Source organism: Pan paniscus, chromosome 13 (assembly GCF_029289425.2).
Source record: "Pan paniscus chromosome 13, NHGRI_mPanPan1-v2.0_pri, whole genome shotgun sequence".
Taxonomy (NCBI): Eukaryota; Metazoa; Chordata; class Mammalia; order Primates; family Hominidae; genus Pan; species Pan paniscus.
The window spans coordinates 73,425,130-73,569,308 of record NC_073262.2 but is presented as its reverse complement, the minus strand read 5'-3'; the positions used below and the strand labels follow the sequence as shown (position 1 = coordinate 73,569,308).

The 144,179-nt window shown below is 42.5% G+C and overlaps 2 protein-coding genes across 9 annotated transcripts; both read right to left on the bottom strand.

Annotated features, from left to right (window-relative positions):
• Nucleotides 1-35,989: 35,989 nt before the first annotated feature.
• Nucleotides 35,990-80,182, bottom strand: GAD1 (glutamate decarboxylase 1). Its single transcript, XM_003824281.5, has 17 exons — nt 79,957-80,182; nt 78,334-78,478; nt 74,855-74,917; nt 67,542-67,700; nt 65,983-66,225; nt 60,253-60,343; nt 52,975-53,087; nt 51,521-51,636; nt 51,357-51,436; nt 51,080-51,134; nt 49,346-49,462; nt 47,796-47,860; nt 44,354-44,432; nt 43,124-43,273; nt 40,012-40,119; nt 38,244-38,333; nt 35,990-37,432 (listed from the first exon to the last, which is right to left on the bottom strand). Exons 2-17 carry the CDS (start codon nt 78,413-78,415, stop codon nt 37,259-37,261), a joined length of 1,785 nt encoding a protein of 594 aa, XP_003824329.1. The 5' UTR covers nt 78,416-78,478; nt 79,957-80,182; the 3' UTR covers nt 35,990-37,258.
• A 17,841-nt stretch (nt 80,183-98,023) lies between these two features.
• Nucleotides 98,024-126,560, bottom strand: ERICH2 (glutamate rich 2). 8 transcript variants are annotated; one of them, XM_063595439.1, is made up of 11 exons: nt 126,403-126,554; nt 125,750-126,263; nt 119,773-119,803; nt 119,525-119,573; nt 119,270-119,306; nt 117,060-117,155; nt 114,562-114,710; nt 112,124-112,311; nt 104,047-104,104; nt 98,880-98,951; nt 98,024-98,222 (listed from the first exon to the last, which is right to left on the bottom strand). In XM_063595439.1, exons 2-11 carry the CDS (start codon nt 126,253-126,255, stop codon nt 98,098-98,100), a joined length of 1,311 nt encoding a protein of 436 aa, XP_063451509.1. In that variant the 5' UTR covers nt 126,256-126,263; nt 126,403-126,554; the 3' UTR covers nt 98,024-98,097. The 8 variants fall into 8 exon arrangements, with proteins under 8 accessions (XP_063451509.1, XP_054964720.1, XP_057157417.1 ...); XM_055108745.2 differs by lacking the exon at nt 126,403-126,554 and having other exon boundaries at nt 125,510-125,892; XM_057301434.2 differs by lacking the exon at nt 117,060-117,155 and having other exon boundaries at nt 125,750-126,560.
• Between the last annotated feature and the right edge of the window lie 17,619 nt (nt 126,561-144,179).

The window sequence follows — 144,179 nt, the reverse complement described above, 5'->3', positions numbered from 1 at the left end:
ACATCACTCAACTGCGGGGACAGATGAGCAGCTATAAGCATGTTTGTGCACACGTAGGCAATGGCAATGTTTTCTTGCTGCATCCAATTTCAGAGGAGGAAAAAAGTGAAAAAAATATGCACCTTACAATCACTGGTATACAGTAACACCTTCCTCAGGGTTCTCTTTAGAAGGAGACTGAATCGTTTTCTTTCTTGTGTCCTGAGCTTTTTCCAGAAGCACAGACTACAGACAATGGTGAGGTAATTTAGAAAGGTTTAAAGGAAATAATGAGTTGGATATCAGAGCACTGTGACGCTTCATATTATCTGGTGATTCATGAGGCCCTGACTCAGTCACAGCCAGGCTGCTACAATGGGGTGACTTCTGCATGCAGCAACTCATCAGATGATTGTGATGTATGTGCAAAATCCCCAAGCAACCAGAAAGTAGAGCTTATGTAGGAGTCACCCTTGTGGCTCCATCACCCACCATTACCCATGAACCGGGTAATAGATGAATGGTAGTTGACATGACAATTAGTTGTAGATAATTTACAGTTTCACCCCTTGATGAAATAATGATCTTTCAGTAGTGACATCCTCTAATAAATGCTCATGATGAGGGCTTACTATGGGCCCAGGCCCCATTCTAACTGCTTTCCATTTGTTAACTTATTTACTACTTAACACCAAGGTAGACACTATTATTATCCTCATTTTACATATGAAGGATCTGAGGCACAGAGCTATTAATTAATTTCCCCAAGATCACATAGCTGCTAAATGTCAGTCCTAGATTTGAAGACAGGCAACTGACTTAACAGTCACCCTCTTAACCTTTATACTGTATTGCCTCCACCATATAGTACTGAAGAGCTGTAATCAAATAATAAAAATGCATACGATTGTCTAAATCCACAGCTACTAAGTAAATGTAGAAAGTAAACCATGCTCTCTGGATTTTCAATAAAAACTTGTTTATTGATTGTTCAAAAAATGAGGCAGAGGGAAGTACCCCACAGTTTGTTAAAATGAACAATAACGAAACCCATGCTGTCAGCCAGTCTGGGATTGGGAGACGGATGGGAGACTGATTTTAGGGCTTTGACCATGAAGTGGGGGCAAAATGTCAAACTAAGGGCAAGAAGTTTCAGGCTGTCCAAAATCACTTTTGATGGACTCAGAACTCAGGCGTCCTCTTGTGTGCAAGCTAAGGGTTAAGTCCACACCTGATTTTGACCATACAGCCCTGAGATGATACTTGGAATTTAGTGAGCTGCAAGCAATGAATTACCTCAAACTGAAATCAAGTATTAGGAAGTCTCAAATCACTGTCTGAATTCTGGCAGGCTGTGGTAAATACTGTGTTAAGGAAGTTAATTAAATCAAGAAATTGAATTTTTCTTTTTTAAAGAAATGGCCATTGGGTGTTAATCAGCTGTAAAGAAGAAAGCAGAAAGCCAAGGGAATCCAAAAAAGAGCTTTGCCCTGTAAGCACAGTTGCCTCACCTATGACCTCCATAACTGAAAAAGAATTTGGCTCCAGCAATATTCTCTGTGAAGTTGGTGGCTTGAATCACTGCCATGAGCAAATGAGTTTTCTCTACGGAGAATGAATTCTCCTGAGCTGCTGAAACAAAGGTCTGTGTTCCTGAATGGCTATTATTTATTTGGAAGATTGCTATAGACACCCCCCACCCTGTGCTGGAAGCTGCAAGCTGTGGCATTTAGCCTCTGGTCCACTGGAACAAAGCTCACAGAAAGGAAAACTGGCTGGGCAAGTAGTATGCCCAGGGCGAAATGTGAAAACTGCCCCACAAATCTGAGCAGGCAATAAAGGATGGTCTTATTTATTGTATTGCCTTATACCTTTGAGATAATGCACATGACTGAACTATTGATTTTTTATTGCACCAGACAGTGCTATTTGGGAGCAGGTAAGGAAGAGGAGCTGAACTCTACTGATTGAAATCCTCTCTGAGTCAGCTGTAGTGAATTACTGAACAGCTGCCACAGCGTCATATTCAGAAGTTTCCATTTTTTATGTCAATAGTCTGAAGATTTTTGCACTAAAATATTTTAACTTACATCACTGTAAAAACTGTTAGATGTTCTACTACCACTGCTAATAGTGCTACCAACATCACTACTGAATACAAACTCTTGATAGCTTTGCCTTTTGTGAAAACATATCCCACGTGGTGAGTTGGCTGGGACTGGGTTGTATCAATTCCCCAGGTCCCAAAGAAACAATTTAGAGCATTTCTGCAATTCTACATGTCATCTCCAGGTCCTGTCTAATCTCACGGTTCAATGGAAACAACATATCGTTTGGAGAAGTATTCCATTTCATCTACTCAGATCCTATTCCATTGAGGATCTGAGGATCCTACACCTCTTAAATATTTCAAATGAAATAGTCTTCTGAATGTTGAACACCGAAAATAGAATCCTTTTGCAGAAACAAAATGCAAATAGGTATAAAGTAACAATTTACCATATTATTTATTTTGGAGATCCCAGTTCCTGGCTCATAGTAAATAATAAATATTTATCAAATAACCAAAAACATAAATATGTAGTGGGTGCTAGTAGTGCAGCTGGATATTGCCCTCTACTAGTCACTTTTTCTAAATGACAGCTGGTGAGCTGCTCTGGCTCTCCCAGTGCCCTGGCTTGCTACTGCAGCCAAGGTTCAGGTAGTCACCTGGAGGGCTGTGTTAGCTTTCCCCACATCTTTAGGGGTGCAAGTTCTGTGTCTCTTTCCTCTGTTCTCTGGAGTGGGTTGCTGGTTATGAAAGAATGCAACATTAAAAGTAACAGACTGTATCTATCAGAAAGATAAAAAGTAAAAGGAACGAGAGAGAGGATGGGGAAATGCATTTTTACGCATTGCTGGGGGAATGTAAATTCATGCACCTCACTGGAGGACAATTTGGAATATTTATGAAGTCTTTAAAAAGAAGATCCTGTTGGCTGGGCGCAGTGGCTCATGCCCCTAATCCCAGCACTTTGGGAACCCGAGGCAGATGGATCGCTTGAGCCCAGGAGTTCAAGACCAGCCTGGGAAACATGGCAAACCCCATCTCTACTAAAAATACAAAAAAGTAGCCAGGCATGGTGGTGCGTGCCTGTAGTCCCAGCTACTCTGGAGGCTGAGGTGAGAGGATCACTTGAGCCCAGGAGGTCGAGGCTGCAGTGAGCCAAGATCACACCACTGCACGCTAGTCCGGGCAACAAAAGAGAGACTCTGTCTTAAAAAAAAAAAAAAAAAAAAAAGGAGGATATTATTAAATCCAGGGATTTTGCTTCTAGGAATTTTTCATAAGGAAACAAAGAAATTAGACAAGGTATATATACCTGAATGTTTAATACAGCAGTATTTATAATAGCAAAACGCCTAGAAGTTTTGTAAAATTTTGGTATATTTTCACAATAGAATACTATGATCATTAAACGTGTGTGTGTATATGTATATATGACATAAAAAATAGCAAAATAATATATATGACAGAATAATAGCAAAAAGCCTAGGAGTTTTGTTAAATTTTGGTATATTTTTACAATAAAATACTATGATCATCAAACATGTATATATATATGTCACATATGACATAGAAAATTTTTTTCTTTTTTATTTATTATTATTATTTTTTATAGAGACAAGATCTGACTATGTTGCCCGGGTGGTCTTGAATTCCTGAGTTCAAGTGATCCTCCCACCTCAGCCTCCCAAAGTGCTAGGATTACAGTTGTGAACCACCACACCTGGCCAGAAAAATGTTTTGAATATTGTGTTCAGTGAAAAATGACAGAACAGTTTATAGGATGTGATTTTTTTGTAAAAAGATTTTTAGCATGTTTATGATTGGATAAAAGTCTGGAAGGATATACACAAAACATTAACAGTGGTGAGATTATGGAATGTTTACATTTTCATCTTTCTGTGAATATGTATTTGTACTTTTGGCAAATAATGTGGGCTATTTGAGTAATACAAATTTGCTATAGTCAATAATATTGTATACTTGAAATTTGCTGAGAGTAGGTTCTAACTGTTCTCACCACATACACACACACAAAGTTGACTATGTGAGGTGACGGATGCGTTAACTAACTTGATTGTGGTAATCGTTTCAGTATATATGTAAAGCAAATCATCATGTGGTGTACTTTAAATATATACAGTTTTATTAGTCAATTATGCCTCAATAAAGCTAGAAAAAATAATTGGTCACATGCAACGAAAATATAGATAAGTTTTCATTTTTCTTTTCCAAATAAGAGAACTCACAAAATTCTAGTATTTTAAAGCTGAAAGCGTTTAAAAAGGACATTTAAACTCATTATTTTACAAATAAATGTACTGAAGCCCGGGGAGGTTAGCTGACATGCCTGGAGGTGTCACCCCAGGCCGTGTCTTAATTGGACGAGTCAGCATTTGAACCCAGATCAGCAGTTCATTGCTTGTTCTAAAGCAACGTGGCACCTCTGAAGAACTAAAAGGGGCCTAACCACGGAAGTGTTGCCAGCAGTTCTGTGTGGCTTATGCAGCCTGGTGTGTGGGCACAGCCATTCACTGGCTCTCAGTAGATCTTGAAAATAGCCCAGGCCATAGCCCACTGAACAGCTGAAAGAAAACACTCAGAGCATGAAGAATGCCTTGCCCAGCTGCCTGACAAGCTGTATTTTCCCATTTGGCAAGTGAAGTCCTCTCCAGAAAATGGTATGTTATAAAGAACTTCCTTTTCCAGGGGGTCAATGACATCTTTCATGAGGAAGACTCTAAGGCAATAAACTAGATACCAAGTTTAATTAAGCAGGCCCCACAGCCAGGAGGAGACAAATTGGACCAGCCTCCATTCAGAGCAGGTTGGATTAAATTAATAGATCAGCTGAAATGAATAAAAGGGCAAAGTAACTAGAGATTCTTCCTCATATGTGCTGCCCTTGCCATGAGGTTAGTTCGGGGTGACATCGGAGCGGCCTCACTAGTTCAGCTTTGGGGTCTGGGTGACATGCTGCATGGATTCCTGTATCTTTACACCTGCATAGGAGACTGTTAGCCCGAGTGCAGGTGAAGCCCTCAGGCTGCCCCTCCTCCTTCCCTCCACCCAGCTTCCACCTTTATTATTACTCCTAGCTGCCCTTATGCTTCCTCCAGTGACTTGGACCAAAACCCAATTAAAAGTAAAATTATTTTTTTTCTGGTCTGACAAAAGGCCATCTTACCATCTTTGGGCTGGTTAGAGGAATATTTTCAGTTCCTTAACAATATACCCTCAGTTATTGAGCTAATCTGATAGCTGTAGTATTTTCCTAAACTGTTTTTAATTTAATTTAATTTTTTTACTTTTCCTTCAATTGATCTCTTCTCCTTGCTTTCAATGGGGCCCTGGGCTAGGAGTGCCCAGGTGATTATACGTTTGGGGAATTTACCCAAATGGTGAATTCTAGTTGCATTCATTTGGATTAGGGTAGGCCACATGTAACAGAAGAATGCATAATATCTGTCTTAAATTGAGAACAATTTCTCATCTGGAAGTAGACCTTCTAGGTGTGGTGTTAGAGCAGTTTTTCTGTGTCAACAAAATCTTAGCCTGCTATACTTTTAATCTGCTATCTTCAGCAAAGTGGCTTCTCTTCTCAAGGTCATCTCATGATCCAAGATAGCTGGGAGAGCTCCAGCCATCTCAACACATTCCTGGCAGCAGGAAGGAGGAAGAGCAGAAATTACATTAAAACAGATTGTAATGGAGAGTTTCTAGCCTAGGAGGCATCCTGTCTTCTTCAAGTGACTTTGACCCTACCTACTCTAATCCAGAATGTATTTCTCTTGCATTTTAACCTGTGAAAAGTCGACATTTCCTTCACTTCCCATTCTTGGTAGAGCATCTTATTGTGTGGCCCCTAAGTAATTGTAATCGGGTCTGTCTCAGAATCCCACCTGCCTTTCTCTGGGTATCAGGCCAGAATTCCTGCAACTCATCTTAAAGCATCTCAAACAGCTCAGAACTGCCAGTGCAAAACAAAAAATTCCTGAAGAAGTAGAATGTTATTCTTTCTCTCTCTTCTTAAAGCCCTGACTACTGATAGAGACTCTTACAGATGGAGAGGCAACTTTCCCTGTCCCCATACTTAACATTATAAAGAACTTCCCTCTATGTAATCTAAATTTCTGAGATATAACTCAAATCCATTTTATGCTTTATCATCATTGGAAATTGAGACCAATTAGCCATCTTATACTTATTTCTCAGAAGAAAAGATAGTACTTTGGTTAACAGGTAGGTAGGTTGGATATATTTAGATTTTTCCTTTTAAGGAGAGAGTTGCAAGGAATTTCAGTGTTTTAAAATATTGCTTAACAAGCAAGAGAACATGTTGAAGATACAGTGGTCTGTAAGCATTGTATTCCCATAGCTCAAAAGCTCTTGCAACCATTTGTGAAAGTCAGGGTCTGATCTTATAGTTGTGACATTTAGACAGGGATAGATTGCCTGCTTCAAGGTTATGTCCAATACAGCTTATCTGGGAATCTGAGACAGATGTTCTATGACCAATCTTGTCTGTGATGAGAATTCAAATTCCCCTATATCTGCAGCAACGCTTTGTACACCTAAGATTTTGATTTTTTAAAAAATCCTTAGGAACAAATTTTAAAAAACAACACAGGATGCACCATGCTGCAGTGAAAGGATATGATCTTATATATTTTTTTCTTTTCAGGATACCAGAAGCAAAAAAAAAAAAAAAAAAAAACGGTATGATCTTTAGAGCAAAGAGACCTGGATTCAAATCCTAGTTCTGTCACTTCCTGGCTGTATGGATTTAAGTAAGTCACTTAATTTTCCTGAGTTTCAGTTTCTCCATCTGCAAAATGGTGTCAGTCATACTTCCCCTTTTGAAAATAATCTGGGAGGAATATTGCATTAAAATGGTGGGTGATATAAACTGCTGACTCCACTTACTATAAATATCTGAGAATGGTGTTTGGGTTTTGGACTCTAAAACTGGGGACAGGGTAGGTTGCATGAGGAATGTAAACTGTGTTTCAAGGGACAAGCTGGTCAAATCTAGAAGACGTCAAAGTATCCTGAGGGGGAAAGAGAAAAATGCCAAAATAAAACTATAAAACTAGTTTCTCTGAAAGGCATCAGGAACTTGTTTTGTTTTTACTTTTTTGGGGGAATGCGGGACAGAGTCTCGCTCTGTTGTCCAGGTTGGAGTGCGGTGGCACAATCTTGGCTCACTGCAACCTCTGCCTCCTACGTTCAAGTGATTCTCCTGCCTCAGCCTCCCGAGTAGTTGGGATTACAAGTGCATGCCACCATGCCCAGCTAATTTTTGTATTTTTATCAGAGACGGGGTTTCACCATGTTGCCCAGGCTAGTCTCAAACTCCTGACCTCAAGCGATCCACCTGCTTTGGCCTCCCAATTTACTTTCTTTTTCAAATTTTTTTTAAATTTTTAACTTTTTTCCCCTCATTTTGAACTTCTTTGTCAAGGAGAAATCCCTTTAGACAGGAAAGAAAAGATGAAGCAGGAGAGAATTGGAGCTCAAATAGGAGAGAAAGGTGTATTGAGCACACCTGGAATAGTGGTTCTTCATCCTGCTGCACCTGAGTATCATCTGGGAGCTTAGAACTATCAAGGCTTCAGCCTCAGCCACAGAGATTCTAAGTCTGTGGGCTCTGGATATTAGATTTTTTAAAACCATACACACAAACCCTCTGTGAATGGCTTCTCACCTTGGTGGACATTAGAATTATCTGGGGGTGCTTAAAACGTGAATATGCTGCTGGGGCTTCACCCCAGAGAAGTTGATTTAATTGTCCTGTTGACAGGTCCAGGCCCTGGTGGTTTTAAATTTGTCTCAGGTGATTCTAATGTGTGGCCGGGGTTGCAGTCCACTGACCTACGTGCTCTAAATCAGCTTGAGTGATCTGACCTGGGTGAATTCCAGAGTATTGAAAACACATGCAAATGAAATTACTGAACTCCTTTGATTGTCTTTAAGGAATTGTGAGGAATGTGTTGGAGGAGTATAAGGGGTGATTTTAGAAAAAGTTGAGATGGGCAAATCTCCAAAAAAAATCTCAATTTTCAAAAAGTCAAAAGAAGAAGATCCTCTAATCTGTACTTCTGGCAGTAAGCCCAGCCAATATTTCCTTTTATTAAAATTATGGTTTATCAGTAGTGATCAATATGAACTTGCACAGGTTCAGCACGAAAAGACACATCAAACTGACTACATTGGCTATTTCAACAGGGTTGCCTGACATTTAGATAAGAGGCATGTGTGTGTAAGTTCATTACATTTTAGAAGGCATAGAGACAGACAGAGAGGAATGAAAACCAAGAAAACCAGTGCATCTGAATTTTACTGTGCAGTGAATCCCCTGGGCATCTTGTTAAAATACAGATTCTTATTCTGTAGGTTTGGGATGGGGCCTGTGAGTGTATTTTAACAAACTGCCAGGTGCTGCCAATTATGCTGGTTCACAGGCCACACTTTGAGTGGCAAGGGTGTAGACTGCACAGTAGTACAGTGAGGGGGGTTAGTAAGCAACTGAACAGTGATAGCAAATGAATACTGGTTAATGGGTCAGTGTTATTCTGGAAGAAGATTTCCTTTTCTTTTTCTTTTTCTTTGGAGTTGGGGTCTTGCTCTGTCATCCAAGCTGGAGTGCAGTGGTGTGGTCATAGCTCAATGCAGCCTCCAACTCCTGGGCTCACGTGATCCTCTCATCTCAACCTCCCAAGTAGCTAGGACTGCAAGTGAGCACCACTGTGCCTGGCTAATTTTTTTTAAGAGATGTAGGTCTCACTATGCTACCCAGGCTGGTCTTGAACTCTTGGCTTCAAGCCATCCTCCCGCCTCAGCCTTTCAAAGTGTTTATAGTGTGAGCCACCACTCCCAGCCCTGGGGGAAAGATTTCGATGCTTGGGATTTAGTTTTGTTTTGTCTAAGAATATTAGTAGTAGCTTTGACATTCACGGTATCCTTATCAATTTTCAGATGACATAGAACTGGAAGAGAATTAATGACAGAATCAGCATCCAAATACCTTTTTTCTGTGAGCCAGCAGGAATAAATGATCCATGTCACATTCTTTTAGAATCTCCTTTCTAACTGGCCATATAACTTAATAGCTGAGTGGTTGGTCATAGGCAAATCAGTTAACCTTTTGGACTCCCAGTCCCCTCATCTTTACAATGAATGGGATTATTAGTTAGAATTCTGTTAGTTGCATGTAACAGAACACTTGAATAGTTTAAGGGAAAAAAAGGAATTTATTGGCTCCTTTGGGCATAGTTGGATCCAGTAGAGAAAACTTATTATAAAAGTTATATTATAAAATGATTTAGCTTTCTCTTTCACTTTCTTTCTCCAACTCTCTGTTCTGCAGGACTTCCCTTGTCTTCAGGCTGCCTCAGGCTTTCTCATGTCATGAGGAAGAGGGCATTTGGCAACCTCAGCTTGCTAGCTTAACAAGGCATATCTATCATAGAAAACACTCAAGTCTTGCAGGGATCACATATCCTCTCTGCGCCATCACTGAGGCCAGAGGGATAGTGTACTGTAATTGGTTCAGCCTGGATCATTTGCCAACCACTGAGGATGGAAGGGACAGAACACCATCACAGACACTCCACTCCACCACATTGAGTAGGGAAAAGATAGTTCCCCTGAGGAAACAGTGGTGAACGACTCAATGTGTCAAGCAAATATCCAGCAAATAACTCACACCCAAACATCACAAAATGATTAGGGCATCTTCTTCTTCTTCTTCTTCCTCTTCTTCTTCTTCCTCTTCTTCTTCTTCTTCTTCTTCTTCTTCTTCTTCTTTTTCAATTTTAGACTCAGAAGGTACATGTGTAGATTTGTTGCATGGATATGTTGCATGATGTTGGGGTCTGGGCTTTGAATGAATATCACCCAAATAGTGACCATAGTACCCAACCCAATGGGTAGCTTTTTAACCCATTCTCCTCCCCCGTCCTCCCTCCTCACTTTTGGAGTCCCCAGTGTCTATTGTTGGCATTCTAATGTCCATGTGTATGCAGTGTCTAGCTCTCACTTATAAATGAGAATATGCAGTATTTGGTTTTCTGTTTCTATGTTAATTCACTTAGGATAATGTCTTCCAGCTACATCCACATTGCTGCAAAGAGCATGATTTTGTTCTTTTTTGTGGCTGCGTAGTATTTCATGGTGTATATGTACTTTTTTTTAAAAATCCAATCCACTGTTGATGGGCACCTGGGTTGATTCCATGTCTTTGCAATTGTGAACAATTCTGCAATGAACATGCGAGTGCTGGTGTCTTTTTGGTAGAATGATTTATTTTCCTTTGGGTACATACCCAGTAATGAGGTTGCTGGGTTGAATGGTAATTCTACTCTAAGTTCTTTGAGAAATCTCCAAACTGCTTTCCACAGGGGCTGAACTAATTTACAATGCCACTAACAGCATATAAGTGTTCCCTTTTCTCTGAAACTTGGCAACATCTGTTATTTTTTGACTTTTAAATAATAGCCATCCTGACTGGTGTGAGATGGTATCTCATTGTGGTTTTGATTTGCATTTCTCTGATGATTAGTGATGCTGAGCATTTTTTCACATTACTTGGCCAGTTGTCTGTCTTCTTTTGAGAATAGGGCACATTCTTTACAATGCAATGCTGCAGGCAGTCAGAGTTGGCATGAGATGAGTCAGGTTTGCTCTTCCTGGACTAGATGGTCTCTAATGTACTGTTTTGTAAGACTCCCAAGCTGTGCTTGTGTGTAACATATCATCCAGTAGCAAGACTTTTCCGGAGACAATTTCTTGAACTTTGAGATTCGATAGAGTAGATATTTAGGTGGTTGGGTTACCCTCAGATCACACCTAACCTCCTAGGAGAGAGGCAGGTCTTAGTAGAGGAGTGGCATTTCATCAGGAGGACTTCCCATCTTGCACCCTTCTGGAAGAGTTCCTGCCTGTTCTGCTGAGGACCCCATTCCCAGCCCCTAAATCCCTAGGCTACTGGCCAGGGGCCTCCATGCAGAGGTGAGCCAGTGCCTCTGATTGGCATTGGTTGGCCTAAAAAGATGACCCGAACTTCTCAGAAGCTGTTTTGAGAATTAGAAATAAAAGACACAGAGAAACTCCAGTGATCTGTGGGTACTGTGATGTATGGGCCTGCAGAAATGGAGCATAGGGTGGGCTTTGTTTAAGTAAAAAAGGAAGCTGCTGAGAGTGAAAAAAGAATGTGGTGGGTGCACGGAGAGAAACAGACACAGAATGAGACCAGTGGAGTTAGGAAGGAGAGAGAAAGAGAGACAGCTGTGGCTACCGTATGTACCTCAGCCACATAAGCCAAGGGCTGTGCCTATGAACCGGCTACTCCTGGAGCTTATCTGTGTCATTCGCAGGCTTGGGCCCTGCTAGCTGGGAGGAAATGTCACCTTCCCTGTGGGTGACCTGAGGGATGGGGGTCCCCAAGGCTGAAGCTCTCCTAAGAGGTACATGACAGACTTGAGGTAGGAGCCGGGTGGGGGTAGCACTGTTGATGCCAGGCAGCCTGAGAATGCAGTAGAGCTTGGGGACTTCAGGAATGAGGGAGCTGTGGAAGCTGGGCAGGGTGGAGTCAGGATGAGAGGGAAGGGGAAGAGCTCTTCTGAGTCATAGAAGAGGAGAGTAGGAGAGTGAAGAGCTTCTAGCGCTGGCAGAAAGTAAATTGGGACCTCTACACCTGATGCAGTGATAATGAGATCTTCCTAATGTTCTGGGATTAAGGTAAATGCTGCCATTCTAAAACGGGCTGAAAAACACGTTATGTGGAATCTGTGGGTGGACAGAGAGTGGTGGAATGGCCTGGGAGAGCTGGTGCTTGTGATTCTTGGCCACTGTGGGGACAGCTCATCCACAGTCCTTTCACTGTTTGGCCTCTGACAGCCTCACCACCTGGGCTCAGGTGGCTTCTTCATTAGTTGAGCATCTACCTGTCCTACAGATTTCCTTGAAGAGCTGATAATACCCCAAAAGAGCATTCAGCTTACTGTAAGTGAGAAAATAGAATCTAGGTTTCCTGGCCCAGTGTTTATGTGTTGGGCCATTATTTAGGAGTCTGGTTGTAACTAATGGAAATTACTTTATGTACAATATGTATTGAGAGTCTTCTATGTACCTGGCCCTGAACTTAGAATGGAAAGACAGATATAAACAAGAAAACCGCTAACCAAAGAAATGTGTAATTATAAGTTATAGTAAAATCTATGAAGAATAAGAACAAGATGCTGTGAGGGAATAGAGGGGTTGTGGTGGAAGGACAGGCTTTAGAGTGGGCTTTAGAGGTAAGACATCTCTGAAGCATTGGCATTTAAGCTGAGAGCTAAAAGATGAGAAAGTGCTGTTTGGGGGAAGAGGATTTCCAGTCATAAGGATGCCTGTGTGAGGCTGTAAGGGGGAAGGCACATGGTCAGAACATAGTGAGCAGAGAGTGTGGGGGATCAGAAATGATGACTGAAAGGGTGCCCAAGGACCATGTGGGGTCTTGAAGGCTGCTGCATAACAAATTGTCCCAAAACTTAGTGGCTTAAAACAATAAACAGGCTGGGTGTGGTGGCTCATGCCTGTAATCCCAGTACTTTGGGAGGCTGAGGCGGGTGGATCACCTGAGGTTGGGAGTTTGAGATCAGCCTGGCCAACATGGCAAAATCCCATCTCTGCTAAAAATACAAAAATTAGCTGAGTGTGGTGGTAGGTGCCTGTAATCCCAGCTACTTTGGAGGCTGAAGCAGGAGAATTGCTTGAGCCCTGGAGGTGGCGGTTGCAGTGAGCTGAGATCGAGCCATTGCACTCCAGCCTGGGCGACAGAGCGAGACTCTGTCTCAAACAACAACAACAACAAAACAAAACAAACCCAATAAACAATTATTATCCTTGCAGTTTCTATGGGCCAGGAATCTGGGGGAGCTTAGCTGGATGGTGCTGCTTGGAATCTCTTGAGGGTTTAGTCTCAATGTTGACCATGGCTGCAGTCATTGAGAGGTATGATGGGGCTGGAGGACCCACTTCCCAGCTCATACCATGGCTGGGAAGAACAGCTGGTAGATGTGCAGGGTCTCCTTGCCTCTCGACTTGGGCCTCTCCACAGGCTGCTTGACTGTCCTCAAGACATGGCTGCTGGACTGCCCCAGAGTAAGTGATGTGCAATGGAACAAGGTGGAGTGGCAGTGCCTTTTATGATTTGACCTTGGAAGTCACACATGGTCAGTTCCACCCCAGAGTAGTTCTTAGAAGTGAGTCACTAAGTCTAGCCCACATTCAAAGGGAGAGAAATTAGCCTTCATCATTGTAAGGGAGGAGTGTCAAAGAATGTGTGGATACATTTTAAAGACATCACGTGGGCCATGAGAAGAGGCCAGTTTTAGCAGCACTGAGGGCTTTGTCATAAGGCTACAGGGGGTGCTCATGGAATCTGATGGCAGTGCAAAGTGAAGCTGAGCTTCAGCAAGGGCTGGACCCAGGGACTGGGATATGGTCAGAACACTGCACCTTAAAGACATAAGAGTGATACAATGGACTGTGGGGCCTCGGTGGGGGGAAGAATCAGAAGGGGTAGAGGGATAAAAGGCTACAAATTTGGCTCAGTGTACACTGCTCAGGTGATGGGTGCACCAAAATCTCACAAATCACCACTAAAGAAGTCACTCATGTAACCAAACACCCCTGTTCCCCCAAAACCTATGGAAATAAATAAATAAATAAAGGCCAAAAAAAACCCCCCAAAAAACCAATGCTGCACTGTTGATCTCTTGTGCTCTCTACCTGCTGCCTTCATTCTCCTTTCTCTTCAGATTGGCTTTCTTGCTTCTCCTGCCCACCTGGCAGCATGTGACATCCAGCCCTCACCCCCATCCCTTGCTCCTAAGCCTGCAAAACATATACAGGCCAACTGAGTTCTCAGTCCCAATTCCAAATTCCTGGGACAAAGAATTGGATTGGCTCAACTTTGATTAGATGGTCCCCTCAGGTCCAGTTGGCTGTGGCCAGGGCAGTGGAGATGTGTAGTATAAACATAGCTGCCGATGGCCCTCCTCTGTGGAACTGGGTAAGTAGGGAAGTTTCCTGAGGAGGGAGAACTGAGCAGCACCCAAATGTGTCTACTTCAGCCTTTCTGTCAGTCTTGTCACTTTGTCATTTCATCCCACATAGGCAACAGATTTTCTTTCTTTCCTTTTCTCTTTCTCTTCTTCCTTCCTTCCTTGCTCCCTTTCTCCCTTCCTCCTTCCCCTCCCCTCCCCTCCCTTCCCCTCCCTTCCCCTTCCCTTCCCCTCCCTTCCCCTTCCCTTCCCTTCCCCTTCCCTTCCCCTTCCCTTTCCTTCCCCTTCCCCTTCCCTTCCCTTTCCTTCCCCTTCCCTTCCCTTTCCTTCCTTCCTTCTTTCCTTCTTTCCTCCGTTCCTTCTTTCTTTCCTTTCTTTTCTTTCTTTTCTTTTCTTTCTTCCTTTCTTTGACAGGGTCTTGCTCTGTCATCCGGAGTGCAGTGGAACAATCATGGTTCACTGTAGCCTCAACCTCCTGGGCTCAAGCAATCTTCCTGCTTCAGCTTCCCAAGTAGCTGGGACTCAGCTACTCGGCGCATACCACCACACCCAGCTAATTTCTTTTTTGTAGAAATGGGGTCTCACTGTGTTGCCCAGGCTGATCTTGAACTCTTGGCTTCAAGCAGTCCTCCCACTTTGAGCCCCCAAAGTGCTGAGATTACAGGTGCGAGCCACCATACCCAGCTGGTGATAGATTTTCTGTAGGTTGTATTGCCATCAGTTGGAGTTTTCTAGAAGTGAAAGAGATTCTGAGTATGGGAATTTCCAAAATGTAGTAGGTCTTGCTCATTAAAATGGGCCCAAGAAAGCACTCATGAAGCATTTTATGGGGTGCTTTTGGAGACTACTAAATAAAATGGTTTAGTTATAAAACAGCTGGAGTTGATCCATTGAACAAAAATATAAGAGGGCTATTTCGCTGAGCTGGCTAGTGTAAATCTTACTAAAATTAGAAACTGGAGCCCAATACTAGTAGTGAGACAGAGCTTACACAAATATCTTAATAAACATATTACAGTGGTTTCTAGGGGAACTTACCAGTGAAAGGCAGGAGCTTTTATTTTGTAGTCACTGCTGCAGAAAATGAGGGCATCAAAGACTAAGTCCCATTGCTGTCATTGTGGTTGTTTTCAGACAGGGACGTCCGTTTTTCTAGCAGGGAAATCTAGATGATGGGCAGTTTCACCAGCCATACCCATAGTTAAGGAAGATAACTTGACAAGGTACAGCCTGGGACACAGATTTCAGAAGCTACTTGGCCCTCCCCAGATGCCTTCCCCCACCCACTGGCTGAGGTACTTTAAGATGGGATGAAAATCTTATTCACTGCCTAGTGGTAATTTTACAGAGCAGGGATCACTGGGAAAGGTAACACATGGGCGGGCATGAGGCACTGTCATAAAAGCAGGCTTTGCTCAGACATGGACTGCACATCTAAAGGTGACTGTAGGAAGAGGGACGTGGGGAAAAAGAAAGGAGGTTACTGGGATGGAAAGCAAATGGCAAATGCCTAACACTTCAGCTTGGGGTCTGTTCTGGAGGAAAAAAATATTTTTGTGCACCAAAAAATGTCTGAAGACAGTTTACTATGGCTTAGCTTAAAAGGGAAAAATAAAGAGGGGAAATATTGCTTTCAAGTACTTAAATGTAAGAAAGATTTTAATGGGCTCTATCTATAGAAAATAAAGATTTTCTGAGAAGTGGGCTGTAGTAATAAATTCTAGTTCAGGGTCAGGTTACTGAAGGGAAGTGGAAGTGGGTTTGGGCACTATATTCAAGAAGTCTGGAAGGGAGGATAGAGTTAGATTTGTTTTGAATAAGGTGAGCCTGACTTAGTTTGAGTCGTGTTTGCAGCCTACTGCACTTTTATATACTAAACAAAATCTCAGAAATCTTCCCTTTATTTTCACCTGTTCTAATACCATTCACGGGCCAAGGCAATCCATCTAATTAAGTATGCTTGCATAGGCAGGTGTTCCCACTAGAGAAATAAAAATCAATGGAAGATTGTGGTAATTTTCACAGCCAACAGTGTTGGCCCACATTATTGGACCGTTATATACTTGGTTTGCTGTCTGTTTATCTGTTGGTTACTTGTTTTTTTAAAAAAATGATATCATCAGGTAATCTTCAGGGCATAAAAAGGAGCTTCATTCAACTCCTCAGTAATAACAGTCATTACTGTACTCTCTAAAAACAATTGGCTAGTTACGTGCAGCTTCTAAAGAGTTCCCTAATCCAGAAAACTGCAAATTACATAGTAATGATTATTGAGGTACTGTGGTAACTCCAGTCATCATTTCAATGTAATTGATAGAGCATGAATAACTATAAATTATGTCATATATACAACCTCTTTACAGGGAACTCACACAGTTATTTGTGGTATGCATACTAAAGCAAAATCTAAATTGAATGTTAATTTTAATAAAAATCACTTTTATACCTCATTTCCATCTGAATGGATACCATCTGTTTTAAGGTGCTAGCAGGGAGCAAAGTAAAATTGAACTCCAAAAATACAAACAGTTTTTGTTTTCCAGCTTTTCCAATTTAATGCTGAAAGCCATGAAAGAAACAAGAGACTTTGATATAGTATTGTTTTCCAGGGCAAGGGGTTATCAAAGACATTAACAAACGTTAATTAAGAATATTAGGATTTTTTTCCATGCTGAGCTAAGAAAACTCTCGGATCCCAGTTTTAGTTTGCAGAGTTTTTGTTATTGTCCAACTTTAGGATCATCCAGTATCAAACCCACAGACTACAGTTTGATCAAAAGTAGTTCATGTAGGAGCTGAGCCCAGGAAGCACTAATGGGGCAGAGGGAAAGTGAGACCAGGAGGGGAAGGAAGTGAATGAAGTGTGTGTTTCCACCATGGGCAACAGAAGCTTGATGCCGCTGGGGAAGCTGGAGACCATGAGAAACACCTCAGAGTAATCTTCACCTCATCCACCCATGGCTGGGATGTTTTGGGGCTCTAACTTTCTTTCTTTTTCTTTTCTTTTTCTTTCTTTCTTTCTTTCTTTTTTTTTTTTTTTTTTTGAGACAGGGTCTCGCTCTGTTATCCAAGCTGGAGTGCAGTGGTGCAATCTCAGCTCACTGGAACCTCCACTTCCTGGGTTCAAGTGATTCTCCTACCTCAGCCTCTCCAGTAGCTGGGACAGGTGCCCACCACCATGCCCTGCTAATTTTTGTATTTTTAGTAAAGACGGGGTTTTGCCATGTTTGCCAGGCTGGTCTCGGACTCCTGACCTCAGGTGATCCATCCACCTCAGCCTCCCAAAGTGCTGGGATTACAGGTGTGAGTTGCCACGATCAGCCTCTTTTTCTTTTTTTTGAGATAGTCTCGCTCCATTGTCCAGCCTGGAGTTCAGTGGCGCGATTGCGGCTCACTGCAACCTCCGCCTCCCAGGATCAAGCGATTCTCCTGCCTCAGCCTCCTGAGTAGCTGGAGTACAGGTGCACACTATCATGCCCAGTTAAACTTTAAAAAAAAATTTTGTAGAGACGGGGTCTTATTATGTTGCCTAGGCTGGTCTCAAACCCCTGGGCTCAAGCAATCTTCCCACCTCATCCTCCCAAGGTGCTGGGATTACAGGTGTAAGAGAACATTTAAATTGACTATTAAACATTGCTTTTCTTAAAGGTCCTTGCCATCCTTCCCTGGGGGATTTATCCCAGCCATCCTTCTCCTCATTTGTTATGGGGTTGAGTCTCCCCCGAAAAAGACATGTTGGAGTCCTAACTCCAGGTACCTCAGAATGGGAACTTATTTGGAGATAAGGTGTTTTTAGAGACAGCCAAGTTAAAATGAAGTCGTTAGGGTGGGCCCTAATCCAATATGACTGGTATTCTTACAAGAAGGGGACATTTTGGCCAGGCGTGGTGGCTCATGCCTGTAATTTCTGCACTTTGGGAGGCCGAGGCGGGTGGATCACCTGAGGTCAGGAGTTCAAGACCAGCCTGGCCAACATGATGAAACCCTGTCTCTACTAAAAATACAAAAAATTAACTGGGCATGGTGGCGGGTGCCTGTAATTCCAGCTACTCAGGAGGCTGAGGCAGGAAAATCGCTTGAACCCGGGAGGCGGAGGTTGCAATGAGCTGAGATTGTGCCACTGCACTCCAGCCTGGGCAACAAGAGCAAAACTCCATCTCAAAATTAAAAAAAAAGAAGGGGGCATTTGGACACAGAGGCAGACACAAATAGAGGGATTATAATAAGAAGCGACAGAGGGACAAGATAGCCATCCGTAAGTCTATAGTCCTGGAACAGATTATTCCCTCAGTGGGAACCAACTCTGCCAACACCTTGATCTTGGACTTCTAGCCTCTAGAAATGTGAGACAATACCTTTCTGTTATTTAAGCCACTTTGTGATACTTTGTTACATAGCCCTAGCAAACGAATACACACCATTGTACCCAGATGCCCCTCCACCAAGAGCTTTCTCTTTCACTTTCTCTCCTATACTTCCACAACCTTGGTCTCCTGCACAGTAGAGAAAGATTCAAATTTTCTGTGATTTTGTTGTGAAAAGCAATGGAACTCTTATTAATTAACTCTTTCCCATCTAGGTTAATTCCTAAGGAGCCTAGTTGTTCATAACCAATCCATCCACTAGACTGTTTTTCTAAAACAAAAGAGCAGGTTTCCCTCTACTAGTGAACTTCCTTAAACTTCAGCCAGTTCTTATAATAACTGTCCCCACCTCCTGTTATATGTGGTTTTGTCATTAAATAATTACAGCATTTTGGTCATGCTTAAATATTCCTTGTGTTTATTTTGGATATGATGTAAGCTGGTTACATGTAGAAGTCTTTTATTCCTCCTGGAATGATCTCCAGGTGACTCAGAACTTCTCTGACTCTTGAGAACAGAACACTATCTGGATTCCACATCTTGAAGAGGTAATAGAAACATGTTAGCTCTCTTGGGAGAAACAACAGCTCTATTCCTGGGATGCTTAGGAAACTTGGCTACTGTGGGGTTTGTAAAGAGATGGGGCAAGTTTTCCCTGGGCATTGATTGATAAGCTGCTGTTTAAGAAAGTCCAGCTGGGCATGGTGGCTCACACACATAACCCCAGCACTTTGGGAGGCCGAGGCAGGTGGATCGCTTGAGCTCAGGAGTTGGAGACCAGCCTGGGTAATGTAGCGCAACCCTGTCTCTACAAAAAATACCAAAATTACCTGGGTATGGTGGTGCATGCCTGTAGTCCCAGCTACTCAGGAGGCTGAGGAAGAAGGATTGCTTGAACCCTGGAGGTTGCAGTGAGCTGAGATCACCACTGCACTACAGCCTGGGTGACAGAGGAAAAAAAATCCAGGAACTAATGTTTGGTACAGATATAGGTCATCATAGACTTGGTTTCCGAAAAGACTCTGGAGTGCTACTGTTATGAAATGTTTAGCTGGTACTTACAACAAACTCAGTCAGCACTGCAAAGGTGAAAGGCATGCATGTACTTTATTTCCTTCACGGATTCTGAAAGTTTGGGATAAATAAAAGAGTTATCAGTCATGTTTTCAATACACAAGAGAAGCTGGTTTTTGAAGGATTTTATCTATGAATACTATTATTCACAGGGGCCTGGCCCATACTAAGTGAACATATATTTGCCAAATGAAAGAAGGAATACTTTTAAATGAAAAATTATTTTCATGGAAAACAATCACATTTAGTTTCCTATAGCATTTGGAAAGACTTCAGAGAACTCTTAGTCAAACCTCCAACCCAGTGCAGAAAATCCTGTAATCCTTGCATGCTTGGGGTGAAGGAGAGCATCCCACTCCATAGAATGGTAGTGTAGGGCGGCAGGTGAACTGTGGGTTCTGGAGCTGGACTGCCTGGGTTTGCATCAACCCTGACACTCAAGAACTTGTAACCTTGGACAAGTTACTTATCTTGATGCCACTCAGTCTCCTCATCCATAAAATGAGGACAATAGTACCCGCCTTATAGGTTGCTGTGAAGATTTCTTGAGTTCATACAAGTCGAGTGCTAGACTCACAGTGAGCACTCAGTGATAACTATTAGTATCATTAGAAAAGTTTGATGTTTCTTCTTGTATTGAGTTGCAGTCTTCCTCTCTGTAACTTATATGTTCATTTGCTTTAACTTTACTCTCTGGAACTACTAACACCCTTCAAAGAGCAATCGTTTCCTCTCCCTGTCCTCAAGTCATATCCAAATGAAAAATCCCCAGTGTGTTCAAATATTCCCATGGGGCATCTTATAAGCACCTTCTCATCCAGTTGCTTTTTGTTGAGCTCTGTCAATATTGTTTGACCACCTGCTCTTTCCCAGGTGGTTCCCAGAATTGCACATTGTCCTCCAGATATGGCCCAAGCAGAGTGAGAGCAATGAGGCTATTATCATTCTGTGCTGGACTATATACTCTGAGGTGTCTGGTCACAGATTTCATTAAGTGCTTTGGCGGCCAAGTCACATTGCGAGCTCATCCACTAAAATCTCCTAGCCTTTCCTTTTATTTTTCTTTTTACCTGAACTTTAAGCCTTATCATGCTCATCCTGTGTTGTATAGTTGATGTATTTCAATGTTTGTACACATCTACATACCTGTCTTGTGAATCTATTAACATTATATGTCATTAGGCAAAAAAAGAAGAAATCTTTTGCATTTGTGTTGAGACAGTTTTCATTTCTTTTACTTTTTTTTTTTTTTTTTGAGACAGGGTCTCACTGTGTTGCCCATGCTGGAGTGCAGTGGCATAATCATAGCTCACTGAAATCTTGAACTCCTAGGCTCAAGGGATCCTCCGCCTCAGCCTCCCAAATGCTGGAATTACAGTCATGAGCCCAACCATTTCTTACTTTTGAAACAGGATGTTGAGTGAGAACTGTTTCTGGAGCCCAGGAATTGCTGACTGGGGCTCAAAGATGAGGACAAAGGTTTACGTACCTCATGTTCTAAAGAGAGCCAGCAACCGTTGGGTTAGGCACCTCCCTTGGGAGTATTAAGCTGTGCCTTAACTGGCTTTCCTACTTGCATCCATCATTCAAGCCCTCATCCCTGTGAGCCGTGCAATGATTTTTGCAAGGAACATTGCTTTAGTGAAGGGGAGGGAATGCCCGTCCCCCTCCAAGCTAAATAATGGGAGACGACTTCTAAGCAATTTACTCATAGATAGTGGGGAAGCTTGAAAAGGGGGGATTTAGATATTTTATTCTCTTGTTGTCTTTCTGCTTAGGGAGTAGACATGTGAATTTGTTCTGTGCCTTTCTAAGCAGGGGAAATGAAAATGAAAGAACAATGGCAGGGTCAAACGAGTAGGATGAACGTGGAGCAGGATTCAATCCCACTGGCTGGTGTGGCAAGGATGTATGATATTCGCGTTGGTCAAACGGACCCTGAGGAGGGTAAAGGAGGTTGGGCCAAGAAGGCTGGCAGGAGCCAAGGGGGATTGAGAGAGGCTGGGCCAGAGCTGGAACTCTTACATGGGCAATAGTGCAGTAGGGAGACTCCCTGCTAAGAGCCCTCTGAAGACCTCATGCACCCAAGAGAGCCAGAGATGCAGGACAGCCACGGGACAAGGCCACAACACCGCCCAGTGAAGTAGGAGACACCTGTCCCTTTCTCTCTTCTTCCTCCCCCGACTCAACCTCCCAGAGGAGCTAGAGCCCACAGGAGCCTGTGTCCTGTGGAGACGGTATCTCAAGGGCAGACTGTGCCGCAGCCACCCCATCCAGAAGAGATGGGGGAAGAAGGGTAAAAAAAGTCATTCATGTCACACCCTCCACTCAGTTCCCTGTAGTTACAAGCTCTCAGGTGATGAGGGGAGGGAATGCTTTCAATCAGATATGATGTTGGAACCTTAAATTAAATAGACTTTTCATAACTAAGAGTGACCAGGAAGTTGAAGAAACACCCAAGATATTATTAGAGTACCTGTTATCCAGTAGGCAGTAAGATGTATCTTCATATAGTTGAAGGCAGTGGTTAGAGAAAAATAGAACCATTTCAAATTTGTTTGAGTTGAGAGTGTTTAAATAAACAAATAAATAAATATAATTTTCCCAAGAGACGGTCTTGCTCTGTCACCCAGGCTGGATTGCAGTGGTGCAATAGCTCACTGCAGCCTTCACCTCCCAGACTCAAGTGATCCTACCACCTCAGCCTCTTAAGTAGCTGGCATTACAGGCACATGCTACCAGGCCCAGCTAATTTTTTTAAAAAAGTTTTGTAGCGATAGATTATCACTATGTTGCCCAGGCTGGTCTTGAAATCACGGGCTCAAGTGAACCTCCCACCTCAGCCTCCCAACTGCTGTGGAGAGTGTTTGCCCAAGTGGCTATGCCATGTAACTTTTGAGTCACCCTCCATTCCAGCTAACTCAGTTAGGGTTGGTCTTAGTTTTCCATTGCTGTTTGACAGACTATCATAAATTGGGAAATTTACAGCACATCCATTTATTCTCTTACAGTTCAGTGGGTCAGAAATCTGGGCTGGCTTGGCTGGACTCACTGCCTAGATGCGCATGCTCCCGAGGTCAGCTGGGCCGGGCTCCCATTGCCAGGCTTCCATGGGAAACGTGCCTCCAAGCTCATTCAGGTTGCTGGCCGAATCCAGTTCCTCGCAGCTGTAGGTCTGAAGTCCTTGCTGCCTTGCTGACTTTCGGTCTGGCATTGTCCCAGCTCCTTGAGGCCACTAGTATTCCTTTTTTTTTTTTGAGACAGAGTCTCGCTCTGTCGCCCAGGCTGGAGTGCAGTGGCGCGATCTGGGCTCACTGCAAGCTCCGCCTCCCGGGTTCACACCATTCTTCTGCCTCCGCCTCCCGAGCAGCTGGGACTACAGGCGCCTGCCACCACACCCGGCTAATTTTTTGTATTTTCAGTAGAGACGGGGTTTCATGTGTTAGCCAGAATGGTCAAAATCTCCTGACCTCGTGATCCACCCGCCTCGGCCTCCCAAAGTGCTGGGATTACAGGCGTGAGCCACCACGCCCGCCACCAATATTCCTTTTTACGTGGTCACCTTCATCTGCAAAACAGCAGCCGTGCACTGACTTCTCATTCTGCCATGCCTGAGTCCTTCTGCCTTTAAGGACTCAAGTGATGACCCTGGGCCTGCCTGCATGATCCAGGCTAACCTCCCTATCTGAAGGTCAACTGATTGGTAAACTTATGTTCAATATTCCTTATGTCCAGACTTTCTCGGGCCCCAGAAGTCTTCTCCAGGCCCACAAAGGCACACACAGTAGTATAAAATATAGCATGGATCAGAGGAGAGCTATTTCCTGCCTAGAATGAACCTCACCACTGCATGTCTGCAGGCTGGTGCTACTGTCTTGAATAGTGATGACCTTCTAAGCATTAGACCTCTGTTTTGAGGACCACTGAGTTCCAGCTCGCCTCATCAGATACCCTAGATTCCAGATCCTTGGTGTTGCTGGAACCCTGGCCAGTCCTTGGCCTCTCTAGTTCCTGACTCCTGGCTGGCATGCGGCAGCCAGGACTCGCCTTTGCTCTGTCCCACCTCTTGGGGCTCCCTGGTTCTCCCGAGCCACCTTCCGTCAGTCCTGATCAGCTGCTGCTTCTACCCCAAAAGTGATGGGCAACCTTCGAGGAGCTAAAGCGCTGTCTACACTCCTGCACTGGGCAGGTGAAGTAAGGGCGACGTGAAATGTCAACTCTGGCTGACCCCAGCTGCCGGCTGAGTGTCAGCTGGTTGTTTGCCCACTAGGTGGCGTCTGTGGAGCCTGAGGAGACAATGAGGGCTTTCCTGTTAAAAACGCACAAAGGAAGCGTTCTTTTGCTTTTCTTTTTCCTGTTTATTCCGCTCACCAGCATCACGGCCCCCACTACTCTAAAAGTAACACTAAAACAAGGCGCCTTTCTAAGTCTCCCTCCCAAGGGGATTGCAGCTTCTTTCAGACCCCCCTGACTAGAGTAAGACAAGAAGTCTGTGCTTTCCCCAATTTGCCATTAGGTTGTAATTGGAGTCCACTGAGCACCAGTTAACTCTCACCTCCTCCCACCCCTTTCTTTCAGCTGATTTTCTCCAAGGCCCACAAGTAAGAAGTTAAGCCATAGATTTCCTTTTCTTTTCTTTCCTTCTTCTTTCTCCCTTTGTCTCTCTCTCCCTCTTTTTTTCTTTCAAGTTTGCTCCATTTTAAATTTACTTTGGAAGGAGGAGCAGTAGGAGAAGAAAATCTCTACTATCAATTAAGCGGGATTTAACACAGGGCCTATGCAGTGCACGAGTGTCTACGCAGGCGGAGGGCATGGTGTGGCCTAAAAAGTGAGAGGTTACAAGGATTTGCTCCATGAAATAAAAACTAAAGCTAATGCCTATCAAATACATTGCCATTTCCAGGGAATGCAAAGCAGTTTGTACTTTAAAAGTGAGTTTTATTTTATTTATTTGTAGAGACAGGGTCTTGCTATATTGCCCAGGCTGGTCTCGAACTCTTGGCTTCAAGTGATCCTCCTGCCCCAGTTTCCCAAAGTGCTGAGACTACAGGTGTGAGCCACAACACACAGAAAAAAGTGAGTTTTTAGATCAGCTTGAAGGGAGGAGAGATTGGAGTTTTGCCTCCGGTCTCCATTTTCCCATCTTTCCCCAGGCCACATCCGCATGGAAGGAAAAATAGGGTTACAACATTAGTAGTAAAAACCTATTTATTCAGGCTACCCCGTATGCATTATCTGAGGAAACTCCAGGTCTGCTTTTCTGGTGATCTATTACATGGCATGGTGACTGACTATAGTTAATAATAATGTATCGCATATTTCTAAATAGCTAAAAGAATGAATTTTAAATGTTTTACCACAAAGAAACAAAAAGTATTTGAAGTGATGGATAAGTTAATCAGCCTGATTTGATCATTCCACAATGTACACATGTATCAAAACATCACATTATACCCCATAAATATATATAATTATTATTTGTCAATTAAGAAGAAAATAAAACTTAAAAAAACCAAAGGCCCAGGTGGGGGTGCCGTGCCCTCAGGCACCACGAGAAATTCACCATTTCTTCCAGCCCTGCCGGGAGGCATTCTCCAGCTCTTGCTGTGATGTGCCAAAGGTCCCCCGGGCTGCACAGTGGCCCAACATGGGAGATGCTCTTCTAGGTCTGCAGGCCATGCTCCATTGTTCACTTCACTAACACCATGCCCTGGCATCATGGAGCCATTGCCTTGATTGGACCCCACGGCCTGTCCTTTCACTCCTTCCTTTCAGTGTGTAAGAACATAGAAATCTAGTCAAAGTTCTTTGTCCTTCTCTGCTCATAAAATGGTTGAGTCTACTTTGGGCCCTTTTCTTTGTTTTTGTTCTCTGAAGTTATCTGCGGGAAAATATTCACAATCAAGCTTGTTTTTCCCTAATAGGAAAGAGTAAGGCAGCTTGATTACTATCAGGAGAAAATAAGATCCTTGGTACTGGCCCAGCACGGCAGCCCATGCCTATAATTCCTGCACTTTGGGAGGCCAAGGTGAGAGGATCGCTTGAGCTCAGGGGTTTGGAATCAGCCAGGGCAACACAGCGAAACCCTGTCTCTACAAACAATACAAAAAATTAGCCAGGTGTGGTGGTGTGTGCCTGTAGTCTCAGCTACTCGGGAGGCTGAGCAGAGAGGATCACTTGAGTCCAGGAGGTCAAGGCTGCAATGAACCATAATTGCACCACTGTACTCCAGCCTGTGCAACAGAGTGAGGCCCTGCCTAAAAAAAAAAAAAAAAAAAAAAAAAAATACGGCCAGGTGTGGTGGCTCATGTCTGTAATCCCAGCAGTTTGGGAGGCCAAGGCAGGTGGATCACCTGAGGTCAGGAGTTCAAGCAGCCTGGCCAACATAGTGAAACCCTGTCTCTACTAAAAATACAAAAATTAGTCTCCACTAAAAATACAAAAATTAGTCAAAAATTAGCGTGGTGGCATGTGCCTGTAATCCCTGCTACTCAGGAGGCTGAGGCAGGAGAATTGCTTGAACCTGGGAGGTGGAAGTTGCAGTGAGCCGAGATTGAGCCACTGCACTCCAGCCTGGGCAACAGAGCAAGACTCCGTGCCCCTCCACCCCCAAAAAAGAAGATCCCTGGTGCTTATTCTGCCATTATTGTAAATTAGTTGTAAACATTTTTGTACAATCCTAACTGGGTGGGGTAAAACATGAACTGGTTTTATTTGTCTTTGTCTCCTTTCCAAATTATTATCTCTTTCTCATTAGGTAGTGGACCCCTTAGCACCACCACCAGCTTAGATTCCGTAACTTCATGAACACCCTTGATTATTAAAGATGTTCCAGCTTCTCAAAGCTGTCTATTTTCCCATCTTGTCAGGCTTATGGCTCAAAGGAACTGCAGTGGTCAGGACAGGGCCGTGAACTGCTCTGGTCCTCTCCCACCCTCTCCACCTTCCCTCAGAGTGGAAGGGCTATATCACCTCTGGGTTGCTGCCTCCTCTTCATCCTCCAGGCTCTAGCTGCAATGGGGTGTTGGGCCCCAACTCACAACCCTAGCAAATCTCTTCTCTCCTCTCTGAGAAGGTGGTGGGGTTGTGGGGCTGGTTCGAGGCTATGGCTGGTGTTAGAAGGGCCAGACATGGTGGCTAACACCTGCAATCCCAACACTTTGGGAGACCGAGGCAGGCGGATCACCTGAGGTCAGGAGTTCGAGACCAGCCTGACCAACATGGTGAAATCCCGTCTCTACTAAAAATACAAAAATCAGCCGGGCGTGGTGGCATGCGCCTGCAGTCCCAGCTACTCAGGAGGCTGAGGCAGGAGAATCGCTTGAACCCCGGAGGCAGAGATTGCAGTGAGCCGAGATCGCACCACTGTACTCCAGCCTGGGCAACAGAGTGAGACTCCATCTCAAAAAACAAAAAGAAGGGCCAGCTCAACGCCCACCCCACCCCACCCAGTAAGCTGTGAGCGTGGTGAGCATCCCAATGGTCAGCCGCTTTCTTTAGAATGTGGGGTACTTACTGCCTTTTTGTCTCCAGCATTGGATCCTAAGCACCAATTTTGGGGCAAACAGAAAATCCCACTCATTAACCTGCTACAAAGTAGAATGCCATTCCTCATGCCCTCTTCTTTCCCCCCACTGTGTTAGGCCACCAGACCCCACCTCCATCACTGGGGATTACATTTCAACGTGAGATTTGCAGGGAACAAACATCCAAACCATATCACCCACACACAGTTTCTTTGAGGGCTCCCCAGAGGAATACCTGAGACTGCATAATTTATAAAGAAAAGAGGTTTAACTGGCTCACAGTTCTGCAGGCTATACAAGCATGGTGCCAGTATCTGCTCTGCTTCTGGTGATGCCTCAGGAAGCTTGTACAGCCTGCAGTACTGGTCTGGGGCTTCATGATCTCACCTCAGGAATCTCATCAGCCTGTCTAGGGTCAGGTGTCCATCCGTTTTGCCCAGAGGATTAGAATGCCTTGATTGACCACACTTGAGTTGGGTGACTACCTCTGGAATCAGAAGGTGAGCTCATCCCTTTACTTTCATTGGGAAAGAATGAAGAAAGAATATTTTCTCAAAGAAAAATGAAGGCGATATGACCAGAAGAAGAAACAATAGATGCCTGGCAGGCATAAAACACAAATGTCCATTATGGAGAACGAGGGAACCGGGAATAGGAATTTTGAAGTGGTTTTATTGGAATATTAAAGCAACCTTGCATACCACATTTATTTTAAAGAATTCCACTTTTCAGCCCAAAATATAGTGAGATTTTCTTTATAAATTTGCTTTATATCATTTGCTCAGATTAAAGGATTTAAGATTCTGGCAGGTACATTTTGATGCATGTATCTGGTATCCTTTATGTGTAAGAGATAACAGAGGCCTCATAATGCCTAGAGGCAGAGCCCTGGGGTGTGACTGGAACATTTCCTGTTTAACAAAGTCTGTTTTATCTAAGAGTTACTGTTGCCATCCTCAAAGCAGCAAATCACCTGGATCATTGTGCTTTCAAACCAGCCTCAGAAATGATGCCCACGAAGCAGACAAAGTTAGAGAGCTCCTTCTAGAGAGGGGCTATTAACAGGCTTCAAAAAGGAAAAGTTCAAACACATGCAGATCAGGAAAAAAGAAAATGACCCAAATGAAAGGTCTGAGATGTAAGAGGGAATCATGCACAAACGCAGTGGTAAATATGTGGGCACATCAAGCAAAAATCAACCAAACAAAATTATTACTAATGTACAAATTGTGGGGTTAAAAGAAGAGAGACTTAAAATACTGGATAGCATTGGCATGCATATTGGGAAGAGGATCAGAGTAAAATTATTCTCGGATTCTTAAATGACTCATGAGGAGAATAAAATTATTAACTTTTGAAATGGTAAAATATTTATGCTGTTGTATCTAGGGTAGCCAAAGAAAAACAGACATAGAGAGTATAACTTATAAGCAGAGGGGGAAAATCAGAAAAACAAAAGAAACAAAAAGCAAACCTCAATGAATCCAAATTTTTTGACAAGCAGAGAAAAAAGAAGAACAGAAAAAGTGGAACAAACAGCACAAAATGAGATGATAGAATTAAATCAAAATATATCAGTAATCACAATAAATGAAGTGAATGACTTCCTTCAGTTAAAAGACAAAGAGGGTCAGAAAAAGGCCCAGGCATGGTGGCTCATATCTGTAATCCCAGCACTTTGGGAGGCTGAGGTGGGTGGATTGCTTGAGTTCAGGAGTTTGGAACCCCGTCTCTACAAAAAATACAAAAATTAGCTGGGTGTGGTGGTGCATGCTTGTGGTCCCAATTACTCGGGAGGCTGAGGCAGGAGGATCACTTGAGCCCAGGATCTGGAGGCTGCAGTGAGCCATGAGAATGGCATTGCACTCCAGCACGTGACAGAGTGAGACCCTGTCTCAAAAGAAACAAAAAAAAAAAAAAAAAAAAAAAAGAAAAAAGAAAATGATAAAATCTAGCTCTAGGCCATTTATACAACACAAACCTAAATCATAAGGATACAGAAATATCCTTAAAAGAAGGAAATGTATATCAAGCAGAGACTAATCTAAAGAAATGTGGTATAGCTATATTAATATAAGACAAAATAGACTATTAGACAAAAAGGCAAAAAAAACCCCACATCCAACACTGGTCACTACACAGTGATAAAAGCTTAAATCACCAGAAAAATATGAAAATGATAAACTTGTTTATACCTAATAATAGAGCAAAAATTATCCAACTACAAGAGAAAATTGATAAATTCACTGTATTTAGAATCAAATGATAACAAAATAATATGTGGAAACCTTGTAGTATATGGTTAAAGGGATGCTTGTAGGGAAATATTTATTCTTAATGCTATCATTAGAAAAGAAGAAAAGCTCAAAATTAATGATCCATGTATACAACCTGAGAAGTTAGAAATAGGAACAGCAGGCCTGGCGCGGGGGCTCACGCCTGTAATCCCAGCACTTTGGGAGGCTGAGGCGGGCGGATCACAGGGTCAGGAGATTGAGACCATCCTGGCTAACACGGTGAAACCGCATCTCTACTAAAAATGAAAAAAAAAAAAAAAAATTAGCCGGGCCTGGTGGCAGGCGCCTGTAGTCCCAGCTACTCGGGAGGCTGAAGCGGGAGAATGGCGTGAACCCAGGAGGCGGAGGTTGCAGTGAGCCGAGATCGCGCCACTGCACTCCAGCCTGGGAGACAGAGCAAGACTTCGTCTCAGAAAAAAACAAAAGAAAAGAAAGAAATAGGAACAGCAGACGAAACTAAAAAAAAAAAAAATTTAAGTAGAGGGAAGGAAATAATACATATAGAAAGATAAATTAATGAAGTAAAAAACAACCATATAACTGAGAATATTGACAAACATTTTCTGAAAAGTTTAATGAAACTGACAAACATCTGCTAAGATAAAGCAATAATGAAAGAAGACACAAATTAACACTATTAAGAAAAAATGGGGAATGTAACTACAGATAGAAACAAATTTTAAAAATAAGAGAATATTATAGACAACTTTATGCCAATAAATCTGAAAACTTAAAGTATGTGTAAATTCCTGGAAAAATACAACTTGCAAAAACTGACTCAAGACATGGAAAATTTAGTTTATGAATAATGCCACATTAACACATGAAGAAGAAAGATGATCATCTCAACAAATGCAGAAAAAGTTGATGAAATTAAACTTTTATTTACTATAGAAACTAAAAATTAAAAGAAATGTTATTAACCCATTAAAGGGGATCTACAAAAAAACTAAAGGAAATGTGAAACCAAATGGTGACTAGTGAAAGCATTCCCTCTAATATCAGGAATCAGGTAAGGGTGCTTGCTACTAACACTTCTTTTGCATGCTGTACTGGATATCCTGGACTGTTTAGTATATCAAGGAAAAGCAAAATAAAAGACATAAGAATCAGAAATGAATAAGCAAAGTTGCCATTATTCATAGATGGTATACTTGTCTGTTTAGAAAGCATTAAAGAAACAAATTATTTGCGTTTTAGCAAGCTTTCTGGATATAAAATCATCAACCGAAAGGCAATTACATTTCTTTTTTGTTGTTCTTTTTAATTGCTTTCCTTCTTTTTTTTAAAAAATCCTTCATTAGAAGGCAATTATATTTCTATACATCAGCAACAGTTAGAAAATGTAATTTTTAAGAGATGCCATTAAAAATAACAACAATATAAAGCACCTAGGAATAAATCTATCAAAAGTTTTGCGTGGATGGGGTGCGGTGGCACATGCCTGTAATCTCAGCACTTTGGGAGGCTGAGGCAGGCAGATTTCTTGAGCTCAGGAGTTTGAGACTAGCCTGGGTGACATAGCGAAACACCATCTCCACCAAAATACAAAAAATTAGCTGGGCATGGTGGTGTGTGCCTGTGGTCCCAGATACTTGGGAGGCTGTGGTGGGATGATCACTTGAGCCCAGGAGGTCAAGGCTGCATTGAGCCGAGATCATGCCACTGTACTCCAGCCTGGGTGACAGAGTGAGACCCCATCTCAAAGAGAAAAAAAAAAAAGTTTTCTGTGACTGTTGTGGAACTACTGAAATACATTAAAGATGACCTAGTTAAGTGGAAATACATACTATACTTATGGCTACTATATTCAATATTAAAAAGATGTTAGTGTTCTTCAGTTGATCCACTGATTCAATGAAATTTCAATAAAAATGCCAATAGGAATTTTTTAGAAACTTGATGAATTGGTTCTAAATTTATATGGAAGATTGAGGGGCTATTAATAGCCCTTTCAGTCTCAAAAAAGAACCAAACACAAAAATCAATTCAAGATGTATTGAAGGCTTAAATGTGAAAGGCATAAAACCTTAAAACTTAAAAGCCAATATATGGGAATGTCTTTATGACTTTGGGATAGGGAAGAATTTCTTAAAGAAGACATACAAGAAAAGCAGAAACAATGAAAATAATTGATAAATTTACATTAAATTTAAGAACTTATGTTTTCAGAAAAGACCATTAACTGAGTAAAAAGGGTGGCCCTGAATTAGAAGAAGACATTTGCCAAACATAATTTAAAAGAATTAGGATTTGGAATATATAAAGAATACCTAAAGAATCAAAAGAAAAAGACAAACAATTGAAAATTTGACAAAAGGCATGATTTAGGCATTTCATAGAATACAGAACATAAACGGTTCATAATAATGTGAAAAGACGCTCAACCTCATTTGTAATCAGGGAGAGACAAATTAAATTTACAATTAGATACTATTTCATACTTGCCAGACTGGCAAAAATCTTAGGCCAACTGATGGTGAAGTTATAGAACAATGTGCACGGCTGCTTGAAGTGCAACTTGGTATGACCGCTCTACTCAGTAAAGTTCCATAAATACATTGTGACCCAGCAATTTCACTTCTAGGTATAAACCTTAGAAAAACTTTTGTACATGTATCCCAGAAAACAAGTACTAGAATGCTCATAGCAATGTTATCTCTAAAGGCAAAACTGGAAAAACTCATATATTCACCCCCGATAGAATGGATAAACCTTCTGAAGTATATTCATACACTGTAATAGCATTGCAGCCATAAAAATGAATGAATTACAGCTGCAGCCATTGTCAAAGGTGACTCTCAAAACCATGAGGCTTCTACATGAGACCGTGTTTGCAGGGTGTGCCAATAGGTTGAGTAGGCGCTGAAGTCTATTCCAGCTCCACTGGCACAGGGATGCTTAGCTATCAAGACAAGGGTACCTTTTTTATTTTAAACTGCACGAAGTCTCCCTAGAGGTTAGCTCTGGACAAACAAAATCATAATGTTGACTAGAAAAGTCACGGAAGTATAAAAATTCTGTATTATTCTTTTACATAAAGTACAAAATCAGGTAAGACTAAACAATAAGGATGCATGAGTATGTGGTAAAACTATATAGAAAAATAAGAGAGTGAGTAACACAAAATTCAGAATAGTGATCACTTCTTAGAGAGTGGGGAGCATCCAATCAGGGAAGGTTCATGACGGGGTTGGAGAGTGCTAAGGTCATGATAATAATAATGTTCTATATCTTAGGCTAAGTAATGGGTACTCAAGTATAATGTCATCACCCCTTGTCCTATACATGTATGTCTAATAAAGCCCTTCTTGGTCAGGCACAGTGGCTTATGCCTGTAATTCTAGCAGTTTGGGAGGCCGAGGTGAAAGGATCAGTTGAGTTCAGGAGTTTGAGACTAGTCTGGGCAACAGAATGAGACTCCATCACTACAAAAAAATTAAAAATTAGCTGGGCATGGTGGCATGCACCTTCAGTCCCAGTTACTTGGGAGGCTGAGGTGGGAAGATTGCTTAAGCCCAGGAGTTCGAGGTTGCAGTGAGCTGTGATCATGCCACAATACTCTAGCCTGGGTGACAAAGCGGGATCCTGTCTCAAAAAAAAAAAAATCAGTTATTGTAGATTATCTAAGGAGGGTTTTGTTCTTGTTTCTGTTTTTTTTTTTTTTTTTTGAGATGGTGTCTCACTCTGTTGCTCAGGCTGGAATGCAGTGGCATGATCATGGCTCACTGCAGCCTTGACCTCTTGGGCTCCAGTGATCTTCCCACCTCAGCCTTCTGAGTAGCTGGCACCACAGGGGCTCACCACCACACTCCCAGCTATTTTTTTATTTTTTGTAGAGATGGGATCTCCCAATGTTGCCCAGGCTGGCCTTGAACTCCTGGGCTCAAGCAGTCCTTCCAGTTTGGCCTTCCAAAGTGCTGGGATCACAGACGTGAGCCACTGCACCTGGCCAGTAACTGATGTTAAATAAAAGGCATCCCGGCCAAATGTACTACTTGGAGAAGAAAGGATCCCAACTACAAGGTCTGGACAGTGTAGACTGCCAGGGGCCCAGGCCTGAGGGTCTGAGTCCTAAGTGGTTGCAGGAGGATAAACCTTTACTGCCTCCTGTGCAATGAGCTGGGAGGACCCCAGAGGGATCCTTCAAAAGTGCTTCATGAAAAAGCAAATTAGAACCACAAGATAACACTTTTAGAATGGCCAGCATGGGGGGAAAATGACAGTACCAAGTGTCAGCAAGAATATGGAGCAACTGGAATATTTGTGCATTGCTGGTGAGAATGCAAAATGGTACAGCCACTTTGGAAAATAGTTTAGCAGTTTCTAATAAAATTAAACATATTATTAATGTTATCTTGCAATCCTACACATATTTACCCAAGTTAAATGAAATCTATGTTCACAGAAAAATCTGCACACTAATGTTTCCAGTAGCTTTATTCTAATCGCCAAAAAAACTGGAAGCAACAGAAATTTCCCTCTACTAAGGGATGGATAAACAGAGTATGGTACATTTATGCAAATGGAATACTATGCGGTAGTGAAAAGGAATGAACACTGATATAGAGATAACATGGATGGATTTCAAGTGCACTACGTTAAGCAAAAGAAACCAGACTAAAAAAAGACTAAATATTATATGATTCCATTTACATGGTGGGAAAGGCAAAAGTCTGGGGACAGAAAACAAAGCAGAGGTTGCCAAGGGCTGAGTAGGAGAGGTGTTCAGTACAAAGGGGGATGGGAAATTCATTGGGGTGATAGACCTGTTGTAGACCTTGATCATGATGATAGTTATTAATACATGACTGAATGGGTTTGTCAAAATCCACAGAAAACTATACACAGTACACTACAAAAAGTTTTATTGTATCTAAATTTTACCTTAATTCAAAAAATCCTCATTCACTCCAGAAAATTTCTCAAAAAAAAAAAAAAAAAAAAACCCAAAAAACAAAAACTCATGTTCCAGGGAACTTGATGCCCAATGACAATTTAATAGCCATGTAAAATTTTACCTTTGTCACTTTATCCCTTTCTCCCGCTAGGCCTGACCCTGAATGAGGAAGCACAGGAGCTAGGGAGATAAGCTGAAAGATGAAGAAAAAAGGTGACCTCACCCACCATCAGCCTTGCTCTCCCTGCCACTGTAGGCTTGCAGCTGAAGCAGTGCCAGATCAGGGGGAGGGGGGAGAAACTCTATATCGTATAAAAATTGAAACTTTGCTTATTACATCAACCTGGACCCTCAGTTGCAAAAATGAGACTGTTCATGCACCTGAGAGGACAGAAAAGCTATGGGATTGGCCTAAATTCAAATGGGGGCATGGAAAAAATCAGCCCCCAGAGGGGTTTTAAAGAAACAGTGAGAGAAAGAATAAGTGGCTTTATGATCACTCCCTATAGAGTCGTTTAATACAATGGTTACATGCAATCAGTGTGCTAATTACAAAGGACTCTTCTGTATTCCCTACCTGTGCTAAATAGGGAGCTTCTTGTATTCCAAATGAGTGAGATTGTATTAATATAGCTGAATAAAATATTGTAGAAAATGGGCTGGGCGCAGTGGCTCACGCCTGTAATCCCAGCACTTTGGGAGGCCGAGGTGGGCAGATCACGAGGTCAAGAGATTGACACCATCCTGGCCAACATGGGGAAACCCTGGCTCTACTAAAATACAAAAACTAGCTGGGTGTGGTGGTGCACGCCTGTAATCCCAGCTACTCAGGAGACTGAGGCAGGAGAATCGCTTGAACCGGGGAGACAGAGGTTGCAGTGAGCTGAGATGGCGCCACTGCACTCCAGCCTGGTGACAGAGTGAGACTCTCTTTCTCTCTCTCTCTCTCTCTCTCACACACACACACACACAAAGAATATTGTAGAAAATGAGTCCCATATCCTAATGATCCAGCACCAACATACATTTCCCTAGGAAGTGAATGGGGACCACTCTACAAGCATAAAGCAGCAGGAAGTTATGCTTCTGTGATCATAGAGGCACTCAGTTAGCAGAGACAACAAGTGATGTAAGATGCCCACTAGAAGGAATACTTATCTTTTGTTGAATGACTGAATGAATGTAACTCCAAGATGCAAGTAGGAAAAGGAGAAACAGGGATGGCTTTTCTTTCTCAAGGCTTGAACTGCACATTTAATTAATTATAATCATAATGATTTTATTGATTGATTGAGACAGGGTCTCACTCTGTCACCCAGGCTGGAGTGCAGTGGCACGATTTCAGCTCACTGCAGCCTCGATCTCCTGGGCTCAGGTGATCCTTGCACCTCAGGTTCCCAAATAGTTGGGACCACAGGTGCACATCACCACAGCTGGCTTATTTTTATATTTCTTGCAGAGACAGGGTTTTGCCCTGTTGCACAGACGGGTCTCGAACTCCTGAGCTCAAGTGATCTGCCTGCCTCAGCCTCCCAAAGTGCTAGGATTACAGGCATGCACCGCCATGCCCAGCCCATAATGATTTTATAGATGAGGAGCTTCAGAGCCTGTGACAGTGGATCGAGTCTCCTTCAGCTTAATCAGGGTACTGAGCATCACCTAAAGTCAGCCAATAGAAAGCAAATGGGCTATGGGCAACCCAAGGAACTCTAATTAGAAACATCTCTGTATGAAACACAAACTAGAAGAAAATTTTGTTCAAATTCTCCATGGAGAATATTTTTATTTATTTATATTCTTCTTGCATACTCTAAAACGCACAGTGTGAATTTCCCTTCTTCAAAAACAGTTGTGAGCCTGGTCACTTTATCTGAGATCTTCAGAAGGTCTTCGGAAATGTTGCCTTAGGTTTCAGCTAAGCGAGTCACAGAGATTGGTCATCAACTACTACAAAATTACAGGAGATCTAGTTATTATCCAACAGTTGCTAGAAAAGCATTGAGAACACCAGACGTACAGCCAGACAGAGAGGGTAAGAGAAGAGCAGATGCTATTTAAGTAACAGGATTTCCATATATTTGACTTTATGTACAATCTTAGAATTCTCTTACAGACAGTAAAATGCTTAAATCATTATTTTAAGGGCACTCTAATATAAATACAAATCTCACTAATTTTAATCTTTTCTCTTTGGCTCACAAATGCACGAAAATACCATAAACAGTTTTCAGAACTTACTTCATATATAAATAAGATACATTACAAATGGGAAGAAAATACAAGACGCCTCTTTAACATGGTACATCTCTGAATATAAATAAGCAAATATCTCATTGACCTACAATTAAACAATCATTGAAATCATGACACATAGTCTCCCCCTCCCACCACCAAGGTCAGACAACAGGAATTTACACAATCTACACAAATTAATCTCTAAAAATACAGCCATAGTACACCTGTAACAATGACTCTGCTACTATTTTCCCCTAACAGGATACTAATGGGGAGGGTGTGACTTGTCATTTGGTGGTGTTTTTTCTCATCCATCATCACTTCAGGTGGAGAAACGCTGACAGTGAGGTCGATTCTCACCAACAGCATTTCCCTTGGCCCCTAGGACATGGCGTTTTGAAAAACAGTTTTCCTGGAGTTGTTGGACAAGCTGGTTGGCAGCATGTTTAGCTCCTCAGTAACTGCTGAAGGTAAAGTGAATTCTCTTGGAGCGGGAAACATGCTGTGATCTATTACTAAGCCACACTCACTATACATGTATATATATAGAGAGGTATGTATAACTGTACATATATACTCTGTTCCTAATGTGCAACTTTTTAAAAAGAACACTATTTCCTGCTAACTAGAACAAACAAGCTTTAAGTAAGGTTTTAACAATATTCTTCAAGATATTATGTTTTCCCTCAATGAAATGGCCTATGTGTTTCAGCAACATATAGAGGTTTGTTCTGGAGTGCCAGAGGGAAAAGGCATTCCCATAAACTCATGTTCTGCGAAGGATGATTACAGATCCTGGCCCAGTCTTTCTATCTCCTCAATGAGGAAGTCAATGTCAGACTGGGTAGCGGCTGGGTTGGAGATGACCATCCGGAAGAAGTTGGCCTTGTCCCCTTGGGGCTGGTAGCCAACCATGGTCGTACCTGACTCCATCATCAGGGCTTTGATTTTTGGAGCCACCTTGTGATGGAAAACACAAAACAAAACTCAAGATTGATATGAACACCCTCTCTTTTTAACAATTCAACCCAACTTGCATTTTACTGTTTGTGTTTACATTGATATAAAAGCAAAGAAATAGTTCATATCCAGGAATCTTCGGGGTAATCAAATGACTACCTGGTCACAAGTTCCCTCAGAAAGTACTGTGCAACTGAATTTTGAAAGTTAGTCATAGAACAATGATAGTAAAATAAAAAATGAAGACAAAACCAAAAAACTCTTATAGACAACACCACAAATTCAGGGTTTTGCATAACCCAGAGCCCAGGATACTGCCTGGCACACAGACTGTGTTTAACAAATATTTGTTGAATGGTTGGATGAATGAAATGTTATATAAATTAAATATAATCTTAAGAACCCTGGATAAGATATAAACTGGATATAGAAAACAGCTAGAATGAATCAGCACTACAGTGGGCCTGAACTTAAAATGTTATTGTAACAGACACAGTTTAATCTAGAATGTCCCTAGGAATATGCACATTATTCCCTTACCCTGCATAGGGCTCCTTTAATGAAGAACATCAACCAAGGACAAGGAGACAAGGTGCATCCTTTAGAAGTTCCCGTGGTAACCACAGTAAGGGGGCGATGCAGGCTCAAGAGGAATATAACAAGATGGCTCCCCACCACCCCATTACTAGAAACCCATCCCAAGGCTTTATTTTTTATATTTCCCCCACTAGAAAGGCACATTGGAATGAGGATGTCCTGACCAGCCAGAGAAATTGCAGAGGATTAGATGAGACAAAAAGCGAGTCCATACCTTGTGTAGCTTTTCCCGTCGTTGAGGGCTGTCTGGCACACCCCTGAGGCTTTGTGGAATATACCAAAAACAGACGTTTGTGTGCTCAGGCTGCAGAGATTTTAAAAGACAAACAAAGAAAATTAGGATAACTTGAGAGAAAGCTGTTCCCAAACCAATATGCATCCTTGGTGGAAGTCTCTTAGACCAAAGAAAGAGGTTGAATGTTCATCTCAAAGGCAATGTTACTTCCACACCAGGGAGAACAATGCCTCATTTATCCAGTCATATCTGGCAAGAGAGCTGTTCCCTACAACCAATTTTCTAGGTAACTAAAGTTACCGACTTTAAACATTGAAATGTTACAAATAATTACATTTGGGCAATTTTTTAAAAAAGGTATCCGTCTGTCCATGTTGTCATTTTGTAGTGCCTCATATATAGAAGATGATTGAAACATAGTTTGTGGATGCTGATGAATATTTTATTGAGTTTATTATATTGATATTGAATCTTTTCTTGATGACTCAGGACTATCATAATAAACATTAAGACTGGATATATCAATTAATAGGGTTGCTCCTAAAAAAAACCAAAAGACTCTTTCTACAGCATAAGGCAAGGCCTGTTGAGATGCCTCAAACTGTTTAGTGTCCCTCCTCTAAAGATTCCTGTGCTTTTTGAGTTCTTCCCTATTCTTGCTATAAAGTTTTCTCGCTGGTTGCTGTTTGCCATTACTGTGCCTGCCTCTAATTGGTTTGAGATATCACATTTGTTGTTTTTAATCGGCTATTAAGAGTGTTTAAAGTAGTGTGTAAATGATCAGAGCAGTGTCATTGATTTTAAACTGCCCAGGGCTCTTTTTTGCTCATTTGGTGATTCACATGTGTTCCTAGTAGTTTAGGTTGCCGGATAAATAGAATAATGTTGACTGTAAGCAGTGTTATATTATACTGGCTTATAAGTGGACTTTCTTTTATTCAACACTGGCTCCTATTCTATCTTTCTTTATTCAAGTGTAAGCTCCATTGGGTCAGAGAATGTATCTGTTTTGTTCAATACTCTAGACTCTAGGTCCTAGCAGGAGGCCTGGCACACAGTGGGTACTCAGTAAACACTGACAAATACTTTGCTGTGTGCAGTATGCACATGAACTGAGGGCAGAGACAATTTTATCTTGCTCTCTTCCTTATGAGTCTATGTTAAGTAGAACCTTATTTTAGAACAAGTCTTGGGAGGTAAGAATATACCCATCCTATAAGCTTCCTGGAAATGAAAACCACTTTATCGTTTTGTAAAATTTCTTTTCATAAATTATATATATTTTTTCTTATAGAGACAGGGTCTTGTTATGTTGCCCAGGCTGGTCTTGAGCTCCTGGACTCAAGCAATCTTCCTGCCTTGGCCTCCCGAAATGCTGGGATTACAGGTGTGAGCCACCATGCCCAGCCTGAAAAACACTTTATCATAAAGGTTCAACACAAAACAAACCCAAGAATGATGAAGGATTCAGACCTGTCAAGGAAAGACCTCTTGTCTGCCAAAAGCTGGCCAAGAGCAACACAGTTTTAAAAGATGTAAAGGAAAAAGTCATCCCGGTGCTACCAGAAGAAAAGTTCACAGACATGGAAGGAATTAAAGAGAGGAATTAAGAGTGTATAAGAATAAAAATTTTGAAGCAGTTTCTGGCAACATGGGATTGATTTTCCCATGTTGCCAGAAGCTTCAGGAGCTTCCCTCAGCAGTTTTTCTGGAAATACTGTGTACCTGGTCCATGATGATTACCTACCTCGCCATTGAAAACCATCTCAAATTCTTCTCTGTTTTTAATCTTGGCATAGAGGTATTCAGCCAGTTCCAGGCATTTGTTGATCTGGCTTTCAAATCCCACTGTGCCCTGTTTTAAAGAGAAAAGTCATGTTTGTGGTTGCATTTCCCTGTGATGAGCATTTGGGAAGGCTATGCTGTCCCTGTCTATGGGAAATAAACAAAAAAAGTATTTTTGGAGATGGTTAGGAAGAACAATCTAATCAAATATGTCAGCTTTTTCACAGATGTGCATGCAATAAATGATGTGTGCCTGCTTCCTCTTTCAAAGGCACTCCAGTCTCTGGGTAGTTATTCTCAACTGGACCTATGCCTGATTCTGGTTTGCTTTAGGATGGTGCTACTCAAAGTGTCATCTATGAACTGAGGCCACTCCACAACTGTAACTGGTCTACAATCAAATGAGTGTAGAAATTGAGATTAAGCATAGGAAACTTTAATGGCAATTGGACAAAGGGATTTTGTCTGTTGACTCTAATAAAAAACAGTGGCTTGTTCTTTGTATGTTTTTAAATTTCATTTTTCTAACAATTAATCTTTAGGGTATTGGTCCATGATAGGTGAAAAACAACAACAACAACAAATAACTGGTTCTTCATCAGAAAAACTTCGAAAGATACTGCTGTAGAACTCATCTTTCCCAGCAGTAAGTCCTTATGAAACATGTCCCATGCCCTCTCAGGCAGGCAACCTTCCACATAACAGTGTTATGCCTTTTAGGTGACAGGCAGGCAGGTAGATGGGGAAGCCATTGGTCTCAGTATATGCCCTGATATTGCAATAGTTCCAACTATTGACAAACTGGTTGAGCATGAGTTTCAAAAGCCAGCATGGCTGATTAATAACAGCAGTATGAGGGTTGTTGAGTGGGTTGGTGTTAACAAGGAGAGCAGATGCACAAGGCTGGCTGTGGATTGCTAATGGGCCTGAGCAAAGTCCAGCACTGAGAAAGCATCAGCCTCCCCAGGTAGTGTCACTGCTGACTGTATACCCTAGTCAGTCCACTTAGGAATGAAGCCTGTACCAGGGTCCCATTTCAGCAGCCAATCACTATGGTCAAAACCTGCAGCAGATGGTTCAAGAGGTTATTGTTAGAAACGAAAAAGAAGACACAAATTACTGAAACAGGTTGTGTGGTCATTATATTTCAAAATGACACGACTCCTTTTTTGTTGTTGCCGTTTATGGCTTTTTTTTTTTTTTTTTTGAGATGGAGTCTCACTCTGTTGCCCAGGCTGGAGTGCAGTGGCATGATCTCGGCTTACTGCAACCTCCCCCTCCTGGGCTCAAGTGATCCTCCCACCTCAGCCTCCTAAGTAGCTGGGACCACAGGCATGCGCCATCACACCTGACTAACTTGTATTTTTTGTAGAGATGAGGTCTCACTTTGTTGCCCAGATGGGTCTTGAACTCCTGAGCTCAAATGATCCGCCTGCCTTGGCCTCCTAAAGTGCTGGGATTACATGCGTGAGCCACCGTGCCCAGCCTATGGCTATTTATATATTTAAAATTCCTATGATTACTTTGTAATAGAAATCAAATTCAGACTATTTCTATATTAAGTCAAAATAGAGCTGGGTGCGGTGGCTCACGCCTGTAATCCCAGCACTTTGGGAGGCCAAGGCGGGTGGATCACTTGGGGTCAGGAGTTCAAGTCTAGCCTGGCCAACATGGTGAAGCCCTGCCTCTAGTAAAAATATAAAATTAGATGGGCATGGTGGCGCATGCCTGTAATCTCAGCTACTTGGAAGGCTGAGGCAGGAGAATTGCTTGAATCTGGGAGACGGAGGTTGCAGGGAGCAGAGATCGCGCCTCTGAACTCCAGCCTGGGCAACAAGAATGAAACTCTGTCTCAAAAAAAAAAAAAAAAAAAAAAAAAAGACAAAATGACTTACTGAGGAAAAAACTAATAATCTACCAAATTTTTCCTACAGAAGAAATATTTGACTAGAAATTTTGCCGGAAAATCTTGTTGTTTGAGTGTTAGTTAGACAGTTAGACTCAATCTTAAACATAGAAATTATTAAAATTAATTTATAACAAAAACAAGGTATGTAATATAAAACTATGAAATCAAAATTTCTTTTCCTTGATTGCATACAAATATTTTTGAAACAAATAGTCAAATGGTAATCCTCTCCCTCACTCATATTTTGGGGGAAATTCCAATAGTTAGCTTTTTTCCTTAGGTACAGAAATGAAACCCAAAAGGTTGATGAATGCAGACACAGCATGCTACCATCTAAAAGTAGGATTTTTCACAATAAAGTATACATTTTCCAGAATGGTGTATTAACTACAAACAATGGGAAAGGCATTATTGAAGTTGAAGTTAAAACTGTCATACATAGCCCATGTTGAGAAGCCTCATAAAAGAATTCAAGGGGCCGGGCGCGGTGGCTCACGCCTGTAATCCCAACACTTTGGGAGGCCGAGGTGGGCGGATCATGAGGTCAGGAGACTGAGACCATCCTGGCTAACGCAGTGAAACCCCATCTCTACCAAAAATATTTTTTAAAAAATTAGCCGGGCGTAGTGGCGGGCCCCTGTAGTCCCAGCTACTCTGGAGGCTGAGGCAGGAGAATGGCGTGAACCTGGGAGGCGGAGCTTGCAGTGAGCCGAGATCGCGCCACTGCACTCCAGCCTGGGCTACAGAACAAGACTCCATCTCAAAAAAAAAAAAAAAGAAAAAAAAAAAAAAGAATTCAAGGTTCTACTCAGAATAATGCAGTAATTTTACTTTTTTATCTTTCTCTATGCCAGCACTAAATAATTCTAGCATCCCCAAGGATTGCTGTAGAAATCCTTATCTTGGCATAATTTTTAGTTGTTATAAGAGAACGTTATAAGAAGACTTCATAATAGTTCAAATTGAGGAGACTGAACAAAAGGAGAGAGAATTTGACATAAGGAATAAAGTAATTTCATTCACAAAGAAAACACAGTTAATTCAATTATCTAGATATTGATTCCACATATAGTGAATTATCTGTGATATATCTTTGCCCCTCTTTTGCCAGCCAGTCTGTGCAAATTACGTTTCTGCTCTATTTCCTGAATTATTCCCTTCATACCTTTGCTTTCCACATCAGCCAGAACTTGAAGATATCCACGTGGCGGCCACACTGAATTGCCTTGTCCCCGGTGTCGTAGGAGACATCATACTGCTTGTCTGGCTGGAAGAGGTATCCTGCACACATCTGGTTGCATCCTTGGAGTATACCCTATCATGGAAATTAAGATGGGTGCATCTGCATTTACACATCAGAGATGTGGGTGGCTTTAAAACTGGGCTGCTTGGAAGGAGGGGCTTGGGGTCATATGCAATCTTTCTTCTGATGTCTTTATGAGGCCTTACACTTGTTCTGATGCCCTTTTCTAAAATCACTCTTGGAAAAACTGCCATCCCTTTGTCTCTGACTCTCTGATTAGAAAATGATCTTTCCGTCTCAGATGCCATCCCTCTAAGGGGAAATGTGTATGGGTGTCTGGGATTGTTTCAAGATTGGGAAGTGCTACGGCATTCAGTGGGCCAGGGTTAGAGATAGAAAATTCCTCAGTGGGTGGGATAGTTTCATGCTGTGAAGAATTTTTCTCTCCAAAAGCGCTCTGGCAAAAGTCTTCCAACCTTTTCAGGACCTCCTATGACATTAACATGGATTCCACATATGAGTGGACTAAAGACGCTGTGCAGATTCTGGCTCCCACAGGCTGGAGACAGACTTTTTGGAATGCTTCTGTGTGCAGAAGTTTTACTGGAGCAACAAAGCCTTGGAGGGCAGGGTCCTAACATTAGGCATGTGAAGAAGGGAATATGAGGCTCAACCATTTACAGCAGCTTTTGGGGCAATATTCCTTGTGGCCCTAAGTTGATATTTGTAGTTGTTGTTCTGTCTCATTTATTTCAGTTCTTGGGACCACACGTTTATACTAAGAACTCCGAGTATGCTCCAGTGAGTGCTTTTTGTCCTCACTGAGGACAAAACTGATTGGATGCCTCACCTACTTGCTCTCACTTTTTTTGCGCAAACATGAAGGAATACTCAATTAAATAATTTCCTTAAAGGTTCAGTTGCTGACAGACCCTGAGTACTGATCAAAGAAGAAGCACAGTAGCCAGCAAGAGCCAAGAGAAGAAACCAGGTTAGCTGCAAGGGCAGGAAAGGACAGCAGCAGCAGTCTCTCAGTGGGGCTGCCAGTCTCGTGAGTCAGCCAACAAGTACTGCAAAGAGACCCCACGTGTGTCTTTTTGTGCTTTCTAAAGAATGTACGGGCCCCAGTGTAGCTTTGGAGGGAGTACAGACCTTTTCCTTGATGAGAATGGCAGAGCACTGCAACAGCACGCCCATCATCTTGTGAGGGTTCCAGGTGACTGAGTTGGCCCTGAAAGAAGCACATGAGACTTCGAGAAGATGCGGGAGTCGGAAAGAGGCAACTGTTCTCTTGAGGAAAACACCACCCATTCCAACTCAAGTCAGTAAATATTATCCATGCCTATTCTCCTGAATTGACTAATCAAGTAGCAAACAAATGTTTTGCAGGCAGTCTTGGAGTATTACATTACGGACTATATCTTAGAAGTAACTGCTATTAACAATAGCTAACATTTATGAATAACTTATTATATGTCTTTTTGTTTTGAGAGCTTTCAGGTATTATATCAATATGGTATGGTTAAGAATTCAGGCTTTGGAGCCAAACTGTCTAAGTCTGAGTCCTAGCTCTGACATTTGTTAGCTTGGGCACATTATATAACTCTTATGTGCCTCAATTTCTTTTAAATGGGGAGTGTGTGCCTCACAGAATTGAATAAAGAACAAAATAACTTAATATAAAATGCTTATAAGAGTGCCTGGCACACATAATTCTCACCACAACCCTATAAGGTAGGTACTATTATTACCTCTATTTTAGATGGGGAAACTAACATGCCAAAAGGTTAAATATATTACCCAAAGTCACAGAGTTGGGAAGTGTTGGAGCCTGGATTCAAGTCCAAGGCCTCTAAGTGCACAGCCCTTGTTCATAACCACTCCACTAGACTGCTTCTCTCTAGGAGACACAGTGGCTTCTTTCTGCCTTTCTCTTCTCATTTATAGGCTGGTGATGCTGACCTACCCACTTATGGGGCAGTATCAAGAGTGGCACCTAAAAGCAAGGCTCGACTGGACTACTCTAGACTCTGACTACCTAGCAGCATTATTTAAATGCCAAATTAGAGTGATTTTGCCAGTTTGGGCTGCAATGATAGCTTAACAAGCATGGTCTCCTAGCAACTGCATCATTCTGTCAGACACAATTAGATGGTTAAGGAGCACACTAGCTAGGGCATTACAGAAACAACTAAGTCTAAAGTATGATGATTAAAACATGGGTAACTTGCTTCATTGGTTTGCAGACTCCTTCCCAAAGGCCTGGCCCATAGCTAGGTGCTGCATTTTAATACCTGTGAAGGATCTTTTCCCCTAGATAGAGCAATTGGCTCAGAATCATCCTGCCTCTGCTCTCCCTAGAGCTAAACCCTTGTTGTGAACTTTCAACCTCTTCATCGTGCTTAGGTCCTTTAGTTAAAGGACCTAACAAAATAATTTAGTGCACTGTGTTTCAAGGAGAAGAGAGGAAGGTCTGAAGAACTTTTCCCTTCAGTGTATAATAAAACCTTTGTGAAAGAGACCTGTGAAAAATTCCAAGGAAAGTTAACTAAGTGCTTAGCTCACTAAAAAGCATCAGTGTCAGGTCATATTTAAATGGTAGTGAATTTAATCAAATTTCTCATTGCTATCATTTACCAAGTCATTAAAAAATTATATTTAGGTCTCATAAAATGTCTTAAATGGTTTTCTGCATATCCTAAAGGTCTGAAGTAAATGATTCTTTGCTGCTACAAAAGGAAAGTAATAAGACATAATATGAATTCAATTTCCTTTAGAAGACTTATGTGATTTAAAATGTTAGAAAAGAAAAAGTCTAGTGTGAAATGTTTTAAGTTTTCCTAGACTCAAAAGACAGAAAATTAAAATTGTCTGAGAAATCTAAAGTTAAATTGGGCTGGCTCATCCAGAGTTCTTTTTTTTTCTTTTTTTTTAAGACAGAGTCTCGCTCTGTCGCTCAGGCGGGAGTGCAGTGGCGTGATCTCGGTTCACTGAAACCTCTGCCTCCCAGGTTCTAATGATTCTCCAGCCTCAGCCTCCTGCGTAGCTGGAATTACAGGTGTGCACCACCATGCCAGCTAATTTTTGTATTTTTAGTAGAGATGGGGTTTCACCATGTTGGCCGGGCTGGTCCCGAACTCCTGAGCTCAAGTGATCTGCTCTCCTTGGCCTACCAAAGTGCTGGGATTACAGGCCACTACACCCTGCCCAGATTTTTTACATTATCCTCCGAGTTACGGGGTTGTCCACTTCACAGAGCCAGTCTCACCCACATTGACACTGGTCTTTCAAAGCTGAGACAAAAGTTTGGGGAGGCACAGTAGAGGTAATAAAAGCCAGAGTCCTGGCTGGGGGAGAAGCCCTGGGCAGGCTCTCCCTGCCTGCTCCATGTTTGCCTCTCCCTCCTTAGTCTGCTTCTACCTCTCTCACCTTGCTCCAGCCCCAATGGCCTCTTTGATCCTCCTCCCACTTGCCAAGAACAGTCCTGCCTCAGGGCCTTTGCACTTGCCACTCGCACTGCCTAGAATACTGTTCCTCATATCCTTGCTTCCTGTCTCCCTTTATCGCAGTATCTGCTGATATGTTACCTCCTCAGGAAGGCCTCTGACTACCCTGTCTGAAACAGCATGCCTTGTCATTCACTGCTACCTAACCCTGTTTTATTTTTCTTTACTATGAGACAGATTAAATATTTGTTATGAACGTCTAGCCCACTGGAATGTAAACTTCAGGAGGACAAATCTCTTAGTTGATAACACCTTTCATATACTGCCTTATTTTTTCTGCATTTATCAGATATGCATTTTTATTAGAAAAGCACCATAGGTGGCTGGATGGAAGACACGTAACTGAATATTCACATCCACTCCTACCTGGCTCATGATAGGTGCTCAGTAAATACATGCTGAATGAATCAATGAATCATTGTGACTTTGTTATGGATCAACACTTAGGAGTCAGGTCAAAATCATATTTGGCCTAGAACATCCACTGAATTTGAACAGTGAAAAAGAAAATAAGTTAGGAGCTGAATGTCCTGCCCTTTCTGGAAGTAAGCTTAATGAGGAAGAAGAGGAAAGTGAACCAGTGGCCCTTCCTGTGCCCTTGGCAAACTCTGATGGCCTCCAATTCCCCTCACTGGTTAGTCTCTCTTATCTCCTACCTGGGTACCTGCAATTGTCTCCTGTTACACTTATCACATTGTGTTCTAACTACTTGTTTATTGTCTTTCTCATTGATTGATTGATTGATTGATAGTTATTAGAGACAGGGTCTCACTGTGTTGCCCAGGCTGGTCTCGAACTCTTGGCTCAAACGATCCTCTCACCTCGGCCTCCTAAATTGTTGGGATTACAGGCATGAGCCACCACACCTGGCCTGTCTTTCTTTCTTTCTAAATTGTGAACTCCTTCAGGACTCATTTGACTGGGAAATCAGTCATCCAGTAAATGCTCAACAAATGCCTGCTGAACTGAAGCAAACTTAGACCGAAATATGATGCTGGGGATCAGGGCAGGGCGGTGCAGGCTGACATCAGAGCATGGTCTGTTTGATGTGCTGGGTGGAAGGAGGCCTGGCGAGTTCTGGCCGTTACCTTTCTATGCCATTGAGTTTATGGCGGTGCTTCCTGGACATGAGCAGCCCACCTCCCCAGGCAGCCTGTGGGGACAGAGAAAGGAGAGGAAGAGGGGAGCAGTGACATTTAAGAATCTAAAACTAGTCACTCCTCACTTCTACTAAAACATGAGCAAGAAAGTACAAGGTGAAAAACATAAGTTTCTCAGAAAAGTTCAGCCCACACTGATTGTTCAATCAGTTGTGATTCTTCATTGCTTGTCATTTCTTTTTCAAAGTTCCTCTGAACTTTAGCTGCACAAGTGATACAGCTAGGCCAGGTCTGAGCCTGAGGTGCCTGTTCTGCCAAGACCCAAAGGTCCAATGGCCCATTAGCCCAATGTATTGTGGAAAGCCAACACAGTGAGTCCCCCTCCGGGTGGCTCTGGAAGCTGCCCAAAATACTGAGGCCTGCTGTCTGGTTCTTCCCAGAGTAGAATTCTAACAGCTCCTGAAAAACTCAAAAAGCAGCAGTTCCTGCTGGGTTTGGAGGTCTCACAACAACTTATATAACAACAAGACATTTTTGTGGGTACCATGATACATGTTTACTGAATAGTTGGGATGCCATGTGACACAGCCTTTGTTAGTCATTAGTTCAGTAGCAAGGCAGATTATCCTATTGGCCAACTGTGAGAAGTTAAATCCCTAAGAAAATGGGCAGAGAGAAAGAAAGAAAAAAAATACACCCAGTCACACATGTGAAAATGCATCTTTTGTGTTCCTGGGAAAATTTGGGATTAAGTCTCTTAGTTGATAATGCCTTCCGTATACTGCCTGATTTTTCCTAAATGTAGCAGATATTCTTTTTCTCTTTTCTTTTTTTGAGACAGAGTTTTGCTCTTTTGCCCAGGCTGGAGTGATGTGGCGTGATCCCGGCTCACTGCAACCTCCGTCCCCAGGTTCAAGTGATTCTCCTGTCTCAGCCTCCAGAGTAGCTGGGATTATAGGCACATGCCACCACACCCGGCTAATTTTTGTATTTTTAGTAGAGACGGGGTTTCACCATGTTGGCCAGGCTGGTCTCAAACTCCTGACCTCAGGTGATCCACCTGCCTCTGCCTCCCAAAGTGCTGGCATTACAAGCGTGAGTCACCGCACCCAGCCAGATATATCCTTTTTAAGAGACGTGTCGTAGATGGCTGGACTGAAGGCAGGTAGCTGAGGGTTCACATTCATGGCCACTTTCTGCATGTTGTGTCTTCTATTTTCTCCCTCTGGAATCAGTTATATTTTATTCTGTAGCCATTTGTCCCAACAAAGCTACCTGGGAAGGCAATGAGACCATATTCTAGGATGAACCACAGAAGACAGCAATCGACTAGTAAGGAACTGGACGAGTCCCAGAGGATGTTCCAGGTCTGTGGTGTGTACCAGTTGTGAATGGCTGGCTAGGGTCCAGACAAGAACTGGAACTAATGTGGTGTGGAGAGAGGGCTGGCTGGGGCGTGGGGAGAAGCTTGAGGCAAGTCATAAAAAAGAGGTGCCTCCACCCCCCACATGGACTGGCCTGAGTTATATAGCACTTACATCGACATGCAGCCAAAGGTTATATTTCTCACATATATCTGCAATCTCTTGTATCGGATCAAAAGCTCCATAAACAGTCGTGCCAGCAGTTGCATTGACATAAAAGGGAACATATCCCTACAAGGTAAGACAGATATAGGCTGATGAGTATTTTTAACCTTTCTCATTTGCTGATTTTCACAGGAAGAAGAATTGTGTAACATTTATTTCTAACAGTAAATGGCAAAACTTATGTGTTACCAGATACTACATCTAGTAGTGTTTTGTTGGCTCATTCACTCATTCATTCATTTATTCAACAAATATTTTTTGATTGCCTTTTGTGTGCCAGGCCCTGCCATAGATGCTAGGGACTCAGCAGTGAGCACAACAGATAAAGAATTCTGTCATTGCGGAGTTTACATTTTAGTGGCAGGTGACAGATAATAAGCTAAATTAAATAAGCAAAATATACAGTATGTTTAATAGCAATAATTTCTATGGCAAAAGATAAAGCAGGAAAGAGTAATAATAAGTGTTTGGAATGATGGCCAGATAGTTCTGAATATCACCTGTGCATCATTCTTTTAAGAGGCTGTGTTGTTTTAAGTGTATTGATATAATAATTATACTGAAACATTGTGGGGTTCAATTATTTAAAAAAGGTCTATACACTGTGAAAGCTGATACACTCACTAACAGTAGACGTGGTGAAATGTTGACATAAACAAAAAATAAATGAAGGAGTAGAGTAATAGATCTAAGACAAGTTTGGGGAAATCTATGAATCTTAAGCTTTTCTTTTTTTCTGACACAGGTTCTTGCTCTGTCACCTAGGCTGGAGTGCATTGGCACGATCATGGCTCACTTCAGCCTCTACCTCTCCAACTCAAGCAATCCTCCCACCTCACCTTTCTGAGTGGCTGGGACTATAGGCGTGCACCACCACACCTGGCTATGTTTTAAAATTTTTTACAGAGATGTGGGTTACCCTATGTTGCCCAGGCTGGTCTTGAATTCCTGGGCTCAAGGGATCTTCCTGCCTCAGCGTCCCAAAGTCCTGGGATTACAGGTGCGAGCCCCTATGCCCTGCCTCTTAGGCTTTTGTGAAGCTCAACTCCACCTCTGCTCCTTGCTCAGTCTTTACAACACTTAGATCCACTTCCTCTGCCAAGACCCCAGCAAATAACTACAATTAGAGAAGGAGGTATAAGAATGTAACTGAAACAACCATGTGTTGGTAAGTGGCCTGACAGCTACCTGGCACTGACTTGTGGATACATCTGTTCTGTGAGTTTTTTTGTTTAATAGAGTTTGTTGAGGCTGGATGTGCCAAGTACCATGGGCCATCTGCCAGGGCATGGAAGCACTTTGCTAAACAGAATCCTAAGCTAAAATGGCATCTGTTAAAATGAGATAATACCCAACAAGTAGTAAGTAAAAAGTTCAATTAGGCTATATCTTCATGATGCTCAGGGATTTGATTTATTTGAAGAACATCAAACCAATCACTTGGCACAATGAAGATAGGACAAATAGTTTAATGACCAAATTTTTCATTTTTAAAAAAAACCCTGATATTGTGTAGACACAGCTTTAAAACCAAATTATTTTACTAGTTGGAAATAAGCAAATTTGAAGAATAGAATTTTAGAAGCACAAGAAAATTGTCTCATATTATCAAGGACTGTTTTTGTCTAGGACAGAAAGAAGGTATTTTAAAACTGGAGTTTAGATGCGCCACGGAGTACATACCTTCTGTTTGGCTTCAAGAATTTTTGCCTCAAAATCAGCTGGAATTATTTTCCCCCTATAATTATTGGAAAAGGAGGGAAATTAAAATGAAGAATCAATGAGATTGCACATGAAAAAAACTTTAGCAGCAGCTAAAGCAATTTAATCGGATATTTTCAACAGACCATTAACAGCTTGGCAAAATGTACTGAGCCAGTCCTTAAGCACAATAAAACAAATTTAACAGATGAACACATTTAATACATCAAGAACCTAATATTCACCCTCCCCTGCCTACCTCTCATTGCACTTTATCAAAATCACATTGTCAGTTCCAAAGCCAAGTGCAGCCCCAGCTTTCTTTATGGAATAGTGACTCTGCAACAAACAGAGGCTCGAGGTTAGAAGTTGGAAAGTCCCCTAAAAAACACCACTATCCATGAGAAAGCATCCCCGACTCACCTGTTCTGAGGTGAAGAGGACCAGTTTGGGCACAGCCGCCATGCCCTTTGTCTTAACTTCCGGGAAGTACTTGTAGCGAGCAGCCATGATGCTGTACATGTTGGATATGGCGCCCCCTGTCAGCAAGCGGACATATTGGGAGGTGTTGGGGCTCTTTGATTATTGTTTCTAAAAACGAACGCTGAGCTGGTGTCTCAAGAGACAAGGGAGGTCAGGAAGCGAAAGGATAATATCCTGATAGGTTTTGCTGGCTTCCCTATTGCTGGGGCTTCCCACTGGACCCTTTACCCTGGGAATACAAGTAGTCACACTTATTACCAAAGCTATCTAGGCAATTTGGCTGGAGGTGATTCGTGTACTTCAGTGCCCTTTCCACCTGAAGTCTAGACAGAAATATAAGAGGTAGCTGCATCAGTGGCTGCAAAGGGGTAGGTGAGTTATATCCTTCCTGCTTTACTTTCTGCTCAATCTATTTACTGAACAAAGATGAATCTGTTCCCTGAGTTCAGAAAGACAGAGAAAGAAAGAATAATGGAGCCTACAGAAAGAAACAGTGACATTTCTTGGTTACCTGCCTAGGTGCTCTCTTCAGCCCAACTGAGTTACTGAGTCATTTAGGAGAACTCTAAGTTTATTAAAATAAGGACAAACTCATGTTTACCTAAATAAAGACACAAGGAGAACTGACATAACTATGTATGTTTGGCCAACACAAACTAGTTAATTTTACATTAATTATCTGACAATTAAACTTAGGCAAATTTGTGGTCTGCTTGAATTACCTAGATAACTGCAATCCTTATTTCTTCTTTTCCCCTTGTACACAATCACACTGTCTCTGACACCATCAGAATACCTATTCTTGTTTTAAAAATTCTTATTTTATCTACTTCAAACTAGAGATTCAAAGTAGATATACTATTTTGGCTGAAATCAATCAATTAATTAATAATCTTGATTCACTGATCCCCAGCATAATCAAACTGCTGTTGACAGAATGGAGTTGTTTAATAGTGAGACCTTGTTTCTACAAAAGAAATTTTAAAACGGCTGGGCATGGTGGCACATGCCTATAGTCCCAGCTACTTGAGAAGCTGAAGCAGGAGGATTGCTTGAGCCCAGGAGTTCGAGGCTGCAGTGAGCTAGGATCACACCACTGCACTCTAGCCTGGATGACAGAGTGAGACCCTGTCTCAAAAAAAAAAGAAAAAGAAAAAATGGGGTTATTTAGCATTATCTAGACACAGCCTTTGTCAGTTTTTACAGATTTAGGCATAGCCTTTTTTAGTTAATTCATATAGAATGTAGCATTTTTGTTAGCCTTCATCTTGAAAAAATAGGAAGTCAGAGTATCCAAAAAAAATTTTAAGGCATTATTCTTCCATAAACCTACTTCATATTTTGTATTCTTAAGAATCCCAAACCTTGAGAAGAGGAAGAGAAGAGAAACCTACCAGGAGAAAATATCCCATCACCATCTTTACTTGACCATCCAATTATCTCTCTCATCTTCTTAAGTGTTATTTGTTCCATGAGGACAAACACTGGTGCAATTTCATATGTAAACCTGGAAAGGTGGTAAGAAGAAGGATGAAAGAAAATAAAGAAGTCAAACCACTTATTTTAGGAACACAGAGGATTGGTTTAGTATTTGTAGTTGGGTTCTAAAAAAAAGCTGTTCCAAACCACTAACATGATTCATTTCCTGGAAATGCATTAAGTCGCCGATCATAAAATGTCAGAAACCAGCCTGGGTTACTGAGAGAGGTGGTGGAAGTGCCAGCCCTGTGATACTTCACCAACAAAATAGATTCTTATCTGAATGGAATGTCTTAGGCATGGTCCACCCAGAGGAATAGAAGGAAAGAAAATGACTTTTCTGAGTCCCTTTTACCTCTAAGATTATAGGACAATGCAAATGTTAATTGAAAAAAGCATTCCAAGTTCTATGTAAAATTGGTTTACAATTTGTTTTAAAAAAAAAAAAAAAGCTGACTGCCAGTTTCACACTTGTAGAATATATAAAAGCCAGAGCCAAAGTCTATCTTTTAAAAATAATGTAAACATCTGAAGGCTAACTGTGAAGATAATTGGAAATATTGACCCAGGTTTTAAAGATCTCAATATAATTATCTACATGGTTTTTCTGTAATAATCCTCAAGGACAGCTATGTTTCTATAATTCTCTGAAGTCAATATCTGTCAAGAATAATTCTAAGTGATGATTTTCTAATTACAAATTATAAATAACAAGAAGACGGTCAACTGGCATAAACAACTAGCTGTGGGCATCAGATATCTTGGAAGGTTACATTTATCTTCTAAGAAACTGATTTAAAAGTAGCAAGCCATGCTCTTTTCAAAGCAATTCAACACAGAGGCATAGTCTGGTAGACTAGTCATTGAAACAAGATCGTGAGACCAAACGTGGGGCCTAAGAAAAATCAAGGAAGGTCTGTCCACAGAAAATTAAGCCAGAAAACAAAAAGATATTTACTAAGCTCTGAGGCTTTTTGTCTTTCTTGTTTTTGCTTGGCATTCTTTAGCATTAGAGTCTGTAGGCTGGGCTCAGATAATCTTCACCGAAAAGAGATGCCTAGACTGACTCAGCTAAGTGACATGGGGAAGCTTTATCACTGGTTAGGGTGTTTGAGCCAAGTGCTAATGTTGAAGACTAATGGGAATTCTTGCTTGCTTAATGTAAGGCAAAGCTATTTGTAAGGATGAGATAACTATTGTTTTACATAAGACACAGGTGAAGTTACTAAGTTTTAATTGTGGATGAAAAAAGCAGTCAAATTAATCACATGGAGGTAAAAGAAGACAAAAAGATCCTGAAGGATCCTCAGATATGTTGGTAGAAGTATTTTATTTCCAAAAAGAATATGTCCATTTTCCTTGGGAGGCCCCTGGAAATTTAGGAGGAAGACCCTTGGAAACCATGTGTGCAGTTACCATCACCTCTGGAGGTCACAATCATGCTTTGGTTCTGCTCTGAGCCCCATCACCGTAGCAACCAACACTCCCTCATGTCTGATGGCCTGATAAAGGAAGAAGAAGAGAAGGATTCCTGGTTTAGCCTGTGCTGCCAAGTGTACCAAGAGGCAAACTCATGATGGGCTTTTAACCATTCTTGAACAAATGTGTTATTAATGGTTCCACTGGTTTTTGGAAATGTTGACATGACAAAAATGTTTGCATGGCGAGGAGATACTGGTGGCAGTGTCTGTGCTAGAATCTCCCAGTACTATATAAGAAAGCTCTCTGGGGTAAGGCAAGGAACAAATGAAATCACATACCATAATATCAGAACCATATCAAAGACTGGATGAAAGTTGGCTTAGGATCAAGTCAGTGTTGGCCAGGCAGGAACCACATGGACAAGGGAGAGGGAATGGGACTGAATATCAGGCATAGGTCCCACTCCATGCTTCAGATTTAAAACCAATTAGGCCCAAGGTTTGCATGAATTAGCCTCCCCAAGGACCAGGAACATGGCCATTACTCTCAGGATTGGGAGGAAGAGTCTAGAGAGTTTATCATGAGATTAACTGATCTAATCTATTTCAGGTTCCTTATCTATGCCAGGTACCTGATTCCTAAACTTTCTTTCAGTTCTATTCAACAAATACTTACTGAGTGGCTATTCTCTGCCAGGTGACATCCTATGTACTAAGGAAACTAAGATATTAGAAGACACCATTCTCAACCTTGAGGAGGAAACCTACTAGGATGATTCTAGCATCTGGTTCTTGGCCTTAGCTGTATCCTGTTTGATAGTCCCTGCCTGAGTCTAAAGGACCAATTTTCCACTCTTTTCCTGACTTATTAGCTTAGGCCTGACACTCTCTCCTGAAAGCTAGTATATCAGTCCATGGCTGCTGATCCACAGCCAGGCCTGACAAATGGGCTGACATGGTGTTCTTCATTCCTGACACGTCTTCTGACCCTGCTGCCCCATCCTGGGCCATGTTTACAATCTGTGCAGCTGCACCCTTAAAGAAGGCCTTGTAGTTTACCAAAACAGTTTTTAAAAATTTTTTATTTTCAATTTTATTTTATTTTATTTTGTGTAGAGATGGAGTTCTCACTATACTGCCCAGGCTGGTCTTCAATTCTTGGCCTCAAGCGATCCTCCCGCCTTTGCCTCCCAAAGTTCTGAGATTACAGTTGTGAGCCACCATGCCCAGTGGTTCTTCACCTAATTGGGATTACAGATCCCTTTGGGAATCCTAGGAAATCTGTAGTCCTTCTCTCCAAGTAAAAAATGAAGATAGGCACATCATTTTGTATAGAACTATAGGAGATTCTTCTCTTGCAACCTGGATTCCAGGTTGGGTACCCTTTTCCTAAATGACTGAGGAAAGCAAATGAAGTCAAGAGATCAAAGGTCAAATATGAATTCAGAAGAAGCTGGTTAGATGCTAAAGTCAAAGTACAAGATTACATTTCAGAGTCAGAACCAGAAACTAAACCTGCCAGAAGCTCTGGGTTGAAGCATAAGAACATGGGATTGGAAGTAAAGATTTAAAACAGTAGGATGGTGGCATTCATGGAGTGACACTAGAGGAGCATTCTGAGCATGTCTATATTCCGAGTAGGGAAGTGAGTCAGCCCTTTTGCAGTGGTTCAACTCACCTTCCCAGAGGGGTTCACTCAGAGCGAAGGCAAATTGACTGTCAACAAGCTGTAGTTCTTGTGTGGCAGAGTCTGCTTGTTGCTACCCATATCAATTTTCCCTTGCTTTGTTAAATTTTATTTAGCGTTGCTGTTCACGCTGATCGAAGACTATATTTTCTACCCTTTTTTTGGTGTGGTCTTGGACTAAGTGCTGGCTAAAGAGGCTTTATGGAAATGTGTGAGACTTCTGAGAAGGTTTTTTTTTTTAATTTTTTTTTAATCAAAGAGGAGTATGTCTCTTTTGCCCTTCCCTCCCTCCCTCCCTCCCTCCCTTCCCTACCTCCCTCCCTCCCTTCCCTACCTCCCTCCCTTCCTCCCTCCCTCCCTTCCTTTCTGAGTTCTGGAACACCGGAGTGATGTCTGGAGCTCCAGCAGCCAGACTGCACCATAATGCAACTTTGAGGATGGGAGCCATGTGCTACAATAGGGATTAGAAAGGCACACAAAATCTGGATCCCTGGTGACTGTCATACTGGGAACTTCTTTAATGAGAGAAATAATCTTCCATGCTGACTCTATCCTGATACTCCTCTTGACTTCTCCTTACAGATGTGGCAGGTAATACATCTTCACCTTAAAAGGTAACATAGCTGAGGGGAGCTTAGGGAAACACTCTACTGTCCAGATGATGAGAGACAGAAATAAAAGAGTCAGGAAGGTCTCGAATAGCAACAGTGACTGTGCGGTGGTTGCCTTTCCTAGGTGCACACACTGTACCTTGTATACGCTAGGCACTTAGGACTGGAGCCATTTTTAGTCTTCAGAACCACTCTGTAGGATGGATACTATTATCCTCCATTTTCCTGATGAGAAAACTGAGGTTCAGAGAAATTCAGTGATTTGTTTTAAGATCTCCGAGTTAGTGTGTTTAACCAGAATTCCAAGCCTATGTCACAGCTGCTTTTCCATGACAAACGAGAACTGCTTACTGCAGGCTCCTATCTAATGACCTGCCCGGTGGTGTAAAATGATGAATAAGTCCCATAGAGAATTTCTCCTGGATATTTTCTATGAAAATAAAGTGCTAGATGCTTGAAATCATAACCTCATAGCAAAGGGTTATGATAGATCTTGCCATTAAGATTATGTATTGCCATTAGATGTTTGAGGGCAGGCTGTTGTTTGTACTCGGGCCCTACTCAACCTGCGCAATTGTGCTTGGTGGCCCTGTTCTGGAAGAAAAGAGCTGTATGTGCCTTGGATAACTACATATTTGTGAACTTTTGTTTGGATCTTCACTGGGTCGTTGCTTAGAAGAAGAATATACTGCACAGCAATGTGCAAAAGCAGGTGTAAAGGCATGGACATAGATTTTTTTTTTTTTTTTGAGATGGAGTCTCGTTCTGTCGCCTGGGCTGGAGTGCAGTGGCATAGTCTCAGCTCACTGTAACCTCTACCTCCCAGGCTCAAGTGATTCTCCTGCCTCAGCCTCCTGAGTAGCTGGGATTACAGGCACCCGCCACCACACCCGGCTCATTTTTGTGTTTTTAGTAGACATGGAGTTTCACCATGTTGGCCAGGCTGGCCTTGAACTCCCATTTTAGGTGACCCATCCACCTTGGCCTCCCAAAGTGCTGGGATTACAGGTGTGAGCCACCACGCCCAACCTACCATCTTTCTATTCTAATAGTCAGACAACTTGCACTTTGTACCTGTGTCAGGTTATTGGATCGTTCTTTCAAAGAGGCTATGACTGAGGAATATAGTTCTTATTTTCTATGTCAGGTGCCACCTAAACTCAATGAGAGTACAGGACCAAAAACCAGGCATTATCACTAAATAAATCCTGCACTGCCATAGAAAGATCCTTTTGCCATTCTTTCCCAGACTTATTTTGAACACTGTTCCCAATTGGAGAAGGAATTGTCACAAGGGAGCAAATTTTGCCTCAGCTCCTGACAGTGCTGCCACATTTCATGATCTTCCAGGGGAACTGGCTTAGAACAATTTCTAGATAATAGTTATTGCTTCTTCAGACAATGCCTTGTCTCTAGAACTGACAGAAACTATTTTGCTATTTTAAATAACCTTCTCTATCGATCTGTTGGAATCAGTCATATTTTATAAATATCTCCCATTCAAGTACAGCTACAATTACTACATGTCATTTAGTTGGATTGGCCTTGACCTCAGATGGCTGGGACACATTTTAGTGTTTTGCAGCTGAGCTAAGAGAAGAGTAAGGGACTTTGGTTTTATGAACACATGCCAAAAAAGGAGAATTTGTGGGATTTTTCTGGTTTAGGAATATCTGGTCATAAGTGGTTGAAAGGGGGGAGGTCCCTTATTTACCTTGAGATTGGAGACATATATATACATGGAAAAAGCAGCTGAGTGCCCTGCAGAACACACACTTAAAGGTGCTGAGTAAATTCAGTGCCTGTATTAATATGGGTACTTGGACTTTAATAGATATGTATCTTTTACTCTGTTTTCCTCACTTATTTTCCAAATGGTTGAGTTAAAAACAACAACTATATTTCCTAATTTACATTGTTCCTTAGTGCTAGATACTACAATTAAACATTAGTGTCTTTTCTCAAGTTATAATTAACTCTACTATGATGTCTGTGCTGGCTGGTATATTTTCATCTCAAAAATCACAGTACAGTAAAGATTGCTAAATGGAGCTTTTTGTTCAAATTCCAAGCAACTGTATCTTTGACCTGTATTCCTCTTGGCCCTTCCAAATCTCAGTGACCCAACATGGACAGTCTGTGAAGCTAACCATGACTTGCAAGCAGGGAGCATGAAAATCATTTTAGTTTTTCAATCAGTTTAATCTTTTATGCTTTTTTACCACCAGAGGCTTCACTTGTCACATTTGCTCTTTAAAATTTGTCACTGTTGTTTTAAATTAGCCAAGAAAACAGGAATCCTTAATTAATAGAAACTTTTCTGAATATAGTTAAGTATTCTGAGTCACAGCATTAAACAGCTTTAGAATACATATGGGTCACTATATAATTTTAAATGCCCTTCAGGTTTTCTGGCTGAGAGCAGTTTAAGAAAAACAGACTACCTTAAACTTCAATAATTTACATTCTATCTTGATATCAAGTGGATTTTCTCATTTTAAGCAATACTACCCTTTTACCTAAATTCATTTTTTGGAATCTACTTTTCTATGAACTTAAAAAGTGAGTGGCTATTTTCTGAATATTTCCACAGTGATGGACACCCATGTAATTCTTATATAGTTGTTTTTAAATTATTATAAGATATTTGTTTTGTTATTTTCCTTTGGATACTTTAATAGGATGTAGTGCCATTGTCTGGATGTACAGATACTGGTAAAACATTGTCATTAGTGTTGAGAGCAAAGGCAGTACTCTGATGGCCCTCCATCGATTAGTAATCTCACATTTTCTTAAAAGAGGGCACATGCATGTAGACGAAAATCTGGGATGATTGCTATAAGACTACCCAGGTAGTACTTGTACCCCATACCCTACAGGACCTCAGAGTCAGTTTTGTGTAAATTTTCAAGAACTTAGAAACAAAGAAAGGCTTTGCCTACACAAACAAGTATGAAAAAATGTCACATTTAGAAAAACAATCACTTATTTTGAAAAGAATATATACTGTATCAGTATTGGCTGAATTTTTAGAATTTTTAGTTAAGCAATAGGTTGATCAAATTGGTTTGTGGGTTTATGGCTGCTTTAATTATGGAAGAAATATGACCTAAATGATAAGGACCAATGTGCTTGGGTGGAAAAAGGTGAAACCAAGATCATACCTCAAAACATAACCTCTTTAGATACACCATTAAGAGAAATGGGTCTTTTAACATGAAATTTCAACACTACATTTTGGAAGTTACAGTTATTATTTCTCATGACCATGCTTTCCTTAAATTCCATTATTAAATTCAACAATAGTTTATTAAGTATTTACCATTAAATCAGAACTGTGATAAACCTAAAGATTTTAAGAGAAAAAATGACCAGGGAAACTTTAATAAAATAGAACCACTGGGATTGAACTTCTAAAGCAACAAGCCATAGTCATACATCAGGGTTGCTTATATGAAAACATATGAGACTTACATGTTGGTATTGGCCGTTGATGTCAGCCATTCTCCAGCTAGGCCAATAATATCCAATCCAGTGGAGAGCTGGTTGAAAAATCGAGGATGACCTAGATAGAAAACAGAAAAGCATCAAGGCAAATGCAGATTTCTCAACCTATCTTGAAGGCAAACGGCCTGCCCCACTGGGTCACACTGATGGGGCTTCCATCCCAGTGATATGTCGAATAAGGCTGCTCAAGGATATTGAAAAAGGAAGGGCAGGTTGACCCACCCTATACCAACCATTAACATTCATAATGTCCCTCAAACTTCTATGTTTCTAAAGCATCGTGCTTTTAAAGAATAATATCCAGTATCATGAAACAAATCATGCTTTCCAGTGTTTTGTGTTTTGATGTGTTTTGCCAATATATGTATAGTAAAATGACCTTCAAATTAAATTTATGGCTGAGATAACTTAGCTCTCCTCTGTGAAATAGGCAGCCTATTTCACTCATTCAGTTGTTGGTGAAATAATTGCTTTTGCTACGTAACTCTAAATCCCTGTGCAACCCACAGTATGCTTTAACAGGCTTTGCTCTCAGCAAATTCAGGATTGTTGCCAAGTTTTTGCCAACTTAGCATTCAACGGAAAACTCAACTCCACATCAGCAGGCTTGGCTCAGATGTCAGGAAGGAGTCAACGCAATAGATTATCTAGGGACGTGTGGCTGGGAACTGGTGTTAGAAAGATATGCTGACTGCTGTGTTTCCAGTGGAAATTGCCTTTGCTTCTGAAAAAAAAAAAAAAAAAAAAAAAACAAAACCAAAAACGGTCAGAGAGCTAGTGTTAGAATGTTCCTGGTCTAACTGTCCTCTCTGAGAATCTCTATTCTTCCCTAGATGTGATTCAGAACATCTGGACTATGCCTTCTTATATCAGAAGATACCAATCTCTGCATCTTAAGAGCCCTCACAAAATAATACTGGTTTTTAGAAAAAACTAAAAGAAGCATAACTAGTAAACTTAGTTTAAGTATGGGGCCATATTCTAGATATTCATGTGGACTATCCTAGATAGTTAAATGATTCCATGTTACTCTACTTTGCTCATTGCCAACAGAATCTGAGGTCTTTTGAAACAACACATTGTATTGAAAGCCATTAAAATATATATGCAATATCCATTTAAAAACTTTTAACAATAACACTTCATTTTAAGACAAGACTGAATGGTAAATAAATGCAATCACACTATTTGATAATGTATCAAAACCATACAGCTTGGCAGAAACAAAAGATGGACAAAGACAGAGAGATTAACACAAAGTGAAATAGTATCTCTTTGTCCATTAAAATATAAAGGACACAAAGTCCTTCAAAATCTTATTTTTAGCTTATGGTTACAACCTTGTGCCCCCAAATCTTATATCTACCAGAATTTCTATTAAGTAACAAAATAGTTTCAATTTGAATTTCAATTCTCTATATTGGATGAAAGTAGCAGATGATAGATATGGTGCTGGGCCGCTCATGGCCTAAATTCAGGTAGGGGGAGAAGGAAAGAATTATTTTTTAAAGTAAAGTTTTCCTACAAATAAACTACAAGAAAAAAAAGAAGAGTTGGAGGGGGAGATCTCTTGATTAGGAGACAAGGCAAACAACTGCATGTAAGAAACTTATTTGGATCCTGATTCAAATGAGTTTAACTAAATTAAAGCATTTATGACGTTCATGATACAATTGGAAATTTGAAAACTGACTAAATATTTCATTAAGGAGCTATAAATTTTTCTTTTCAGGTATGACAATGACATTGTGGATTTTTTTTAAAAAAGTTCTTAAGAATGAATATTGGGCCAGGCACGGTGGCTCATGCCTGCAATCCCAGCACTTTGGGAGGCCAAGGTGGGTGGGTCATCTGAAGTCAGGAGTTCGAGACCAGCCTGGCCAACATGGTGAAACCCCATCTCTACTAAAAAAATACAAAAATTAGCCAGGCATGGTGGTGTGCACCTATAATCCCAGCTTCTCTGGAGGCTGAGGCAGGGGAATAGCTTGAACCCAAGAGGGGAGGTTGCAGTGAGCCGAGATCACGCCACTGCACTCCACTCCAGCTTGGGCAACAAGATTGAAACTCCATCTCAAAAAAAAAAAAAAAAGAATGAATATTTATGGATACAATAATATTATGTTGGGTATTTGCTTTCATGTAATGTAGGTGATGGGGAATGGATGGCGGTACAGGTAAAAGCTGATAATAAAGCAGGGCATTAGGTATATAGGGTTCATTATAGGATTCTACTTTTGTGTAAGTTTAAAATTTTCCATAAGAAAAAGTTTTAAAAAGAACAACGAAGGGAGTCCAGCATATCTACAAATCACTTAAGTAGCTGCTGTGGCTGAAGGCTGACTGGTGCCTGTTAGTTCATGGGAAATCTCTATAGGCCGGTTCATTTTTTAAAAGAAGTCTTTTATTAATTTATAGAGAAATTTCTAAATGCCATCATCATCTCTTCACAGACTATACCCGGATCAGTATGTTTTCACTATTAAAACCCAATTCATTATTTTGGCTGACCCTATTAATGCATTAATATCCTTGAAAAAATACTTTCTACTGTGTGTAGCTACCTGTGGGGTTTACCCTATTGCTCCTTATCTATGCTTAAATTCCACATCAGCAACCAGGAGCTGTTTTGACATGGCAGCAACAGCATGCTTTTATCAGGGCCAAAATCCTGAGATATAGCAGGAGGTTTCACATTGCTTGGAAGACTGTGAACTCTGTAAAGACAAATATCTGCCCCAAGAAGCAACTCTGAGGAACAAAAATGAATGTTTGCAGGCTAAGTACCTAAGTGGGTTCATACACTGGACTAATGAAAGTCAATGCTTTCTCTTTTTTTTTTTTTTTTTTGAAACAGGGTCTTGCTGTCACCCAGGCTGGAGTGGTGCAGTGGCACGATCTCAGCTCACTGCAACCTCCGCCTCCCGGGCTCAAGTGATCATCCCACTGCAGCCTCCAGAGTAGCTGGGATCACAGGTACACACTACCACGCTCAGCTAATTTTTGTATTTTTGGTAGAGATGGGGTTTTGCCCAGGTTAGTCTTGAACTCCTGAGCTCGCGTGATCCACCTGCCAGCCTGCCAATGTGATGGGATCACAAGTGTGAGCCACCAGGCCAGGCCCGTCAGTGCTTTCTCTGACCACAAGATGCTTTGGTTTTGTAGATAATATTAGATGATATTATGACAAAATCATGTATTTTTATTAGAGGGACAACGCCATTCTGGGCTTTCATAATAAAATGATGTAGTTCTCATCTCTCTGAGAAAGCGCATGTAGAGCAAACTGGCAAAGTTCAAAATATCACATCAAAGCAAGTCAAGCTAAACATACATGGGGAATTCTGACTCTTTTTAAAATGCAGCCAAATAACACTATTTGTTTTCCATCAGGAATATATTAGCCATCTGACCAAGATGAGAAGTAACTAAATGTAAATTGATAGAGTGCTTTTCTTTAAAAATCAAACAACATAAATTTTGTACATATAACTGAGTCTTGTGTATCCAGCAGTCATTTAATGAAGCTGCACTTATTCCAGTGGTGTTGGCAGACCTCAGCAGCTCTCTGGGATTCCTCATTTTAAAAAGCGTCTTTGGCCAGCATCATTATTTCATTATAACACTTTGTTTTTGACATCCAATAGTCTTACTCAGCTCTATCACCACCAGCCTCCTAGTCTCAGTCTTAAATCTATCTTCAAATGATGAGGAAGAATGAGAGGGAAAATAAAGAAGGAGAGACAAAGAAGAAGAAAGAACACAGGATTGCCAGTTGTGGCCTTGGGGCTTCCCCTGTGGTGGCAACTAAGCTAGGGACTGTCAATTATTCTAGATCTGTCTGCCTGAGAGCTCAGGAAAGCCAGACTGTAGTGTGGAGAGAGTTATAGGGAGAAGAAACCACTGCGTCACTCCTGGGCTTAGTCCACAGTCTGAGCTGTTTCTAAGCATCTCAGACAGAGGCCCCAAAGTCCTTGAACTTGAGGCAATTGGAAAGCAACTGCTTTGATGAAGATTGCTGATTAGAGAGAGCTCCTGGAACATGAAAAGGAGGCAAGAGGACATCCTCAAGGACTCCCATTGGAAATAGAATTTGGTGACTCAGAGTGTCCTAAGTCAGAAGTTGCAGTAGAATGAGAAGGCATGTGTGTGTGTGTGTGTGTGTGTGTGTGCGCGCGCGCGTGTGTGCCTGTGTCTTTTTGGCCTGTGTGTGCATGTGTCTTTTTGGCCTAGCCGGTAAAAGGTGTCATGGGTTGAATTGTGTTCCTCAAAAAGATGTGTTCAAGTCCTAATCCCTGGTTCCTGTGAATGTGACCTTATTTGGAAATCGGGTCTTTGCGGATGTAATCATGTTAAGATGAGGTCATGCTGGATTGGGGTGGGCCTTAATCCAACGACTGGCATTCTTATGAGGAGAGAGAAATTTGGACACACACACAGGATGAAGGCCATGTGAAGTGAAGGCAGAGGTTGGAGCGATGTATCTACAAGCCAACAAATGCCAAGGAATATCCACAACACCTGGAAGCTGGTAAAGACAAGGGTGGATCCTCTCCAAGAGCCATCAGAGAGAGCATAGCCAGCACCTTGATTTTAAACTGCTAGCCTCCAGAATTGTGAGAGAACAAATTTCTATTGTTTTGAGCCATCCAATTTGTGGTCATTTATAATGGCATTCCTAGGAAACTAATACAGAAAGGGAGAGGAAATAGCCCAATTCTCCCCAGTGTCAGGGACAGGCAAGGGCAGGATTTATCAGAATGAAACAGACCTGAAAATGGAGGCAAGAAAAGAAGCAGAGGATGGGTCATTCTGCTCTCTTTAGGTTGTGAATAGCCTAAATCCAAGAATGAAAATTCTTTTTTTTGAGATAGGGTCCCGATCTGTTGCCCAGGCTGGAGTGCAGTGGCATGATCTTGGCTCACTGCAGCCTCTACCTCTTGGCCTCAGCCTCCTGAGTAGCTGGGACTACAGGTGCACGCCACCATGCCCAGCTCATTTTCATATATATATAAATATTATATAATTTATATTTATATATTTATATAAATATATAATATATTATATATAAATATAAATTTATATACATTATATATTATATATAAATATATATAATATATAATATATAGTATATATAAATATATTATATATATTTATATATATTATTTATATATTTATTATTTATAATTTTTATTTTTAAATTTTATTATTTATAATTATTTATTATATGAAATATTTATATATTTATATATTTATATATAAAAATAGGTATATATAGAGAGAGAGAGAGAGAGAGAGAGACAAGGTTTCACCATGTTGCCCAGGCTGGTCTCGAACTCCCGAGCTCAAGTGTTCTGCCCACCTTGGCCTCCCAAAATGCTGGGATTACAGGCATGAGCCACTGTGCTTGGCCAGAATGAAAACTTTATACAGAACTTGACCTAGCACCAAGCATTTGTATCTTTTTTATCTACTTTTACTTTTACCATGATATATGCTGATGAACTTTTGCCTGGGTCGGGTCCCTCCACCAACTGTTACTGCCCAAGCTTGTTCTTGTGGTCACTGGGTACTTTGCCGCCTTCTCTCACCAGGGCTGTGTTTTTCTTCCAACACAAGTTTGATATCCTCACAACTGGCAAGGGTGAGATGGAGGGCAAAGTTGCCACTACCTGTCTACCCAACTCTCCTCCTTACCTGTGCGAACCCCATACTTCAAGGTGTCTCTGCAGTCAACCAGGATCTGCTCCAGGGACTCGGGGTGGTCAGAGAGCTCCAAGTTGAAGCCCTCCATGCCTTCCAGCAACTGGTGTGGGTGATGGAAGTCCAGCACCTTGGTGGAGCGATCAAATGTCTTGCGGACATAGTTGAGGAGTATGTCCACCACTTCCAGGAGGAATTGCACGGTTTGCTCCTCCCCGTTCTTAGCCGGAAGCAGATCTGAATTGAGGAGAGCAATGAATGGTTATCACCTGACTCATATCTAGATTTCTTCAGCCCAGAGACCCCTAATATTAACCATGCTATCTGAATAGGCCTGATTTCATTCTGGGATATGTATGTGCACTGAGAATCTGATATACCACATCCCCAGAAAAATGCACATACACAGAAGTTTTGCACATGCTTCCTGGGGATTCACAGCCTTTCTGACAGGCTGCTCAGACATGGAATGAAGTGCTCTGAGATGCCGTGAACAACCTGCGACTGCGGTTGTCATCTGCAGGTTGAATGGGCACCTGTGAGGAGTGTGATGGAGGGGGCATCTGTCGTGCTCCTCTGGGACCAGGTGTGTCCCTGTCCATCTGGTTTGGTGTTGTGATGTGCTTGGTCTGTTGGCATCAGAGGGTAAGGCCTCTGTGGGTAGAGGCTGGGGTCCCCCCTGAAGAGGGTGGTCCTTGGCGGTGTCCTTTGACAGGAAACTGGAGCTGGAAGATGGGGCTCAAGAAGGTGGGACAGGGAACCCCTGCCTCTTTCTTGACCCCACCCTTTTGGGCCTGGACTTTGAGATATCCAGAGGTGACTTTGGGTGACAGGCTCTGCAGTAGTCAGGCTAGAGGTTAGGCAGGGAAAAAAGCTGTAGGGGCCCAATTCTGTAGCTCACAGGCAGGCTGTGCAGTTGTGCACGATACTCTCTGTGACTCCCTGGGTTAGCTCCAGGGTTTTAGTGACATATTGTTTAATACTGTGGTCTGCCTTCTGTGGCCCTGTGGGAAGTTCACGGAAGGGGATGGCAGTGGATCTACCTGTGAGCTGTTTGGGAGAGACTGGTAAAGCACCTCCTGAGACGAGAGTTGTGGGGCAGCAGGGGTTAGTAAAACATCTCTGAAAGGAAAACAAGTTCCAGGACACTCGTTGGTTATGAGGCTGAGCATGCAACTTCCCATAGTGTGATTTTGTGTGTATGTGTGTGGCCAATCTTCCAGGATAAACGTTATTAAGGAAATCATTAGATTTCCTTATATGCAAGGTTCCTTTGACTCTGAGAGTCTATGAATCCATATTTGTTCCCTCGAGTGTCTTTAGAGTTGACTTTTATTGACTGCCTTCATCCAGTTTCCAAAATGATGGAGACCTGGCCAGCAGGGAGGGAGGGAGTCAATTATATTCCCCCAAAGTCACAAAAGCAGTTTCATGTGGGTTCAGAGAGAATAATGACATTTCTTGATAAAAGAATTAAAATTGCAGGAAAAAGTCAAGAAACTCAAATAAGAAATCTACTGGCTAGCATGGGGCGGGAGTGGGGCAGGGGCTACCTCTAGCAAACAGATTGGAGAAGTCAGTCTCTGTGCGCCGGAAGCGGGCATCCCGGTCGCTGTTTTCACAGGAAAGCAGGTTCTTGGAGGATTGCCTCTCCTTGAAGGCACTCACAAGGCGACTCTTCTCTTCCAGGCTGTTGGTCCTTTGCAAGAAGCCTATGGCACAAGAAGCTGGTCAGAGAGAGTGCTGCAAACTGCCCAGCCCCTGAGGGTCAGCTGCAGAGCGAATCAACTCTCCAAGCAGGGCTCTTGTTTCTCCTGAGAAAAGAAGTGAGTGTCTGTGTTTTAAATACAGTGGCTCTGGCACTGCTCGCCTTCAGGCAGGGAGGGGGGCAGTGCCAAATGTCATCAGTGGCAGAGGCCCAGTCATGCAAGAGAGAAAAACAGTAAGTGAAGCCCGTTCTCCTCTCTGAATGTGACAGTGAACTCACAATTAAGTAAGTTGGACAGCTTCCACTCCAGTGACCAGCCCCAGGATAGGGCTTTAAAGGAGGAGACACAATCAGAGAAGATGCTGCCAGCACTGTTTATGGGCTGTATAAGCAGAAGGAGGAGGGGAGAGAACAGCAGAGGGAGGAGGAGAGGTGAGGACAGCTGAGGGAGGAGGGTGAGGACAGCAGAGGGAGGAGGAGAGGTGAGGACAGCTGAGGGAGGAGGATGAGGATAGCAGAGGGAGGAGAGGTGAGGACAGCAGAGAGATGAGGAGGGGTGAGGACAGCAGAGGAAGGAGAGTGAGGACCACAGAGGGAGGAGAGCAAGGACCGCAGAGGGAGGAAGGCGAGGACAGCAGAGGGAGGAGAAGTGAGGACGGCAGAGGGAAGAGGAGGGGTGAGGACAGCAGAGGGAGGAGGGTGAGGACAGCAGAGGTAGGAGGGTGAGGACAGCAGAGGGAGGAGGGTGTGGACAACAGAGGAGGAGGGTGAGGACAACAGAGGAGGAGGGTGAGGACAGCAGAGGGAGGAGGGTGAGGACAACAGAGGAGGAGGGTGAGGACAGCAGAGGGAGGAGGGTGAGGACAGCAGAGGGAGGAGGGCAAGGACAACAGAGGGAAGAGGAGGGGTGAGGACAGCAGAGGAGGACGGTGAGGACAGCAGAGGTAGGAGGGTGAGGACAGCAGAGGGAGGAGAGCAAGGACAGCAGAGGGAGGACAGCGAGGACCGCGGAGGGAAGAGGAGGGGTGAGGACAGCAGAGGGAGGAGGGTGAGGACAGCAGAGAGAGGAGGGTGAGGACAGCAGAGGGAGGAGAGGTGAGGACGGCAGAGGGAAGGGGAGGGGTGAGGACAGCAGAAAGAGGAGGGGTGAGGATAGCAGAGAGAGGAGCGGTGAGGACAGCAGAGAGAGGAGGGCGAGGACAGCAGAGGGAGGAGGGTGAGGACAGCAGAGGGAGGACAGCAGAAGGAGGAGGGGTGAGGATGGCAGAAGGAGAAGGAGTGAGGTCCAACACAGAGGATTCGGGCAGACACTTTCCTCCAGCACCAGGTAATGCTCACAGGGTTGAACATAAGTGGTATTTTTCTGAATGCAAACCTGAATGCAGCTTTTCTTGCACCACCCCCTCTCCTTGAATGAAGGTACTGCGAGACAAAAAAAAGCTTCAATCTTCTGTGTTGCCATTTAATTCTATAAGTACTTATTGAGCACCTGTTGTACAAAAACACTTTGCTAAGCATCCAGGATTGGGGACTGATAAAGCTAGTGGGACAGATCCCCTGCCCTCCAGGAGCCTACAAGCCTGGCAGATGGTGACAAATCCTGGAATAAAACTAGTCATCCAAGAACTCCACAGAGATGACAGGAGGGATCTGAGCCCAGGGCGGGATTCTCAGTGCCTCACCTCTGCCCCTCAGAGTGAGTGGAAAGTTCTCCTGCCCAAGGTGAGCAGGACAAACTCTGGCAGCAAACAGGGAAAGAGGGTTGAGCCAAAAGGGCAGGAGAACCTGCCAGCGTGGAGCACACTCCCTCCACATCTCCACCATCCCCTGTGGGGCTCCTGGCCCGCACGTCTGCTCTTTCCTTTGGCTTCTCCTCCTTCAATTCAGCCTCAGTCTTAGCCCAAAATGCAGCACACTGAAAAGAGGAAAAAGGTTCTAAGCTTCTCGGTGACCCCAAAGCTGTTTCTGTAAATACCAAGAAACTTGCGGAGTCACACGTGTCACAAGGCAGACTTGGAAGAAAGTCCCAAGAGGTGCAAAAAGGCAAGTTAATCTGGAGAATTCAGCTTTGCTTCCCAGGACTACAATTCAACTGTGATGGGTGGGAGAAGGAGGGATGCATGGGAAGGCTGCGGTGATTAGAATCCTCCCACACAAGGGAGCCAGGGGCTATTTCTGGAGGGAAGAAGGGGAAAGCAGAGCCACCAAGCTTTTTGTTGCTCCCAGCACCTTTTACATTTATCACTAAAGCCCAAAGGACATGAGAAGGGGGGAAATACACTATAATAGAGCTCCACACTTGGGTATAAAGATGGGATTGTATCCTTTTCCATATCTCTTTGCCTACTTCCTGAATTCCTCCTCCAAATCCTCAAAGTCCAGAACCAGGAGCCAGCACTCATTTGCCAGAGGGATGCAGGATCAGATGGCACCTGAACTCTGAGACTGCTCCTCTCATCCCAGAACATTGAGCTGTGGAATTTGCCAGACTTGAAAGACCAAACCCATGTGGCCTCATGTAGTGAGGTCCTGCCCAGCTGAACCTCCACTCTGTTGTCCCCGACGTCTGGTTAGGCTTCTGACTCACTTCCTGAGTCTCCCCACCTTGAAGCCCCTTCCCTCTGGGCAGCTGCAGGAAGCAGAAACTCGGCTTGAGGTTTTGACACAGGCTCTCCCAGAGATGCGCTCATGAGGCTGAGAAACGATCATTATGCCACAGCTTTTTTTTTTTTTTTTGAGACGGAGTCTTGCTCTGTCACCCAGACTGGAGTGCAGTGGCATGATTTTGGCTCACCACAACCTCCAGCTCCCAAGTTCAAGTGATTCTCCTGCCTCAGCCTCCCAAGTAGTTGGGATTACAGGTGCCTACCACCACGTCCGGCTAATTTTTGTATTTTTAGTAGAGACGGGGGTTTCGCCATGTTGGTCAGGCTGGTCTCAAACTCCTGACCTCAGGTGATCCACCTGTCTCGGCCTCCCAAAGTGCTGGGATTACAGGTGCGAGCCACTGCGCCCGGCCCTACGACACGGCTTTAAACCTGCATCCCATTCCTTGGGCTGCACTTCCAGTAATGTACTAGGAATCAGAATCCTCTCTAAATCCTGTAATTATTTTATGAATAGCACACTTACACTGCATTATAATTTATGTTAAAACAATTAATTTGCTAATATAAACATATATATTGTCATGTCTTTCACTTTGTTTAGGAAGGTGTTTGTTCTCTAAAATACTGGGATCCTCAGAAAGGTAGGTGATCCAGGCCTCCCTTGGCTCTGAGAGGCCCTGGAAGGAACTGCTTCTCCAAGGATGAAGAGGTGGTGGGTGACATGGAGGTCAGTGCCTTGACAATTTCCCTGGCTAGCAAGGGGTCCTGTAAGAAGGGGTCCCAGAGAATGAAGCCGAGTGTACTCCCTCTTGCTCTACACCCCAGCTTCGAGGACCTAGTTTAAGCCTGTGGGTAACTGGTCACAGAGCTCTACATTCTTAGAGGCAAAGAGGAAAGCAGAGGAGAGGCAAAGCTGCAGTTGTGTTTGGTTGGGTGCTAGCACACTGGCCAGCCGCAAGGGGAGAAAAATCATGACTCCACCTCTGAGCTGAGGGGAGCTCCTGCTGCAGGTTCCTCACCCCTGCTGCCAAACTCAAAGGCTTATGGGGCCCAGTGAGAGAGTGTGTATGTGTATGTGTGCGTGCATGTGCGCACAGGTATGTGTAGCTAGAAAGCACCTGGCTCCAGCCAGTTGTTGCCAAGTGGGGCTTTGAGCTGTGTATGGCATAAACGCCTATGGCCAACAGGGCACGTGGGAGCTGAAGCCCAGCACATTCTCTGTTCACCAAGCTATGGCATGGAATTGCGTATGCATAGACGGAGGGGCTCTTTTTCATTTGTTTGTTTGTTTTTGAGACAGGGTCATACTGTATTGCTGTTGTCCAGACTGGAGTGTAGTGGCGCCATCATAGCTCATTGTAATTTCAAACTCCTGGGCTCAAGCGATCCTCCTGCCTCATCCTCCTGAGTAGCTAGGACTGCAGCTATGTGGCCACCACACCTGGCTAATTTTTTGAAAGTTTTTGTAGAGATGGGGTCTCCCTATGCTGCTCAGGCTAGTCTCAAACTCCTGGCCTCAAATGATCCTACCACCTTGGCCTCCCAAAGTGTTGGGATTACAGATGTGAGCCACCATGACTTCTTTTTCTGATTTTCTTGGGCTAACAGCACCTGCCATGTTTCCCTCCCCATTGCCCACCCCCAAGTTTTTTGAAGAGAAACCAGAAAAAGAGAGCACTTGAAATCTCTCTATTTTTAAGGTTTGGCACTTGATACAAAATTACACACACATACATATACATACACACACACACACACACACACACATGAGTGTAGGCTAAATAAAACAGCTCAGGGGCTGTAGTTGGCAGCAAGAGATAAGTAATGGAAGCCCAAGGACACCCTGGGAAGTTAGCAGAGCCTGGAGCCAGAACTTAGGGATCCCTGCAACTCATCGTATTTAGGTCATGCCACCATGCCTGCAGCACTCTCCAGCTCTTGGCAAGACCATGGGTTTCTTCTAGCTGATTACTCTCCTTGGGGGATTCTGCCTCCAGAGCTAATCCTGCCTTCAGGGCTACCACTAGTGGGGCCCAGGGCCTTCCTTGCAGCTTCATTCTGTGGATTTTGGGGAAGGGCAGGGGGAGAGGTGGGGGTTGAATTTTGGCAAGGCACTGAGGGTGCTTCTGAGAGTCATCCAGGGCAGTGGGTTTGGAAGTGGGAAGAGGACCATGAGTTCCTCTGCTCTCTTAATGTGAAAGGGTAAACCAACCTGGATGGTGTCAAGTCAAGAAGGGACCCTCCAGGTCCATCCCTCCAGGGATGAAGGGAGGGGTGTGTGTGTGTGTGTGTGTGTGTGTGTGTGTGTGTGTGTGTGTGTAGGCAGGCAGGGAGCTGTGGACCCAGGGCCAACACAAAAGACTGCACTTTGCCTCCACTAGATTAAAATGGAAAGCCAAAGTTGTCTCAAGGTGTGGAAAATAAATCTTGGTGTTTTGTTTTCTTTCACAATCAAACCTAATGGGAAGCCTCCTAACCTGTGGCCCCAAAAGCGGGGCATTTTAGCCCAAGGCAATTTCTCCTCAACAGACTACCATGGGTTGTGGGGAGCAGACACAGGGAGGAAACTCTCTGAGGACTGTAGCCCCCAGGAGCTCTCCCTCCTAGCTTCGGCTGACAGTGGGGGAGGGGGAGTTGAGGCCAACTCCGGGTTCCCTATTTCCGGACCCAGCGAAGCCCCACTCTTTCCCGCCTCTTTACCCTTTCTGAACTCGTCGGGTATGTCCCCATAAGAAGCACTTAGACCTTTTATTCCCGCGGAAGTGGAGCGCCTGCAGCTAGAGGAGCAGGGGACAGCAGGGGGCAGGATGGGGGTGAATGAGGGCTGCCCCCCACCCTCAGCAGGCCAGGCGCCGCGGGTAAGGAGCCGTCACCCAGAGCCTGCCCCTACCCTGTCCTCGGCTGCCCAGGGCTCGCTCAGTTCTGCCTGCCCGGCTGGCTGCATGACAATGACGGCTGCAGAAGCCGAGCGCTGCGGCCGCCGAAGGGACCTGGCGCGAAACGGGCCATTAAGCCCAGAATGGCGGCAGGGTGGGGGTGGAGGTGGGGGTGGGAGTGGGACGGGGCTATTTATAGAACAAAGATCCGCGGCCGCCGGCTGCCCCAGCACAGGGATGCAGCCCTGGCCTCGCCCCACGGGCGTCCTGCGCTGGGGAGAAGGCCAAACCCCCAGGCCGCCCGGCGGCAGGGCTGGGCTTTCGGTGGAAAATGGCTGGGTCTAGGAATGGAGCGCCTGTTCCTCCCTAAACGCCGAGTCCCAGGGTCTAGAGGACAGAGCCCCAGAAATGCAGGGAGGGTGCGGCGCGGCCAAGCAGGGAAGGGAGTAGTTCCCCAAAGCGGCCACTCTGCTCTGACTGCAAACTGCCACCGCCCTCGCCCCGGGACCCAGGGAGGCTGGGAAGATCAGGTGCAGAGAGCACCCAGGCGGCGGGCGGCTCTCGGCGCTCCGGGGCTAGGGCGGGCGGGCGTGTCCCGTGCCTGCTCTGCCGCTATCTCCCGCGCGCAGCAGCTGACGGATGGCTCTTTAATAAGCCGCTCGTTAATCTTCCCCCGCCTCTCCAACCTCTGCCCGGGGACATCCGTATTTTCTGGCCCGATAAGGCTAGAGAATTTTAGTCGGTGAAATGTAGCCAGGAAAGCGAGTCCTCATTGTTCAGCCAGAGTCACTCAGCTGTGTCCCTTCGAACAAATCTCCCTTTTTCCTTTAAAAAAATTACATCCTTTGGGTGTTTTCATTTCAGACCCTCCTGTCTCCAGAGAGCAGTTCTTTCTCCTCTCCAGCTCCCTGATCTATTTTCTTCCTTCCCGGTTCTTTCGCCGCCTGCGGCTCCTCGTCCCTGCTCGTCCCCTTTCCCTTCCCTCCTCGCCTTCAAGGATGCGCCAGGCAAACCCTCGTGCCTCCCTCAGGCAGGCCATGGAGGGCTCCAGGCAATCCTTTTCTTTAGCCTCCGAGGCCCCAAAGAAAGAAACTTGAATCCGTTATGACATCTCAGGGCAAAACCCCTCAAGGTGGAGAGACCACTTTCAATGCGACCCGACTGCGCGGGTGGAGGTGCGAGTGAGGGGTAGGCGATGATGTAGGGGATGGGGGAGACGTGTCAGCTACAGCTTTAGGCAGATACACCGCCTTTGGTCTGCTCTCCAGCAAGCCAGATCAGTTCACCTTTTCTACGCGACCTTTGGGACGCGCAGGCCGAGTGCACGGCACCGGGTGGGAGCTGCTTGAGCGCGGGGCTAGGAAAGCGGGGTTGCCGCGCGGGGGCGCTTTCCTCCCGCTTCTGCGCCCAGGCAGGGCACCCGGCGTTCGCTCCACGGGGTGTTGGGGATTGGGGACTCCAGAGGAAAAGACCCCTGGGGACCAGGTCTGGGGCGGGCAGAGGAGGGTCAGGGCCTGTAGGGGAGCGTGGTCGCTGGCTGTCCTGGCTGTAATTACATTAGAAAATCAGACCCATGAGCCCGGATACCCCTCCGTTTGCGTCCCAGTCTCCCAAGCCCCAAAGGTCCGCCCGCCGCGCCACCCAGCCGGGCCCCAGTGGGTCCTGTCACTTACCGCAGATCTTGAGCCCCAGTTTTCTGGTACATCCATGGGCCACGCCGCACCAGGTATCGTACGCTAGGACGAGAGAGAGGGAGAGAGGTTCGGTTAGGGAGGTTCCGACCGCGGGGAAATGGGTGGAGGACAATGGTTTTCTTGGGGGAGGATGAGGACTTTGCCAGAGCTCTTCATTAAAAGCTACTTCCTGAAAGGAGCTAGGAGCCAAATCTGTGAGCCGACAGGCATATACTCTAAGCCCCCATCATACTCCCTTCCTGCTCCTGGCTTCAAATATAGAACGGTGTCTCTGAGAGGCGGGGCACCCGGCGCCCCTCCGGGCCCGTAAGCGACCCCCGTCCGGCAGCTCCGGAGGTGGGGTCGGAGTTGGGTGAAGGCTGACCCACACGCAAAGGGCCAGGCTCCGATCGAGCTGCCCAACACCCACTGGCCGGGCCCCGCAGACTCAAAGGGCGACCACAGCAGCCCAGAAAGGGAACACAGGCATCTGGGACCGAAACGTCTCATAATTTCTTGGCGGGTCTCCAGCCTAGTGGCAGCTTAAAATAAACTGGCATGAAATGGGGTCGTGGAAGAGTTCAAGAATTAATTGGGTGAAAAATAGTATTTGACTAGATGATCGGGCTCGCATGACTGCTCTTCAGTCAGACCGGGGAGTGGGAAAGACAATAGTGCGCCTCAGGTCCTCATCCCTGGCCCCTCTTCCCAACCTGCTCCTCATTAACCCTTCCCTCTGACATCTTGGGTCTGGAGCAGGCAAAGGTAAATGGAATCAAGCACCTTTCCTCTGAGTCACAACTGAGGGTGGAGGTGCTGCTGGATTTTCCTTCTTTTCCAGGCTGTTCTCAAACCCCTCAAGGTCTACCTGCTGCCTTCGGGGTTCAACTTCCAGCAAGAAGCGTGGAAAGCAGCCCCATCCCCACTAAGCCCCTAAGCGGAGTGGTGTGGTGAGCCCAGCACGAAATCCCCTTCCAATCTCTCAAAGCAAACCTCTCCAAGCACTCGCTTACGCTACCCTGACTGGTGCCTCCAGCTTCGCACAAGTGTTGGAGGCGATAAGGAGAGTGACATCCATTAAACCTGAGGCACAACAGAGCCCCAGCGGGGAGAAGAAACAGCCTGACGTCGGTAAGACATGTCACAGATGGAGTTCCAGTGACAGACAGGAAATCAGTGCAAAAGCGAAACCCTAATAATACCTGGCGGATAAAGAGCTATTTGGACCTGATAAAGTGCTTTCACTTACAACATCATCTCATCTAATTCTCGTAACAGTCCTATGAAACTGGCAGGAGTGTTGATCTAAGAGTCATTTGACAAAGAAATAACATCAAGGCTCAGAGAGGTTACATGAGTTTTCCAAGGTCAATCAGCAGGGAGGTTGGAGTTCAGACACATTGCACTGCCTTTCAAAATTGGGGGTTGCAATGAAAGAAAGGGAAATGGAGACGGGGAGAGCAAGCGAGAGAGCCCCTTTGATGTAGCAAGGGTCGGGAAGACCTAGTGGTTGGGGACAAGGAGGGCTCCAAGCCCCACCCAAGGGTTTCTGGAACAAGAGAGTGCCTTAGGTTGCCTGCACTAACGCCACCTCCCAGGAGACTCTAAGGGGGCAAAGAAGTGGAGCTAGCTGGGCGGGCAAAGGTATTGTCTGCAAGGGAGGGTGAGAGTGGATAGAGCGCCCAGCGCGCCTTTGAAGCCGGGGGTGCGGATGCCGTAGCTAGGCTAAGGGCCCGCAACAGTGTGCCTGGGACACGTGCTGCTTGCTGTTTTACAGCAGGGTCCCGGGCTCTCTTGCCTTCGCTTTGGTAGCTTCCAGGCGAACCAGGCCACGTGCGGATTCAGGTCATCGCCTCTGTTGGGTCTCCTACCGGTGACTTGGCATTTGCGCCGGCGACTGGCGGCCACCGGGAAGTAAGGGCGCCGGGAGTGGAGGGTAAATTAACACAACTGCCTGCTAACCCCCCACCCCCACCCCCAGGCGGCAAAAGGGGGCGGGAAATGTGGAAAGTGTCAGAAAAGAAATCCATCAAGGCGAAAGCACCACACAAAGGCGCGCAAGCCTCGCGTTCCTCCCGCCCTGCCCTGGCCAGCTCCAACGCCGGTGCCCGGTTCATATGCTACCAGGGCTGGCGACTCTCCCGAGGCCCTCTTTGTTGTGTGGGTAATTGTATCCCTCCTGGGTGGCGGGAAGAGGGAGCTGCAAAGGAAATTGGAATGAGACCCGAGGACTTAACACGAGACCTCCTGCCCGGGAGCCAATGCCAGCGTCTAAAGGGGCTTTCCGGTAATAATCCCCACTTCATTGATGAGGATACTTATTTTCTCAAATATAAAGTGCCATAAAAGCGCATCAATAAGCACTCCCTGTAACCACACTATCCTTTTTAAGCCCTTTCTGTATACAAATTCTGGAAATTCATACAATTAATTACATCTCAGAAACAAAATAAATAAATGGGAGAGCGGGAACCCTTACAGTCTGAAGCTGATAAGTTTTTTTTAGGGGGGTGGGGTCAGGAGACACTTCTTCACTCCAACAAGGAAAAAGAAAAACAATTTTCTCATCTCAAGCCTTTACAGAGGTAGGAAATAAAATTAAAGGTAGATTCTGGAAATGGGTTTAGGAGCCTGTCGCACTTAAGACAGGGAAGCATAAATCCTCCCCCCTCTTTTATCTGGTGTCTCTTTTCTTTCTCTCTTTTCGGGACATGTCACCTCCTGGCAGATCTCTTGCCTGGGATAAGGAGAGAGGTGCTCTCTCCTCTCTATGATAAATCTTCTTGCCCCCTCCCAGTTCCCCATCTCTTGCCGCTCAGGATGCCGCCCGCTCCCCTATTTATTTATTTATTTATTTATGTCTCTGAGATGTAATTAATTGTATGAAATGTCAAGGCTCAGTCTCAGTTTTATGCACCTTTCCCGCCCCTGACTTCTCCCTAACTCGTCAATAGCTTGATGCAAATTTGGAGCAATTAGGGACCTTGAGTTTTCTAAAAGCTGCAATTAATGTCGAAATTTCCGCTGATTATAGACTTTGAACACAGCGCAGGGGGAAAGGAGGAGGTCAGATCTTGGCTCAACGAAAGCCGGGGACTGAAAAGTCTTATTCCTGCTGGGGCTCCTAGCTCTTCATTCCGCCCCCTGCGCTGACCCCTATCGTCCCACGGAGCAAAGAAACCACACACAACAGAATAAAAACAACACCCTGGCTGCGCGCCCCTCCTCCGCCGCGAAGCCCTCAACGATCGCCGCTGCTCGGACCTTGCGTGGTCCTCGCTCTCCGGTGCCCTGGGAGTCACCTAGCGTTCCTGACAGCCGAATGACCTCTGGCAGGGACGGGGTCAGAGCCCCATTTATTTCCCAGCCTCCATTATCTCCGCGCTCCCCCTTCCCTTTCCGCCAGCTCAGCCTCCCGACGTCCCAGCGCCCCCATCTTCCCTGCAGTTCATTTGATAGAAAATTGGGGCGGGACCTACTTGTGGGGCGCAGGTTAGTGGTATTGGGGTCCGCTCCCGCGTTCGAGGAGGTTGCGGACGAAGATGGGGTCGAAGACGCCATCAGCTCGGTCGTCCCGGGGCCTCTACTGTCCGGAGTCCTCGACTGGTCCGGCGCAGAAACAGGCTGCAAAGAGAAGCGAGAGCTGTGCGGGGAGGACTTCCGGGGTCCTGCACACCGGAGGGACTGAGCAGCCGGGGGCACGGAGGCTCCCCTTGAAGATCCGGCTCTGGAGAGACAAGAGGGAGGAAAGGCAGCGAGCCTGCCTGGTAGGGGTGCGCAGGGGTGGGGGCAGCGGAGGAGACGTGCGCGCTAGCTCCGGTACTGGGGCGCAGGGAGCGTAGCCCTGGGCCGCTCTCGAGTCTGGCGGTGCATCGGCGCGACCTGGAGTGAAGCGCCGAGACGAGGCGGGGTCGGGGTCGGGGTCGGGGTGGGGGGTCCAAGGCCAGTACAAGACGCAAGGGTGTGGGGGACTGGGCTAGGAGCACAGGGGAGCGCTCAGTGAGCGATTTTCCAGCCGAGCCGCTACAAGCCCCATTGGGCACTCAGCAGCCGGCGTGTGGGCCAGCGGGGGGAGGGCGCACGGGGCGGGCATGTCTGGTTCGGTGTCTGGTTCCCGTTGTTGTGTCTGGCTAATTCCCTGGAAAGAAAGAGGCTAACTGCTCCGGGGACTAGGGACTTTGGTGAGACAAGGTGAGAGGGGGAAAAAGGCCCATATGTTTACGTTCTCCCTCGGACTTGGCCAGAGAAGAACCACAGTCACCTTGCACTCCAGACAGCCAGAAAGCAGCGAGTCGGAACCTTGCTTGCCTCCCTCTTATCCCAGCCGGTTTTTAGCCATCGCTAAACCTAGGGCGAGGTTTCGGTCCGGTTTCAGCGTTTCTCCTCTACCTAGCCCCCTGAGGACCCCAGATTTCTCGCGGTACAGATCCAGAGAGGGTGGGGTAAGTAAGCATGGGGAACGTCACCGGGGAAACGAACTTGCGCGCAGCGCGCAGGAGGCGGCGGACAAAGATCTTGCGCGGCGCCCCTGCTCGACTCTCGGCGCTGGCGCGATGGCGCCCGAAGGCCCCGGGACAGAGAGATTGCGGGCTAATCCGGGTAGATCGAGGACCCCACAGAGAAGGGCCCACCGGCCATCGCCTCCACACCCTCCCTCCGACCTCACTCCTAGCCCCGCGCGCGCACTCGCACAGCAACTCGGGCAGCGGGTCGACTACGGCCGCTGGGAAAGTAACAGGTTACCGTTCCTAGTAGCGCCTTCGGCGGCTGCTGCCCAGGCGCCCTTTGGAGGGACAGGCGCTCGCAGCATGGAAGCTCAAGGGAAAATCGCTCTTGCCCCACTTCAACTAGAGCCTCAGCCTCCGTGCTTCCCCGGGGCGTGAATCCGGAGGGCAGGGATAAGAAGAGTGACGAGGGCGGGGGGGTCCCTGCGCAGCGCACCCGTGGAGAGCAGGGACTAGGGCGGGCAGGAAGCACTCATTTCGGGAGGTTGGGTGGCTGGCGCTGGGATGGGGTTGGTTGAGAAGCCGCGGGAGGAGAGGACCTGGCTGAAAAGCCACGGTTGGGCGCTGGGAAGTCCAGGTGGTCGCTAGCTTACCCACCTCGGCTCGGCGACAGCGAGCCGGGCACTCCCGCCTTTCCTCTGCACAGCGCCCAGCGATCCGCTCGACTCGGCCCTGACAGGCGTAATCTGCCCGGCGTCACCTCCAGCTGCTTCCTCGTTCTCGCTAGTTCCCTCTCGCACGCGAGCGCCAGGAGAAGAGAGAGATTCGGAGAGGCGGCTGCACGGCTTCGGGGTAGGCGGGGGCAGAGTGGGGAGGCGGGGACCGGATCGGCGGGGAAATCACGAGGCCGTTGCTCGCGGGGGCAGCTAGTCGGCGGAGCGGCGGGGCTCCTCTGCAGGTGCCTGACCGCCTCTGGAGCTTTATAGGGCGATTATAAATCCAGCTCACGGTTTTGCGCCCGGAAGGAAAAAAAAAAGGTCTTATGAGTAATCCAGAACGTACTCAACACGCTTTTTTTTTTCCCCCTTTGGAAATAGGCAGGCTGTCGGGTGAGAGGAGGGAAAAGATAATTCCTACGAAGAATTCTGCCTTTCTGAGCGTTTCTTCTTCCCTCCCCTCCTTTCCCCTCTCCCATTTCCCCTCCCCCTCCCATATATTGTAGGAGACGAGCGGCGGCTTTGCCTCAGTCCTTTTCCCCGGGGTTCCCCCAGATCTGTGACCCTGCGACGCTTCCTTGAGCGAAAGCGCGCTTTGGGTCGTGTCCTCGTTGGCTCTCTACGGAGCTGGGATTGTTGTAACCGCAAAGGAGGCAGAAATGAGGGGAGACCTCTTAGACCATGGAGGAATTACAGTTTCCTCATCCAGCCCTGGGCCCCATCAAAGTACCACACCTGGCCACAGCTACCCAGTGCCACCGGCAGAGAAAAGGACCCCGCGTCCCTTTTGCTATGCGCTCGCTCCTCGCTTTGGCCCCCTTGGTGATGGGAAAAGAAGGCCTCCTGATTAATCACGTCTGAAGGTTGATGACACGCACGAGCGCCGCTGCACGCGCATGGGGAACCCGAGCACAGAGGTGCCCCGGGAGGGGCGGACCAGCCCCCCTTGCCCTGGCCCGCTCCCCCTTCGATTTCACGCGCTTTAAGGATTCTCCCTTTGCAATATTTAGGCGTAGTTAAAAGAACCGCTGCGTTGGGAAAAGCCCCTCGCCGTAAAAATGCGTTGAAAGAGAAATTCCCACCAGAGGGCGCCAAGAGCCCAGAGACCGAGAGGCCCTGCGCTCCCGGGTCTCTCCTCCAGCGCCCGAGCGGAGCCCACACCTGGAGCTGCTGGCCAGACAGTTACGCGCCGGCTTGCCTCTTCATGCCTTCCCTCACCGCCCTGTCACTAGTTTAAGTTCTCCCCTTTCTTCTCCCCCAGTTTTTTTCTTTAGGGCAAAAATGTTGATGTCTGTGCGTGTCTGGGTGACACCGTGTAGGCAGTGATTCCTTTACTGGTATTTACCGTGGTCCTCCCCCTCTCCCCAGGTGGTGCAGCACGCAGGGGTTATTTATGCGCACGTCTGGGGCCTCACTGGTTCAGCCGAGGCCCGTCCGTTTTCTCTGAATGCCTTATCGCCTTTCACCACAACACAATGGAAACACACACAAAAATATTATAAATTACCGAGAGTTCCATAAGGGAGATCGAAGGGTCCGCCCTGGGCAGACATGGCCTGATCAGCAAGAGGGATCTCGCTGTGGGGTTTGAAATAATCGCGTTGCCTTTGGTACTAAAGAAACTACTGTTTTGTCGTCTTGTCTCCACCTGACGATAAAATCCCGGGCACTTTTTAAGGACACAAAAAACATCCTAAACGGCGGGGCGCGCGGTGACTGCAGCCCCGGGCACTGAGGCTTGGGGATGGACAGGCTGGGGGTGCCTGCTCCACGTAGGAAACGTCCCCCCAAACCACTCAACCGGCAGCTGCTCTGCGCCGCTTGAAGTGGGCGGCATATAACCAGGTGAAGCTCGGAATTCTATCCACCGGCCCTCCTAGAGCCTTTCCTAAACGAGACGGTCGCACCAATCAGGGAGCCAGCTGCCAGTGCTAAATCATTCAAGACGCACGGGGCAGGAGACAGGAAGGAGGAGGCAACACATCTCCCGGTGCCCCTCGTTCTTCATTGTCCAGCATAGACGCCCGCTCGCCTCAACCTTTTCCCAAAACCCGTGATTCCCTGGAAAGGAAGATTCGTTTACTTCACCTGTGGCACGAGATTGAGACATTTCCAACCACTTCCTCCTTTGACCCCAGAGTTCAGAACACCCCTAACGTTTTAGCCAATGAAATAATCTCTTTGGAGAAGGAATCTCCTGCAAGGCTAGGTAACGCAAGCTGAAGCTGAGTCCGTCCAGCTTCGAAGACACCCCTCTCTTTCTCCTTTATGGTGAGTAGGGGAGGAATGAAGCCTCTTGTCCGTCCTTGTTTAGAATGTTTAATTGAATATTAGCAATAATTGAAACGAATATTTATTAATCCCCTACTATGTGCCAAGCACTTATTTTTTGGAGCCTGCATTGTCCCTGCGGTTTATATTATCCTGCACGCCGGGAGTGGACATTCCAGTGAGGCAGGGAGAGGAGCGCACTTAGAAACTTCATAAATTTGATTTAATTTTCAATGATCTCCTCCTCCAACTCGGACTCTTGGGCGCAGCAGGAATGGTAAGGAATTGAAGGCCTGGAATTCCACCCCATCCAGATTACTGAGTTTTGAGGTAGGGCATAGATCTTTCAGCACGAAGGACAGCGCCCGCCCTTTTGGTCCCCACGCCTCTGTTTCGTTTGCTTCCGCCAATAGCTATGGGCCAACCCACCAGGCTCACCCCAGCCCTCCTCCCTCCTGGCAGTAACTGCTGTTTGTTTTGCCTAGTTGGGGGGTGAGGTATTTCGCCCACTGCTCTTCTCTCCGGTAGGAATTTGAACTAAGAGTGGCCTTGGTTGTCATCCGGCTCTAAACAACATTTGAAACCTATATTTTTGTTTATGTCTTTCACTCTTCCTTTAATCTTTTATCATTCCTGAGGGAGGATTCTCGGGATAATGGGGGTGGAAAAAAGATATCCTCTCCGGGGACTCGAACCGGTGATGAGGGGTGGCCCGGAAGGGAGTGGTGTCCGCCCAGCTGTTTCGATTGCATTTGAAGCGCTTTGAAGAAATGGAAACGCGGCGCTCAAAGGCAGAAGAAGGAGGGGGCGATGTGCGACCCCTCCAGTCTCTCTCGGGCATTAGGGATTTGCGAGCTTGCAGCCCCGGCTACTCCACCCTGTCTGCCGAGGATAACGTTTCCTTAGGTCAACCAGCGCTGGGACTTGGGAACACGACCCTCCGCCCACAATGCCCTTTATTCCTTTCCCCGTCGTGGGTGGGTGGGGGATTGTTTAAAGATATTCCAACCGGATTTGGGGCCAAGCCTTTTCTGCAAAGGGAAAAACGGGTGAGTAGGAGGAGCGTGAGGCGTTGAAGGAGCTCCCAAACGGGCTGCGGGGAGATCTTCATGCCTAAAACGTGGTCAGTCAAGGTGAGTAGACAGGACACGTCAATTTTTTTTGACGCAATTAGAATTTTTAGCCTCCAGGAAACGTAATTTAGAGCCATGGTATTGGTTCGTTTCAGCTGGCTCCTTAAAATCTATTTTAAGTGTCTAATTTATGACCAAAAAGGAAAAAAAAAAATGGCAGTGCTCACCGGTTAAACGTCTGTCTCCCGAGACGAGAACTGGGGGAAGCGTTACTTAACCTTTCATTCTGCTTAAGTCGGAGCTAAGGTCCATTTGCTGTTTTTGTACTTTGAAGATAGTTCCCTGAATTATTCTGGACTTTTTTGAAGGATCATAGCTAAATCCACACCCCCATCCCAACAGACCACACAACACTCACAGCTGGGAGGCAGGAAAATGTTAAAAGGGTGAGAGGGGGTGGGAGGGGTGACAGCAGAATGCTGGAAGGCTGGAGAGGACTCTAGGAATTACAGCCACTTTTTCTAAAGAAGAGAGCTGGATTCTTCGGAAAACTGGCAAATGGTCCTTCCCCCTTGAGAGTCAGAAGATGAAAATATTCTAATACAAATAAATGAATCGAGGAGGACAGGGTGATTTGTGTTTGGGCAAATCTTGTGCAAATCTTGAAACGTCCAATTCTTGCTATTCTAACACGAACACAGAATGACCACCAGGTGGCAATAGATTACAATTTCTGAGAAGAAACAACAGGCCTCCCAAGGGAGCAGTTCTTCAAGGAAGAATGCAGGCTCGTACTCATCCCTGCCATATTTCACAAAGCAGGGCCTTTTCAAATGGTCAGAAGTGCTCCGGAAGTGACCTGAAACACCTAGGGTAGTGCGTCTCTTTGGTGAAAGAATAGGGGGTGCATGGCATCTGTTTTTTTCCCACCTAGCTGTGTCTCAAATGTAGTGAACCTGTGAATATTAAGCAAGAAACTGTTTCACTGCAAAACTGGAAACCAAGGAAATACAGTTCTGGATTGTAATTCTGATGGGGAGCTTTAAAGGTATATCTGTGTCTTCTGATCTCAACAAAAACCAAGGCAAAATCAGTCCTTCCCCAAAAGGGTGGGATGCAAAAAGGAGGATTTCCCACCTGAGATGCTTTAGTGAAATACAGAATTCATGGGAGACTGAGGAGAGTAATATTTTACTCATTTCTTTTAGTGTAAAAGCTCTTGGACTACTTAAAATAACAGATATTTAGTCCCCATTTTCAAACATAGGTATCTGGGACTGTTGTTTGTGAAAAGGTTCTGGGAAGTTCTGACTTAGTTGTGGAGAATCTAATAACTTAAACTTCTATTCCAGGCCAGGTTTCTTCCCCTAATCCTGGCCAGTTACTCAGGGGAGGAAACTGGAACTTTAACAGAAGGGGTGCATGATTGATTGCCATTCCCATTAGGCCCCACCTTCAACACTGGGGGTCACATTTCAGCACGAGATTTAGAGAGGACAAACATCCAAACTATATCAAATATTGTGACAATAGCTGACGAATACACTCTCCTATACCAAGAAGGGCAAGGGGGGACTGTGTGCGGTGGTTCACGCCTGTAATCCCTGCACTTTAGGAGGCCGAGGTAGGCAGATCTCTTGAGGCCAGGAGTTCGAGACTAGCCTGGGCAACATGGAGAAACCCAATCTCTATTAAACATACAAAAATTAGCCAGTTATGGTGCTGCACGACCTGGAATCCCAGCTACTTGGGAGGCTGAGGCACGAGAATCGTGTGAAGTCGGGAGGCAGAGGTTGCAGGGAGCCAAGATCGTGCCACTGCACTCCAGCCTGAGCAACAGAGTGAGACTCTTGTCTCAAAAAAAAAAAAAAGAAAAAAAAAGCCAAGGCAGGCGCAAGGTAGAACTCAGGGTAAAGTCTGACATAGGCTGCCCAGAATTGCTTACTGTGGGCCCAGTCTGGCCAACAGTGGTGGTGCTGGGGTCTGTGGCGGACATTAGAGAACTCTCTCTATATATCTCGGTCTGTCTTGCAGTTTCTCTCTCTTTAGCAACACGACTAATAATTATCCTCATAGAGGAAGGAAATAAGTCCAGGGAAATTGTGTGGTGTGTTTATTGTATGAATTCTCAGTTAATTATCACCTGAGGTCTTCTGTTTTCTTGATGAGGAAACTTAAGTCCAGAGAGGCTACAGGACTTCCCAGACCACATGCTTAGTGCTCAGGGGGCTGAAAATGCTTTCTTCTTCTCTCAGTCCCAGCGCCTTATGCTTGTTCAGTGAAGCCTTCTGGCTCTGTCACATAATAATCATTTGACCTTGGAAAAATCACAGAATCTCTCCAGACCCCCACAATGGGAGGGTTAGGGTACAAGATAAGACCAGATGAGGTTTCATTCATCTGAAACAATTTATTATTACAGGTATTTTGTGATTCTTCTCACTGGCAACTCTTCTCATGTTGTAAATACCGTGGACTCAAGAACCTCTTGAGGCCCTCAAGGCAGCTTTTACTGGGAGAAACGCAAAAACGTTGAAGTCAGTCTGACTTGAGTTTACATCTAGATTCTACTTATCGGCTATTGTTTGACTGCTCCAAGTTTACTTCTAAGTAAAATGGGGGTTAATATCAGCCTTGTGGGCTATCTTATTTGATGCTCATAGAACCCATTTTAGGCCGGGCGTGGTGGCTCACGCCTGTAATTCCCAGCACTTTGGGAGGCTGAGGCAGGCAAATCACCTGAGTTCAGGAGTTCGAGATCAGCCTGGCCAACGTGGTGAAACCCCCGTCTCTACTAAAAATAAAAAAATTAGCCAGGCATGGTTGCGCACGCCTGTGATCCCAGCTACTCAGGAGGCTGAGGCAGAATTGCTTGAACCTGGGAGGCAGAGGTTGCAGTGAGCTGAGATTGCCCACTGCACTCCAGCCTGGGCAACAGAGCAAGACTCAGTCTCAAAAAAAAGAGAACCCATTTTAGCAAGCTCAAGTGTGCCTAGTTAATGGTGTTCAATACATGTTTAATAGCTGCTTCTGCTCCTTCCCCTTAGTTCAACAGTGATTTTGAACAGTTTAAATTTGTTCTCCTTGGATGTATAAGCTAAGCATAATATTTGTATTATTTTGCCAATTTCTTTTAGTAGAGCTACTGATCATTCCCGGACATAGGACTCAAAGCCCTCCTCTTTAGTGCCTTAGAGGTTTTAATTAGTCCACAAAGATAGTTTGATTTGTAGAGAAAGTTTTCTAATGGAGTATTCAGACTCTCTTAGGAAAGGGAGAGAGGGAGCCAGTTTTGTGATGAGGTGACATTTACACATAATTATGGATTTCTGCTGGGATTCAATCTTTTGATCGTTTCAATTTTCCTACCTTCATTCTCTCCCTCTGTAATCTCATCCAATCTGGCAGTTTTAAATATCTTAATTTTTATTTCAATTAAAATAAAAAAATTTAGATGTTATTGACTCCCAAATTTATATCTTTACCCTGAACCTCTGTCCAGCATTCCAGGTTGATATGTCCAGTTGAATTTTCCACTTGGATTTTTTTTTTTCTTTTTTCTTTTTTTTCTTTTGAGGTGGAGTCTCGCTCTGTCGCCCAGGTTGGAGTGCAGTGGCGTGATCTCGGCTCACTGCAACCTCTGCCCCCTGGGTTCAAGCAATTCTCCTTCCTCAGCCTCTCTCGTAGCTGGGATTACAGGCATGTGCTACCACGCCCGGCTAATTTTTGTATTTTTAGTAGAGACAGGGTTTTGCTATGTTGGCCAGGCTGGTCTCGAACCCCTGACCTCAGGTGATCCACCTGCCTTGGCTGCCCAAAGTGTTGGGATTACAAGCATGAGCCACCACACCTGGCCATCCACTTGGATTTCTAATAGGCATCTGAAACTTAAGGTGTCCCAAATTGAACTCCTGATACTTTTTTCCAAACCTGCTCCTATTACAGTTTTCTCCATCTCTGTAAATAACTAGAGGCAACTCCACCTTCCAGTTGGTCTGGTCCAAAACCTTGGAGTTATCACTGACTTCTTCCTTACAATCTGTCAGTAAATTCTGGTGGAGCTACTTTCAAACTTTAACAATTTCACTCTCTATTTCTGCTCTTACTATCCCTCGTTTCCTTCCCTAACACACACAATGTAAAATACTAGGTCATACTCATATCATGGCTTTCCTCTACTCAAAACCCTCTAATGATTCCGCATCTCAGAGGAAAAGACAAAGTCTTTATAATACTGACAAAGCCCTACACGGTCTGACCTTGTTACCTGTTTGAGTTCTTCTTATACTGCTCTGCCCCATCCTCACTCCACCCTAGGGACAATGGCTTCCTTGCTGTTTCATAAACATGAAGTAGAATGGGCCAGGGACTTTGTAATTACTAACCCTGTGCTTGGAAATCTCTTCCTCCAGGCATTTGTAGGGTTTGTTCCTTCTCATTCTGTCTTTACTCAAATGTTCAAGTGTTCTTTTCCCAGTGAGGTTTTCTTTTATCGTTATATTTAAAATTGCAGGCTGGGCACTGTGGCTCATGCCTAGAATCCCAGCACTTTGGGAGGCCAAGGGTCTCACTCTGTCACTCAGGCTAGAGTGCAGTGAGGCAATCAGGCCTTACTGCAGCCTTGACATTCCCGGCTCACATGATCCTCCCACCTCAGCCCCACCCCTGAGTAGCTGGGACTATAGTCTCCCATCGTTACACCTGGCTAATTTTTTGGTTTTGTTTTTTTATATTTTATGGAGACAGGGTCTCATTATGTTGCCCAGGCTGGTCTTCAACTCCTGGGCTCAAGTGATCCTCCCACCTTGGCTTCCCAAGGTGCTGGGATTACAGGTGTGAGCTACTGTGCCCAGTCTGCTTTAACAGGTTTTCCAAAAAAGCTCAATTTAGCAAGTTTTCATTTGAGATAAGTTTCTTGAAGTATTCCCTTAATTTTGTTTAGTGACATATGATTTTTAATATTTTTTCTCTTATTTTCTTTCATTGGCAGTTGTGAGCTAAGAGAAGGTGGCTTTCGATGAGGATGTTGTCTGCTGATTTAAATACTCTGTCCCCCCACTGGGTGCCGTGGCTCACACCTGTAATCCCAGCACTTTGGGAGGACGAGATGAGTGGATCATCTGAGGTCAGGTGTTTGAGACCAGTCTGACCGAATGGTGAAACCCCACCTCTACTAAAAATACAAAAATTAGCCAGGCATGGTGGCACGCACTTGTAATCCCAGCTACTTGGGAGGCTGAGGCAGGAGACTCGCTTGAACCTGGGAGGCGGAGGTTGCAGTGAGCTGAGATGACTCCATTGCACTTCACCCTGGGCAACACAGCAAGACTCCATCTCAAAAAAAAAAAAAAAAAAACACTCTGCTCCCAACTTTATTTGGGTTCTTCTGATGCCAATTGGAAGAAACTGAATTTGATGCACATTTTGATGGGAAAGAGATTTTCCTCTTAACATATTATCCAGTGGTAGGCATGGAACTGTGAAATCTATCATCTTAAAGAATAGTCACTTTCAAGCAAGTCTTTTTACAGAAAAACATTTAGAATTTTATTAGAGATGATGATACATTAGGGACCTGAGAGCATGGGACACCAAAAGCTTGTTACAAAATAGCTGAAGTATTAAAAAGCGGGGAGAGGAGTTTATGAAAATTCAGTATTAAAATATATGTTGTTGTGCAGCAACAGGAACTACATAATAAATCCTAAGAAAACAGGGACTTTGGGGGCTATTTGTGATGGATTGCAATTAACCCTGCTTAAATATCCAATTAGGCATCAGGGTAAGCAATTTGTAAATGTGCTAACTGGTTAATATTTTATGAAAATCAGCAAATTTCTATCTCAGGTGACTTTTTTTTCCCTGTACTTAATGAACTATTTATTGGCTTATTTATTAGTATTTATCCTCATTAAAAGCTTCCATCACACCAGAAAGAATACTAAGGCCTGCTAAAACACCTCACATAATTGGCACTCCATGAATGTTGATTTCCTTCCTTATGTTAACTTTTCTGATTCTTAGGTCAATTTTACCTTAATTCTCTTTTGAAGTTTTTTCTTTTGAAAAAATGTACATCTTTTTTCTTTTAACGTTATATATGATTGCTAAAGAAAGCTTATGACTTTAGAATGATGAAAAAGGAAACAACCTCATCACACAAACACAACCATGGTTAGCATTTTCAGTAACCTCCCCAATCCCATATTTTCCCCTACCCCATGTACAGGCTTAATTTAAAAGGTTTTAGCCTCCAACAGATATTTGTACACCTGTGTTCATAGCAGCATTATTCACCATAACCAAAAGGTGAAAGCCACCCAAATGTCCATCAGTGAATGAATAGATGAACAAAATGTGGCATATGCATACAGTGGAATATTATTTAGCAGTAAAAGGAATAAAGTATTGACATATGCTATGACATGCATGAACCTTGAAGACATTATGCTAAGTGAAATAAGCCAGTCACAAAATGACATATATGATTCCTTTTATACGCAGTACCTAGAGTAGTCAAATTCTTCGAAGCAAAAAGTAGAATGGTGGCTAGTGGGAGTGGGAAATGAGGAGTTATTGTTTAATGAGGACAGAGTTTCAGCTGGGAAGATGAAGCAGTTTCTGAGATGGGTGCTGGTGATGGTTACACAGCAATGTAAATGTGCGTAATACCACTGAAGTATATACACTTGAAAATGCTTAAAATGATAAATTGCATGCTGTGTATGGTTTACAATAAAAAAGCTTTTAGTTATAAAAGTGATACATGCCCATGATTTAAAAATTTTAAGGGAATAAATAAAAGGTGTAAAATGAAAAGTACAACTCTTCTTACTTACCTCTCCTCAATTGCACAACCCAGAGATAACCATTGTAACAAGTTTCATGTTTCTGCTTTTCCTGACTGACAGAAGGACCCACCAATTCCTCTTCCTTGGCTTTGAGTGGCCATGAACCCTTGGGGAACTGAGGGTAACCTAAGCATCCAGTTTGACTTACACACTCTTCGGAGATGTTATTGGCATTATCATGCTTATTGCGCTGTGGCAGATACATTGGATATACTCTCAGCTACCAGTGATAGAAAATCTGAAGCAAAATGGCTTAAATAGCAAGAAAATGTACTGTCTTACATAGTAAGAAAATGTCTTCGAGGACCGGGTTCCTTTTTCGCTCTGCTCTGCTGTCCTTAGCCTTGGCTTCAGCATAAGGCCTACTCCTGGTTCTAAGATGGCTGCCAGCAGCCATGACGGCTCCATTCCTTCTTGTTAATATCCAACTCCTGCTGATGTTTTATCGGCTGAAATTGGTGTAGTTCTGCCCATGCCTAGCAATAACTAGTAGCAAAGGGGATAGGATTACCATGATTAGATTTATCATCTGGGGTGGAATGGACATAGGGGGAACCAACCATGATATGTGTCATAAGTTGTCTCTTTGTTCAGAAGGGTACATTTTGAACAGGCTATGCAAGCCAATCTCTTCTCCCAGTGCTTTACTTCCCAGGCTCCTCCAAGCTCTGTATGCTCCCCCTGCTCCATTATAACTCATATCTTATGAGGACTGGGGGGCTTATTAGGAGAGACAGTCAGAAAGACCGTTGTACTCCTTAGTCTGGCCTTGGAGGCCTTATCTTACCTGCCTCTTGTGAACTCTCAAGACCTCATGGCATAGGACTTTTGCCCCAAACCCCACAGCGTTTCCAATGGCCCCAGGCTTGACTTCACATCTGGTACCATGAGCTCTGTTCACGTGCTTCCCCTTGACCAACATCAATATTTCAGGCAAATACCAAAATTACATCTATCTTACATGTCCACCAGGATCAAACTAAAGGGAAATAAACATTGTAATTAAAGTAAATGCAGGCTGGGCATGGTGACTCACACCTAAAATCCTAACACTTTTGGAGGCTGAGGTGGGAGGACTCCCTCGAGGCCAGGAATTAAAGACCAGCCTGGGACCATAGCAAGACCCAGTCTCTACAAAATATTAAAAAATTAGCCAGGGGTGGTGGTGTGTGCCTGTAGTCCCAGCTACTTGGGAGGCTGAGGTGGGAAGATCACTTGAGCCCAGGAGTTTGAGGCTGCAGTGAGCCATGTTTATGCCACTGCACACCAGCCTAGGCAACAGTGAGACCCTGTCTCAATAAATAAATAAAGGCAGGTTATCACCTTTTTTAGTATATAATATAGGGTAATTGAAGGCTATGAAAGGACCAATACTGGAGAAGAGGAGACAGCTCTGATTCCACACTTGGACTGCCGGGGCAGTGGTTCAACTAAACACTGCCATGTATTAGGGTTCTCTTACATGGATCTTCTAAAATATTAGATAAATGCCTTGTAAGTTATCCCTTTTTCCAATCTGTTCCTCTCTACTGGCCTCTTAGGGAGGAAGCCACAGCGTGAAGGGCAGGGTATTAGAATAAAATGACCTGGACTTGAATCTGCCTGTTCCCAAGTATGTGATCTTTAGAAAGTTACTTTCAACATCTCTACACCTCGCTTTCTTCATATGTAAATTGGGAATAATAATGTCTATCCCATACAGGTGTTATGAGGATTAAAAACATTAACATATGAATGCTTAGTATAGTGCCTAACACATAACTGGCTATCAGTAGCTTTTATTATCATCCATCCTATTAAACAGGCTCAGGCTCATCTATTTTTGTTTTTTGAGACAGTCTCCCAGGCTGGAGTGCAGTGGCGCAATCAGATCATGGCTCACTGTAGCCTCAAACTCCCAGGCTCATGCGGTCCTCCTGCCTCAGCTTCCCGGGTAGCTAAGACTACGGGCATGTGTCACACTCTCAGCTAATTTTTATATGTTTTATAGAGATGTTTTTTGCCATGTTGGCCAGGCCGGTAAACATGCTCATCTTAAATGTTTTACAAATAATACTCCACTTACCTTATGTCTTCCAGGGATACTTCATCTTTTTTCTTTCCTTGTTTTCCTTTTCCTCACCTCCAATGCACTCAAATTCACTGAAATACGGCACCCCCAATTCACACTCAACTGACACAGCTTTTCCTAATATCACCAACCACCTCTTTGTTGCTATCCAATTACCCTTTTAGTTCTTATCTTACTTGTCTTCTCTGCAACTTTTGGCAAAGCAGGTTTTTGCAGGCTCCTTGAAACTCTTTTTCTGGGTTTCTGTGGTGCTGCTCAATATCAGTTAGGAGGCTTTTGGCAGCAGGTAAAAGAAACCTTGATCCAACTGGCTTGAACAATAAGAAAGTTTATCTCATAACATAAACTCAGAGTGGTGGCTCCCAGGCCCGTCGACTCAGCGGCTGAGCATTAGCAGGGACCTAGGTTCTTTTTGTTCTTCCATCCACAGCCATCAGCTTCTTCCTAAGATTAGCTTCTCTCGTGATCATGAGATGACTGCCAGCAGAAACTAGGGCAGCATGCTTCTTGGTTCTTAACCAGAAGAATGGAGGAACATCTCCTCCCAATCATGAAATAAAGTCCTCGATCTTTTTAGAAGAAGTAGGTCACATGTCCATCTCTGGAACAATAACAGTCACCAGAGAAATGCCAGGGACTGGTTGGCTGAGTCTCGTGGCTATGTATGTGGGGAGCGAATATCTGAACAGAATCGGGACTGTCTTTGCTCTTTGCAAAGAAAGGGAAAAGGATAGTTGCTGAGTAGGAAACCAACAGTGCCCACTATATTTGCTTTCCCAATTTTCCTCTTGGTTGTTCCTTCTCAGTCTATTATGTGCACTTCTCTTTCATGGACTACCACTTAAATGTTGGTGATCATTATAATTCTATCCCTGGTCCTCTCCTATTTGGACTACACTCTCTCCATGGGTCCTTCATTCTGTTTATTTGACTACTATCTCTAATTGATGACTACTAATAAGGGTATATTTCCCGCCCAAGTGTCTTTTTTAAGCTTCATACCATGAAAACTAGTTAACACTTACCCAATACTTCCTGAGTTAGGCAGAATAATGCACCCCTCTTCTCCCAAGATGTCTACATCTTAATACCCAGAAACTGCAAATATGTTAGATTACATAGCAATGGGGCATTGAGATTGCTGACGGAGTTAACCTTGCTGATTAGCTGACTTTAAGATAGGGAGACTATCTTGGATTATCCAGATGGACCCAAGGTAATCACAAGCATCTTTAAAAGCAGAAGAAAAAGTCAGGAGAGAGAATAGAGAGATGGCAGCATGACAAGGGCTTGGCCAGACATTCCTGGCTTTGAAGGTGGAAAGATGGGGCCAAGGAATATGCGTGGGGTCTGGAAGCTGGAAAAAGCAAGGAGATGGATTATCTCCTAGAGCCTCCAGAAGGAATGCAGCCTTGCTGACACCTTGCTTTTGGCCCAGTGAGACCCATTTTGGACTTAGAACCTCCAGAACTATAAGATCATAAAGTTGTGTTGTTTTAAGCCACAAAATTTGTGGTAACTTTTTATAGCAGCAATAGGAAACTAATACATTTCCCATAGTCAACTTGTGCAAGTGAACCTCCATCTTCTTCAACAAAGCTGCTTTCCTGTGTTCCTGTCTTTAGGGGCTGGCATCACCATATACCTCGTCCTCTCACTAAGAGTCATTCTTGACCTCTATCTACCTCTTTACCACATTTACTTTATCCCCAATTCCTGCCAATTCTCTCTACCTCTAGAGTAACCCCTCCATTCCATTACATCTCCCTGCTACTGTCTCTTTTCAGGTTACAATTTTGAACTGCTAGAGTCTGTATTCAACTCTAGTCTGTTCTCTAAGCTTTCAAATTTTATTTTTCATTGAGATCCACAGGAAGAAATACATTTCACTTCAAGGTCTAGGGAATACACACTCCTGAAACAAAAGTTTCTTAAAACAATGCTTGCCATACTCTTTTGCAGTATATGCTGATATTTTCTATTCTATGTATTTAACTTTGTAAAACCCCAGGTATTTGTGATTTACTGCAATGATTTCATAACTGACCAATGGATCGTAATGTATAGTTTAAGAAGACATCTTTTTTACCTACCAGAATGCTCTTTCTAAAATACAATTATTTTCCTTAAAAGCATTCAATGCCTCCATTACTCTAAGGATAAAGTTCAAACTCTAACATGGCTTCTAAGACCCCCCATCACCCAGTTCTTTCATCACTGTAGCTTCGTCTTTCTCCACTCTGACTGGTTCATTTTATAATCCAACCTTACCTGCTTAACTTTCTGAAATCAGATTGTGTCTCTGCGCCTTTGCAAGTTGTGTTACTCTGCTCAGACTGTCTTCTAGACACCCTTTTCTTACAGCTAATTCCCACCTCCTCTACCTTCTTAGCTTAGACTTCACTTCTCTCTAAATGCTTTTCCTGGATGCCTAGACTGTCTCTCCTGCCCTCCCACATTCTCCCTTAGTGCCCAGGACCCACACAATGGCAGTGTTTATCTCCCTGTATTTAACAACAATGCTGTTGAAGAGCAGAGACTGGGTTTTGTTCCCTCCAGAATACCTAGAAGGCCTTCAGTAAATACTTATTGAGGCCGGGCGTGGTGGCTCATGCCTATAATCCCAGCACTTTGGGAGGCCAAGACGAGCAAATCACCTGAAGTCAGGAGTTCGAGACCAGCCTGGTCAACATGGCGAAACCCCCGTCTCTACTAAAAATACAAAAATTAGCTGGGTGTGGTGGCGGGCACCTGTAGTCCCAGTTACTCGGGAGGCTGAGACAGGAGAATCGTTTGAACTCGGGAGGTGGAGGTTGCAGTGAGCCAAGACCGCGCCATTGCACTCCAGCCTGGGCAACAAGAGTGAAACTCCGTCTCAAAACAAACAAACAAAAACAAACAAACAAACCTTATTGAATACATGAAACTTTTTCAGTGGGTTCCCCTCTGAAGTCTATTGAGTAGGCATTCTTATATATTCTCATATTGTTGGATATTTGGGTTCATTAACATCATTACAATGTGTTGTAAAGTTATTGAAGAAGGCACAGGTCTGGAACTGAACTGTCTACACAGATATAACTCATTGGCAGACTTATTAAATAGTTCCTAGATGCTAGCTCTGTGTGAGGTAACAAAGAACATTGGGTTTAAGGTTCGCAAAATCTCTCATACTGGGACATAACCAAGCATCTCTAAGTTTCAGTTTCCTCATCTGAATTCCAACATCCCAGCCAATATTTAACCTTAGATTCCTCAATTATGTCAAATTCAGTTTGTGTAATTGATGGGGATAATAGCATGCTCTTCAGATGACTGTGAGAAGCAAGTAGGTTAAATAATGTAAACAATAATTTGCAGATTTTTAAAGCTATTATTACTACATACCTATTATACACACATGCCTATTGTCAGGTCATGCCAACACCTTACCATTTCATTCATTAGTGAGGGCTAGTAGGATGAAGAGTATGGACAGGGGGTATTGATGATCCTGAATGAACAAGCCTCATAAATTCTTAGATTTAGCTATAACATAGCCTGTGATATCATGGCTTTTTATTCGGACAGTTTCTTCCTCAAAGCTTCCCTGTTCCTTTAAAAGACAACTAAAATCTCATTGTAACTTATTTAATCTTCAATGTCAGCTTTAGGGTATACTATGAACTTCTTATGGAGGGTTCTCCTTAATCAGGTAAGCATCATCAGATTGAGATATGGTGGTTTTCCCATGGTGGAATGAATATTAAACCCAAAAGAAAATGAAAAGAACAGGTAATTCCTGAGATCTGTCAGCCAAACCTCTCATGCTATTTGGTTATTTATGCATGAAGCCCTGAGAGTTTACTGCAGATTTAGAAAGGGTAACTAGAGGATTACACATATCCATCTTCATTTCTTTTGGTCATCCCTATGAATTGGTGCTGCAGATTTTCTTCCTCTGAATGTTAACAGGCCACAATGCCTAAAGAATAAGCAATGCCGCAAACATTTTGGATATGTTGTGACACTGTACTGACATAAGATAAAAATTCAAAATGCTTCCCCTCAAATCGGATTGGCACATTTGTAAACAAATTACTTAGGAATATTTTTCTTTTACCTCAGTTACTGCTTTGGTCTATATGTGGTTTGCCCCCTTTAAAACTCATGTTGGGCTGGGTGCAGTGGCTCACACCTATAATCTCAGGATTTGGGGAAGCTGAGGTGGAAGAATCACTTGGGGCCAGAAATTTGAGACCACTGTGGGCAACATAGCAAGATCCTGTCTCTACAAAAATTGTTTTAAAAAATATTAGCTAGATGTGGTGGCACGTGACTGTATTCCTAGCTACTCAGGAGTCTGAGGCAGAAGGATCACTTGAGCCCAGGAGTTCAAAGTTGCAGTGAGCCATGATCACACCACTACACTCCAGCCTGGGTGATGGAGCAAGACCCTGTCTTAACAACAACATAAAAACAAAACAAAACAAAATTCATGCTGAAATTTGATCCCCAGTATGTCGTGGAGTTGGGAGGTGGGAGGTGTTTGGGTCAGGCGGGTGAGTTGAATCCCTCATGAGTAGATTAATTTGGGGGCCGGGGGTGAGTGAGGTCTTGCTCTCATAGGAATGGATTTGTTCCCATGAGAGTGGGTTGTTAAAAGAGTCTGGCTTCCTTGGTTTCTCTTGCTTCCTCTCTTGCTGTGTGATCTCTTTGCACATGCCTGTTCCCCTTCTACTTTCTGCCATGAGTGGAAACAGCATGAGTCCCTCACCAGATTCAACTGCCCAATCTTCAACTTCCCAGCCTGCAGAACCGTAAGCTAAATAAACCTCTTTTCTTTATAAATTACCGAGCCTCAGGTATTTTCTTATAGTAACAAAAAACAGACTAAGACAGTTACCTTACAACCTAATTTGAAAGTGGCAGAAATCCAGCAAGAACTACAGAATCAGCACAATAAAATAGATTGGTATGTAAGAAGTATAAGTCTTGTAAATGTTTTATGAAATAATATAAATATTTCCACTAACTTTCACTTCATTTGTTCATTAATTTGGTATATGTGTTCTATTATTTGCCAGGTACTTGTCCAGTTGCTGGGATATTATGAGGAAAATGATAAAGTTCTGCTTCATGGGTGTTACATTCTCTGGCAGGTAGGGAGAAGATGAAATGAACAATTAAACAAGCATTTCAGACACTGATACATGCTGTAAAGAACATACAATGAATGGGCTGGGCACAGTGGCTCACGCCTGTAATCCCAGAACTTTGGGAGGCCAAGATGGGGGGATCACTTGAGGCCAGGAGTTTGAGACCAGCCTGGTTGATGTGGCAAGATCCCATTATCTAGACAAACAAACAAATGATGAATGATATGAAAGTGCCTGAAATGGTGGTAATTTATAGGGAACTAAACATATGAATTCTGGGGCAATAATGTCCATGCACAAATCCAGGCTCTACAAACAAATAGGTGTATGATACTGGACAAATTATTCACCCTGTCTGTGCCTCAGTTTTCTCATCTGTAGAATGGCATAATAATAGTACTTAATGGGGTTGTTGAATTATACAATGTGTGTAGAGCGGTTTGAACAGTACCTGGCACACAGTGCTATGTAAGTGTTTTCAACTATTTTCCTCTCTGAGTAACTCATATATTGAGCTAAGGCCTAAATATTAGGAAGAGTCTTAAGCTAAGAATATAGATAACTTAAAAGAAACTGTACCAAATAAGGAAGAATTAGACTAAAATGTCACTCTCGTCTTTATATTTGCATAGCATATATTAATGAAAATACATGAAGCTTTAAGTATTGCAGCAACACTCATGATCCATCTTCACCTTCGTCAGAGCTCTCGTCACTCAGCTCCTCATCGCTTTCTCCTTTACTCTCACCACTGCTGTCTTCATCACTGTCTTCACCGTCTTGCTCATGATTCTGAGTTTTCTCTGCCACAGAAAGGAACAGGATTGCTTAAGGTGTTTCTTAATATTTCACTCTGAAAAATAATTCTCCTTGCCCCTCCCTCTACCAAGAAATACATATATTTGTAACATAAGAACTGAGTTGGACTCGGCTAACTGCACTAGGATCAAACGGTAGTACAAAGAAGAAACGTATTTTTACCGGCATACAGGTGTTTTTGATAATTTAAAACATAAGTCTATAAAAATAATTTTACTATTGTCAATGAAATTCTATTTAACAATTTCATAGAATTCTTTCTATCATAGAATTTTATTGACAATAGTAAAATTGTCCATTGAAAGGAAGTGAGACAGGGTAATTGAGAGGGTTTGGCTTCCCTTGGAATTGTGGGTAATTCCTTTAACACGCAGCCGTGTTAGCATGTTCTGCTTGTCAATACCTGATGCCTGGTGCCCAGGGAGCCTGCTCTGCTCGGGCAGTTCTATCCCACAGAGAGAAGGGGGTCATTGTGACCATCCACAGAGGACAAGCTGTTTCACTAAACCATTTAAGACAGCCATTTAGCCTTTTCTTAACCACTTCCTAAAGATGTATCGACAATCTCCCGGGATAATGGGTTTTTAAAGTGACTGCTTATAGTTCTATGAGAAACAAGGAATTTCAATTTTTAAAATTACCCATCAGCAACATTTCTTCAATAAGTGTGAAAAACTCCTTGGCCTCAGGATTTTCTGGTTCATAGATTAGGACTGAAAATGAAAATGGACAACAGAATGTGTGTTATTAACGTTCAGTGTTTCAGCAAACAGGCTCCTTAGAATGAAATTGAACTGTCAGTCAGAGCAGGTGAAAGGCACAATGCAATAAATACTAACAATTATACCACAGGTATATCTGAGTACAAATAGAGAAAATTCTGCACTTATATTTTGTGCTTTGGAAGATAAATGATCCTCACTATATTTTCTTTCTTTCTTTCTTTCTTTTTTTTTTCCCTGAGACAGGATGTCGCTCTGTTACCCAGACTGGAGTGCAGTGGCATGATCTTGGCTCACTGCAGCCTCTGCCTCCCAGGTTCAAGTGATTCTCGTGCCTCAGTTTCCTGAGTAGCTACAGGTGTGTGCCACCACACCTGGCTAAGTTTTGTATTTTTGGTAGAGACAGGGTTTCACCACGTTGCCCAGGCTGGTCTCAAACTCCTGACCTCAGGTGATCCACCCACCTTGGCCTCCCAAAGTGCTGGGATTACAGGCATGAGCCACTGCACCCAGCCCTCATTATATTTTCTACCTCCTATCCATAGAAAGCAATCTCTATCACCTCAATATAGCTTCCCTCATAGGCCAGTAGCCAGAGTGTTTCATGAACATAATCATTTCCCAAAGAAGGTACAAATTCTGCAAAATATGGAGACTTTGCTAATGAGAAGACTGTGTGCCTAGAGGTCTGTTAATCCTTCATCTCATGTCATCCACCCATCTACATGGCATCCTTTACTAAAGGTCTCATCGGAACACAGAGGAAGTTTTTGTTTGTTTGTTTTTAATGCAACCTCTTCCATGCTAGAGATGCCATTTTGTTACATCTTTCCAATAGGGGAAACTGATGTTACTTCTTTCTTTTCATCTTGACAACTTTTACTGTAGTCTACACGTTGGTCATTGCCTGCTTAACGACATTCTCCACCTTCATTGGACCCATTGTTTTCAGTACTGTTTATTCCTTTCCGCTGATCCTTTATGTCACTGTGTCACCTTTCTTTTGGACCACAACAATAGACTTTTTTAGGCTTGTTAGTATGTTACCGAAATCCTAGAGGCCAGAAAGATTTATCCCCTTAGTTTCAGAGTTGTCTAGACTATTTTATTCACTTTTTTAGATCTCGCTCCACAGACCTCTCTCTACTTCTTCCTACCAGCCTTGAGGAGTATTCATAATTTTGCATCATCCGTTTAGTATTGTGACTCCTGCTCAATATCTTGGTGGCCTCCAAGGGGGGCACTGAAACATCAAGTGTGCTCTTCATCTGGCTAAAAGTAAGACATAATTGTGAGGCTGGGCATGGTGGCTCACACTTGTAATCCCAGCACTTTGGGAGGCTGAGGCAGGTGGATCATTTGAGCTCAGGAGTTCAAGACCAGCCTTCGCAACCTGGTGAAACCCTGTCTCTACAAAAAAATACAAAAATTAGCTGGGCGTGGTAACACGTGCTTGTAGTCCCAGCTCCTTCGGAGGCGGAGGCAGGAGGATGACATGAACCCAGGAGATGGAGGTTGCAGTGGGTTGAGATCGTGCCACTGCATCCCAGCCTAAGTGACTGAGGGAGACGCTGTCTCAAAAAAAAAAAAAAAAAAAAAAACAGAGAGAGAGATAACCATTGTGGATTGTTCAATTAGACCCCATTGGCTCATAGGATCCCACCCATGGCTTTCATCTTGATACACAAAAAAGGGACTTTATTTCCTAATCTACTAACATAACTAACAATTTGTCATCAATCTGGGTTAGCATGACTGCGTGCCTGCTTAGAAGCTGCTTTTAAGGATCCTGTAAGTATTTGATGTATCATTATACATACCCATAAGGTTTCTGAGCAAAGTAATTTTTTGCACATTTTACCTTGGACTAAAATATGCTTATCATTAATAGTCTAAATCTCTGAGGCTAAGCTTCTTTCCAGAAGAGGGTTTCTGCAGCTTGCTTCTTTAGATACTAGTTTCTTTAAAAGTATACTGTAGGCTAATAGGAAAGAATGAGTTATTTTATTCAAAAATAAACAGAAGGTTTTGTAGGAACTATATTTTTGGAAGATACAGTATATCTGTATTTGCATTAGACATATAATGGCATGAAGTATTTTGGTTTTTGAGCCATTATTCTTTAACATTTACAACTGATGATTTATTAAATAAATCTTCCAGGACCTCCATGTATTATGTAGAGAATCTCAGGCTGTCTGGGAGCAGAAGTGTGGTACCCTAAAGAGACTGAGCTGCAGGCTTTTGACTTACAGGTGAAGTGACCAAAAAATAGGAAGATTGATTGGCACCAAATCTCATAGTCACTCATGAGATGAATGGAGAAACGTAAAGTACTTTGGACTCTTGACTTTCAGTTCCATTTAAAAACCACTTTTGGACAGGTGCAGTGGCTGATGCCTGTAATCCCAACACTTCGGGAGGCTGAGGTGGAAGGATCGCTTGAGCCCAGGAGTTTGAGACCAACCTGGGCAATGTGGTGAAACCCCGCCTCTACAAAAAATACAAAAATTACCTGGGCATGGTGTTACGTGTCCACAGTCCCAGCTACTTGAGAGGCCGAGGTGGTAGGATCCCTTGAGCATGGGAGTTCAAGGCTGAAGTGAGCTGTGATCACACCACTGCACTCCAGCCTGGATGACAGAGTGAGACCGTGCCTCAAAAATAGTAATAATAATACTTCAGTGTTTTTATAAAAATAGAGAATTGAACATGATTCTATCAGGATTCCTTCTAATTTGAAATTCTGGCTGGATGCAGTGACTCTCATCTGTAATCCCATTGCTTTGGGAGGCCATGGCAGACAGATCACTTGAGCCTAGCAGTTCGAGACCAGCCTGGAGAATATGGCAAAACCCGTCTCTACAAAAAATACAAAAATTAGTGGGTGTGGTGGTACACACCTGTAGTCCCAGCTACTAGGGAGGCTGAGGTGGGAGGATTGCCTGAGCTGGGAGATTGAGACTGCAGTGGCTGACATTGTGCCACTGCACTCCAGCCTGGGTGACAAAGCAAGACCCTGTCTCAAAAAAAATTCTATATTTGTGGGTCACCAAAAATAATTTTGACTAAAATATTTTATTCAATGGCTCTAAAGGTCAAAAGTGCTTGAAAGGATTATTTACCTCAGATACAAGATAGGAAGTGTTGAAGTATTCAAGAAACCAATTTGTAAAATGAGCCAATGATCTAGAAGTACTCTATCCACAGTTGGGACTCTTGTGAGGCAAGCCAGGGCAGACCGTCACTCAATCCTTGTGCTACATTTTCACTTAAGGACTTTACTGTAAGAATGAATTTAAGTTTAACACTGCTTAATATTTTGAGTCTTGCTGTCAACAAGTTTAATTGTAGAGTTGCTATTTTCTCTTTTTTAACGTATTATCACTAATATGTTAGAAGAAAAAGATGCATAAAATAGTTGAAAAGATGATAGAGTTCAACAAAGAACCAGAATCTTTCCAGATCATTAAATGGAAATTCTAAAATTGGAAAAGACAACCTTGGACTCACTAAATAGTTTTAACAGCATATTGGATACAGCAGAAGATAGAATAAAGAAACCAAAAACAGGTAGATAGAAAATATTAAAACTGACACATAGAAATAAAAGAAAGAGAGCCAGGTGCCATGGCTCACCCTGTAATCCCAGCATTTTGGGAGGCTGAGGCAGGAGAATCATTTGAGGCCAAGAGTTCGAGACCAGCCTGGCCAACATGGTAAAACCCCCATCTCTACTAAAAATACAAAAATTAGCCAGGCATGGTGGCACAAGCCTGTAATCCCAGCTGCTTATGAGGCTGAAGCATAAGAATCGCTTGAACTCAGGAGGCAGAGGTTGCAGTGAGCGGAGATTGCACCACTGTACTCTAGCCTCGGTGACAGAGCGAGAACCTGTCAAAAAAAAAAAAAAAAAAAAGAAAGGAAGGAAGGAAAGAAAGAAAGAAAGGAAGGAAAACAAAACACACTAGAGCTGAGTATAAGATACACATGGGACATCATGAAAAAAAAGTCTAATTTATGTGTAATTGGAGACCCAGGAAGAGAAGAGAGAGAATAGACTAGAAGTGGTATTTGAAAAGGTAATGGCCAAGAAATTTTCAAAGCTGATAGAAACATCAACCCACAGAGTTAAGAAACTCAGCAAATGCCCTGAACAGTACAACTGCAACAAAAAACCCACAACTATTTTGAACATCAAGTCAAACCATTAAAAACCAAAGATAAAAAGAAAAATAAGGTAGATCATATCATTGCTCTACTCAAAAGCCTCCAGTGGTTTTCCCACCTCAGGGAAAGAACAGAGCCTATGCAATCTGACAACCCCTTGCCTATGACGCCTCTGACTTCATTTCCTATCACACTTCTCCATGCTCATTCTGCTCCAGTTACACTGTCCTCCTCACTATTCCTTTCAGGCACACTCCTGTCATAGCACATTTGCCATTCATCCTCCCTGGCACACTCTGCCTCCAGATATTCATGTGGCTATTCCTCAAGTCTTTCAGTGAGGCCTTCCTGGGCCATCCTATTTAAAACTGCTTTGCCTTCCTCCAGTACCTTCTATTCCTTCTTCCCTACTTTATTTCTCACCATGGCACCTATCATTCATGACACACTATCTGTTTATTGTCTTTCTAACACTAGACACAAATGTGGGATTGTCATATGTCTGACTGACTATTGTATTTCCAGTGCCTGGAACAGTGGCTGGCATGTGTAGGCACTCAATGTTTGTGGGATAAATGCATGCTCAGTTAAGGTTTGACTGCTGTGTCACCTGACACTTCTTTGAAACTAAAGGTATAAAGTTACTAACCCATCATAATGAGGGTAAAATTTTTGACTTATTTTCCAGTGATGGTAATTAGCCGATGCTAGTTTACATTAATTTATTCCACTAAAATGTACTCTAGAGATCTAAATTAGTCCTTATACCAATCAACCTAATTTATTATCAAGGAATCACTGAGACACTATCAGGGAATTCACTAGACCTATGATAATCAAGCCATTTTATATATTATGGAATTCATTTTTGAAAACAAAGAGAAGATTAGAAAATATGAAAGTATTTTGTACTTACTCATCTGACATAATTTTTTTGCCAGCTGGTACTCTTGGGCCATTTCTGCTCTCAGGAACTGGAAAACATTAAATTCTTCAGATAAGTGAATTTAAATGTTGTCAACTCTAAACTCCCTAGAAAATCTTCCATTAATCATTAGTTATTTTGCTTTGAACACTTCCACATGTTTTTCCAGGAGTCAGTCTATAATGAATAGTGAATCAATTAATCAAGGAAATTGATGGCAAAGCCACATGGGGTAAGGATGATACCTCTGCTTTCCTGCAGCCATACTGTGTATGTACTACTGAACAATTTGAGAATATGTAGGTTGATTCAACTGGCACAGATAGTGAAGACATTAATCACTTTATTTTAATATTCCTTTGGTTCAGATACAGGTTTCATTTGTAACTTAGTCCATAATTATACGACAGTTGAAAAAAATGCAGACTTACAAAATGTACATTTGATATTTTCCAGCATTGCTCTTATATCATCCAGTTTTGTTTTTATTATTTTTGTTATACTTTTCTTGTTACAAAATAATACATCTTTTTTTATGTAGGAAATTTAAAAGCTAAATACACACATTCTGTCCCCAATTAAGAAGCACTTAATTTCTACCATCTATGAAAAATAAACACATTTATTTTTAACATCTTCATGTATATTCTTTCAAGTATTATTTTCCATAAATTAACACATGCATTTACAACATTTAAGATTATTTAGTAACTTAAGAAAAATAAACCATGGATTGTGATCATTTTCTCCTCATGGCATGAAATATTCTTACGTATTTTTTACTTACTTAGGCTACAATTTACTAAACTAATCTTCTATTATAGCTATTTAGACTGCTTCCATTAAAAATATGCACAAAAAAATCCCCTATACTTTGATGATTGTTCTTGCTTGTGTGTGACAAATTCTGAACCACATGCAGGTATATGAGTTTTATTCTGTAAGAGACAGAGGCATATAGTAATATAAAAGAGACCTTTCTCATATACTTCCAGATATTTGATAAATACCCAGACACTGTTTTCAGAAGTAGTTCTCTACCAGTTTTCTCAATTTCTCCCATGGGTTAAAAAAAATTTTATTTCTAATGTAAATATAACTCTTCCAGAGATTTTTCTATAAGTCATTAATTTCATCAAAATTCTCATTCACATACTAATTATTTATTTTATTTTATTTTTATTTTATTTTATTTATTTTTTTATTTTTGACACAGAGTCTCGCTCTGTCGCCCAGGCTGGAGAGCAGTGGCGTGATCTCAGCTCACTGCAAGCTCTGCCTCCCGGGTTCACGCCATTCTCCTGCCTCAGCCTCTGGAGTAGCTGGGACTACAGGCGCCTGCCACCATGCCCAGCTAATTTTTTTTTTTTTTTTTTTAAGTAGAGACGGAGTTTCACCATGTTAGCCAGGATGGTCCCAATCTCCTGACCTCGTGATCCGCCCGCCTTGGCCTCACATACTAATTAATATGGATAAATGCATGCTCAGTTAAGGTTTGACTGCTGTACCATCTGACACTTCTCTGAAATTAAAGGTATAAAGTTACTAACCCATCATCATGAGGGTAAAATTTTGACATTATCTTAACCCCCTGCCCATGCTATGTTAAACCTAAACATGGTAGGTTCAACTCATGCAATAGAATTCTTATATTTTCAAAATCTATTCTTGTCTAGGTTAAACATGGTATGGTCTTAAACATGGTATGTTCAACTCATGCAATAGAATTCTTATATTTTTAAAATCTATTCTTGTCTAGGTTAAGACATTTTCATTTTCTTTCCTATTTGTGGTTTTCTTCCATTTTAATTATGATATTTAGTGGTTTATATCTATGTCATCCTTTTTTCAAATACCCAACTCTTGATACATTAATTTGGTTTTTAGTTTGAATTAAAGTTTATTTTTCTTGTTTTATGTTTATTTTATTTTTCTAGTTTCTGGCATTAATATTTAGTTCATTTATTGTCATTCTTCCTTGAATCATCATCATTATCATCAAAGCTTTGAAATTTTAAGCTTATTTCAAAATTTTAATAATTAGTGTTGTGGTGATTACTATTTTCCAAATAGTTTTTAAGTTTTTTTTTTTTTTTTTGAGATGGAGTCTTGGTCTGTTGCCCAGGCTGGAATGCAGTGGTGCAATATCAGCTCACTGCAACCTCTGCCTCCTGGGTTCAAGTGATTCTCCTGCCTCAGCCTCCTGAGAAGCTGGGATTACAGGCATGCACCACCACACCTGGCTAATTGTTTGTATTTTTATTTTTATTTTTTGGAGGCAGAGTCTTGCTCTATCCCCCAGGCTGGAGTGCAGTGGCACCATCTCGGCTCACTGCAATCTCCGCCTCCCAGGTTCAAGAGATTCTCCTGCCTCAACCTCCTGAGTAGCTGGGATTATAGGTGCCTGCCACCATGCCTGGCTAATTTTTGTAGTTTTAGTAGAGACAGGGTTTCACCATGTTGTTCAGGCTGGTCTTGAACTCCTGACCTCAGGTGATCCGCCTGCCTTGGCCTCCCAAAGTGCTGGGATTACAGGTGTGAGGCATCGCGCCTGGCTGTTTGTATTTTTAGTAGAGATGAGATTTCATCATGTTGGCCAGGCCGGTCATGAACTCCTGATGTCAAGTGATTCTCCTGCCTAGCCTCCCAAAGTGCTGGGATTACAGGCATGAGCCACCGCGCCCAGCTGAAGTTTATTTTTTATTTTTCATTTTTCTTTTACATTCATGCCATTTAGAAAAATATTTTTTAGTTTTAAGTGGTTTTAATTTGTTATTGTTATTTTTGTTGTTAATGCCTAGTTTAATTGAGCATGGACAGAGAATGTGATCAGTAAAATATGCAGCTATTTTTATATTTTTAAAATCTATTGTGAAAAATTTAAATATACACAAAAGTAGAGAGAATAGTAAAAGAAATCCAATTTCCCAATTCTCAGCTTCAAAATTTGGGTTCCACCAATATCACCACACACTCTTTCCCCACCTCTGTCTGGATTATTTTAAAGCACTTTACAGATATCATCTCATTTTACATTACTATAAAACCCAATCAAAATATTACTATCATACCTAAACATTTAGGAATTTCTTAATATTATCTAATATGTAGTCTATTTAATGAAGCATTATATTAATACTAGCCTCAGAAAAAGAAAAGAAGTATGGAATCAATTTCAGACTCCCTTGTATTGACCTATTTGTTGTTTTTGTTAGCATAAAATATATTTCCTTTAATAGTTCAAAAGGCAGTAAAATTAAGAAATTCTTGCAATGGATGTTTTGCAGAAGCCCTTGATGAGAAGTATCTAACACTCCAAAATTAAGCTGAAGACAGGTTTAAAAAACTATTTGTGATATTCAAAATAAAGAGATGCTTAACAACTAAACAAAAAGCATAAACACTGATGAAATCTGACTGGAAAAAAATCCAGCTAGAAGCTACAAAAGCCATTTTAAAGATAAATTCAGAAATCTAAATTTGGTGGAATATTATATATTACAGAATTATTACTAATTTTCTTAGTTGTGATAAGGATATAGTGTTACACTGAAGAATGAACTTTGGAGACCCATGCTTGAGTATTTACGGGTGAAGTTTCATGATGTCTACAACTAATTTCAAGTATTTCAGTCAGAAGTATATATCTAGGATGGGCACAGTGGCTCATGCCTGTAATCCCAACACTTTGGGAGGCCGAGGTGGGCGGATCACCTGAGGCCAGGAGTTCGAGACCAGCCTGGCCAACATGGTGAAACCCGCTCTCTACTTAAAAAAAAAAAAAATTAGCCAGGCATGGTGGTGCATACCTGTAATCTCAGCTACTCAGGAGGCTGAGGCACGAGAATCACTTCAACTCAGAGGCAGAGGCTGCAGTGAGGTGAGATTGTGCCACTGCACTCCAGCCTGGGCGACAGAGCAAGACTCTGTCTCAAAAAATTAAAAAAAATAAAGAAAGAAGAAGAAGAAGTATATGGCTAGGCTATATCTATGCCTCTCCTATCAAAAGAGAAAGATAAAGCAAATGAGGCACAATGTTAATGAGTAGTGAATCTAGGTAAAGAGTATTCAGGTGTTCATTGTTCTACTCTTTCCATTTTTCTATAGGTTTTAAAATTTACAAAATTGGCCAGATGCGGTTGCTCACACCTGTAATCCCAGCACTTTGGGAGGCCAAGGGAGGTGAATCACGAGGTCAGGAGACTGAGACCATCCTGGCCAACATGGTGAAACCCCGTCTCTACTAAAAACACACACACAAAATTAGCCGGGCGTGGTGGCGTGCACCTGTAGTCCCAGATACTTGGGAGACTGAGGCAGGAGAATCGCTTGAACCCGAGAGGCAGAGGCTGCAGTGAGCCGAGATCATGCCACTGAACTCAGCCTGGGCGACAGAGCAAGACTCCGTCTCGAAAATAAAATAAAATAAAAATTAAAAATTGGGACAACTAAAAAGGGACTCATTGTGAAAACAAAAAATCTTATGCACAGTACAAAACAAGATATGAAAGTAAGCAATCTCATATTATCTGAATTTTTACATGAAAATGAATTAATGGATAACTTTTATAATTAAATGTTGAAAAAGAAAAAAACAAAACAACTCCAGAGAGTCTAGTTATGGTAGATAGGGTCATTGAATGCTCTACAATTCATGAATGATTTAGGTGTCCAGTCAAAAGAAGACTAAGTGAAGTCTTTCTAATATTTGGCATCAATTTTTCTTCTTCTTTCTTAAAAGCACCTTATAATATTAAGGAGGTTTCAAAATTTCCTATATATGCTTTATTCTAGGAAGGAAATATAGTAAATATAATATGACTGATTTCTTTATATGATTCCATGGCTAGCAATTAAATTATCTAAGAAGAGAAGTACATAAGCATTTTTTATTTTGTGCTAAAAATCTAATTGAGGCTTTCGGCCCTGATGGAGTAATAGAGAGCAGACTTACTGTCCTTCCTTAAACAACCATAAAATTAGACATAAATATATGAAACAACAGTTTTCAGACACTGGACAACAGATACCACAGGGCAGTGATATTTCTTAGAGTAGGGAAACAAAGTGGTTCCTATGATTGCCTCAGCTTACCACTTGTAGGCTGTTTCCAGGGGCCAGCATGAGGAAGAAAAATCTAAACAGAAACCAGTGATTTCTCTGGGTTGAAATAACATAGTTTGGACTGCAGAGATTATAGCCAAGGTGGCTATAATTTTCAAAAGAGGAGGGAGTTTCACAAAGACAGAGGGCTCCAGCAATCTGCAGAGGTGTTTCTTTGAGTCTTTGGCTGGTAATGATCTGCATGTGAGTGTGAAGAAACTATCTGAATCTGGAGAAAGAATCACTAGAATGAGCAGGTGGAATAATCACTGGCTATCAGACAGGGTTGAGAGCAGCTCATGTTCTTACCAGCCAGAGTGGAAGGTCCTCCTAACACGCAGCACACTGGGGAGAATCCCCATAAGGGCACTGCCTTAGTACTGTCCTTATGCTACATAAAGGCTGCCCCGGATGCTCCCTAACAAAGCTTAAAAGCAAGGGTCAAAGAGATACCTGCTTCCAAGCACCTTAGCTGTGCACCAGAACAAATATTTACCGAAGTCCGACAATATTTACAGAAAAACAAAAAAAGTTTGTACCCCAAAACATAAGATTTACAATGTTTGGGATTCAGTAAATAATTGCCAGGTACCAGGTGTGGTGGTGTGCACCTGTAGTCCCCAGCTATTCAGGAGGCTGAGGCAGGATTGCTTGAGCCCAGGAGTTTAAGGGTGTCGTGTAACATGATCATGCCTGTGAGTAGTCACTGCACTCCAGCCTGGCAAAGCAAGACCCCATCTGTTAAAACAAACAAACAAACAAACAAAATACAGGCATGCAAAGGAGGAGGAAAATAAGACCCATAAGCAGGAGAAAACAATCAGTAGAAACTGACCTAGAATTAACAAAGATGACAGAATAGCAGGCAGGCATGTTAAAACAGCTATTATATGCCATATGCTCAAAAACAGAGGTAAATATGAACATGATGATGACAGAAATAATAGGTATAAAAAATCTTAATAGAACTTCTAGAGATGATAACTATAGTATCTGAAATGCAAAAAAATATAATGCAGGATGGGATTAACAGCAGATTATAACTGCAAAGAAAAGATTATAAACCTGAAGAGATAGCAATAGATATTATCTAAAAAAATATGAAAAAAACTGAAAAAAATTTAAGTGGTATATCAGTGACCTCTGGGACAATACTGAGTGGTTCAGTGTTTCAGCAATTGCACCTTAGATGAAAAGAGGAAGAGCAGAGGTCAGAAAAAATATTTGAAGAATAACTGAACATTTCCCAAACTTGATGAAGACTATAAACTCACAGATCCAAGAATCTTAAGGAGCAGAAGAAATATGAGGAAAACCACACCTAGGCACATCATAATTAAATTGTGAAATAAAATAATATGGAAGAAAAAATTTTTATAAGACATATTATATACAGATGAATAAAGATAAGAACAGCAGATATCTCTTCTGAAACTATGCAAGCTATGAGACAATGAAGCAACCGTTCAAAGCCCTAAAAAAAAAATCTTGGCAATCTAGAATTCTCTAGCTAAAAATTTGTTTTAAATGAAAATGAAATTAAGACCTTTTAAGACAAAACAAGGCTGAGAGAATTTATTGCCAGTAGAACTGCATTATAAGAAATACTAAAGGAAGTTTTTTGGGTAAAGGAAAAGTGATATCAGGTAGAAATTGGGATCTACAGAAAGCTATGATCCAGAAACTGCACATATGTGGGTAAATATAAAGGACATTTGAAAAGAGATTTTAAAATCTCTTGACAAGAGAATTAACCATTAAAAAAAATAATGTATTGAAGGGCTTACAACATATGCATGGATAGAAGTAAAATGTATGGGAAATAATACAAAGGATGGGAAAGGGAAATGAGTGTCCTATTATACAACATACATGAGGTTGTATAATAATAATTAAAGGCAGACTGTGATATCACAACAAGCGAGGTAAAATTGTTTTGTTCTCCATAGAATTATCAGTAAATGCTTATGTATAATTTTTGAGTGTGTTGTTTCAGGCTTCAATGCCTTCACATATGCCTTTTCTGGTGCCAGTAATGCCTTCTCTTGTTTTAACAGATGAATTCTATACTTGCCTCTTCCTTCAGGTTTCCAAGATTCTATTTGTGTCTCTTCCTCTAAAAATCCTCCTCTTATTCTTTGATTCTCCTGCTTCTTTTTTCAGTTAGTCCCTTAATCCTCCCTGTTCCCAGAAAACTTAATAAATAACTTTTGTTACTAGCATACATTTCATCTTATTGTAATTATTTATATATATGCATGTTATCAAGGGCAAAGACATGTCTCTCTTATTTATTTCTATATCCCCAGCAACTAGCATGGTGCCCAGTGTATAGAAAGCTTTCCTTAAAGCAGTCCTTGAAGAGTTTTATACCAAAACTTCTCTTACTCCTGCCTCAGCTTTACCAAAATACTGCATGTCCCTTCCAGAATCTTCTTTCACCTCTAACCTGGTGAAAGTAGTAAGAGAGATAAGTAGCCAGGTAAGCATCTGTGTGTGGACAAGGATCTTTTTATTAATTTTTAAAAATGTTTATTTTTAATTGATATATAATATTGTATACATTTTGGGGGTACATGTTTGATACTTGTATACAATGTGTAATGATCAAATCAAGGCAATTGGATTATCCATCATCTTAAACACTTATCTTTTCTTTGTGCTGGGAATATTACAATTTTTCTCTTCTGGTTAAAGTATACAATAAACTACTGTTAACTATAATTTCCCTACTGTACTACTGAATACTAGAATTTATTCCTTCCATCTAACTGTATTTTTGTGCCCCTTAATGGACTTCTCTTTATCGCCCTTCTTCCCGTCCAGCTTCTGGTAACCACCATTCTATGTTCTGCCTCCATGAGATCTACTTTTTTAGTTCTCACAGTAGTGATTTTAAATCTTCAATCTTTAGTTATTTCAATATTTTAAAGTTTCTTCAATTATATGCACAAGTAAAACTTACTTCTGCCATTAACTCTAGTGGGGCCTGAGTATTCTTTTTAGGGTTACTATCTTCATCATCATCTTCATCATTGGTATCATCTTCACCATCATCCTCTGCTGATTCTGACAATTTATCATCAATATCCTGAAGGCAATATTCATTATTTTTCTCCTGCTTTACAATGACTGCATCTTTGCTCACTTCACCTAAAAGAGAATATACCTAATTTAATCAAAAGAGATAGAAAAGTTCGCAAATTAAATTTTGCCAGATCCTATTACTATTCATTAAACTGATATATTAATAAAAGTAACATAATTATCATAACAAACTTATATTCAAAACACTACATATTTTAACTCATTTAAATCTCTCAACATCAAGGCGGTATGTACTATTTTTATTCCCATTTATAGGTGAGGAAACTGAGGGACACAGAGGTTAAATATACTGGCCAACTTCACACAGCTAATTAAGTGGTAGATCTGTGAGTCGGTCTGGCCCTAGAGTCCATATTCTTAACTATATCTTGTACTATTTTTACTAATACACAATAAATATACTTCTATTAAAGTAAGTTTAAATCATCTCCTGGGGAAATACTACTGAGTGAGCCTGCTGGCTCCTTCAGCTTTGTGGAAGTCTTTCACAGTTTGAAATTGAACTTGTGTTACATCCACCCCACCTTGTATGATTTTGAGTGCCTGGGAAGTCTCTGAGATGCCTTCTTTGATGGGAAGGTAGCCATGAGCTACTCTAAATAGTGTATATACATTGTGTTAGAAAGAAGAAAATGAGGAAATCTAGGAGAGCTTCATAGAAGACAATGTTAAGAAAACACAGAACCAAAAAAAAAAAAAAAAAAAGGTAAAACTAATGACTCTAAAACAAACTCCTGACTCTAAACCCAAAATGCTACCCTGAAAAGGAATATCAAGTTCTTCCAAGAGTATGACGGTTGTGTTATTCAGGCCATCTGTCTACCTGTTTCTGGTTCATTTACAGTCTCCATCAGCTCACAACCACCCTGATCGTCCAGTGTGCACCTAGCCTGTAGACTGACTCAATGCACTGATGTCACCAAGGGAGGTCATAATGAGGAATTAGGGACATTTTGTGATGTCACAGGAACTGTCTCATTCACTTCACAAACAGTTAGCAGCATGAGAGAAGTTTCCTGATCCCTAGATCTAAAGCAGTCCTCTCTCCAGGAGCTGTTTATTTACATTATAGCACCTACCACAACCTGCAATTACCTTATGTGTTTGTGTTTTTATTTTTATTTATTTATTTTTTTGGAGACAGGGTCTCACTCTGTCGCCCAGGCTGGAGTTCAGTGATGTGATCTCGGCTCACTGCATTCTCTGCTTCCCAGGTTCAAGCAAGTCTTGTGCCTTAGCCTCCTGAGTAGCTGGACTACAGGCGCATGCCACCACACCCAGCTAATTTTTGTATTTTTAGTAGAGATGGGGTTTCGCCATGTTGGCTAGGCTGGTCTTCAACTCCTGGCCTCAAGTGATCCACCCACCTAAAAGTGCTAAGTTTACAGTGTTCGTGTTTTTAATTGTTTTTTCTTTTAGACTAGTCAAGTGCAGTAGTGAGAAGGGTAGAAAGAGTAAAACAAGGAGTTAATTCTGTAGCTATGAACAATCAACTTGGATAACTATCTTTGCATCAGCCTATTTTTTTATTTTTATTTTATTTTTATTTATTTTTATTTTTAATTTTCAAAAAATTTTAAACTTCTTTTTGAGACAGGGTCTTGCTCTGTCACCCACCCAGTGCAGGGACATGATCATAGTTCACTGTAGCCTTTAACTCCTGGGTTCAAGCAATCCTCCTGCTTCAGCCTTCCTAGTAGCCAGGACTACAAGTATATACTAGCGTGCTTGCCAATTTTTCTTTTTTAATTTTAATTTTTTTCAAAGATGGGGTCTTGCTATATTGCCCAGTCTGGTCTCAAACTCTAGGGCTCGACCTGGGCTGATCCTCTTGCCTTGGTCTCCCAAAGTGCTGAGAGTTACAGGCATGAGCCACTATACCTGGCCTGTTTTTTATTTTTAATAGTCAGCTGTCTGTCTTCTACTAGAATGTAAACTTTATAAGGACAAAGGTTTTCCCTATTTTGCCAACTTTTGTATCCATAGCCTCTAAACCAGTGCCTGGCACTCTGGCTTTCACTCTGGTTATTAAATGAATGGAACGTGTTAATGCTTTCATAGGTATTTTAATTCGTTCCAGGACTTAAGACTCTGTAATTACCATCTTATGTAATGCATATCCATGGATCTCATACCTGGCTGAATGTAAGAATCACCTAGAACATGACTTTGAAGAACTACTGATTCTCATGACCCACCCCAGATCTACAGAGTTGTCAGTTCCCAGAGGTCGCAGAAAAGGAGGGTTCAATTAGAAGCCATAGTTAGTTAATTCAATGAAACAAATGTTATTACCTGTGCTTTCTTTTAAGCAGGAAGATGACAATAGGTCAGACTGTAGATTTGTTAAGATATCTTTACTTTTGATACTCCTTGAAGATACTCTATTTTCAGTAGTCTTTAAAGAGACTTTATTTTCAATATTCTTAGAAGGGACTTCCTTCCTATATGTTAGACAGTGAAAAAATATTTTCTTAGGTCATAATTCTGTTTAATGCTTTAAACACAGACACTACATTTAATATAAACATACAATATAATATGTCAACAATAAACTAAATAGCTAAAATGTAGTATCTTCTTTGTGGAAAAGCATTACAAATTATTTTACAATGATTAAAATTCTATTGCTGACTGGCATTTGTTATCATATAACAATTCTTAGACTCTTTTCAGAGTTCTTTAACACAGAGCATTTAAGTAATCACTTATACAAATGTCTTTGGTACATCATAGTGATATGATGGAATAAAACTAAGAAAATTAGCCTCGAGTTTTTAAGTTTATAAATCGATTTTTGCCATTGCTAAATGCTATGCTTATGCAGAGTCCAACACTAATATTAGCCCTTGGTCATAATATAAAATAGCCTTTTTCATTAAGTAGCTTAATTAAAAATGGGTTAACTCTCCCTTTTAATCTTTAAACTTGAAGCTTCATGTTAGTAAATAACACATTGAAACAAGGAATTCTTAATGAGGTGCCCTCTGTTCACAAAGACAGCACCCTATGCTTGTGGGGAAAAAACCCAGGTCTTTTTTTTTTTTTTTAGACCAAGTCTCGCTCTATCACCCAGGCTGGAGTGCTGTGACGCGATCTCGGCTCACTGCAACCTCTGCCTCCCAGGTTCAAGCAATTCTCTGCCTCAGCCTCTCTAGTAGCTGGGATTACAGGCACCTGCCACCATGCCCGGCTAATTTTTGTATTTTTAGTAGAAACGGGGTTTCACCATCTTGGCCAGGTTGGTCTTGAACTCCTGATCTTGTGATCCACCCACCTCGGCCTTCCAAAGTGCTGGGATTACAGGCATGAGCCACTGTGCCCAGCCCCCCCGCTCTCTTTTTTTGAGGTCTTGAGAATCTTTCAATTTGTCTCCTTCATTAAGTTCTAAAAATTCACCTTCTAGTTTGCATGGAAATATATAAAAAGATGTAAAGTATTATTTGTTCCCCAAAGTTACAATGGCTCTGTTTTTTTCCCTCGTGGAAATGTGAATCCAGAACATTAGTAGTTAAGTGAGTGGTCCTATGCACTAATTTAGCAAATAGGTTGACCAGGTTGTTACATCCTTAATACTATGGGAGGGAATGGAATCTTTACTCCCCCAGTATATATGGCTAAAGCAAAACCCTTCTCTGGAAATGAAAAATGCACAGCAAAGATGATTTACTTTTGTTCTGCCTCTGCCCTGTTTGATCTTCTAATTGTGACAGAAAGCATCCAAGAAGAAACTCTACATATGAAAAGTTGTAGAATCACTGAAATATTCAGTTTCCAGGATTGTGAGACTCCTGTTATGTAAAAGGTCACCACACTAGTGATTACTAAAATTTATATGCTCTCATAGCTGATCTACATAAAAGGGCTTTGATGTCTTTTTTCTTCCCTGAATTAAAGTATTTCACTGAATCTAAGATACAATCTGTTTATTATAAGACATACCATTGTTTTATGTACACTAAAAAAGAAAAATATATTGCCAAATATAAGTGTAAGATGACATTGATTGTAAAAGGTTTTAAAATATGAAAAAAATGTGTGCTTTAGAATAAAATATGGCACTTATATATTCACTGAGTTACATCCCTTAAAACAGGAATTTAGCTAGTATAGTTCTGGGTATTTGAATAACTGGAAATGCCTATAATAATTTTAATGAAACACACATGGAGGTAGCCAACATACTCAATGACCTGAAGTAAATGGAATATTACTATTTGGAAGCAGTGAACATGCCAGAAAAATACCTATATGAGAGCTGATCAAATCCTGATTTTAACAGTAAGACATAAATGGCTTTTCTGTTCACTTTCTATGGTCTTTCTTGCACAGTTTCAAAGAATCGGAGGCCCAAAGGTCAATTTCCTCTTCACCTAAAATCTATTGACTTCTATTTGAGAAAGTGATGTTATTTATGGTAATAAAGCCCCTAACTAAGAAAAACAGGTAACCAGTATACTCTAACAGATCTGTTTTTGTTAACTACAATTACAATTGAGGAAAGATTTAAAATTTTACTTTATGCAATAATATTCTTTGGAAATGCAAAAGTCTTTAATTTAGTACTTAATAAAATTAGAGTTAATCAGGTTAGACATTCCATTGGAACATATTTATGCTAGAGGGCAGATAACCTAAGTTTTAGAATTTTTTCCTCAGCGTGTTGGGTATATTTAGTGTCCCAAAACTTCTATTGAAATAATTTTTTCAGGAGATTTCTATTTTAAACTTTGTCATAAAATGATTTATACTTGTCAAACATGGGCCTAAAAACAAAATTAATTAAAACTTACTTTTCTGAAAATGTTTTAGCTGCATTTACAGAGACCTGTGTTGGTGAGGTATTAAGTTTGCTTGTCAATCTTGGTCTGCGTCCAAAGAGGCATTTACTTGAGGTATAAAAATGGGAATAAAAAATAGCTCATTATTCATTTTAGAAAAGGTGATAAAGCATGTGATTATGTAAGAAAAGTCCTAGAGATACAATTTTTTTTCAAGCTCAGTCAGCACTGAGTGCTGTGGATTTGCTTCAGCCATTTTCCCCTCAATCTTTATGCTTGAAAGCTTGACCAAAAAATCCAGTAAGGTCCAAAATCTAGAAAACTTTATCCAGCATTAAATACATATTTTATTTCTGCTGCTGAAAATAGTTTGTTAACTAAAAGCAATTTGCTGGGTAGACAAAATCTTTCCCACATAGGATTTCTAAGGAAAAAGAAAATGTTAAATGTGGCATTTGTGTGCCCAGAAGTTTGAAACTTGTGGTTTATAGAGTCCACATACTTCTTGTGGCTGGGACTGGAGTGAAAAATACAAAAACTAAAGCAAAGAAAAAACTTTTAGTTTTCCCTAACCCAACCTAAATGAACTCTTTTGGCAAATCTCACTTGCCAGTCCGACTATGAAGCCAGCAGCAGGGTGGAGAGTGGAATGGAAGCTATGCTGAAAAAATTCATCAACTTTGCAGGTCAGTCACACTCTTCCCATGCAAAGATCTCCCCACTCCAATGTTTTTTCCTACTTGATCATTTTTCTCTAGGGCTAGCCCTGTTTACCTTCAACTCTGGGTGAAGTACCTGAGGTGACAAAACTACACACCTGTGAAGCTTATTGGCTACACTATCCACCCTTGTCCTTCTCTGAAAGCAAATTAAAGGGAAATGATCATTTTGACCTTGCAAGAAGCAGTTTGAGAGGCAGATGCAATTATGACTGAGATCAAGAGAACAAGTAGCCACTCTGCTTTTCTATTTTGGCCTAGACTGCATCTGATTTATCCCCGGGGTTTATCTACCTCAGGAGGTGGAACACCCCTTGCTCCAGTTCCAACACTGCTTATCACTCAAAGAACATTGGGGCTCATTGATACAACAGTAATTTCTTTTCATCTATGATCTAGTAACTTCTATTACTATTATTGAAAGTTATATTTCAAATATCCCTCAAAGACAACTAAACATTTTTTAGATTTTATTAAATATTTTCAACCATGTAATAGGATACATATAAAATTACATGTAGATTACTATATGTAACAAGGCTCTTTTTTTCTGGTTGATTGTAACTTTAAATGAAAATAAATAAGGTCCTCTGTCACTGATTTGCTATACATTACTTTCTCTTTAATATAAAAACATGTATTATATAATATGTAATATACATATAATTTACAACAAAAGCCAAGGTGGACATTTTCGTTTTGACAATATGAAAATTTAAATATATGTTGCCTAGGGTAGAATTTTTCCCAGTCAATATTTAGAATAAACAAAAGCAATATGAATTTGAATAGAAGAATCCCACCAGAACAGTACCTACTAATTTGTCAGTAATCCCCACAAATGTGTTTATGATCAACTTTCAAGCTGTAATTTTTCATAGAATAAATAGAGATTTTTTTTTCAGAAAGTAGGAGATGACTACAGGAAGGGCTTTAATAGATTACCAGAATCAGAGCCTTGAACAGAGCAGATATTTAAAATTTAGCTACTATATTGATATTGTACTGTGATTTTTTTACACTTGATCTTAGCCAAAAGGCTGGAAAGAATACAATTTTTTTAACACCAGTTTCTTCAACTAGTTGAGGTGATTATTTTCTTTATTGAGTAGTAACCATTCATGTTATAGTAAATAATTTGTTTAATTTTAAAGTACATATTCACTTGAAGAAATATTGTGAAAGAAATAAGTATCAAAGGGAAATAGGAATGAGCAATGAAAATTATGATACAAATAAAATACGGAATACAGGGTGTTTAAGCATTAAAAAGTAGAAGTGAATATTATCTATACTTCTACATTTTTATCAAAATTCATTTTTCATTTTAACTGTCCTTCTATCTAAGTAACAATTGCTTTGACTGCAGCAAAAGCTGAAGTGCTAATCCATGCATTTCTGGCCTTTCAAATTTAATTGGGTGACAAATGGCTGCATTATCTAGTTCTAATTGCTTAAAAGGCATGGGAGAGATCAGCTGCACAATCAAAGACATCTTCTTACTCTGACATTGCTTCGTTTGATTCAATCATCACTTTTTCTGAAAGAGAAAAAAATACCCTCAGTATTTTATTAACACTGATGTCCCTAACATACATTTCTAAATGGCAAATATTTAGGATTTTTAAAAGGATAGGCAACATAATAAAGGATTTAATTACTAAGTCATTCAATGACACTCAAGATTCCAATAGTCTTCTTACTATTTAGGATAAAATAGTGGCTAAACATATTCTTTCAAAGTAATAAATCATTTACCGTTTGGATCAAACATTAGCAATCTGCCATTCTGTTTGTTCTTTGCTGTCTAAAATGGAAGCAGAAATAAAAACTAGCATTATTATTTTAGTTTGAGATATTTGAAATAATTTACTAATAGCCTTTATGTAAACATTTCTACTAGCTAGAATAAGATACAATTTTATACTAAAGCTGGTTATTTAAAAACTGTATAAATTGATGCTAAAATAGACTCAAAACATCCTAAAAAAATTATATACTCTCACCTTTACAGTATCTGTCTTGTCTACAGAAGTCCTGCAAAAACCAAAATATTTACTTCATAAGTCTCTAAACACTTATATAGATTTAAAATACAAATAGAACACAGAACACAGTCTGTCAGTTGGGTATTAAGTATGTATTTTGTTTTTGTATTTAGTAGCATTATTTCCATTCTAACTGTAAAACCTCATTCTTCTGGATTATGAAATTTAGTTTAAAAAAAATCTAGAGAAATTAAGCCTTCTGGGGGAGGGGGTGGGGAGGGAGAGAAGCACAAACGATAACTAAGGGGTACTGAGCTTAATACCTGGGTGATGAAATAATATGTAAAACAAACCCTCATGACACGTTTACCTATGTAACCAACCTTCACACATACCCCCAAACCTAAAATGAAAGTTAAAAAAAAAAGAAATTCTCTGTTATCTTTTTGGTTTTACATAAATTATCTGCCACATTCCAGTTTATTGGTGTCACAAAAATAAAAAACAGCTTTTAAGGCCGGGCGCGGTGGCTCAAGCCTGTAATCTCAGCACTTTGGGAAGCCAAGGCAGGTGGATCACCTGAGGTCAGGAGTTCGAGACCAACCTGACCAACATGGCGAAACCCCGTCTCTACTAAAAATACAAAAATTAGCCGGGCATGGTGGCAGGTGCCTGTGATCCCAGCTACTCGGGAGGCTGAGATATGAGAATAGCTCGAACCCGGGAGGCGGAAGTTGCAGTGAGCCGAGATCGCGCCACTGCACTCCAGCCTGGGCAACAGAGCGAGACTCTGTCTCAAAAAACAAAAACTACAACAACAAAACACCTTTTAGACTACATGTGACCAGAACAAGAAGAAATTCTTCCACAGTATCTCAAGCTATGGTATTTTTAATAAAGTATTATTTAAACAAATACATATAGAAATTACTTTTGATTCTAAAATATAATTCTTACCTCATAAGTTCTCATGTGTTTATTAATATAAAGGTACAATGTTTTCTCTATGAATTTTTACCTAAGTTACCTGATCATAGGACTGATTTTCGTATAATGTAGCCTTTTATATATCTGGATAAATTTCATTCTCATAGTTAAGAGAAAAATAAACTCTTACTTTTTTTTCAAGTATGGGAGCGGCCACACTTAAAATTTTCCTAAGTAACAATCCACTTCCTCACCCCTCTAACACTTGTTCCCACACCCAAACCAGACTTTAAAAATTATCATAATTATTACCTACTGAGGGATTTCTGGAATATAAAATTCAGGGCCAAGACTGTGGACATTAAAAGCAAAGCGTCATTATTTCGTATTAAGTTTTTATTTTTTTTAAATCCAACTCCTTTATATTGACTTATGCTCCTGAATAAAGCAGCTGTATATAAACTTCTGCCTCAGGCTTTGCTTTCTGGGGAACCCTGACCAAGCCAACATTACATATGTTAATTCGATTAGCTCTCCAAGAGGCTCACAGAGAACTAAAGTCTATCAGAACAGCACGGCATCTTTTGGGGAAACACAGTTGTGGAAGACCAAACTCTAGGATAAATGAAAGATTTTCCTCTGGTTATCTAGGGCAGCAAACCTCCAAAGGGGAAACAAAGCAATAATGAACTAAATAAGGCCTTAACAAAAGAAATCTAACATCATCTCCCCTGAGAGACACTTTCACTTCACAGAGTTCCACAATCCCCTAAGTACCTGTATATAAATGTGATGTACAGCATCACATTTATATTTATTAATAATATTATTTTGAGACAGAGTCTCGCTCTGTCACCCAGGCTGGAGTGTGATGGTATGATCATGACTCACTGCAGCCTCAATCACCTGGGCTCAAGCAATCCTCCCACCTCAGCCTCCTGAGTATCTGAGACCACAGGTGTGCACCACCACATCCGGCTATTTTTTTTTTATTTTTGAAGAGACAGGGTCTCACTTTGTTGCCCAAGCTGGTCTTGAACTCCTGGCTCTTAAGCGATCCTCCTGCCTGGGCCTCCCAAAGTGCTGGGATTGCAGGCGTGAGCCACCTTGCTGGCCCACCTTTATATTTAGAGCAGTCCTCTCCTTTCTAGCTCTAGGATCTTCAGGGATTGTAACATTCAACTCTTCACCTAGATGAAACATTCGTGCACATAATTCTCCTCCCATTTTCACCTGGTGAAAACGTAGGATGGACAGATCCCAGCCCTTGATGGAGACCCATGCTCTGCTAGGTCTGGCTTTATCATTAGCTAGGAAATGTCCATTTCGTCTCCTTTCATTACATTGAATTCCTTGGGAGGCAGTAAAGAATACTCAAAAGATGGGGCTGTTGGGCTGGGCGTGGTGGCTCACGCCTGTAATCCCAGCACTTTGGGAGGCTGAGGCAGGTGGATCCCGAGGTCAGGAGATCGAGACCATCCTGGCTAACATGATGAAACCCCGTCTCTACTAAAAATATCAAAAAAAATTTAGCCGGGCGTGGTGGTGTGAGCCTGTAGTCCCAGCTACTCGGGAGGCTGAGGCAGGAGAATTGCTTGAACCCGGGAGGTGAAGGTGAAGGTTGCAGTGAGCCGAGATCGTGCCACTGCATTCCAGCCTGGGTGACAGAGTGAGACTTCATCTCAAAAAAAAAAAAAAAAAAAAAAAAAGAAGATGGGGCTCTTGAGTGAAAGAGACTAGATTTACATCCCAGTTCCTGTCACTTCCCAGGTGAGCCTGGAGAAGTCACTTAACTTCTTTGAGATTCCATTCTTCCATCTGAAAAATGGGGATCACCGTGGTGCCACCTTTGGTGGATTATTATAAGGATTAAATGGGATAATCTGGGTAAAGTGTTCAGCAGAGCTTGGCATATAGGAAGGACACTGTTGAAACAATTCAATGTTTTATCTAAAAGAAAAGTTTGGAAAGATGTCCTATGGGGATGATTAAAATTGCTTAGGGAAGCAAAAATGGGCCTTTACTGTGATTGAGACAAGCAGATTATCTCTGAGGGCTTTTAATTAATTTTAAAAACTACCTAAAGTACTGATACTTGTTTAGAAAGATCACTGACTCCAGGGAAAAAGCAGACTAATTTAGAACACAGATAAAGTTGTTATCTTTTAACAGTCCTTGTGGCAATGGGAACAGCACAGTTTATGATAGTTCCAAATTTTCATGCACTATTCAATGTCTATTTAAAACAGGTATTTGGGTCAGGTGTTGTGGCTCACACCTGTAACCCCAACACTTTGGGAGGTCGAGGCCAGAGGATAGCTTGAGGATGGGAGGTCGACACCAGCCTGGGGAACACAGCAAAACTCTGCCTCTATAAAAAATTAATTAGCCAGGCATGGTGGTGTATGCCTGCAGTCTCAGCTACTCAAGAGGCTGAGGTAGGAGGATGGCTTGAGCCCAGGAGCTTGAGGTTACAATGAGCTATGATTGTGCCACTGTACTCCAGCCTGTCTCTAAAAAAAAAGACAATAGTAATACAATACCAGACATTTGATGAGCACCCACTACATGTCACATATAACTATTCTAAACTCTGGGGACACAAAGATGAAGATACTCTACTTTGAGAAGTTCAGAATCTTATAGGTGAAATGGGTACTAACTTCTTATATGTATGTCACAGAGCAAGCTTCAAAATACTATAACAAATGTTTCCCTTTAAGGGGCTACAATGTAATTTCCCATACTGCCCAAACTGAGGAATAGTGATTACCAGGACCAATCAAATTCTTTCTTTTGGGCTCAAGGACTGGAGATACCTAAGGAAGTCAGCAGGCAGTGGAGGCAGAACTGGAAGGACAGAGGTGAAATTGCCTTTGCAAAGATTATAACAGTGAGAAAATTATGAGTGACACAGATCTGACTTAACTGATGCCGTCTTGCTTCTAACCTCCTAGCTGCCCTTGTTCTTTCCTAGGTATAGGCTAAACTAACTTTGGGAAGAAATCACTTTACAGTTAACACTGAAACAAAGATGATAACCACCCTTTCCCAAAGCAAACCCTCTTCTTGCCTGGGGACCAGACTGCCTTTGCAGGATTAACAAATTAGCCACGAGATTCAGAAATTGTAGTTTAGGAGTCATGCAACCAGAGGCCACAAGATTCTGAACCTCCCCAATTGGTATTATTTGGACTCCACACTCCACAGACTTCAGGAAAAACAAAACAAAACAAAAAAACAAAAACACCTTTTATAAAATGAATTACCAACATTTAAAATTCAGATTTCGAAAAATTTTTATTTTAGATTTCTCTTGTAATATTGGAAGACATTACATGTTTTTCTTCATCCCACTTATGCAATTATTTTACTGTTTTGTGCTACTGGTTTTTGTAAGCTACCTTGTAGTCTAATAGGCAAAAACAGAATGAATAAATAGCTAGCTAGCTACACACTCTGGCCCTGCAACTCTGGTGAGAAGGAGAGACAGAGCTGATTAAGCACTATCCTCTATCCTCAGGGAGCTTGGTGGGGGAAACATTACATGATGCAGGAACAATATTTCATGGCATAGCTTCAAATGTGTATACAAATGGTGTCAAGGATCATCCATCACTTACATTCATTTTTTAAACTGACTAAATATAAATTTTATATATTTCCTTTACAGTGTAATATAGTGCTAGGATTCCAGACTCTGGAGTCAGGTTGTCTATGTTTAAATCCCAGTAAGTTGTGTGACCTTGAGCAAATTCCTTAACCTCTCTGTGATTCAGTTCCTCAACTGTAAAGTGTGGATAAAAACACCACCTACCTTATAGAGTTAAATTGCAAAGGTTAAAATAATTAGCTACCAATAAATAATAATAGTAGCACTCATCTCCTGCCAGAACTGCAATTACTATAACTCCTCCTCCTATACTATTGTTAATATTTACAGCTCAGGGAGGCCAGTCCTGAAGGTGAACTGTCACAAATGAAGCCAGTTCTAAACGCCAAAACTGGATGGGGCAAAGAAGGGAGAAAACACTGAGGATGTGGCTCCACCGGTGAGCGTAGGTAGAAAGCTCTGGAATTCTGGAGTGGGTGCAGTGAAATACCTAGAGATGCTGGAATTTCAGCTCTGGAAAACTCTTAACACTTAAAGAGAAATGCTATTGTTATTATTGTTCTCCAGAGATTACAAAAACCAAAACTATTTCAATTCACAAAAAACAAAATAAAAATTAAAAAATAAGTTGGATTTGGGGATCATTGTATTTGGTTTTTAGAAAAATGAAACATATTAAAAGACATTTCCAGTGTCCTTTTCAGATTTTTAAAAAGCGACTTCCAGGGTTTCTCCTAGGGTAAAAATAAGATTCAGCCAAGACACCTATGCCAAACAATAAATTGATCATTATACCATGTGTTACTTTAAATGCCACAGGGGCTCAGTGTAGAGTAGTCTGAGTAGTCAAAAGAACAATATCAACATTTTGGAAGTTTCAAGTCAATTTCATCATCTCATAAGATGAGAATAAGGCCCGGGAATATAAATGATTTGTCCAAATTCCATCGAAATTTGTATGGCTAGCAAGTTATATCTAGCTAGTAGTGATGTCTTAACTAATTTTCCAAAAATAAGTAAAAGAATTCCGGGCAAGGGCAAGGACTGAGGGAAGGGGGTCGGGAAGCCCTGGGATGGGCCGGGCCATGTTCGTTATTTGCGGGGAAGGAGTTGGTGCGTGTGCACCGGCAAGTCAAAGAATGGTAGTGTAGACAAGCCTGTCAGAATCGCCCAGTTATCTCCACACCCGTTTAGACACGAACGGCGCTTCCTCACCTCTTCCGACCACTGCGGGAGGAGGGTGCCGCGAGCCAGGCGCACCCCAGTGGCGCGCATCCTCCCTTCCCGGCGGCCCCTGGCAGCCACGGGGCCCGGGGCCCAGAGCCGGAACCAGGTGCGGTACAGCGGGCCGCAGGCTCGGGCGCCCGGTCTGGGGGTGGTCTGCTGTGGGGGCTGGGTCAGACTGCACACCGGGCTAGGGAGAGGGAGACCGGTCGTTGCCTCGGAGTGTCTTACCAGCTGGCGGCCCTCTTCAGCCGACCATCCGAAGGGCACACACCGAGAGCCAGCCCGGCTAGCTGCTCGCGCGGAGCTGGGGGCTCCGAGTCGGGAACGCAGCGTCGCCGTGGAGACTGCACGGCGCGTGGAGGAAGCTCGGGCAGCAGCCGAGGGTGGGGGCTGGGGGAATTGGGCGACGGCGGGGGAGGTGGCGGGGGCGGGGGCGGGGGCGGGGGCAGCCCGGGGAGCCACGGAGAGGCAGGGTGGAGGCGGGCCCAGGCCGTAGGGCGATGGAGGGCGCGGGACGGAGCGGGCGCGGCGAGGAGGGCCCGGGGCGGGGCTGGGAGGCGGGTCCGGGGGGGCGGGGCGGGGCGGGCGGCCGAGCTGAGGGACAGCCCCGCGGTTGTGGGTGTCCCGCGGCGCCGGAAATTGGGCGCACACACCCTCGGATTGACGTGCGCACGCGCACCGGTTACCTTCAGGAGCGCCGAAGAAAGAAAGAAGGTTGGAATGTCGGTGTCCATACCTGATTCTAAACGAGGGAGAGGGAAGGGGGCGGGGTGGCCTCAGAGTTTTAAACTTGGGGAGTAAAAAGAAGTCTTGAGTTGGGAGAGATGGGTGTCCCTGGTAGTGGATGAACAAGTGTCCCCTGCAGGACTTAGTCCCCCAACCTGAGGTCGCCCCAAGAAGATTATGGGTCTCCGGGGGGAGTCCCTGGACGCCAGTTTTCCCAGAAGTCAGATTCAAGTGATTAGAACCAGAGACCCGGCTCTCCCCCAGCTAGAGCAGCCCAGGTTCCCTCTAGCGCCAGAGCTGCTGCTCTGCCACGCCGGCCAATGGGAGGTATTAGTGTTTAAGTAACTGCTTGGGTCACAGTAGCGGGTGGGGAGCTTTTCTGTTACAGAATTCTAAAGGTCCCTCAAGCTTGGCTTCTAGGAAGGAATTGGTTATTTTTCTCCACTTGGGATGCCGGAAGTAGCTAGAATCAATTTGTTGCTAGGCAACGTGTTTTGAAGGACGCGTGTTTGTTGGACTCAAATCTGGATTCGACTTTCACATGGTAGACACATAATATCAGGTGTACTCCCTATTTAATCTCTGGAGTTGGTACCCGCTGGGGATATGTACCTTGGTAGATGGTTGTGAAGCTAAAATGACATAAAAATGTATAAAGCTCTGACATGTAGAAGATGCTTAATAAATAGCAAATTTTATTATTATTATAATAAAAATAGAACCAGCTGGACCATTTCCAGAACCAAGAGAATACAGAGACGTGGCCATTTTTTAATTCTCTTAGTCATCTGTTCACATTCATTCTTTAAATCTTCTGTGAGCCCTTGATGATAGGTAGGAGGCAAAGGAAAAATGCCAGAATGGAAGTTTTTGAAAAGAACTCAATGGAGTCATTGACAAATACATCCCTAGTTTGATAAGGACATAGCAGGCCACTGCCTCCTCTATTACAGGAACACCCTTACATAGAAAATGTCTTGTTTGAGGACTTTTCATTTAAACAAGGCCAAGGGTATGTCTTGATCAACACATTTGAAAACATTAGTTTTGTTGAATTTGCTTAGTACTGATGAATGGATAATGGCTGACTGGTTATTCCCATTGATCCACTACAAGGAAGTGTAAGAAAACCTCAAATTTGATTAAACTTTCTTTCTCTACCTATTCTTCCCCCTGACAGAAAAGCTCAAGTTCATTTGTAGAATGCAGTGTTTAGTTTACTTACTGCTCCTGAAGGGAGCCAAAATGGATTAATGGGCTGGGCACGGTGGCTCACATTTGTAATCCCAGCACTTTTTTTTTTGAGACGGAGTCTCCCTCTGTCGCCCAGGCTGGAGTGCAGTGGCGCGATCACGGCTCACTGCAAGTTCCGCCTCCCGTGTTCACGCCATTGTCCTGCCTCAGCCTCCCGAGTAGCTGGAACTACAGGCGCCCGCCACCATGCCTGGCTAATTTTTTTGTATTTTTAGTAGAGATGAGGTTTCACCGTGTTAGCCAGGATGGTTTCGATCTCCTGACCTCGTGATCCGCCCGCCTCGGACTCCCAAAGTGCTGGGATTACGGGCGTGAGCCACCGCACCTGGCAATCCCAGCACTTTGGGAGGCCGAGGTGTGCGGATCGCTTGAGCTCAGGTGTTTCAGACCAGCTTGGGCAACTTGGCGAAACGCCGTCTCCACAAAAAATATAAAAAATTAACTGGGCATAGTGGCACGGGTGGGGTGGGGTAAGGGGGGGGTCGAAGCTGTAGTGAGCCTTGATTGTGCCACTGCATTCTAGCCTGGGCGACAAAGTGAGACCCTGTATTAAAAAAAAAAGAAGATTCATGACCTTGGAGAATAAAAGTATTTTCTCCACATCGAGGAGTGGTTAGAGTGATCTGGCTTCCACCTTGGGCCTCAAGGTCTTCAAGTGCCAAGTGGAAATACATGCACTACCTGCCCCTGTAGCTCAGAACATGGAATGAGAGAAAATAAAGCCCCTGACACAGAGCCTCGCACATGACAATTCGTCAACAACTGAGATATTATTACTTCTACCATAATATTCTGTATATAAATAAAAGTACTTTCAGGATAGCCGTAAGAATTAAAGATCATTAGGTAAAGTGGCTGGTCCAGTGCCTATTTGAACCCCTGATGATTATTTTGCTTCTCTCTGATGAAAAAGCACTACATTTCATCTTTATTTGTATAACTTGAGAAATAAGTCACCTAACTTTTCTGCAGAAGTTATTATTGGTGTTATACTCAAAAATAAAGCACAGTTTAGCCCTGGCCTGTGCATTTACACCACTGAATAAATTACCAAAAGTGTCTGTCTAGCAAGAGTTCGTTCTAACAAAGTGGAGAGGAAGAGCCAGTCTTATACAAATATTGAATCATCCCACAACTACATTTCATTAAACTCCCTGATTTTTTTTTAAAAGAGACTCTTGCTCTGTAGCCCAGGCTGCAAAGCTGGAGTGCAGTGGCCTGACCTCTCAGCTCACTGCAACCTCTGTATCCCCTCAGCCTCCTGAGTAGCTAGGACTACAGGCACAGGCCACTGCCCCCCGCTAATTTTTTTTTTCTTTTTTTATAGAGACAAGGTCTCACTATGTTGCGTAGGCTGGTCTCAAACTCCTGGGCGCAAGCAATTCACCCACTTTGGCCTTCCAAGGTGCTGAGATTACACGGCGTGAGCTACCATGCCTGGCTAACTCCCTGATTTTTAATGGACTCATTTTTATTACAGATCTGAATGTTAGCAGTGCGTTATGTTAAAAATGTTTAAATCACTTTTAGTGTTTTTCTAATTATAAAAGAAATGCAGAGAAACACAAAAGAAGAAATTAAAACCATCCAGAATTCTACCACTCAGTAATAACCTCAGTCAATAATTCTATTTTTTCTTCTATCCTCTTTGTGCTCACATATATATATATACTTTACAACATTTGCATTAGATGTGTACACGGTGCTAGCATCCTTTTTGCTTAACTTTCCCTCTTAAACATTTCCCAAATGTATTTAACTCTCAAAACATTTTTAATGGCTGTATAATATTTATCCATAATTTATTCAAACAGTCCCCAATTTGAAATTTTTCAACTTTTCTTATGTAATTCATTGTTTCAAAAATATTTGTTGAGGGCCGGACGCAGTGGCTCACGCCTGTAATCCCAGCACTTTTGGAGGCCGAGGCGGACGGATCACGAGGTCAGGAGATCGAGACCATCCCGGCTAACACGGTGAAACCTCGTCTCTACTAAAAATACAAAAAATTAGCCAAGCGTGGTGGCAGGCGCCTGTAGTCCCAGCTACTCTGGAGGCTGAGGTAGGAGAATGGCGTGAATCCGGGAGGCGGAGCTTGCAGTGAGCCGAGATCGCGCCACTGCACTCCAGTCCAGGCGATAGAGGGAGACTACGTCTTAAAAAAAAAAAAAAAAAAAAAATTTGTTGAGTACTTAGTATATACCAGGCATTATGCCAGACATAAGATTTAATTGGTGAACAGTAAACTATAAAAATAAGGCTTTGATGAACATCTTTGTAAACAAATCTTTGGTGGCATCTTTCATTTTTAGACTCAATTCCTAGGACTATGAAAACAACTTCAAAAGGCATTCTTCGAGCTTCAAAGGCAAATTTAAGAAACCAAATTTCTGAACTGTAAAATATTAACTTTTTGGAAAACTACCAACAACGGAATTAATATTTATTTCGTGCGAAGTGTGAACTTACCCAGAAGATGCTTTCTTGTTAGTTACTGTGAAGTACCCAGGGTATTTGAAGTGTATTGACTTTGGCTTTTACCTCTAATTCTTTCCAGGATTTGCTGGTTTTCTCAACAGTGTGAGATTGTTTGAAGTCTATGCAAATTGCCCTACTTCCTTCTGTCAGTTAAAATGTTAACTATTTTATTTCCAGCTTTCCTCTTGTAAGCATGTGGCTTTGCTGCATTTCTTTCATTTACCTTTTCATGTGAAACATTTTGTATTTTCACATTTATTAATCTGAAGGCCGATTTTTTTTCTTCTAAACCCAAATTATAATACATATATTCCTATAAGACATGGACTTTACATATCCTGTAGTTAATATTTGTCAAGAAACATCATATAAATTAACCAATGCATTTAGGGAATTTAATAATAGATATTATTTATTAAAAGCAACAATCTTTCCTGCAACACACCACATACACACACACACACACACACACACACACACACACACACATACCCTACTATTCTTTGACAATTAAACATTCATATATTAGGTCAAACCATATGAAATTACCATTCGTGGATAAAAAATGGTCAAATAATGGTAACTTCATATGGCTTTATTTATATTAATATTTTATTAAGTAGTTTATATTTTTTCAACTTTCTTCAAATACTGAACTTCCTGATTATCATACTAAGGATATCCTTTATTATTGCATGAGATTGTGTTTGTTTTGACTTTCATAAGTATTAGAATCTAGTCAGGAGGGTGCCATAAAATGTTTGTTTATTATTTCAAAGACAGTAGAGGGAGCCTGGAGCCAAAACATTGTTATTGTAGGCTTCATGGAAATGATTATTATCCTCCAATTCTTGATGTGTGGATAAATGTAAATACTAGTATATATGTGAAATAGCAATTTTTTAAATATTTATTTTAAAAAAGGTTGGTCGGGTTGGGCATAGTGGCTGACGCCTATAATCCCAGCACTTTGGGAGGCCGAGGCAGGTGGATCACTTGAGGCCAGGAGTTCGAGACCAGCCTGGGTGATATGGTGAAACCCCCATATCTATTAAAAATACAAAAATTAGCTGGGCATGGTGGGCCACTCCTGTAATTCCAGCTACTTGGGAGGCTGATGCAGGAGGACCGTTTGAGCCTAGGAGGTGGAGGCTGCAGTGAGCCGAGATTGAGTCACTACTGCACTCTGTCCTGGGCAACAGAGCAAGACTCTGTCTCAAAAAAAAAAAAAAAGTTAGTTGTGCTTAAATGACTTTCATAAGATGTGAAAGAGAAAGTTGGCAGCTGAACCTCATCTGGGCTCACACTGGGGCCAATCAGAATTTCATTGTTCTCTCTCTTCTCTGAGTATTGCTAGAGACAGCACACTGCCACACGAACACATCTGTGCTGTACAATTTCCCCCTTTTCAAACCATAGTGTTGATCGCCCATTTATTTCCATGGGCATTAATATCATGATTCTTTATTTCAACAGAACTTCAAAATATGTTACCATTCCCAATTTTGTATCTTACAGTCATTGTAGTTTAGTTGATGGCTTCCTCCAGACATATAAGGAGGCACTTGGATCCTGTCACCAACTCATATCCTAGAAAAGTGTTTAATAACTTAATCCTTTCACAGACTGGGAATTTTGTTACCCTTAGTTAAAGATGTCTCTTGCTGAGCTCTCCTCAATCATCTTTGCCCTTAGCCCAATATTTTGTTAAGTACCCACTGACCCTGGTGTTACAAAGGGGTTCCTAAGGTAATAACTGGTGGTATTATCACCATTCTTTACTGTAAATAGTCTAGGGAGGGCTCCAAGTCCCTGAGGTAACAGCAATCCCTAAATCTAGAGATAAAATGGAGAAGAATCTCTCTATTGTAAAACCCAAAAGGAATCCGTAGGTAGAATCAATCGGCTACAGCAGGGTTTCCTAAACTGGTGATAAGGGAAAATTCTTCTGGTATGTTATTAACATGCAGAGAAAAAAGCATTCCCCCTGGAGGAAATTAGTTTGTTTGTTAAACTGTTAAACAAAGTTTTTTTTTAAATGTAGAATGTCTCAGAGGCTTTAGTATGCTAATATACTTTGTCAGTTTCTCAGAGGGAGTTTTTTTTAATGTGTAGGCTTTCTCAAATTTACTTGACCAGGGAATTTTGCTTTTTTTCTTAGTGCTGTTTAGGAACTCTTGAAGTACAAGATACTTCCTCTGACTGTGACTTGAAGATACCTGTGAGAAAAAGGCCCCGCCCCACCCCCACTCAATTGAGAATCAACTAATCTAAAAGCAAATAAACCTGGGAATTGTACCCAATTATATATTGACATGAAAGGTGATGTTGTTAAAACTAAACACAAGTTGAAGGGCTTTTCATAAAAGCTGGGGAAAGCAAATGTTGGAAAAACATTCCACTGGGGTGTTTCCCCTCAATTAATAAACAAATTTAAGTCAGTCTCAAAACAAAATGAAACAGAAAACAAAGCACATGGCCTTCAAAAGTGCCCTTTTTTCCCCTGTCCTGAGCACCAAGAGTCTCTACATGTGGGCATCCATATTCTAATTTTCATCATGGCTCAGCTTGCCCTTGCTGGCTTTGCACCGCACTGCTGAAACTGCTCTGGCAAATAGTGTGAGATTCAGAGCGGTATGTGAGAGCGGATCTTCTGCTTCTTGCCTTAGGAGATTTTTCTACTGCATTTGACATAATTACTTCTCATTCCTTTTTTTTTTTTTTTTTTTTGAGACGGAGTCTCGCTCTGTCGCCCAGGCTGCAGTGCAGTGGCTCGATCTTGGCTCACTGCAAGCTCCGCCTCCTGGGTTCACGCCATTCTCCTGCCTCAGCCTCCCGAGTAGCTGGGACTACAGGCGCACGCCACCATGCCCGGCTAATTTTTTGTATTTTTAGTAGAGACGGGGTTTCACCGTGTTAGGCAGGATGGTCTCGATCTCCTGACCTTGTGATTCGCCTGCCTCGGCCTCCCAAAGTGCTGGGATTACAGGCGTAAGCCACCGCGTCCGGCCTCTTTTTTTTTTTTTTTTTTTTTTAGATGGTGAGGTAGGAAGCAGGACTCGACTCGAGAGGCAGGGCTTGGACACTGGACCAGATTGAGAACTAGCTAAAACAGGGCCAGGACAAAATCAGCTTTCAATCAGATATACCCACTGTGTGCCATGTCAATTTACTATTGCCATAGCAACACTTGGTAGTTACCACCCCTTTCCGTGGAAATGGCCCAATGGTTACTACCCCTTCCCTAGAAATTTCTGCATAAACCATCCCTTAATCTGCATGCAAGTAAAAATGAGTGTAACTATGACTGCAAAATGCCCTGAGCTGCTACTCTCTGCCTAATGCTCCTGCTTTGCAGGAGCAGTCACAGAGCTGTAACACTGCCTCTTCAATAAAGCTGTTTTCTTCCACCCTTGGCTTGCCCTTAAATTCTTTCCTAGGCAAAACCAAGAACTCAGTGAGCTAAGGTCCACTTTGGCACTCACTTACCCTGCATCAACAGGGTCTTGCTCTGTGGCCCAGGCTGGAGTGCAGTGGCGCCGTCACAACTCACTGCAGTTTCCACCTCCCAGTCTTAAGCTATCCTCCCTCCTCAGCCACTGGAATAGCTGGGACTATAGTGTGTGCCACCATGCCTGGGTAATTTTTTTATTTATATTTTTGTAGAGATGAGGCCTTCCTGTGTTGCCCTGGCTGGTCTTGAACTCCTGGGCTCAAATGATCCTCCTACCTTGGCCTCCCAAAGTGTTGGGATTACAGGCATGAGCCACGATACCTGGTCTTTCTCGTTTCTTTCTGAAACACTTTTCTCTTGTCTTTCATGAACCTCATTCTCCCAGTTCTCCTCTTCATGAGCTTCTTTGTGTGTTTTCTACCTGTGCTCACGCTATAAAACCTTGCTGTGCACTAAGATCCCCTCCCACCCGTCGACATGGTCTCCCTGGTGATCTCATTTACACTGACGGTTTTATCGACCACCTTTATGCTGACTGGCCCTAAACTGAGCTTCAGGTCACATATTATCTAACTACATGCTGGACAAATATACTTAAATATCCCATAGACATCTCAAACTCTATTTGTCCAAAGCTGAGCTTATAAGTTTTCCCTCTGCCCCTGTTGTCACTGTGTTACCACAACCTTCATGTCATTAAATTCAAAAGTAACTTTTCATCTCATCTTATTTGACCTTTCAGCTATATTTGACCCATTGTATTCCTTTATTCTGAAAACATTTTGCTTTGTTTCTGTGGGTCTATATCTTGTATCTGTGACATTGTACCTTTCTGATTTTCTTACTGTTTCTGACTACCTCTTTTTTTTTTTTTTTTTTTTTTTTGCCAATTTACATTTCTCTAGTAAATATTTAAATATTGGAGTTTCTCAAGTCTCCTCGGCTACTGCATCAGTGGTCTATCACTGCATAACAACCAATCTTGAAACTTAGTGGCTAAATGTAATCCCAGCACTTTGGGAGGCCAAGGCGGGTGAATCACCTGAGGTCAGGAGTTCGAGACCAGCCTGGCCAACATGGTGAAAAGCTGTCTCTACTAAAAAATACAAAAATTAGCCAGGTATGGTGGTGTGCACCTGTAGTCCCAGCTACTTGGGAGGCTGAAACAGGAGAATTGCTTGAACCCTGGAGGTGGAAGTTGCAGTGAGCCAAGATCGTGCCGCTGCACTCCAGCCTGGGTGACAGAGCGAGACTCTGTCTAAAAACAAAAGAGAAAAAAAAAGAAACTTAGAGGCTAAAAAAATGGCAAATATTTTATTTGATCATGATTCTGTGGGGTAGCAAGTTGAGGTTGGCTTGGCTGAGGGTTTCTGCTGCTCCTATGTGTGGTCACTCATGTACTTGTCTCGTGGCTGACTGGGGCCCCTGTAATCTATGACTTTATTCTCATGTATGGGTGTTGGTGGTGGCTGTTGGCTGAGCCTTTGTCTCATTGTCGTTTACCTTCTCAAATGGTTAATCTAGGCTTCTTAACATGGTGGTCTCAAGGGCAAGAGCAGAAGCTGCCAGTCCTCTTGACTTCTAGTCTCAGATTCCCCCTCATCACTTTCACCATATTCTATTGGTCAGAACAAGACACAAGGCCAGTTCAGACTCCAGGGGTGGAGAAATAAACTCCACCTTTTAGTGGGAGACAAAAATCACATTGCAGAGTCATGCAAATTTGGCAAGAGGCATATGTGGCTATTTTTTTTCAGTATACTACAACCCTTTCCTCTTCTTATTCATAATCATTTTCTAAGAGATTTCATCCATTCAGCTTGGCTCATTGTCCATCAATAACTCCCTAATACATGTCTTCTCAGACCTCACCTCTGAATTCACATAGCATGAGCCTCCTTGACTTCTTCTTTTGGATGTGTCAATGATACAAGCTCAATAGCTCTAAAACTATATTAATAATTTTCTACCAGAAATCTCGTCCTCTTTCAGTCCCTATCTTAGTGACTATAACCACTGGCAAGTAAGAAGCCTGGGCAAACCTCTTTTTTTTTTTTCTTTCACCATATCCAATTCATAACCCAGTCATGTCAATTTTATATTCTGAATAACTCTCCACACCATGCGCTTTTCTCTGTTTCCACTTCTACCACTTTAGGCCAAGCTACCAGCACCCTTTACTTGGATTACTGCAACTGTCTCCTAATGTCACTTCATTCACCCTTGTCCCCTCTATCAAATCCATTCTCCATTCAAGAGCCAGAGTAGTCGTTTAAAATGCAATTTGATAACTTTTTGTTCAAGGTTACAAACTAAGCAGCTATGCTTGTCATCTCTTCCTCCCAACACCTTTATTAAAATAATATAAAATTTTGAAAAGCCTACATCCATAACAAAGAGAATTGAGGCAGGGCTGACCATCATTAAGTTCAACATTTTTAGAGGGAAGAAAGCAATGGAGAAATAGTGACTGATGAATCAAGATGGAGGCAGTCTAAGCCTCTATGTTGCATGGAAAATAGATCCAAAAAGAGATTCTTCTGGAAAAGTCTAGATATTTTGGACTAGATGGCTGCAGATATGAAAGATGGACATGTGACATGGAACAGAAAAAAGAGAGGTTAAGTGATGGCCCGCAATGAACACCATCCTCCTCATTCCTTCTAGGACAGAACAGTTAGTAGCCAAGTATTCCCTACCTTACCTTAGGCCAAAGAAGGAGGAGGAGGTGAAGGTGTACCTCCAAAAATATTAAATGAACTCTCTTTTTTTTAAAAAAAGATCTTCTGTCCTTCCTCTCATTCCTAAGCCATTACTGATCTGCCTTTTACCACCATAGATCTTTGTATTTTCTACAATTTTATATCAATGGAATTATACAGTATATACTTTTTTATCTAGCCTCTTTTTTTTTTTTTTTGAGATGGAGTCTCGCTCTGTCGCCCAGGCTGGAGTGCAGTGGTGCGATCTCCGCTCACTGCAACCTCTGCCTCCTGGGTTCACGCCATTCTCCTGCCTCAGCCTCCCGAGTAGCTGGGACTACAGGTGCCCACAACCATGCCCGACTAACTTTTTATATTTTTAGTAGAGACGGGGTTTCACTGTGTTAGCCAGGATGGTCTCGATCTCCGGACCTCATGATCTGCCCGCCTCGGCCTCCCAAAGTGCTGGGATTACAGGCATGAGCCACCGAGCCCGGCCTTGTCTAGCTTCTTTAACTCAGCATCATAATTTCAGATTTAATCATGTTGCAAAATCAACAGTTCATTCCTTTTTATTGCCAGGCAGTAGTCCATTGCATGGATATACCACAATTTATCTGTTCACTTGTTGATGGACATTTGGGTTGTCTTCAGTTTCTGGCTGTTACAAATGGAGCTGTTATTAACATTCACATGTACGACTTTAGGCTGGGTGCAGTGACTTATGCCTGTAATTTTAATGCTTCGGGAGGCTAAGGCAGGAGGATCACTTGAGGTCAGGTGTTTGAGATCAGCCTGGGTAACATAGTGAGACTCTGTCTCTACAAAAAATATAAAAATAAAAAAAATTAACTGGGTGTGGTGGCATGTGCCTGTAGTCCTAACTACTCAAGAGGCTGAGGTGGGAGGATCACTTGAGCCCAGAAGTTTGAGACCAGCCTGGGCAACAGAGTGAGACCCTGTCTCTAATAAAATAAATTAAAATAAAATAAAAAAAAATAAATTAAAAAAACAAAAAGACGTTCTATGGACATATACTTTTGTTTTCTTGGGTAAACACAGAGGAGTGTTTTGGTATATGTATGTTTCACTTAGGGTACACATAGGGTAAACACAGGAGTAACACATAGGGTAAACACATAGGAGTCATTTGGTATATGTATGTTTCACTTTTTAAGACACTGGCAATGTGATTGTATGTTTTATGTTCTTACCAGCAGCATATGAAAATTCCAGTTCATCTACTTCCTCACTTAGTCCAGGTATAGGCAGTCTTTTGTTTTGTTTTGTTTTGTTTTGAGATGGAGTTTCGCTCTTGTTGCCCAGGCTGGAATGCAATGGCGGGATCTCGGCTCACCGCAATCTCCGCCTCCCAGGTTCAAGCGATTCTCCATAGGCAATCTTTTAAATTTTAGCCATTCTATTAGGTCTGTTGCATTATCTCATTGTAGTTTTAATGTTAATTTCCCCAATGATTAATGATTTTGAGTGCTTTTTTCATTTGCTGTCCATATATTTTCTTGGTGAAGTCTTTGTTCAAATATTGGGACTGTTTAAAAATTTCCTTTCTAATTATTTAGATGGGAGGGTTTATATACAGTCTTACACTGCTTAATGGTGGGGATACTTTCTGAGAAATGTGTCATTATGTGATTTCATCCTTGTGGGAACATCCTAGAGTGAACTTACACGAACCTAGATGGTATAGCCTACTATACACCTAGGCTGCGTGGTATGGCCTGTTGCTCCTAGGCTACTAACCTCAATAGCATGTTACTGTACTGAATACCACAGGCAATTATAACACAATTATAAGTATTTGTGTATCTAAACATATCTAGGCCAGGCTTGGTGGCTCAGATCTGCAATCCCAGCACTTTGGGAGGCTAAGGCAGATAAATCACTTGAGGCCAGGAGTTCAAGACAAGCCTTGCCAACATGATGAAACCCTGTCTCTAGCTGGGCGTGGTGGTGCATGCCTGTAATCCCAGCTACTCGAGAGGCTGTGGCATGAGAATCGCTTGAACCTGGGAGGCAGAGGTTGCAGTGAACCAAGATCATGCCACTGCACTCCAGCCTGGGTGACATAGCAAGACTCTGTCTCAAAAATAAATAAACATATCTAAACATAGAAAAGGTACAGTAAAAATATGATATAATCTTATGAGACCACTGACTGTCTACAATCTGTCCTTGACTTAAATGTTATGTAGCATAGGACTATATATAAAATATATATATACAAACACACATAGTATAAATATGTATATACTAATAAATAAATCCATATATATTGTCTTTTCGTTCTCTTAAAGTGTCTTTCAAAAGCAGAAGCTTTTAATTTTGATGAAGTCTAGATCAAATTTTTGCTTTTATAAATCACTATTGTGTGTTTTATATCTTTTTTTTTTTTTTTTTTTGAGACAGAGTTTTGCTCTTGTCACTCAGGCTGGAGTGCAACGGCGTGATCTCGGCTCACTGCAACCTCCACCTCCCAGGTTCAAGTGATTCTCCTGCCTCAGCCTCCCAAATAGTTGGGATTACAGGTGCCCGCCACCATGCCTGGCTAATTTTTTTTGTATTTTTAGTAGAGATGGGGTTTCTCCATGTTGGCCAGGCTGGTCTCAAACTCCTGACCTCAGGGATCCACCCACCTCAGCCTCCCAAAGTGCTGGGATTACAGGTGTGAGCTACCACACCTGACCTGTGTGTTTTATATGTAAGAAATTTTTGCCCAATCCTAGACGAAAAAGATTTTCTCTTTTATTTTCTTCCAGAAGTTTCATATGTTTAGGTTTTACATTTTTGTCTGCTATCCATCTTCCTTAATTTTTCTATATGGTACAAGGTATGAATTGAAGTCTATTTTTAGTTTGTTTATTTATTTATTTATTTATTTGAGACGGAGTCTCGCTCTGTCACCCAGGCTTGGACTGCAGTTGTGTGATCACGGTTCACTGCAACCTCCACCTCCCGGGTTTAAGCAATTCCCCTGCCTCAGCCTCCCGAGTAGCTGGGATTACAGGCACCCACCACCATGCCTAGCTAATTTTTTGTATTTTTAGTAGAGATGGGATTTCACCATCTTAGCCAGGCTGGTCTTGAACTCTTGACCTTGTGATCCACCTGCCTTGGCCTCCCAAAGTGCTGGGATTATAGTCATGAGCCACCTTGCCCGGCCTGAAGTCTATTTTTAAAAACGTATGGTTTTCCAATTACTCCAGCACTATTTTTTTTTTTTTTTTGAGATGGAATTTCCCTCTTGTTGCCCAGGCTGGAGTGCAATGGTGTGATCTCAGCTCACTGCAACCTCTGCCTCCTGGGTTCAAGTGATTCTCTTGCCTCAGCCTCCCAAGTAGCTGGGATTGATTATAGGTGCCCGCTACCACACCCAGCTAATTTTTTTGTATTTTTAGTAGAGACAGGGTTTCACCATGTTGGCCAGGCTGGTCTTGAAATCCTGACCTTGCTGGGTGTGGTGGCTCATGCCTGTAAAATCCCAGCACTTTGGGAGGCCGAGGCGGGCAGATCATGAGGTCAGGAGATCGAGACCATCCTGCCTAACACGGTGAAACCCCGTCTCTACTAAAAGTACAAAAAATTAGCTGGGTGTGGTGGCGGGCGCCTATAGTCCCAGCTACTCTGGAGGCTGAGGCAGGAGAATGGCGTGAACCCGGGAGGCAGAGCTTGCAGTGAGCTGAGATTGTGCCACTGCACTCCAGCCTGGGCGACAGAGCGAGACTCTGTCTCAAAAAAAAAGAAAGAATCCTGACCTCAGATGATCTGCCTGCCTTGGCCCCACAAAGTGTTGGGATTACAGGCATGAGCCACTGTGCCCAGCCAGCACTGTTTGTTAAAAAATGTTTTTTCTACTCTGAATTGCCTTTGTACCTTTGCCAAAAGTCAACTGACCAAATAAATCAGTATATTTCTGGGCTCTATCATGTTACATTAATCTATTTTATTCATCAATCAATGTCAATTTCAAAATATCTTGATTACTGTAGATTTATAATAACTCTTGAATTCAAGTAATGTATGTCTTCTAACTTGGTTCTTCTCTGTCAGTTGTTGGTTGGGCATGGTGGCTCAGGCTTGTAATTTCAGTGCTTTGGGAGGCCAAGGTGCCAGGATTTCTTGAACCCAGGAGTTTGAGACCACCCTTGGCAACACAAAGAGACCCCACCTCTGCAAAAAATGAAAAAAATTAGCCTGCTGTGGTGGCATGCATCTGTAGTCCCAGCTACTCAGGAGTCTGAGGCAGGAAAATCCCTTGAGTCCAGGAATTTGAAGCTGCAATGAGGTATGATTGTGCCACTATGCTCGAGCCTGGGTGACAGAATGAGACTCTGTGTCAAAAAAAAGAGTTGTTTGGGCTAGTCTAGGTTTTGGGGTGTCCATATAAATGTTAAAATCAGCTTGTCAAATTCTACAGAAAAGGCTGCTGAACTTTTGATTGCAATTACATTGAATTTGGGAGAGATTTGACATTTTGTCAATATTGAGCTTTCTCACCCATGAAGATTATATATCTCTTCATTTATTTAGATCTCCTTTAATAATTTATCTTGCAGTGTTTTGTAGTTTCTTTTCTTTTTCTTTTTTCCTCTTTTTTTTTTTTTGAGATGGAGTCTCCCTCTGTCGCCCATGCTGGAGTGCAATGGCATGATCTTGGCTCACTGCAACCTCCGCCTCCTGGGTTCAAGCGATTCTCCTGCCTCAGCCGCCCGAGTAGCTGGGATTACAGGCACACGCCACCATGCCTGGCTCATTTTGTATTTTTTTAGTAGAGACGGGGTTTCACCATGTTGATCAGGCTGGTCTTGAACTCCTGACCTTGTGATCCGCCCCCCTCAGCCTCCCAAAGTGCTGGGATTACAGGCGTGAGCCACCACGTCCGGGCTTTTTTTCTTCTTTTTTGAGACAGGGTCTTGCTCTGCCACCCAGGCTGGAGCGCATGGCCCACTGCAGACTTGACCTCCTGGGCTCAAGTGATCCCCCTGCCTCAGCCTCCCAAGTAGCTGAGACTACAGGGGCCTGTGAACATGTGTGGCTAACTTTTAATTTTTTTAATTTTTTTTTTTTTTTTTTTTTGAGACGGAGTTTTGCTTTTGTTGCCCAGGTTGGAGTGCAATGATGTGGTCTTGGCTCACCGCAACCTCTGCCTCCCGGGTTCAAGTGATTCTCCTGCCTCAGCCTCCCGAGTAGCTGGGATTACAGGCATGTGCCACCATGCCTGGCTAAAGTTGTATTTTTTTTTTAGTAGAGACGGGGTTTCTCCATGTTAGTCAGGCTGGTCTTGAACTCCTGACCTCAGGTGATCCACCCACCTCGGCCTCCCAAAGTGCTGGGATTACAGACGTGAGCTACTGCGCCCGGCCATTTTTTGTATTTTTTTGTAGAGATATGGTTTTGCCATTTTGCCCAGGCTGGTCTCAAACTGGGCTCAAGCAATCTGCCCACCTCGGCCTCTCAAAGTGCTGCGATTACAGGCTTGAGCCACGGCGCCCGGCCATGTTTTGCAGTTTCTAGTGTACAGGTCTTGAACATCTTTTGTCAGACTTATTCCTAAAGTATTTCATATTTTTTGATGCTACTGTAAAGAGTGTTTAAATTTCAATTTCTGATTATTTGCCATTAGTATACAGAAGTACAATTAATTTTTTTTTTTTTTTTTTGAGATGGAGTCTTGCTCTGTCACCCAGGCTGGAGTGCAGTGGCCTGATCTCGGTTCACTGCAACCTCCGCCTCCTGGGTTCAAGCAATTCTCTGCCTCAGCCTCCTGAGTAGCTGGGATTACAGGCGCCCACCATCACACCCGGCTAACTTTTTTATTTTTAGTAGAGACAGGGTTTCACCATCTTGGCCAGGCTGGTCTTGAACTCCTGACCTCGTGATCCACCTGCCTTGGCCTCCCAAAGTGTTGGGATTACAGGCATGAGCCACTGTGCCTGGCCAATTGGGGTCTCCCTCTTTCACCCAGATTGGACGGGATTTCACCATGTTGCCCAGGCTGGTCTTGAACTCATGGGCTCAAGCAATCTACCTGCCTTGGCCCCCTAAAGTACTGAGATTACAGGTGTGAGACACTGAGCCCAGCCAAATACAAGTAATTTTCATATTTTGATTTGGTATCCTGAAACTTTGCTAAATTTGCTTATTTCCGGTAGCTGTTCTGTGAATTCCACTGTATTTTATACATAGAAGAGCATGTCATCTGTGAATAAAGACAGTTTATCATTTTCTTTCATTCTAAGAGCCTATTATATCTTTTTTTTTTTTTGTCTTATTGCACTGGTTAGAGCCTCCAGCATAATGCTGTATAGAAGTGGTGAGAGTAGACATCTTTGCTTTATTTTTTATCAGAGATGGGGAAAGCAGTCAGTCTTTCAACATTAAGTATAATGCTTTTGGTAGTTTTTTTTAACGAATGCCCTTTATAAGATTTTAAGTTTCCTTCTATTCCTGAGAATTTTTGTCAGGAATAAACATTCAATTTTGCCAAATGCTTTTTCTGTACCTACTGAGATGATCATATGGTTTTTCTTTTTAAGTTTACTATTATGTTGAATTGCATTGATTTTTCTACTAGTAAACCAAACAAATTCTTGGGATAAACTAACTTAGCCATGATATATTATCTTTTAAAAATATTGCCAGATTCAATCTGCTAAAATTTTATTAAGAATTTTTACATGTACATTCATAATAACATTAGTCATTGCTTTTCTTTCTTTGTAAAGTCTTTGTCTAGTTTTGGTATCAGAGTAATACTGACCTTCTAGAATGAGTTGGAAAGTATTCTTTCTCTTCAATTTTCTGGGAGAATTTGTATAGAGTTTCTCTCTTCAATGTTGGTAGAATTCCCAAGTGAAGCCACCTAGACATGGAGTTTCTTTGTTGGAAAGTTTTTAAAACTTTCTTTCTGGTAAATAGCTATTCTGGTTACCTATTTTTTCTTAAGTGAGCTTTGGCAGTTTATGTCTTCCAAGGAATTTGTCCATTTTGTATAAGTTGAATTATTGGCATAAAGATGTTCATAGTAGTCCTTATTGTCCTTTTGTTACCTATAAAATATGTATTGATGCCACTCTTCTCATTCCTGATACTGATAATTTGGGTCTTCTCTCTTTTTTCCTTATCAGTATAATTAGAGGTTTCATAATTGTATTTGTTTTCTCAAACCAACTTTTGGTTTCATCGATCTGCTGTATTGTTTTCTGTTTTCTGTCACTGATATCTACTCTGACTTTATTATTATTATTATTATTTTGAGACAGGGTCTCACTGTGTCACCCAGGCTGGAGTGCAGTGGCACAATCATAGCTCATTGCAACTTTGAGCTCCTGGGCGCAAGTGCTCTTCCTGTCTCAGCCTCCTGAATAGCTAGGATGATGGGCATGCACCACCATGTCTGGCTTACTTTGATTTTTGATATTTCCTTTCTTTTACTTACTTTAGGTTTCATTTGGCCTTCCTTTTCAAGTTTCTTCTTAAGATGAGAGCTCTCATGTCAATGATTGAAGGCTTTTTTTTTTCAAATATGAATGTTCAGCGCTATGAATTTCTTCCTAAGTTCAACTTTAGTTGCATTCCGCAAATTTTGAATATTGTGTCTTTCGTGTTCATTTAGTTCTAAATACTTCCTAAGTTCCCTTTTCATTTATTCTTTGACACATGAGGTATTTAGAAGTGTATGGCTTAGTTTTCAAATAATTGGGGATTTTGCAGAGATCTTTCTGTTGTTCCTTTCTAATTCAATTCCATTGTGATCAGAGAATATACTTTGTATGACTTGAATTCTATTAAACATATTTGTACTTTTTAGTGCCCAGACTATGGTCTATCCTGGTAAATGTTTTATATGCACATGTAAATAATATGTATTCAGTTGTTGTTACATGGGGAGTTCTATAAATGTCAATTAGGTCAACTTGGTTGATAGTTTTGTTCAAATCTTCTATATCTTACTGATTTTAGGTCCACTTATCCTACCAATTATTGAGAGAAGGGTGTCAAAATCTCCAACTATAATTGTATACTT

Bases quoted from the DNA above. Each gene is read 5' to 3' on its own strand.
- GAD1 (XM_003824281.5), bottom strand. From the start codon at position 78,415: ATGGCGTCTTCGACCCCATCTTCGTCCGCAACCTCCTCGAACGCGGGA. The intron at 74,918-78,333 runs GTAGGTCCCGCC...CTCTCGTCCTAG, and splicing joins CACTAACCTGCGCCCCACAA to CGTACGATACCTGGTGCGGC. The intron at 44,433-47,795 runs GTAACGGCCAGA...TGCTTCTTTCAG, and splicing joins AAACTCAATGGCATAGAAAG to GGCCAACTCAGTCACCTGGA.
- ERICH2 (XM_063595439.1), bottom strand. From the start codon at position 126,255: ATGGACACCGACATTCCAACCTTCTTTCTTTCTTCGGCGCTCCTGAAG. The intron at 104,105-112,123 runs GTAAGTTTTACT...AATGTTTTCCAG, and splicing joins CACTAGAGTTAATGGCAGAA to TTCCTGAGAGCAGAAATGGC. The intron at 98,223-98,879 runs GTAATTTTAAAA...TTTCTGTGGCAG, and splicing joins TGAAGAAATGTTGCTGATGG to AGAAAACTCAGAATCATGAG.